The 132,315-nt window shown below is 45.4% G+C and overlaps 1 protein-coding gene across 2 annotated transcripts; it reads left to right on the top strand.

The window, feature by feature from the left end:
* The first annotated feature begins 16,016 nt into the window (after window positions 1–16,016).
* Window positions 16,017–89,379, top strand: LOC142290308 (interleukin-1 receptor type 2-like). 2 transcript variants are annotated; one of them, XM_075334267.1, is made up of 10 exons: window positions 16,017–16,140; window positions 34,934–35,019; window positions 38,401–38,647; window positions 49,341–49,521; window positions 59,541–59,715; window positions 59,919–59,984; window positions 60,168–60,300; window positions 63,203–63,348; window positions 69,021–69,154; window positions 88,622–89,379. In XM_075334267.1, exons 2-9 carry the CDS (start codon window positions 34,935–34,937, stop codon window positions 69,146–69,148), a joined length of 1,161 nt encoding a protein of 386 aa, XP_075190382.1. In that variant the 5' UTR covers window positions 16,017–16,140; window position 34,934; the 3' UTR covers window positions 69,149–69,154; window positions 88,622–89,379. The 2 variants fall into 2 exon arrangements, with proteins under 2 accessions (XP_075190382.1, XP_075190383.1); XM_075334268.1 differs by lacking the exon at window positions 16,017–16,140 and adding an exon at window positions 29,068–29,157.
* The last annotated feature ends 42,936 nt before the right edge of the window (window positions 89,380–132,315 follow it).

Here is a 132,315-nt window from a genome sequence, read left to right as displayed (position 1 = left end):
ACATACTCTGTATTTGGTGAGTTTGATAAAGCGATATTCACAATCATAGCATGATACATTTCTAATTTAATTTCTGTTACTTTTTTTATACAATCTAAAAATAAATACCGTCCTAATCTTGCTAATTATGCTCAAATTGCGTGTAAAAATATACTTTTCACATACAAAGATATATTGTATAGGACTGTATTGGAATGAGGGTTTGATTTGAGCCTCTGCTTCTGTTCTCTTGACTGTTAATTACCGGAATAAAAAAAGAGGCGTGCTTTCAGTTCAGCAAAGCAATCCAAGTGCATTGCATGCTGGGAAGTAAAGGTAAGGGAGTTTCAGCACCTATGGTGCTGTCTGAATGTTAATGAAGAAGGATAGCATATTGCAAAAAGCGCGTGACATGTTATAGGATGGAAATCAAGACAGGTCAAGGACATACTAGACTTATATTTGGGCCACACACAGCTTTAACTTGTAGGGAAAAACAGAAGCAAAACCATGCTTTCACTCCATTTTGGCTAAAACTTCAAGTATGCGTTAAAGGGGTTGTTCAAGTTATAAAAAGCCTGCAAAGAGGCAGAAGCACTGCGAAAACAATTAGATAATATAACTGCACAGATCTTCATATAGCAAATATGTTTTTCCATAGGGCTAGAATCATAATGATATGGGGTTCGTGAAGTAGGTAACTCCATTATTCCACATGAACAGCATAGGTATTAACAAACCACTCACAAATATTACAATTCTAATAGAATTTTAGTATACAATATTAAAAATTATAAGTCTGCAGCAGAGAATTTTTTTTTATCAAAATAACAGCAAACCACTCAGTAAGTGACACATCACTGGAATGAGGATCTCTGTCTCTACATTATGCTGCTCTCAGATGGGGTAACAAAAGTCTGGTAATAGATCCACTTTATTACATATTTAAAGAGGATCAAGTAACTAAGAAATGGACCTTGTAGAACACATTATCCTCAGATACATATGTATGAATTCAGTCTGATTCCCTGTATAGTAAGGTAAAATTCTAGTGCATGTAAAGGGGCAGAAAAAAAGATATATTTAATGCTAATCCCTCATGTATGTAAAATGGGATCCTCCACAAGGGCACAAGGGCGTTAGCTTACAGTTCTTTCCCCTAGAATTCTGTGCATTACCTGGGGGTTTATAATGCTCACTATCACCCTAGATGAATTCTTCAAGAGGTGTAGTTTCTACAGTGGGGTCACTTGTTCTGGGTTTCTGCTCTTTTGGCATGTCAGGGGCTCTCCAAATGAGACATGGTGCCCATAATCTATGCTAGCAAAAATTGTGAGTAAAAGTCAATTAGCTCTCCTCCCTTTTCCGAGCCCTTCCATGTGTCCATGTTTCTAACCACGTTTTCTCTGCATACTATCTTGTGCATAGAAGATAATGCACAACAAATTACTTCATCCATTTTTTCCTTTCACCTTTGTGAAAATGAAAAGTTTGGTGCTAAGGCAACATTTTCATGGAGTAAAATATGATGTTCTATTTTCATTGCCCAATATTATCAAATTCTGAGAAGCAACAGTAGGCTAAAAATGCTCATCAAACCGCCAGGATGAATTCCTTTAGGGATGTAGTTTCCCCATAGGAGTCACTTGTGGGGGTTGCTACTGTTTTTCACCTTGAGAGCTCTGCAAAATCTGTTCTAACCAAATTTTCACTTATACGCAAGAGAAATTACATAATAAATTGTGTTGTCCAGTTTCTCCTTACCCTTAAATTTTGGGTTAAAGCAACATTTGCATGGAAAAAACATTGACCCAGATTCATTAGGACTAGGGATTTTAACAGCATGAATTAGGAATATCTGATGAGTGTCATGCGCCCCTGTGTGATATGCCAGAAATTCTATTCCAGTCTGGGACTGGAGTGAAATTTCTGGTGTATGGAATGCACTATATTAGGAAGGGACAAGTGCAAATAGGGTCTTATATGTGAAGACAGTGGAGAAACAAAACAGGACAAATAGCCTGCTCACTTGGAGGGGTTGTGAAAGACAACCACTATTGAAGCGACTGATGACAGTTGCAGCAGCCCCCACAGCGTAAAGTGTAGAAAGTAGAGATGAAGGGCTGAAAACCACGCTGCTGTCCACAAGGAAAATGCTAGTGATTAAAAGAGTGATTTTATTCAATGCGTTTCAGAGTTCAAAACTCCTTCATCAGGATAATATCCTGATGAATCTTGGTGAAGGCGTTTTCAACTCCGAAATGCGTTGAATAAAATCACTCTTTCAAGAACCAGTATTTTCCTTATGGACAGCAGCATGACTTTTAACCCTTCCTCTCCAATTTCTGGTGTATAGAATGACACAGCCCATCATAAATTAGACGAGTTGTGGAGTCCCACCCCTCCGTGCCCCTGTCCAACCTGAGCGCCACCCATTTTTATGTAGCTGTTGGAAATTGTTGTGAAAACACCAAAAGTAGCAAAATTCTGATGCAACTCTGAGTTGCACGAAACGTTTACAACTTTTCAGTTCTTTTAGGACAGAATTCTGGTGTGAACGCTTTGATGAATCGGGCCCTATGCCCTTTATTTTCACTGCTCAATGTTATAAAATTGTGCAATTTACCTGTTGGTTTGAAATGTTCATTACACCCACAGATAAATTATTTTGGTACCTTGGCGGGGTTTCCAAAAGAGCGACATGGCATCAACAATCTGTTTCAGCAAAACTTGGCTACAAAAGTGAACTGTAATTTGCAAACACACACACACATATATATATATATATATATATATATATATATATATATATATATATATATATAGGGGTATAGGCATACTGAGAAGAAAATGGACCCCAAATTTTCTTGGTACTTTTGTGAAAATTTGAAATTTTGAGCTAAAGCAACATTTTTGTGAAAAAAAAAATGTAAAATTTAATTTTCACAAGCCAATATTATAAATTTCTTCAAAGCACCTGTAGGGTCAATATGGTTATCACACCAGTCTATGAATTTATTGAGGGGTGTAGTTTCCAAAAATGGGTCACTTGTGAGGGGTTCTGCTGTTTTGGCACCTTGGAGGCTATGCCAATTCCAGACAAATTTATGTTTTAAAAATCCAATACCGATTCTTCTCTTCCGAGCCTTGTCATGTGCCCAAACAGTAGTTTCCAATCACATATGGGCTATCGTTTTACTTGGGTGAAATTGCAAAACAAAATTTTCTTGTCCATTTTCTAATTTTACCCTTGTGAAAATTAAAACTTTGGGGTTAAATCAACATTTTAGTAAACAAAATTTTTATTTTACTTTCTTTCTACAAGTTTGTATTAATTTCTGAATGAATGAAGCAAGGGCTGGCAATTTTTCTGATTACGACTTTATATATGTTGATAGGACCATATTTTAACTCCTTCACAACTGGGTTACTTTCAATATTTTCGTTTTAGTTTTTTCCTCCCCTTTTTGCCATAACTTTATTTTATTTTTCCGTCTTCATTGCCGTATGACAGCTTGTTTTTTGCACAACACATTATACTTTTGAATGACATTATTCATTTTATCATGATGACAATTTTTTTTATCATTTTATCATGTGATGCACTGGAAAGCATGAAAAAAATCCAAATGCATTATAACTGCAAAAAATGGTGCAATTTCACAAATTTTTTTAATTTTATTTTATTTACCATTTTCATTTTATGTTAAAATTGACCTGGCAATATGATTCTCCAGGTCAGTACAATTACATAGATATGAAAATATCTACAGTTGTTTATTTAGTGGTAAAAAAAAAATTGAGAATTTGTGAAGAAAAAAAAAATGTTGCTTGTTTTTAATGATGGGTGGACTTGCTGATACTCAGTATTGGCAAGTCCAACCTGGTTTAAAAAAAGACAAGGTTCGGCACCGGAATTGATCCTGGATGTCTGGCTAGACACCGGTCCCTATATAGATCTATGGGGACCAGAATCAGACGCTTAGAAATGGTGATAGTAGGGATAGGGGGATTGGAGCAAGCGCTTTATACTTACCAGTCTCCATGCAGCTGTAACCCTATTTCCGGGGCCGCTCATTATTCTTCATGTATTCCTTCAGTTTTCTGCCAGTAGATGCAGGTCTGTGAGCTCAGTGACTTCACCTCAGGTTCAATGAGGTCACCTGAGGTCAGGTTACCTGCGGTCAGAGGTGAAGGACCATGGCAACCTCAAGCTGTGACCGCAAATAACCTGAGTGACATCACTGCTTGTAGAGCCAGCTCCTGTAGTATGCCGGTATGCTCTTCTGCGTTCTCACACAGTGTCCCTGGTCTCCCTCCTTTCCGCCACCCATCTGTGGTGCAGTCCCCGACTCTCCCCCCCCATGGATGCCCACATGAGTGTCAGTGTAGTACCTCCTTCCCTAATATGCCGGTGTTCCTCTGCTCCTTGCGCAGTGTACCTGCTTCCCTCTTCTCTGCTGTTCACGTATAAGTGCATTCCCCGGCTTGGTTCCCCTGTGGATGCCCACCTGATTGTCGACTCTACTCCCGTGTAGGTCGCAGGCGCTGCACATGTTGTGTGGGGTTTCCTGCTCTACACACTAGTGGGCTACTTTACTGGGACATATGCGCACCTTACTAAGGTGTCCCCAGCCTATCGCTGGGAGGCAACAGCTATTTAAGGCTGCTCTCCATTTATGGGAGATGCCAGAGCATCTTATTGTATTGCATAGCATTTCTTATGGTTGATCTGTGTGTTTTTGTAGTCTGTGCTGACATAGGTCGGGAGCCTGCTGCTGCCGTAGCTCAGTGTACTACCTGAGTCCGGTCACCTGTCTGAGCCTGCTTACCTGTTTGTAGTCTGGTTAACAGTAGATTCGGCACACTCAGGTATCAGCGTATTCAGGGAGAGATGTATTCAGTCACCGGTATATTCTTAGACTCCAGCCTAGTCCGTGTGTTTTGTATTTGATGTCCTGTGGTGTTTCCTGTTATTCTGCCGTGTTATGTATCCTTGTCCTGCTGTATCCTGTGAATAAATCATGTTTGCATGTTCAACTTGAAGTCTGGAAGGACCTGCTATGCAGGCGTCATCTTGCTGTGGCTCATGTTTGAGGTCCTGGGCTCCAGGACCTGTACTGTATGTCCTGTACCAGCTGATGTCCCGTGTCTGACAACCAGGGCCACCTGATGACCTGTGCCAGCAGGTAATCCATGCCTGACGACCGGGGCCACATGAGACCTATATCAGCTGATGACCCGTGCCTGACAATCGGGGCCGCCTGATGACCTGTGCCAGCTGATGATCCGTGCCTGTTGTCTTGGGGTGCTTGGTGTCTTGTATCTGATGTCATCTGTCTGCTGGTAACTTTTCTTTCCGTTCCTATTTAGGACTTTGTCCCTTATGATGATCTGAGTTGCTGTTCCCCCAGTCCTGCTGTCGCTCTGCGCCGCTCAACTGCCATAGTCCCAGTCGCTGCCCTGGGAGTGGCACCTGACATCCTGCCTCACGGTGGGTGCTTAGTCAAGCCCCTCCATCCAAAGGGTAAGCCCGGGGATTCCCTCCTGTGGTCCAGTGGGTCCACTCTATTACCCCAGAGTACTACCACCATCCCACTGCGGCGAGCGTGTAATACTGCTCATCACTGAGGCTCCTTGTTTGCCTGAATCTTACAGCAGGCAGTCATCTTCTATGCCCATGCATTGTCACTTCAGATGTGGCAGAGCTGGTATTGTTGTGGGACCTTGTATGGATTATTTCGGACTTGGGTGTTTTGGGGGTTAATGAAGGGGTGAAAGAGGGTGTGTTTTTTGTATTTTGTTTCAAATAAAGGATTTTTTTTGTTTGTGTTTATTTTCAATTACAAATTAGTAATAGGGAAGTCTCATTGACGCCTCCCATTACTAATCTAGGCCTTAGTGCCAGCTGTGAGCTGTTAATAACCCCTTATTACCCCAATTGCCACTGCACCAGGGCAATCGGGATGAGCCGGGTAAAGTACCAGGATTGTCACATCCAATGTATGTGACAATCCTGGGTGGCTGCAGCCTGCTATTTTTAAGCTTGGGGTGTCCAATAAGCATGGGTCTCCCGAGCTTGTGAATACCAACCCCCAGCTCTTGGCTTTATCATGGCTGGGAATCATATTTTGTTTGGACTGAAAGCCATTTTAAATGATTTATTTAAATAATTAAAATTAAAAAAAACAAAACAATGCATGCTGTCCCTCTTATTTTGATATACAGCCAAGATATGCACACGGCTGAGGGCTGCAACATGTAGCTGTATGCGTTATCTATGCTGGGGATCATAATATGGGAGGGACCCTACACTAATTTTTTAAATGTATTCTTACACCGATATAGACAGACAGCGTTTGTCTGCATTTTTTTTAATTGATTTATATTTAGTGGGGCAAAAGTGGGTGATTTGAACTTTTGCATATATATTTTTTTTTTCAAAAATCTTTTATTGAAGTATAACAAGAGCATAGTGAAATACATACTGTACAAAGTCAATACAGTTTCAACATCGAACACCTACCAAGTAAACCACCAAGAATAGACCATCCGATTTCAAAGTCAAGTACACTTAAGTCTCCTGCTAAACAAGGAGTATGATCGAACATAAGAAAATAATTATTGCATATGGGGCTCATTCAACAATCAAAGTATTTGCCATTGCATGAAGAAACTGTTTTTTAACTTTGTGTAAAGGGGGGAAGGGTAAGAAATGAAAAAAGAGAGAAAAGGGGGAAACAAAGGGACAAAAGGGGGGAGGGATGGGGGGTGCCACAAGATATTGGCACAAGATATTGGACAGTAAAGAGATGTTGAAATTACAAGTAAAAGCAGAGCCAAACCCAAACTCCCTCGCCGCTGGATACCTCCGATAATCGCTCCCCAGGCTCTCAAGCCTGGGCCAAGGTGGTATCACATCCGAGAACCACTGAGAAGTCAGAGGATTCTCTGAACATGATCCGCTCCTGCCATGTTCGAAAAAACTTTTCAAATTCAGACTCACTCTGGGCTGATAACCGCTCCATTCTACATATATAGTCAATTTCCAGAGACCAATCTGCTATGTTTGGGGCTTCCTTGGATCGCCATCGCCTGGGAATAATGAATCTGGTGGCTGAAAGGCAGTGTTTAAGCAAGCCAGTGTTGATGTTCTTAAATTACCCTGGCTACATAGAGAGAAGGCCAACTTGGGGGGCAATGTGGGGTTGTTCCCCTGAGATATGACTAAAGATCTCAAAAACTCTACTCCATAGTTGGTGAATCGGGGGGCTTTCCCACCATATGTGTAGCATAGTACCTTAGGCTGTCTCACATCTCCAACAGTTGTGTGAAGTGGTAGAGTAGAACCTCCGTAAGTCGACGGAGCACCTATACTATCTGGATAGAATTTTGTAATTCTTTTCCCGAAATTTACAAGCCGTCGAGAGTTTGTGTACACATAGGAAGGCTTTACCCCATTCTTATTCTGATAAAAACGCATCCAACTCTTTTTCCCACTCCCTGACAAACCACAGGTCTTTAAGGTCAGGTAGGGATATGACAATATTATAGATTTTGGAGATTGTGTGTTCAGGAATTGAGTTTTGGATCAATAGCTTCTCAAAGACAGAGTGAGGGGTACTAAGTCTGGTGCTAGGGGGAAAGGATGAGAGAAAGGATCTAAATTGTAGGTAGGAGAACCATGGGACAGGGTAATCCGGACATAGCACTCTCAACTCTTGTAAAGATGGTAAAGCCAGGGAGCCAATGAGGGTATTTTGAAGTCTCGTCTTGGGATTGCGGGACCAGATAAGAAAGTTATTGACTACTACTGCTGGAGGAAATGCAGGGTTATCAAATAAGGGTGTCATTGGGCCAAGTTTTTCCGAGAGATTATATTTGGCTACAGCCCTATCCCACACCCGCAGAAGATCCCGCGTCAAAAAGGAGACCCGCGCGTCCGGGTATCCAGGGAAGCCACCGGCCAGGGCTCCTGGATACAAACTCCAGCTCCTGACCGCATTCCATTCTTCCTATTGGGTTAGCATTCCCCCCTTGAAGCCCGCCCCGCAGAACACCGTCATACTCTGCACTTACTGCCAGTCCCGAGGAAAATGTTTTCATCTGCAACATAGTCATCCACGCTACTTGTTACCTCTGCAGCTTATTACGGACCTCCAGATTAAGACACACATTCATCCATTCACCAAGTCTGGTGCACCCTCCAGGCAAGTAAGTTGTTCTCCATTTACCCCGCACATGTCATTGATTACTAACCTGTACTACGTTAGTTTGTGATCGCTATAGTTTCTAGTATTGCTAATCTTTAAAGGCATTTGACATCTGCTGAGGGTCATGGACTACCCCATTCGCCTCTGATCGGATCTTAGGGATAAAAGTATTGAGTAGTCTAGGGTGTAGGCTTTTTGATAGGGCCCCCCGCATTTGTCAGAAAATTCGTAGAAGAACTATTTCATCCTCTCTTTGGTGTAAGAAGGCCTGGTCGAGCAAAATTTTAAGGTCTTCCCTCTGATTATTGACGTTGAGGAGAATTTCAGGACTTGGATCATGCTTCTGCTGTTGCTCCAGTATGTGGATTTGATGGAGGAGCTGATCGATCTGGAGGGTTTTCTCTCTTTTCATTGTGGAACCCTTCCTAATAAGGATCCCTCTGATGATGCACTTTAGGGCCTCCCACTGAACTGACAGCTGGGTCCGGTCCCCCTGTTGATTGTGGAGAAAGTCCGCAATTGTGGACTCCACCGCTTACTTTGCAATATTATCAGCTAATAGGTTGGGGTTCAGGCGCCACTGCCAGACACAGAGAGAAGAGATTGGGGGTTGGAAGGTAAGAAAAATAGGTGCGTGGTCCGACCAGGTCATCAAGCCAATCGAGGCAAAAGGGGCCCAACCCAATAACCGATGGTCTATCATAAAGTAGTTGATCCTATTGTATGAATTGTGTACTGCGGAAAAGTGTCTATAATCCCTGTCTTTGAGATGAAGCTGTCCCGCCTCGGGCTATGGGGTACTTGGTCCTGGGCCATATATGTACGGGGATGCTGTGTCACAGGTGTGTAATGGCCGTTGCCCGGTTCCGTGACCTTGGGGATCGCTTTAGAAGGGGTTTATATATACAGGGGAGATGAAAGAGTTTGGTGAGACGCCACTTGTGGGTTTGCGGTTATGGTTTTAGAACTGCCGCTGCACAGTCTATGGACACTGGGGCTGGTGGTAATGGCAGCCTGGATGTTGGGCCCTTCGCAAGTAGGGCTGAGCCCCAGGGCGTTGATGATGGAGTGCGTCGTGGAAAGAACGGAGACTACACAATGGGAATGCAGTGTAACTCTTGTTTACTCACAGCGATGGTAATGCTGGATGGCTGGTTCAGACCACTGATCCCTGTAGTCCCAGTGCCGGTGTGGTAACATGGTGGCTTCTTTCCCCTGCACCTCTCAGTGAGAACCCTGTAGGGTCGGTGTTCTGTTCCAGTCCCTGGCTCTATCGTTACTGCTGGTGCCCCCGGATTCTTAGGTCAGTGAGGTCCTGGTTGGTCCCCTCACTGTGCAGGCATTTGTCAGGCAGCTTGAAGCATTCACTTAACCTAGGGCCATGTGCCCCATCGGTGCTTTGGTTCCAGGGGTACCTCGTCATATCCACCCTGGCAACCACTCTCCTGTACCAGTCAGGTCACTGCTACACGACCTTGTCTCGAGACACGTTCGTCCCCTTCTACTGTCACCACTGACTGACCTACTGTCTCTCTCCTCTCCCCCCCCCCCCCCGGTTGTTGGCTAGTCGACTGGATCGACACCACCCCTTGGTGGCCATCCATTGGGTCCCCAACTAATCAGTCACCCACGATTGGGTGAGGGAACTGAGGATGTTATGTGTTTTGTTGGTACCGGCACTTAGATTCCAGGGTAGGCCCTGCATCTGTGTCAGGATACAGTACCTAGTACTGCCCTGAAGGGTTCAGGGGCGCTACACAATATGCGCCAAATGTCTACTACCTGCCCCTGGAAAAGTAATCTTTTGAAAGTAACAATCTGCTTTGGCGTCACAGATGACTTACCAGTGGATGAGTCCAGCAACTTATCTATGACCAAGTTCAGATTGCCTCCAATAATCAGCAGACCCTCTTTGAACCCTTCCAGCCTTTTCAAGTAATGCAGTCGTGCTTCTGTTTGACCTTTACTTGGGAGATAAACATTAGCCAGAGTGTAGATTTGGTTTAAGATTGAGAGTTTCAGCAGCACAAATTAACCATTTATTATCCACCTCTGTACCCAGAACCGTACCTGAAAGATTTTTGTGAAGTGCGATACTGACTCCCTTGGTTTTAGAATTTGGCTTTGGGGCATGAAACCAGGTAGTGAAGTACCTATTCTTGATCTCTGTAAAGTGGTCTGTTTTAAACTGAGTTTCTTGTAAAAAAAAAAAAGAGAATATGAGGGCTACAAGTGGGTAGAGTTGTGGCACCCCAATGAGAGGTAGGAGAAGAAAAGAAGAAGAGAAAAGGGGGTAGTAAAGAAAGGAATAAGCAAGTTAGGGAAGAAAAGGGAAGAAGGGAGTAGAAGAGAGGGTTATAAAAAGAAGGATCAACGCACAAAGCTAGGCCAATTTCTCGCTCCTAGGTCGAGATCCGTAACAGGGACAGTCCCTTAGCAAACCATAAAGTGATCTTTCCTCCCCTCAAAAAAAAAAAAGGAGTTGTGTGTGTGAGACAAGTCGCCCTAAGTGGGGTGTGTCTTGCAAGACAACATCATAAAACTCCTGGGGGGTCCCAACAGGGTGACCAGCCCGTAAAACAATTATGTAGCACAAACATTTCCGGTCTAGAATAATTAGAAACAAGGTCATTCCTGCATCGGGCTAGCATTGAACACTTAATACTAGATCTGATCAAATTGAGTTATGTTAGAGAAAGACGGATAATCTAAGGGGCATATAATGCTGTTTATGACATTATCGATTATATCGCCGCCTCTCCAACCTGCGGTACAACACCAAGAACACCGAACTTAACAAAATTTAACGGGAGGAGGGCACTTCCCCACCTGCTCCATGTTAGAACCACATATGAATCAAATAGACTTCAGCGATCGTCACCGAGCAGCTAAATCCAAAATGATATGCCAGGGTTGGGTTTCTCAGGTCACAGCAGACCCTGGGGCAATGTTACCAGAAACTCGTACAGTCGCTCATTGCTAACTCATATGTGGTCGGGCTAGAGGTTGACATCTTTCCCACTGCAGTAAAGCTGAGCATCTGCGAGCGACATTCGGACTTCCGGGGGCAAATGGGTTCACTGGTCAGTCCATGATGACAACCTCAGGGAGGTTCAGGCCTCCCAGTATGGCCCACAGGCCCTGTAGGTTCCTAAGAAAGAAAAAACCCTGCTGACTGTGGACCTGAAGCTGAAAGGGGAATCCCCAAGTATATGGGATATTCCTCTCCCTCAGGATGTCCAGGAGTTGTTTCAGCGATTTCCGTTTCAATAAGGGTGCCCTTGACAGGTCCGCTAAAAAGTGAATTTGTACACCGTCAAAGTCCATCAGACCTTTATTGCGGACTTGCCGCATGATTTCTTCCTTTAGGTCATAATAATGGAGTCGACAGATGACGTCCCTGGGGTCGCTGGGGTCGTTGGAACGGGGTCCTATCAAATAGTATTTCTTCATCTTGTGTCCTCTCCAGGAGGGTGTTAAATAGACCCCGGAGTGTAGGAATCAGGTCTGCCACCCCAGTTGCCTCCGATAGGCCCCGAATACGAATATTGTTGCGCCGATTCCTATTCTCCAAGTTCTCCACTATGCCATATAAAGAAGATAGTTGCGCAGAGTGTTGCTCAATCAGCTGTTGCTGCAAGGTCTGGCTTTCTTTAGCGACTCTCATGGAAGTTTCAAGCTCGATCACTCTATCCGATACCAGTATCACTGTGTCACTGTGGGGCCTTACATCTCCAACCTACATAAATTCTCCAACCGTGTGATGCATCCCTCTATGTCCAACTTGGTGGAGATCTCAGCTATCTGAGACCGCAGATCTTTTATCTTTTCCATCATGGAGTTTTGCAATATTGGAGCTTGATGTGTCAGGGAGGGTGCTGGTGGGTGGACACTGGATCGGTGCCAGAGGTGGAAGGTGAGTCCCGGCATAGTCATTATTTGCCGCATGTCTTCAGCCCCTTGAGAGGAAAACGTAGGGTGGGAAGGCTTGCCCATTTCTTTTGGATGCTGTTGCGAGTATGGGTTGTCAGTAAAAACTTCTGAATATCGCCATCTCTTGAAGTAGACGAGGAGCTAGATACTGACGGGGAGGGTTTTCTGCTTTTCCTGCCCATAGCTGCCTCTGAAGCTATATTGCTACACAGGGCGTTAGGAGACTGACCCAGCGGGACCGTATCAGTTCTGGGATATTAGTGCTCAGCTTTATCTTCCAGTACAGAAGGGCATAGGTGGTCAGGATTCTGGAAGATGTTGTATTTCAGGCTGTTAAAATATGATTCACTACCTTTCAGATTATTGCACAGGAAGGTTGCAAGGTGATTACAGTGTCCTGCTATGCTTTTTACAGTCCCAGTGTATATCAGCTTGGCAGAGTACCTTGAATGCTTATGCCTCGGTGATCCATTGACAGCAAGCAGAGACGAATGGACACCAACCCCTCACAGCTCCCAGCACCCAGCACCCTACTCCCGCAGGCCTCCGGGATCCAGAGTGTGCGCGCTCGAGAAACAGGTTCCCCTGCAGCAGCAGCTGACCCACTGTGCTACAGTCAGCGCCACCGTCCAATGAAGCCACAGACCTTGGTTACCATGTGACGCCGGCCGGTCGGGGTCCTCTGTGCACCGCTGCCAGGGAGAAGCAGCTTTCCTCCGCTGGAGAAAGCACCACACCTCCGTGGATTCAGGGGTCTAGTTCCAGGTCACTCTCCCTTCCTCCGGTTCCACCGCTTCCTCTCTCTCAGCCGCGCGTTGTTACTTGCCGCCGAGGAAACCGATGCAGATGTCCAGAAGGTGAGTGTCGAGGGAGCCTCCTGCACAGGCTGGTCACAGGTCCAGCACTGCGCTTCGGCGGCCATTTTGGGGCCTTCAGGTCAGAGCTCCCTCCGATGTCATCAATCTTCCTGCGCCACTGTACCTGCTGGGGTGCAGCCAGAAGCAGACTCTAGCCACTGCAGGGGGTATTAACTATACCGGTGGCTATTTTAGGCTGGGGGCATCGTCTCTCCATGCAGGAAACCCCCCGGGAGCAGCAGAGATTTCACCGTTCATGTCTGTTCAGCGCCATTGCTAGGCCACGCTCCCCACTTTTGTAAATATATATTTTTAATTTTCACTGTATTTAATAGTCCCTTTATGGGACTTAAACCTGCAATTATGTGTTTGCTTGTATTGTACAAAGCACTGCATCAGAAAGAGTCAAAAATATCTTGCTGAAATCGTATAGGCAGTGACTGATACATGCTCCCGGTCCATGGGCAGCATGTATCAGCTGTCAGGTTCACTTTAATTGTATGAGTCCTAGTTATAGTGTGTTGCCCCCATGCCAGCAGCCGCCGCTGCTCCGGTCCGGACCTTCTGGGGGTGGCTCGAGGGTCTCCAGACCCGGGGGTCTCGCGGACTCGCCAAATAAAAAAGGGGGACGTAGATGTACGGGCTATGCCGTATTAAATTTGTGACGCCACCCACGATGTGTGGTGAGGTGGGACACCACCGCTGCTGTTGTGGAGCACCCGGGGGCCAGTGTCTTTGTGCAGGGTATAGCGATGGCAAGGTCCGGCGCACCCGGGCGTGCGGGAGAATGTTTGGTTACTCACAGTAAATGAATCACAGAAGTCTTTTGGTAAACCAAGGTGCTGGTGGCCGGCCGCTGCGGCCGGTTGCATTCAGGTCCACCACCCGGGCTGGTGGTCGCTGTCTTTTCCCTCTGCACTTGCTTTGTGTATGGTGGACTGCCTGGTCTGGATCTCAGGAGTCCGCTCCCGGCTGGATGTGGCCTAAGATGCCGTGCTCGCATACGCTGGCCTGTGGGATCTATGGGCCCTGGCGGTGGCCTCCTATCCCTATCGGTGGGCTGTTGTCTTCTTTTAGGGACTTTGGGTGGGACAGGACCTATAATCCTGCCCTCAATCAGTTAATTAGCTAGGCCGCTGGTTTTGGTCCTGACTTCAGGGTCCGAGTACCCCCACTGTGCTACGGTTTCCGGGTCAGTTCCCCTTGTCGGTACCGGCGGGCTACAACCCTGTCCCGGTCTACCTCGGTTCTGCCGAGCCTTCTTCCCGTCTCCTGCTGACGGAGACCACTGTCTGCCACCTAGCCAAGGTACCAGGGCTCCAACCCTGGCACCGTTCAACTTGAACTACCTCTGCTGGAGCTACACCTAGCTCCAGCCCACACTCCTCTCCACTTGAACTCCAAACTGAACTGACTGCGTAACTCTTTCTGCTTGTTTTCCTGCCCCGGGCTGTCTAGAATCCTGGGTGGGTGTGTCCAACCGCCTGGTCCCGCCCACTGGTGTGTCTATCTTTCCCTAAGGGGGGGTGACTAGGGTTTCAGGTCGGCTTTGTGTTACCTAGGTGAGGAAAGGTGTTATGCGGGGGCCTATTTGTGAATACCTGGTTTTGCCAGTACATCACAATTGCTCTTTAGTTTAATTTCTTTGAAGATTACATGCATACTTCCTTTTTAAAGCACATACTCATCCATGATATGCAATAAATGGGGTGACCATGTGTCAATGGTTAAAAAAATAACTCTTCTCCTTTTCCTTTCAATTCTAAAAATATGATGGGAATGATTGAAAATAACAGGCCAGTAAAAGTTCATTAGTTGACTGTGGCTTTATGACATACTTTCCTCATGTTGTGCATTATAATGCAATTTTTTATTCACTTTTCTGCATACGAAAGTCTGTTTACAGTGACTATTGTAGAATGGCTCAACTTGTTAGGGGTGCTTCACACACAGCGAGCTCGCTGCCGAGATCGCTGCTGAGTCACGCTTTTTGTGACGCAGCAGTGACCTCATTAGCGATCTCGCTGTGTGTGACAATGAGCAGCGATCTGGCCCCTGCTGCGAGATCGCTGCTCGTTACACACAGCCCTGGTTCGTTTTCTTCAAAGCCGCTCTCCTGCTGTGACACACAGATCGCTGTGTGTGACAGCAAGAGAGCGACAAATGAAGCGAGCAGGGAGCAGGAGCCGGCGTCTGACAGCTGAGGTAAGCTGTATCCAAGATAAACATCGGGTAACCAAGGTGGTTACCCGATATTTACCTTAGTTACCAGCCTCCGCAGCTCTCACGCTGCCTGTGCTGCCGGCTCCGGCTCTCTGCACATGTAGCTGCTGTACACATCGGGTTAATTAACCCGATGTGTACAGCAGCTAGGAGAGCAAGGAGCCAGCGCTCAGTGTGCGCGGCTCCCTGCTCTCTGCACATGTAGCTGCATTACACATCGGGTTAATTAACCCGATGTGTAATGCAGCTAGGAGAGCAAGGAGCCAGCGCTCAGTGTGCGCGGCTCCCTGCTCCCTGCTCACACTGGTAACTAATGTAAACATCGGGTAACCATACCCGATGTTTACCTTAGTTACCAGTCTCCGCAGCTTCCAGACGGCGGCTCCGTGCAAGCGCAGCGTCGCTTGCACGTCGCTGCTGGCTGGGGGCTGTTCACTGGTCGCTGGTGAGATCTGCCTGTTTGACAGCTCACCAGCGACCATGTAGCGATGCAGCAGCGATCCTGACCAGGTCAGATCGCTGGTCGGATCGCTGCTGCATCGCTAAAGTGTGAAGGTACCCTTAGGCACATTTGTGAGTTTGAGACTGAGATTAGGTTGGGCAAACCTGCTAGTTTCAACATAACCAGTCAAACAGCACAGACTATGCTGGTTTAACATTCAGTTTGCTTGTTCCGTTTGTGTGTTTGTTTTAGGTGCAAAAAAATGGGAACTAAACTGTTAAATTAGTGATACGAACAAAAGCAGAGGAGCTGCCTTAAATATACGTTCTGAATAGGTACATTTGTGTCTTTGTTTTTTTAACAGAACTACTAAGTCTAAAAAGTGGTCAACAAATGGTAACCTGGAAGACCCTTTGGCCAATCCTGTACATTAAGGGAAGTGGGAGGTATTGCGGTACATTTTAGGGTTTCCCCAACTTGCATAATAGAAAAGGTAAAATAATACGGTAATTGCCTATTTTGAAAAATCAAGTGTGGTTATATAATAATAAATATGTGTAATTACTTATTAGGATTTACAACCAAATTGTGTCAATTGAATTACTGTAGGATGATAATTTTGCTTTTAAAGGAGCTGTCCACTTCTTGGACAACCCCTTCTCAATCAGTGTTTGCTCCTGTTAAAAGAAAAAGCTCTTAAACGCTTATACTCACCTCCGGTGCTAGCCCCGTTCCTGCGTTGGTGGCACTCGCTTTCCTGGGCCTCACGTGACATTGTGAGGGGCACTGCAGCCAGAAACTTGAGATGCTGCCCCCTGACTGCTGGCCCCTCTGCATGTTTAAATAAAGTTCTCCCCCCTGGAAAGACACTGACCTGCCGCCCCCGCCTCCTGTGGTGTGACTGGCCTAAGCCCCGCCTCCTGGATACATATCATCGGGCTGCCCAGCTTCCAGCCTCTCGGCTGCAGGACCCGGACCTGTTTGGGCAGCCGGACACAGGGACCCGCTCCTGGATGCGGTATGAGAGTTATCAGCAGGGAGGTAAGCGTTTCAGCTCACAGCGCTGTTAGCTGTGAGCGGCTCCCTCTCTGCTGAGGCACAAGCGATGTGTGCCGGTGAGCGCGGCGTTCTAAGGTAACTACCCGCCCGCTGGTCCGCTTGTGCTCGCCATTATTTAAACACCCTTTACCCCCTCCCTCCTTCCATCCTCCCCTAAAATCAGCATGGAGGAAAGCGTCCTGCTCACGGCGCTTTTAGCGGTGAGCGGCTCCCTCCATGCTGAGGCTCAAGCTATGTGCGCCGGCGAGCGGCGTTCTGAGGGAACTACCCGCCCGCCGGTCAGCTTGAGCCGCCATTAAGTTTGAAAAAGAGCGCTTCGCGCTTTTTGTCTTTGGTCCCGCCCACCCGCCGCCCAGCCACCGCCGCCCAGCCACCGCCGCCAGTACTGATGAGGAGCAGGGTAGGGCTGTGTGCGCTCTGCACGGCACCTAAAAGGTGCGCTTCAGAGCGCAGCTGAAAAGCTCCGTTCTGAGGCGCATGGTGCCGGCAGAGAGCGTGCGCTCAGCCTGCAGCTCCTGCCATTGACAGAGCAGGAGCTGCCGGCAGAGCGCACGGAAGAAGTGACATGTCACTTCTTAGAACACAGCGATTCGGGCAACAGCTGAATCGCTGCGTTCTAATATGCCACATGCGTACGGCCTCTGCACAGTCTCCATAGACTGTGCAGGGGACGCAGGACGCATGAATTACGCACACAGCCTAATTGAAGTGCAGACTCAGTGCAGTCCCTGTCACAGCGCAGGTTGGAGGCACGGTAGTGGGGAATGTAGTATGCAGGCACTAACCTGCAAGAGTTCAAATCACCCCATCCCACACGGACTGAACTTCCCCTCCCCTCCATTTGTATGCCCCGGGAATGCCAAGGGGGCTAGCCTGGGAATGAACCAGGGACCATGTGGGTCTCCCAGTGAGCGGGCGGGTTAAGGGATTCTGTTAGGACTTCAATGTTCAAATTGAGGGGGGCTGGTAGTGAACAGGGGCAAGAAGCAACAGTCAGCAGGTGGCATGTTTTCCCTCCTGCTGATACCACACCTACACCGAGCCCCCTCCCAGGCCAAAACACACCCCATTTGACATTATGACAATGGTGACTGTTAACAGCCCCTCACCGTTGTCACGCAGTGGTTTCAGCATGTTATGGCGGCGGTGGGTTCGGCGCCGACCATCGCGTTGTACGGTCATGTGCAGGGGTCACGGTAGCAAGCTTTGGCATGGGTAGCCACCATGTCCGGAGTCTGTCATCTTAACCCTTGGATAGGTGTGAGCGTTGTCGTAGCAGGCGTTACGTGGGTAGAGCTAGATCCAGTCGTCTTGCCATTTCCTGAATCACCAGGTGAGTACCCTGATGGGGAATGCGGGGTGGGATAAGTGCCCCTAGGGAGGATAACGTGATGTCACAGGTAACAGGCTTCCCGCCCAGCTCTACATGTTGCCACTAAGTTATTTATAACAAACAATGTTATTGGTGCTGAGGGAATCGCCTTCCCCCGTTTTCTGTAAAAAGCTGTGATGGTATCTAGCATTCCTACCCCTTGTAGACAGCATTCCACAATCTACCCGCTCTAACTGTAAAGAAGCTTTCCCTATCTCGGAGGATTAAGTCTGGTGCCAGTTTATTTATATTGAGCACACGGGTATTTATACAAATTATTATTATTTATTATAGCGCCATATAATTCATGGCGCTTTACATGTGAAAGGGGTTTTACATAATACGTACCAGTATACTAATCATAGACCATACAAGGCACAGACTGCTACAGGAGGAGAGAGGTCCCTGCCCGCGAGGGCTCACAGTCTACAGGGGATAGGTGAGGATACAGTAGATGACAGAGCTGATTGTGAGGCGCTGTATCAGACTGAGGGTTACGGCAGCTTGTAGGCTTGTCGGAAGAGGTACAAATGAGATCTCCTCTGAGACGTCTTTCCAAACTTAAACATATCTTACTTTTTCAACCTTATTTTAATACAGGCGGCTCCATTCCTTGTAATAATCTGGTTGCCACCTGTTAACTGACCCTTCAAGTGATTTATAGATTAGTGACAATACAATGGGATCACGGGATCTAAACCCCCTGTTATACACCCTAATTTAATGCTGTACTTGAAAGAAGGGATCTATATTGGTCACAGATATTTTTATCGAAATGTGAGAAGTATATTTCTGTACATTTGCATGGCTTGATTGTTTTCTAAAATTGCTTCTCTTTTTTAGAGAAGTAATTTTCAGCCTTTTTTACTAGATTTTCCCTCTTTGGTTAATTACGTATGTTTTAATTGGTTTTCCTTACCGTAGTAACCGAAAATAAACAAGTGAGATGGGTAAACCGGCAAGGTTAGCTATTCGCATAATAATTATGCCCACTAATATTTTCTGGACAATTACATCCACATAAATATCCTAAAAGTATAAACTCACTTTTAGTTTCGTGTGCTTTGCATGGATTGGGGACGCTGTCCCCATTGGGGCTTACGGTCTGGATTCCCTACCTGTATGTTTATTGGGGTGTGGGAGGAGGCCAGAGTGCCCGGAGTAGACCCACGCAGTCACGGGGAGACGTACAGGCTCCTTGCGGATGGTGTCCTTGGCGGGATTTGGGCCCAGGACCCCAGGGCTGCAGCTAGCCACAGAGCTATCGTGCCATGCCATAATAGTTTCAAGAGCAGGAACAGACAGATTTGTAGATGGAGTATTCCGGCGTTGCAGGGCCAGCTGTGTGGGATTATTTGCAATATATGTTTATATAGTTATATATAAAAAAAAAAAAAAAAAAAAATGCTCCTTATGCTGGGCCCGGGGGGCATGGTCCGGTAACCTAGCTTTGATTGCGCTTTTCCCCCTATTTAGGTTCCAGCTAAACAAAAGGGGGGGTGGACTGGGAAATAGGAGAATGACCAGTGGTCCGACGATGCCGGTGGGTAAAAGCCTTAACCAACTACAGCTCCTTCCTCAAATAAGTAATCAGGCTGATTAGGTTTTTTGTGGCTTGGAATGCCTATGGGTCAACGCAGGGTTGAAGGCAAAACAGGCATCTGGTTTCCGGGTTAGTATCGCTCACCTTATTGCAATCCCAATCTCAAGTATTTTTGGTAACTCAACCCACCAGCAGTATCAAGGTTTGGAGTTCTCAGCTAGATGTGGGGTGTTTGGTGAAGTTAGGCCTATGATCTGGGCCCCCATTTTGCATTGACCTGACGGTTCTATGGTACGTTATTCAGCGGGTGTTGCTCCGGTGGTTGATGTGCGTGACGATTTTCCAAGCCACCCTCTCGTAATACACGCCCTGCAGTATTCAACGAATGTGCACCATTTTCGGTTGCAAGCAACCTGTTACGAGGTCGGTCTTCCCATTTTTAAATTGTGGAACGGTACTGAAGCGATGAGGGTCTTGTGGGGTGTAAGGTATTGAAGGGTTGGATGATTATGGTAAGTGAGTGGAGCACAGCAGGCCTATTCTTTTCTAGCCGTAGATTGTTTTAAAAAAAAAAAAAAAAGAAAAAAAAAAAAAAATGGGGGTTTTTGGATTGTTCGCCCCATTGCAAATCTATACATTGATGTTTTGGATCTCTTTTTCCATCACTCGGCGGGTGTCCCGACGGTGTCGGTTATGTCTATTAGGCGAGCGGGTGTGATGGTACCAGTTTTTACCCACGACGACGGCCCTTCAATTTAGCGTCACGGATTTAGTCCTCCTTTTTGTGGGCTGGTTTTGGTCGGTAATGCGACGGTTCCTGGTTATTTCGGTGTTTGCCAGCCGTGGTACCCGGTACGAACTCTCCCAGAGTTGGGGTGTTCCAAGGCTTCAGGGGCCAGTATACATGAGCACAGTTTCAGTGGATTAGGTGACTGCAATTGAAATGCATTATGAGGGACGTTAGGACCGAGTTGGTTTTGAAATCGGTTTTTATCAGGCACGTAAGAAGATTCAGAACAGCGTACAGGGCTAATGTAAAATGATATGATTGTGATTTGTTTCTATATAAAAAAAAAAAAAAAAAAAAAAAAGGGGGTTTTGGGTTTTGCCAGTACCACCTTGGAGAGAAGAGGCGTTGATGGTTACGAGAATTCTCTGTTCTGACAGTGTTTTTCCTTTCAGATCTAAGTCGGCCTAGTGACTGGGTCCGAGGTTACTTCCATACATGTTGGCTGCGAGGAGAGCGGATCTTCGCCTCTTCGCCTTGGTGGTCGGTCCTTGGTTCCCTTTACAGTGGATGTAATTGGAGAGGTTGCCGGGGCTTGGCTCAGCTGTGGGTCTATCAGAGGTGATCAAGATTGTGTGAGCTCTCTTTTCTCCAACCGACTTGGTGATACACATAGGCTTCAAGTAGCTGGTCCAAGGCTGTCTAGCTAGGCCTCTTACCCTTATCTGGTCACAGAGGTACAAGTTTCCCTGTTTTCGTTCGGAGTGTTACAACGATCCGGCCGAAGGTAACCCTCTGGCCCAGGGGGCAAGGCGCTAAGGAAGAATGTGATATGGATCTCTCCTGGCGCATGTGCGATCAGGGCCTACCCAAGTTGTGCTGTTAATAAAGTGTTTATAAAAAAAAAAAAAAAAAAAAAAAAGGTTGTTGGTCTGGCACCGCCAGCTGGAAGGCAATATTTGGCTGTCCTTAAGCTCAGATGGGTACATCCCAAATGATGATGTTGTGGATATGGTGGTTGCGGAAATTCCTGGGACGGCTCAGGTATTTCAGTTTTTGGGTGGGGTCGCAGCTTGCTGGCGCTGTGCTGCTCCTTGGCGGAAGGGGTAGGAAAAGTGGTGGTGAAATACCCGCGCCGGACGGCCGGAAGGCGGTACATTTGCCTGAACCCCGTGATGTTGGCAAGTTAATGCCTGGTTAAAAGCTGCGACCAAATTTTATGCCAAAAGATGAGAGTGGTTTTTTCCCCATACCTCTCTCCAAAAATGGAAAATTCAAATAAAAGTATTTTAATTTATAAAAGAACGGTGTTGTGTCTTTCTAGGGGGGGAAAAATGGTGGTTGTTGGGTCCTGGCAGTCTGAGGGGCACTGCAGCCAGAAACTTGAGATGCTGCCCCCTGACTGCTGGCCCCTCTGCATGTTTAAATAAAGTTCTCCCCCCTGGAAAGACACTGACCTGCCGCCCCCGCCTCCTGTGGTGTGACTGGCCTAAGCCCCGCCTCCTGGATACATATCATCGGGCTGCCCAGCTTCCAGCCTCTCGGCTGCAGGACCCGGACCTGTTTCCCACCCTCCCTCCCTTTTGTTTTCCAAGTTTGTTGGAGTTTACTGTGTTTTAAGTCGCAGCAGCGGAAGGGGTAGGAAAAGTGGTGGTGAAATACCCGCGCCGGACGGCCGGAAGGCGGTACATTTGCCTGAACCCCGTGATGTTGGCAAGTTAATGCCTGGTTAAAAGCTGCGACCAAATTTTATGCCAAAAGATGAGAGTGGTTTTTTCCCCATACCTCTCTCCAAAAATGGAAAATTCAAATAAAAGTATTTTAATTTATAAAAGAACGGTGTTGTGTCTTTCTAGGGGGGGAAAAATGGTGGTTGTTGGGTCCTGGCAGTCTTATGGTATTGTCATGAGTGTGTCATGGCCTCATGTGACCTCAAGGGGATTTGAAATAAGATGGTCACAGTGTATAGCTGATTACAGATAGTGGACCCTCTTTAGTGCCCGCTCATCGTTTACCCTGAGTTGGAGCTTATTCAATTCCATGCAGTGCTGAAGGGGTTAAGGTTCCTTTCTATCCTGCTGTGATTTAAGATGTAGTTGTAATCTCTGCTGTAGCCACTCACTTCTGCTATAAATATACACTCCTCACTCCTCTCTATAGTTAATTCTATACTATCCATTTTGAAAAAGCCTGACTCTGGAGAAGCTTAGGTGTTCATTTCTGTTGCAGCTGTGACATTTCCTGCTGGAGAAGCCATGGGGTGCTATTTTGTGTCTTACGCCACCTGTTTGTCTTTGTTGTTTTATTGCAGTGGCGAGACTAACTTCTCTCTGGCCTTCACAGTAGTCAGGGTGAGTTCAGGGTCAGTGATGGCTTAGGCAGATGATGGCATATGGGAACAAAGACCTGTCTAGGGATGTTAGGGAGTACAGGGATCAGCCTTGCACTGGAGCCAGGGACTTACGTTGTATTCCTTCCCTTGTTTTTCCTTTGTGTGGTGCCACTCACTGTGACAGGTTTACAAGCCCTGTGCCCAATCTGTGCTGGCTTACCTCTCACCGCCTTTGGACGAATTGAACATCAAGCAGAAGTCAGAGCTGCAGCTGTCTGCTGACTGTTTCTTGATGTTTGATATGTCTGAAGGCAGGGAGAGTGAAACCAGCGCTGATTGTGTGCAGGGATCGCATCATATAACAGCGTCACGTGAGCCCCAGGACAGCGAATGCCGACACCACAAGAATGGCATTGGTACCATAGGTGAGTATTTGTGTTTTAATATAACGAGTACAAGCAATCTGATTGAGAAGGTGTTGCCAGAGCAGTTGACATCCCCTTTAATGGGAATCTGTCCGCAGGTTTTTGCCACCTAATCTGAGAGCAGCATAACATAGGAGCAGAGATCCTGATTAAAGCGGTGTTTCATTTACTGGGCTTCTTTGTGTAGTTTTGATAAAATCAGTGATCAGCAGTAGATTATCATTAGAGGACTACCTGGCGTGCTACCAGGTAGTCAAGCATATTCATCTGCTCTATATAACCATGCTCCCAACACTGATTCACAGCTTTCTCTGTACACTGTATATGGGCAAAAAGACGCCAATCAGGGCTGTTTGTGGGGTATACAACTCCACAGTAAAATAACTGCTATATCTACAGCAAAGAAAACAGTGAGTTTATCAAAATGACAGCAAACAGCTCAGTAAGTGATACATCACGGGAATCAGGTTCTCTGTCTACATTATGCTGCTCTCAAATGGGATAGGAAAAACCTGGTGACAGATTCCCTTTAACCTGTTTAGATTTCAGTATAAACCAAAAATGTTTTAATGTCAATGTTGTGTTGAATTTATATTAATATTCCCTTCAGTTCTTTTTAGTTATAACCTGTCAAATGTGTTGCTCAGTTTTCACAGTGTGGTCCAGGAGGACATTTCCCTGGCGTCTTGTTTATCCTATGGCCCCGATTCATTATTCTGGTGTTTTCTACATCAGTCTTGAGGTTTGCCCTGGAGCAATATGCGTCAAATTCATTAAGAGCCATGCCCATTCAGTTCCATTGCCATAGGTAAAATCCATCACTTAGCCACACAGTCTGTCTTTACAAACATTTGTGAAATAATGACTTGTTCTACAGAGCTCACTGAATTTGAGCATAGCACTGTAATATGACGCCACCATTATAACATGTCAGTTAAATTTCTTCCCCAATCAACTGTGAGTCATATTATTGAAATGTGTAGATTTAGGGAGCACAGCTGTTCGCCATAACCTTACAGTGCGGGGTTACTGACTGGTAAAGCTGATGGCGAATAAAAGTTACCAACACTCTTCTAAATCCATAGAGCTCCAAACCTCCTGTGGTAATAATATCAGCACAAAAACTGCAATGACATCTTCATAGCATGGGTTTCCATAGCCAAGCTGTCACCACCGTCTCTTGTTATTTTGAAACCTGTTACATTCTCTGATCTTTTTCCCTTGTTGCTATGGGAGATTCTCGATATTATATACTAGCTGTAGTACCCCGGCGTTGCCCGGGATAGTAATTATCTCTCTGATTCTCACTCAGTTTCTGTCTGTCTCCCTTTCTGTCTGTGTGTCTCTCTCTCTCTGTCTCTCTCTTTTTCTGTCTGTCTCTGACTCTTTCCCTGTCTGTCTCTTTCCCTGTCTGTCTCTATCTTTTTCCCTGTCTGTCTATGTCTCTCTTTCCCTGTCTGTCTCTTTCCCTGTCTGTCTCTTTCCCTGTCTGTCTCTTTCCCTGTCTGTCTCTTTGTCTGTGTCTATCTGTGTCTGTCTGTTTCTTTGACTGTCTGTCTCTTTGTATGTTTGTCTGTCTCTGCCTTTCTCTGTCTGTCTGTCTCTTTCCATGTCTGTCTATTTCCCTGTATATCTGCCTCATTGGCTGTTTGTCTCTTTTCTTGTCTGTCTCTTTCCCTGTCTCTGTGTCTGTCTGTGTCTGTCTGTGTCTGACTGTGTCTGTCTGTGTGTGTCTCTTTCCCTGGCTGCATTGTGACACACCAACATTCAGCTCCATTGGCATTAATGGAGGTAGGTTTTTTGGCAAATAACTGTAAAGTGCAGGGTTAAAATTTCCCCTCAAAACATAGTCTATAACGTTCCCTGAGTCAAATGGGGTGTCTGTGCAAAAGTTTGTGATTGTACATGCGACGGTGCGAATTCCTACATTCGGACATACACACACACATATATACACTCAGCTTTATATATTAAACTACCTGTAGTACCCGGCGTTACCTGGGATACTGACGGTCTCTCTGTCTCTCTCCCAGTCTGTCTGTCTGTCTCTGTCTGCCTCGTCTGTCTTTCTGACTCTGTCTGTCTCTGTCTGTCTCTGTGTGTCTTTCTCTGTGTGTCTGTCTCTGTCTGTCTGTCTCTGTCTGTCTCTGTGTGTCTGTCTCTGTGTATCTGTCTCTGTGTATCGGTCTGTCTCTCTGTCTGTCTCTGTCTATGTGTGTCTGTGTCTCTATCCATGTCTGTCTGTCTATGTCTTTCACTCTGTCTGTCTGTGACTTTCTCTCTGTCTGTGTCTATCTCTCTGTCTGTGTCTATCTCTCTGTCTGTGTCTCTATCTCTGTGTCTGTCTGTCTCTATATCTCTGTGTCTGTCTGTCTCTATCTCTGGGTCTGTCTGTGTTTTTCTGTCTCTATCTCTGTGTCTGTCTCACTCTATCTCTGTCTGACTGTCTCTATCTCTTTCCCCATCTGTCTCTTTCCCCATCTGTCTCGTTCCAGGCCTGTCTCGATCCAGGTCTGTCTCGATCCAGGTCTGTCTTGTTCCAGGTCTGTCTCTGTCTCTTTCCCTGTCTGTGTCTCTTTCTCTGTCTTTTTCCCTGTCTCTGTCTGTCTGCCTCTGTCTGTCTGGCTATATATGTCTGCCTCTTTCCCTCTCTACCTCTGTCTGTCTGTCTCTTTCACTGCCTGCCTCTGTCTGCCTGCCTCTTTCCGTCTGCCTCTGTCTGTCTACCTCTTTCCCTGTCTGCCTCTGTCTCTTTCCCTGTCTGCCTCTGTCTATCTCTTTCCCCTTTCTGCCTCTGTCTGTCTACCTCTTTCCCTGTCTGCCTCTGTCTGTCTGTCTGCCTCTTTCTGTCTGCCTCTTTCCCTGTCTGCCTTTGTCTCTCTGTCTGCCTCTGTCTGTCTTTTTCCCGGTCTGCCTCGGTCTGCCTTTTTCCCTGTATGCCTCTGTCTGTCTCTGTCTTTCTCTCTCCCTGTCTGCCTTTTACTCTGTCTGTGGCTATGTCTGTCTGTCTCTTTCTGTCTCTCTCTATCCGTCTCCGCACCGACATCTTATTACCTCACACATAAGCTTCTTGTACTAACAATTTATTTTATTCCTATAGCAACCAATTACAGCTTTTATTAATAACCTGTAGCTCGCAGCTCCATAGACTTTAATGGAGGCAAGTTTTTTGGAGAGTAACTGTACAGCGCGGGGTTAAATTTTCCCGTCAAAACATAGCCTATGATGTTCCCTGAGTCACACAGGGTGTCTGTACAAAAATGTTGTGATTGTAAATGCGATGGTGTGGATTCCTTTAGTGAACATACACACATACACACATACATACACTCAGCTTTATAAATTAGATTAAACTCCCATATATACCTGCTGCTCTGTAGCTAAGGTGCCAGTTATTTTCTGAAGCCAGGCCGTGGTGTTGAAAGGAGCTGTTGTCCTAAGTTGCTTAAGGCAAAGACACCACTTTGCTTTTTACCTGCTTTTTTGCTGCTTTTTCAACTGCAACGTTTAATGCCAAAATGGATGTGTTCTGCTTTTCAAGCTTAGTCTATGGGAATTTGGGTTTCTAAACCCCACTATGCAGTTCAAACTGCAGCCTTTTTGTGGCAGAAATTTGGGCAAAAACTCAGCTTTGCAGTGCAAAACCCAAATGGCAAAAACAATTGACATGGGTTTTGCACTGCAAAGCTGAGTTTTTGCCCAAATTTCTGCCACAAAAAGGCAGCAGTTTGAACTGCATAGTGGAGTTTAGAAACCCAAATTCCCATAGACTAAGCTTGAAAAGCAGAACACGTCCATTTTGGCATTAAACGCTGCAGTTGAAAAAGCAAAGCAGGTAAAATGCAACGTGAACACATAGGCTACTTTCACACATCAGTTTTTTCCCATCAGGTACAATCCGGAAAAAAACGGGTAAACCGGATCCGGTATCGCATCCGGTTTATCCCCATAGACTTGCATTGTAACCGGATTGTACCTGATGGCTTTGCGGTGCATCCGTTTTTTTCCGGATGCGGCAAAATAAATAAATGCGGCGGCCGGATAGAACGTTCCCTGCAACGTTTTTTGCTCCGGCAAAAAAAAACCGCATCGCGCCGCATCCGGCCGCTGTGGCGCATTTTCAATGCATGCCTATGGATGCCAGATGCGGCGCGATGCGGAAAAAGCCGCATCCGGCCGCCGCATGCGGTTTTTTCCACTGCGCATGCTCAGTAGCATGCCGCAACCGGAAAAAAACGGACCGGCCGCATGTAAAAACTTATGCAAAGGATGCGGTGTTTTCACCGCATCCGTTGCATAGGTTTCACAGCCGGATTGAGCCGCACGGCTCAAACCGGATGTGTGAAAGTAGCCATAGCCTTATTCAGGTGTGGTCAGCAGTCTTGGAGTCTGACTGCAGACCTGAAGTTGGAGTTCTCCTCTGTTGTTTTTCCCCCTGTTTGTCTTTTCCTGTGGTGTCGTATTAGCTCAGTGGTGGGTCTAGTATACACCAGCGGCCAGTTCCTTATACAGGAGTTCAGTAGGGTGTTGCAGGATTTTTAGGTATTCTTGCTTGGCGACAGATTGAATGAACCTGTATAGGGACTGGTTAGGAGTGCAGTTGACAGTTGCAGGCTAGTGCAGGAGGTGACCACCTTTCCTCTCACTAGTGTTAGATTCTGCCATTGTTATTGTGTCCCCAGTGTTCCCCCCTTGTCTGTGGTTGTCTTGGTGTTTTTCGTTGCGCGTCAGTCTTTGGTTGGTCTGAACGCGTTTGTCACGCATTTAGCATCACACAACCATCATCTTGCAAAACTAACGATATCAAGAACAGTGCCATGTGTAGAATGGAGTGGTGTAAAGCTGTGGTCCCCAACTCCAGTCCTCAAGGCCCACCAACAGATCATGTTTTCAGGATTTAATTAGTATTGCACAGGTGATGGAATTGTCTCCTGGACATATTAAGGAAATGGAGAAAACATGATCTGTTGGTGGGCCTTGAGGACTTGAATTGGGGAACAATAGTGTAAAGTATGCTGCCACTGGACTTAAGAGCAGTGGAATAATGTTCTGTAGAGTGACAAATCTGGCAGTCTGATGGAGTCTGAGATTGGCTAATGCCAGGTGAATGTTACTTGCCTGACTGAATTATACCAACTGTAAGCATTGGATTAGTAGGGATCATACTATAGGTCTTTGGGTCTGTTTTTAAGGGATTAACCTAGTCCCCATAGTTCCAGTGAAGGGATAACAATGCATACATTTTGTATGCTTACAACTTTTGGAAGAATTGTGAGTGACAGATTCTTTTACCGCCTTAAAACGAATTGTTATGAGGAGGCAGCGCCGGAGTCACTCACACTGCTTCTATCACCGACCTCTAATAAGTCCTGTGTCAGAGAAGCAAGCCGTGGGATAGTGGTGACAGAAGAAGTGGTCTGTCTCTGTGGTCACATCTCCCACAGCTTCTACCACCGCTATTGATTACGGATGTCATCAGAGAGAAGTGATGAAGGAAGCTGTGATAAGTGACCGCATCGCCGTCCCCTGATAACATCCCGATAGAAGCAGCGGGGAAGTGTGTACAGCTCCATCCACAATTGAAACTGTATAGGAAGAAAAGTAAAAAAAAAGCACATATATATAGAGAAGAGGGGATTTTAAAGTAAAGCAAATTACAAAAGCGGTTAGGACTTAAGTATAAATATAAAGGTCATTTTGGGTGTTGGACAACCCCTTTAAGAACTGTGGTATAAGCTCATTAAAAAAATCCTAAAAAAGGAACCTGTGATGTGCTTTCCCTTTAGATGTCCTTTCTTGAGCAATCAGGATATTGATGAGGACCTGGAAAGTGTCTGCTCTATTTTAGACATTGATTGAGAAATGTTTGAGGAAGTTCCGCAACGCACGCGGAACGTATATATATATAAATGTATGCTTATCCTCACTATGTATTCTTATTGTTTCACTGCACGTGTTTGTCACTGAAATCAATACTATTTGTATGCTGAACAAGGTACTCCATTCAAGGAATTTCTATTTTCAATTTTCCATTGAATTCTCCTAAAAAAAGGTAAGACGAGAATTATTCATGAATACTAATGTAAATGACTTTGCCTTCACTTTTAGCTGGAGCCTAGGGTCTCTTACTCACCTCCAGAGATTTGTAGAAAAGTGAAATTTTCTGATTAAGATATGAGTAGAATTCAATGGGTATTCCCAAAACCAAAAGACTGATTGATAAACAATTTAATACTAGTTACATAACATCTAGGTGATTGACAATTATCTAATAAATTGTTTAAAACGATATAAACATTTCAAACATTTCCAATGATTTCCCTGCAATCTAGGAATGGTACATTTTTCAACCATCAGTTGGTCATCTTATCCAAAATTGAGCATTATGGACTATTATTGTCCTTTTAACTTTGATTCTTATGAATTTTGGCAGCCAATTGTGGCCCAGTATTATATATCCCAAAAAAATTTATTGTATATTACAGCTATCTAAAGTAGCAAATCTAAAGTCCACATGTACGTGACATAGAATAAATGACACTATAATAATAAATATTATTATTAATATGGTTTGCAATCAAAGCATATCTGCATAAGTGAAATAATAATTTAAAATGTTTTGGTTGATACTGATAATTTTTAAAACCATTGTTGGATTGGTAACATCATAACTATTAGCGGTGAGTGAGCACTGAAATGCTTGAGTGCTCGGTACTCAAATGAAGCAGGTCGAAAGCTCAGATGGGCTTGATTTGAGTAACATGTATAATAGAATATAATAGAAGTCATAAGGGAAACTCAAGGGTTTTTCTGGAAAATTCCCCCTAGGAGGGCTGGAGTGGTGTTATCCGCCCGTATTGAGATGGCAAGCAGGAGTGGAGTGGACCCACTGGACCACAGGGTTAACTCTGGCAGCTGACCTCTAGGGCAGGAACAGGCGTTGGTGCAGACAGGCAGAGTCTCTAGTGCTGACAGGTGCAGCTGTGACGGCTGATGTAGTCAGGATGGCAGGTACAGAAAGGGAGACAGGTATGTCATAGCACGTAGAGGCAGGGGCATAACGACCGTGGTTGCAGAGGTCGACATCGCGACTGGGCCCGCAGGCTTAGGGGCTCGGCCTGCAGATCAGCAGCCAGCTCCTCTCTATGAAAGAGTAGCTGCGCTGTTCTGTGGCAGACCACGCAGCTGGTATATGAGTCAGAGGGGCCCAGTGTCAGCGGCAGCGGCATAGGGCCCCCCCTCACCCACCCATCAACGCACACAGCAATGATAAAGCATGGAGAGGTGCGCTGTGCTCCATGCTTTATCATTCTCCCCTGTGCCTGCACTTGACATCACAGTGCAGCTGAGGGCAGTGACATCACCACTGTGCGACTGCACTGCAGCCTGTGCTGAGACTGTGGAGTGCAGCATGGGCGGACGCTTACCGGAGCAGAGGGGGAAAGAGGTGAGAGGTGAGGATGGAGCAGCGTGGGAATGAGGAGAGGTGAGGACTTTTTTTTTTTTAAATCAGTGAGTACACGGTGGCCAAAGTCCTATGGGGCTCCATTATACATGAAGGTCTATGGGGCTGCATTACACATGGAGGTCTATGGGGGCTGTATTACACATGGAGGTCTATGGGGGCTGCATTAGACATGGAGGTCTATGGGGGCTGCATTACACATGGAGGTCTATGGGGGTTGCATTATACATGGAGGTCTATGGGCTGCATAATACAATATGAAGGTCTATGGGGCTGCATTATAATACATATAAGACTATGGAGGCTGCATTATAATATATGGAGGACTATGGGGGCTACCTTATACATGGACTATGGGGGTGCATTATAATATATGGAGGACTATGTGGTGCAGTATAATATATGGAGTACTATGGGGTGAATTATAATACATGGAGGACTATGGGAGTTGCATTAAAATAATTGAAGGGCTGTAAGGGCTACTTTATACATGGAGGACTATGGGAAAGGCATTATAATACATGGAGGACTATGGGGGTGCATTCTAATATATGAAGGGTTATGTTGGACCCTTTATACTATATGGAAGGCTATGTGGCGGCCATTATTGTATTTGGAGAACTGTATACGAGGGGGGATAAAGACACAAGCATGGGATGGGAAAGTTTTGTGCTGAGGGAAAAAAGCTCTTTCCCTCAGCACACAGCTTTCCCGTGCTCTGCTATACATCTTCTCTCAGCATCCAGCTTTCCCTTGATCTGATATGGGAGAGCTGGGTGCTGAGGGAAAGATGTATAGCAGAGCATGGGGAAACTGGGTGCTGAGGACACGATGGATATTAGAACTTAGGAAAGCTGGGTGCTGATAGAGGGATTTCAGATCATGGGAAACCTGGGTGCTGAGGGAAAGAGCCAAGTGTCAGCGTCATTATTTCATACCCCGAGTGTTGGCGTCATTATCCCATACCCCGAGCGTTGGTGGAGGGGGGGCCCAGGTCCGAACTGTGCACCTGGGCCCATCAAACTATAGTTACGCCACTGGGTACAGGTGAAGGTAACGGACAGTGGAGACATGGGACCTGACAACTAGCTAGCAAGCAGGAACCTAACTAACTAACTAACCATCTTGCTCAATCACCTCCCCTAGCACCAGAATTGGCGTATCTGCAGGATGCTATTTTTAGCTGGGATGGGCCAGTTAACCATGGGCCCTTCCCACCCTGATAATACCAGCCCCCAGCTGTCTGCTTTACCCTAGCTGGTTATCAAAAATAAGGAGGACCTTGTGCCGTTTTTAAATTATTTAGTAAATAATTTTAAAGAACGGCATAGGATCCATTCTATTTTTGATAACCAGCCAAGGTAAAGCAGACAGTTGAGGGTTGCCCCCAGCTGTCTGTTTGTTTTACCTGTGCTGGTTATCAAAAATAGGCTGGAGCTCATGTTACTTTCTTTTTTTTTTTTCTTTTTAATCCATTCACAGCAGCTGACAGGCAATTTTTGCTGCAGGCTTTCAACAAACTTTATTAACATACACAGGACCCGAGCACCAAACTCGCTCAGGGGCTTTTTTTAAAAGTCCGTCTTTGGGTCCGAGACCCGGACACCTGGAGTCTTGTAGAAACTCTGAACTTTACCTTTCGGGTTCGCTCATCCTTTCTGATGTCAAAAGTTTTAATATTTAGTGACAGTTTGTTCGCTGAAGGGATGGAGAGCAGTACAGTATTGAGTATCTGCAGCACAGCAAAGCATGGTGGAGCTTGGTGTTATCAATGCTGAGAAATTCATGCTGATACTATTCAATACCATAATGGAGGCATCAAATGGGCTCCACGTTTTTTTCAAGCAAGATAGTGGTCCTAGCGTGATACAGCCAATGACTTTAAGAACTATCTTCAGCATAATGGAGAACGGTGAAATGATGATATAACCCCTACAGCATCATGATCTCAATATCTCCAGTCTTTCTGGGTTTATTTGTAAGAACAGAAAACGTTAATACAAGACTACATATACAAAAGATTTTTGGCTTATTCTCTAAATATTCTAGATATTTGGAACAACCTCTCAGCCAAATTCCTTCAAAAACTGTTGTCAGAAGTACCTTGAAGAATTGATGCTTTGATGCTTTGTTGAAGGCAATGAGTGGCAACACCAAATATCGATTTGATTTAGATTTCTCTTTTGTTCATTCTTTTTGTAATTTGGTAATTGATAAAATAAAATATTAAAGCACCATTTTGGGTGAAGCTTTAAATGTAGGTCACCTGCCCCCTGTCTTATGCTCACCTTCCGGCAGCTTCGTCTTCTATTGCCACTGCTCTGGTTGGTTTCCGGTGATTTGTAACCTGCCGGCAGCTCCAGTATTCATGGAGTGCGCTGGAGGTCACTTCAATATATCTCTATGAGAGCCTTGTTGTGGCCTCGCTCTGGCTCTCATAGAGATGTATTGAGTTCTTGTGACTAGAGATAAGCGGACCCATGGAAGTTCAGGTTCGCTGGGTTCAGCCTCACTTTAGTTAAGTTCAGAACTCGGACTTCACCTGAACTTTATCCTGGAGCACAAACCCCATACAAGTCAAGAACTAATGTGCTCAACTCGAGTATGATGATTGGGCAGTTCGGCTTAATGCCCAAATACAACCAGCCATAAACAGTGTCTTTCCAGGGGATGGAGGGCTGTTTTTTTTTTTAAACACTGTATCCAAAACGTTTTTTATCCCCACTAAGAGCCATTCGAATACTGTAACTGGCTATCACTGGGTCAAGCACCAAGTGTACCCGAGCACGCTGATGCTCAATCTAGAGGATAATGTATGAAAAGCACCCGAATTCGAACACAAACTATTTTTTAAAAGTCTGTGTTCGAGTCTGAGACCTGGACACCCGCTGTTCAATATAAATTCTGATTTCCTTTAGTTCGGATTCGCTCAACTCCACTTTTGATGTAAATTTCTCACTTCCGGCCAGTCAGACGTTATAGTCACAAGATGGCACAGTGAGATCAGAGCGGCATCAGTAAAAGATGAAGATGCCAGAAGGTAAGTATGTGGCGGGGTACGGAAATTAGATTTAAAATTCCACTCCAGCGCTAAAACACCCCCGCCCCTCACTGGACTGGTGCTTTGCCACTTCTATTGATGAAAACACTCTTACTTAGCAGCATTTTGTCACCATGTGAGTATAGGATAAGGATGAACAGGGGCTCCTGTGCTGTCCCTCGTGCTAGAGAACCCTAGGTTATCCCTAACTTCAGGGAACTCCTGATGGTAAAGATACCTATATCCTATGCCTGGCTATTCTCCTGACCAGAACAAATGTGATTCTCCCCTCCCACCTGGGAAGGAAGGGGCAGAAGTGAGATGGAAGCACGGATAAAGACAGACAAGTGAAAATCAAAGCTGTGACACACTGCACACACACAGGAATAGACAATGAGATACTCAGGAGAAAATCAAGAGCAAGAGGGTAGCAATAAAAAGGCAACAAGGGTTAACTCCACAACTGCACTCAGCCACAAGAACCACAATCAATAGATAACTAGTCTGGTGATGTGTTGCAATCCAGACTAAGCTATAGCTGGCATAGAAGGAAGCATCTAGGCAGCATATATAGGAGGGTAGCAGATGTAATTGGCTCCCCTACAACATGTGATCAAAAAAGACTACCAAGCTGGCCAGCAGAGATTAACTCTTGCTTGCCTGTCTATGAACTACTACTCTGGAGGTCGACACCCGAGTCTGCCTGCGTTGATCACAGACACCAGAGAATCAGTAGTCTGAACAGATCCAGCCACCACCATGACAGTCGGCAAAGTTTTTAAAAATATCTTTATGACATATTTTTTTCTACACCCGCCTAAAACGTTTGCACATTATTGTATATGATAGTATTATGGCTCATAGATTAGATTTTCTAAACTCTAAAATACTTCAATTGTATTCACAGGAATAACATTTACCATACAGAATAATTATCATAGGATAATATTTTATTGTAGTTGTTCCAATTTTTGAGTGGTCATTTTTTAGCACTTTCGTGCGTACTATGTATTTATGAAGTATTTTGTGCCTTTTTAGATTATTTTCTTTCTGTCACTTTTTTAAGTGTGCCATTGTGCATTTGATTTAAGCATTGTCCATTCTTTTGTCAGATTTCTGATTTGTAACTTTTAAAAAGACTAAAAAAATGTTTTTTTTGCAAGGAAACAGTGGCCTCATACGAGTATGATACTTTCATTGTGTGTTAATTTTGTTACAATTAAAGGCAGCTTTAAAAAAATAAATAAATAAAAATATATAATCAATAAATGACAAATTGCTTAATTTGGTCCTAGTTGATTCAGCAGTTTTTCTTTTTTGCAGAATGATTTGGTTTTCATTGATCGTGTTTGGAACATATTTATTACAGAAGACATCTGGATTAAATGTTTACCGGTTTCACACTGGAGGTAAAGTGTCATTATGAATGCTCATGTATTACATCATTGATAACAGTAATGTTATATCTGATTAAGTTAACGCTTTGAGTCAAATACCTACAAGTTGATTGTGCCCTTTTTTCTGCTGATTCTTTACCTAAGGGGTACTTTGCACGTTGCGTCATCGCTACTGCGATATCGTCGGTTTCAAATCGAAAGTGACGCACATCCGGCGCCGGTAACGACGTCGCAACGTGTTAAGCCTAGATGCGCCGATAAACAATCGCAAAAGGGTCGTAAATCAGTGATCTGTGTAGTGTCAGACATTTTCATAATGTCGCACCAATAGGAGATACGATGTTGTTCCTCGTTCCTGTGGAAGCACACATCGCTGTGTGTGAAGCCGCAGGAGCGAGGAACATCTCCTTACCTGCCTCCACCGGCAATGCGGAAGGAAGGGGGTGGGCGGGATGTTTACGTCCCGCTCATCTCCGCCCCTCCGCTTCTATTGGACAGCTGCCGTGTGACATCGCTGTGACGCTGCACGACACGCCCCTTTAGGAAGAAGGCGGGTCGCCGGCCAGAGCGTCGTCGCAGGGTAGGTAAGTGCGTGTGAAGCTGCCGTAGCGATAATGTTCGCTACGGCAGCTATCACAAGATATCGGATGTGCGATGGGGGCGGGTACTATCGCGCTCGGCATCGGTTAGCGATGTCACAGCGTGCAAAGTACCCCTAAGAAAAGCTCTATCTGATCGTGAGTACAGGTAAATCTTGCGTATCTTATCTAGGGTACCAAGCTCCGCTGTCAGGTATGGCATTACTTAGGTCTTCTTTTGCTCTGTATCTCTGTTACAACCTGCTGATGACACTCTGTGAACACTAAGCTCACTTCCGTCTGAGAACATCCTGCTTGAAGCCTCACAATGTTGAGGTACTGTTCATCAATTGTTTGGTGTCATCTTGGTGTCATGATGTCAAATGTGAACAGCATGATGAGGAGGACTGTTTAAATACCAATTCTAATTGAACCCTGAAATTTATTGGGCGATTAATGACTCAAACACCTGTTATGAAATTTGAAATTAAGTTCCTTATTAGAGAACAGCAAGTAGTAAAAAAGTACTGAAATGTTGGACATGTGCACTCAAAAGTTTAGAGAAACGTCACATTAAGTTAACCTGAAAAGGTTAGAGTGCATTTTAGGATCATCCTGAAATTTCACCCAAAAGCCAAATATCTGTACCTTTTTGTGAGTAGTGTATAATGCCATTTATTTATCATATTTACTTTAATGTCCAGCCCCTTTAAATCTATACCTCAATTACAGAAATTGATCAGTTTCAAACATATATAAGGCCAAACTAGAAACTCCATTTCCAGATAATTGCAGGGTGATTTTCCCCTCATCAGTGCAAATTAGAACTGTTTTAGCTGTATGAAATGCCCCTGCCAGGGAATATATGGGGTAATGTTTCTCCTAGTGGAGAAATGGAGTGGAGAATGGAGTGCCAAGTTGGTTTAGGGAGACTTATAGGCCCTGCAATGCTTTAATGGAATTTTCAAAGTAGCCTCTTCAGAGAGAGAGAGAGAGAGAGAGAGAGAGGGGAGAGAGAGGAGAGAGAGAGAGAGAGAGAGAGGGAAGAGAGAAAGCGAGAGGGTGGACTGGAAAACTGGTGCCACCTATTGGAAGTAGCAATCCTAAAAGTCAATATCAACTCAGATGTCATTGCCCTTTAACCCCTTCACGACCTTGGACGGATCTATCCGTCCAGGATCGTGTCCCGTTAAGCCCCGCCCCCTGCCGCGGGCAGGCGGCGTGGATCGGCACACATATCAGCTGTTTTCAACAGCTGACATGTGTGCCTGCTAGCCGCGGGTGAAATCGCTTCCACCCGCGGCCATTAACCCCTTAAATCTTGCTGCCAAAGTCTGGCAGCAAGATTTAAATGCGCGCGGCCATGTTTGTTACTTACCGCCGCCCCCACCGGAAGTCACGTGTGTTATCACGTGACTATCGGTGGTTGCCATCGTAGCACAGGGTCATGTGATGACGCCTGCTGCTACGATGTTTCACTTTCGTTTTCCCTCGGCCGAGAGCAGAGGGAAAACCAAAATGACTGAATCTGCTGATTACAGCTGTATTGCTGTGATCAGCAGATAGCGATCAGCGATCGGATTGCTTATTGCTATAGCCCCCTAGGGGGACTAGTAAAATAAAAAAAAAAAGTAAAAAAAAAAAAGTTTTAAAAAATAATAAAAAAAAAAAACCTAAAAGTTCAAATCACCCCCCTTTCCCCCCATTGAAAATTAAAGGGTTAAAAAATAAATAAATATACACATATTTGGTATCGCCGCATTCAGAAATGCCCGATCTATCAAAATATAAAATCAATTAATCTTATTGGTAAACGGCATAGTGGCAAAAAAATTCCAAACGCCAAACTTACGTTTTTTGGTCGCCGCAAGTTTTACGCAAAATGCAATAACAGGCGATCAAAACGTAGCATCTACGCAAAAATGGTACCATTATAAACGTCAGCTCGAGACGCAAAAAATAAGCCATCACTGAGCCATAGATCCCAAAAAATAAGAACACTACGTGTTTCGGAAAATGGCGCAAAACGTGCGCCACTTTTATTGGACAAACTTGTGAATTTTTTTTAACCCCTTAGATACAAGTAAACCTATACATGTTTGGTGTCTACAAACTCGCACCGACCTGAGGCATCACAGAGATACATCAGTTTGATCATATAGTAAACACGGTGAATAAAACATCCCAAAAACTATTCTGCGATGTCACTTTTTTTGCAGTTTTTCCACACTTGGAATTTTTTTGCTGTTTTCCAGTACAATATATGGTAAAACCTATGGTTTCATTTAAAAGTACAACTCGTCCCGCAAGAAACAAGCCCTCATATGGCAAGATTGACGGAATAATAAAAAAGTTACGGCTCTCGGAAGAAAAGGAGCAAAAAACAAAAACGCAAAAATGGAAAGTGTCCGGGGGCTGAAGGGGTTAAAGGCATAACTATTGACTTTTAAGATTCCTACTTTCAAATGATGACAATAGAGTTCAAGTCCTCTTGCTCTTTGAAGATAATACTTGCATATTTAAATTCCTAGAGGAGCATTGCATGGCCTATAAATCTCTCTACACCAATTTGGCACTCTCCACAAGGAGAAATTTTACCCTTCAGACCTCCTTTTATGCCCACACACCTAACAATGTTGAAATAAATGTGTATATAAACTGTATATTAACCTTCAATTTTGAACATAGCTTTTAAATGTTGATAAACATTCTACATTTTCTACAATCTTAGTGTTTGGCACCACGTAAAATGTAAAACTTGAATATATATTATAAAGCGAGAGTAACATGGTACTTACTTGTGTAATCCATATAGGGAAATGTCAAGATCAGATCACACATTTTTTGGGTCATTATGTACTAGCTGAAGAGCTAGCTACCATTGAGTGTCCAATCTTAGAGTATAAAACGCTGGACCTTTCTCTGCTTCAATTGGTTTGGACTAGAAACGGATCGGAAATCCTGGATACTGCAGGGGAGACCAGAATCCAGAGAAAAACAGACGTCTTGTGGTTCTTACCAGCTGTAGAAGAGGATACAGGGATCTACACATGTATTTTGAGGTGTGTGATACTTTGTAATATTACATTTGACTCAACAAATATACATTTTGTATCTCATACTGTACAAGGAGGCTGTCCACTTTAGACCTGGAAACAGTAAAGGTTTCCACACTTGCTTGTTATATTGTTTTCAGCATCTAGACCCAATCTTTGTCCCACCTGGATGTTACTGGGCATGAAGAACATGTGAATCTTTATAGGTGGCCCTGGAAGAAGGGTGCCTGCTAAAGGGAGAATTCACAAAATAATTTCCCAAACACTGTACTTTCATATGAAAATTATTTTTTGGTATATTAATTAGGCCCTTACATACTAGTGCATTATGTAAATGCATGTGCCAATTAGTGGAGGAGTAGCAATTTGGGACATGTAAATCATATGCTTGCAGTGGTGCGACCATTGCTCGAACCATGCATTACACACTCACAGTCCGGTTTTATGTATCGATGAAATACCGCCCACAGCCCAGTCACTCAGGAACATTGGGGCCGGCCGCGGTGATGTTAGGTCAACTGGAAATATACGTGATGTCACTGGACATAAAAGTTCACGGAGCCTGGAGAGTCACGCGAAGGGGATGAGCACAATAGTGCTGCTAACAGGCATTATTGACAACACAAGGTATTTGAGAGAAACCATTACTTACAATCACAACTCACAGTGTAGAGAGCAGTGGTGATGGTAGCCGCTCCCCTCCATCCCATGACTGAAAGTTGGCAGCTCCTGGGAGGAAATAACTTAATTTTCTCCTGGTAACTGCACTTTGAATAAGGCAGCATTGTAACGCTGTTTACCTGCAGCTTGCACGTATATCTACAGATTATGTATATTCTGAGGTGACAGATTCTCTTTAAAGAGTTAAATATTTTAGTGTTAATTTTGTTTCACGTTACACCCTCAAACTTAAATGGGTTTTATTTGGATTTTATGTGATATACTAACACTAAGTAGCAAGTACACACGTGGTCAAAATTGTTGGTTCTCCTTGTTTAATGAAAGAAAAACCCACAATGGTCACAGAAATAACTTGAATCTGACAAAAGTTATAATAAATAAAAAAAATCTATGAAAATGAACAAATGAAAGTCAGACATTGCTTTTCAACCATGCTTCCACAGAATTTTTTAAAAAATAAAACTCATGAAATAGGCCTGGACAGAAATTATGGCACCCTCCTTAACTTAATATTTTGTTGCACAACCTTTTGAGGCAAGGAGACTTCTGCACCTCTCGACGGGTATTTTGGCCCACTCCTCAAGAGCAAACTGAACCAGTTGTCTCATGTTTGAAGGTTGCCTTTTCCAGACAGCATTTTTCAGCTCTTTCCAAAGATGCTCTATAGGATTTAGGTCAGGGCTCATAGAAGGCTACTTCAGAATAGTCCAATGTTTTCCTCTTACCCATTCTTGGGTGTTTTTAGCTGTGTGTTTTGGTTCATTATCCTGTTGCAAGACCCATGACCTGTGACTAAGATAAAGCTTTCTGACACTGGGCAGCACATTTCTCTCTAGAATACCTTGATAGTCATGAGATTTCATTGTACCCTGCACAGATTCAAGAGACCCTGTGCCAAATGCAGCAAAGCAGCCCCAGAACATAACTGAGCCTACTCCATGTTTCACAGTAGGGACAATGTTCTTTTCTTGATATGCTTCATTTTTCTGTCTGTGAACATAGAGCTGATGTGCCTTGCCAAAAAGTTCAATTTTTGTCTCATCTGTCCATAGGAGATTCTCCCAGAAGCTTTGTGGCTTGTCAACATGTAGTTTGACAAACTCAGGTCTGGCTTTTTTATGATTTTTTTTTTCCAACAATGGTGTCCTCCTTGGTTGTCTCCCATGAAGTCCACTTTGGCTCAAACAACGACGGATGGTGCAATCTGACACTGATGTTCCTTGAGCTTGAAGTTCACCTTTAATCTCTTTAGAAGTTTTTCTGGGCTCTTCTGTTACCATTCGTATTGTCCGTCTCTTTGATTTGTCATCAATTTTCTGCCTGCGACCATGTCCAGGGAGGTTGGCTACAGTCCCATGGATCTTAAATTTCTGAATATTATGTGCAACTGTAGTCACAGGAACATCAAGCTGCTTGGAGATGGTCTTATAACCTTTACCTTTAACATGCTTGTCTATAATTTTCTTTCTAATCTCCTGATGCAACTCTTTCCTTTGCCTCTTCTGGTCCATGTTGAGTGTGGTACACACTATGTCACCAAACAGCACAGTGAGTATCTGTAGCCATATATAAAATCCCACTGACTGATTACAAGATTGTAGATACCTGTGATGCTAATTAGTGGACACACCTTTATATAACATGTCCCTTTTGTTACATTATTTTCAGAGGTATCATCATTTCTGTCCAGGCCTATTTCATGAGTTTTATTTTTAAAAAAATTCTGTTGAAAAGCAATGTCTGTCTTTCATTTGTTCATTTTCATACATTTTTTTATTTATTATTACTTTTGTCAGATTCAAGTTATTTCTGGGATTTTCTTTCATTGAACGAGGGGTACCAACTATTTTGACCACGTTTGTATTTGTGATGTGTAAAGAAAATGACTCATGGTTTACTAAATATTTTAAAATTATAAATCTGAAATATATGACATGCATTTGTATTCAGCCCCCCCTTATTCAATAATTTGTAAGACCATCTATTGCTGGAATTACTACTGCAAGTCTTTTGAAGTATGTTCTACCAGCTTTGCATATTTAGACGTTGAAATTTTTCCTTATTCTTCTTTGCAAAATTCACTGGCTCAGTGAGATTGAATGGAGAGCGTCTGTGAACAGTAGTTTTCAAGACTTGCTACAGAGTCTCAATGGGATTTAGGTTTGAACTTAGACTAGGCACTTACACATGAAGATGCTTTGCTCTAAACCATTCCATTGTAGCTCTGACAATATGTTTAGGTTCATGGTCCTGCTGGAAGGTGACCCTATGTGCTAGTTTCAAGCCTTTTGTAACCTCTAACAGGTTTTCCTCTAGTACTGCCCTGTGTTTAGCTTCATCCATCTTCCCATCATCTCTGACCAGCATCCCTGTCCCTGCTGAAAAAACATTCCCACAGCATAATGCTACCACCACCATGTTTGACTGTAGGGATGATGTTTTCAGGGTGACATGCAGTGTTAATTTTCCATCGCACATAGTGTTTTGCATTTAGTCAAAAGAGTTCTACTTTTGTCATCTGACCAGAGCACCTTCTTCCATATGATAGCTGTGTCCCTGCATTGCATGGCCTGATTTATAATTTTAATATATTTAGTAAACTATGCATCATTTCCTTTACAATTCATAAATCTTTGCTACTTATTGTTGGTATATCACATAAAATCCCAATAAAATACATTTAAATGTGTGGGTGTAACGTGAAAAAATGTAGAAAACATCATGGGTTATAAATACCTTTTCAAGGCACTGTATATATACACACACACAATCAAGGCAGACAAAAGTATTCAATTAAGTAAAATGTCTCTAATAACATACAAAGCACCATTACCAGATGTGTGATAAAACAAAGAGGACGTAAGAAAACTCCCACTGTGCTACATTAGCCCCTAGCAATGCAACCTATAGCCTATGAGGTTTGTATATACCCAATGAAAAATGTTCCTATTGATAGCAACAAGCCAGAAGCCATACAGCACAATATTAGTCTAAGTGGACTATAAAAAGAGGCATACAACCAGAGGTGGAAACTAAATGGAGCCAGTGCACCAAGGGAGAAAAATAGATGATTGTGTGTTGTATCCAACTGTTCTTTTCCTGAAACAATGGAAAATAAGAGGGGGCAAGGCAGGAAAAAAGAAATTCCTGATACATGTGTGCATTAGTGTGATCTTTAATAAACCAATCCCAATGGAACACCATCCATGAATATGCATTGCCGGCAGAGGACTGTCAAAGATTCTGGCATTTGAAAAAATGTATTGCATCGACAGTATAGATGAGTGGATCAATTCATATAGCGTCAAGTTCAAATCGAATCTCCTGAATTTAGCGGTTTCACACAAATTCAAAGACTTTGAAATTCAATTTGGGGTTCCCCAAAAAAAAAACAAACTTGCCTGGTACCATTTCCCAACAGAGGAAGCACCAGAGAGCGGGCGAGTGTGTTTTTGAGTGGCCATCACAGATCAGCGATCCCAACACAGTTTGTATGGCAGAGTCGTTTTCCATCTCCAGAGTACAGGATAAATTTCTCTCCTGTAGAGTGTAAAATATTATATCAGCAGGGTCCTCGTTCATTGTTTTGTAGCTTGAGCGTAAGTGCTTATGATCAGTTGGGTTTTCTCTCTCACCTGTAATGTTTAAGCCCTTATGGTCAGTGGGGTTCCCTCTCCCTACATGTATTTTCTGAGCAGTACAAGATAACTAATATTGAGATTCATGCAAATTTATTCTCAGAAAATTAAAGTTTTGAGAAAAATTAGATGAAGCTGGTGAATTTGAATGTCTAAAGATCCATTAATTTCTGGTAAGCAGGTGATGTGGACTATGAGGAAAACTCAATGCTGTTTCTCTGGAGTGTTCTTCCCATTGATTAAAGGGAACCTGTCACCAGATTTTTACCTATTAAACTAAAAGAAACACATCACCTTCTGCAGCTCCTGGGCTGCATTTTATGAAGGTGCACCTTGGCCCTGGCTCCCCTTCCAGACCCCAAAAATAACTTTATAAAACTTAGCCATTAGGTATGCTAATTACCTTGGTTGGCCAGATGGGCGGGCTCATTTTATGCTCCTTTATCCCCCTCCTGCCGCTGATCGCCGTCCTCCTTTCTTAATTGACGGGATGACGCCCTCCGTCATCCTCCTCGTCTCATTTGCAAATCTCACACCTGTGCAGTTAGGTCTGCTCGTGCAGGCGCAGTTCGCTCTACCATATCGCAGCTAGAGCAGAAAACATAGCTGCCCTAACTCGCGCCGGTGAGCTAAATGTGCAGGCGCGAGATTATGGCCAGGTACGAGCATGGCGCTGGTGAGGTCATGCACAGCGCCAACCTTACCAGCGCCATGCTCAGACCCGCCCATAACCTCGTGCCTGCGCATTTATCTCACTGGTGCGAGCTAGGGCAGCTATGTTTTCTGCTCTGGCCGTGATATGACAGAGTGAACTGCGCCTGCGCGAGCAGACCTAACTGCACAGTTGCGAGATTTGAAAATGAGACGAGGAGGATGACGGAGGGCGTCATCCTGTCAATCAAGGAAGGAGGACGGCGATCAGTGGCAGGAGGGGGATAAAGGAGCAGAAAATAAGCCCGCCCATCTGGTCAACCAAGGTAATTAGCATACCTAAAGGCCAAGTTTTATAAAGTTATTTTTGGGGTCTGGAAGGGGAGTCACGGCCAAGGTGCACCTTCATAGAATGCAGCCTAGGAGCTGCAGAAGGTGATTCTTTCAGTTTAATAGCTAAAAATCTGGTGACAGGTTCCCTTTAAAGCACCACTCCAGGGTTTTGTTTTTCACCATTGGAGTTGTACTTTTAATCTAAGATCCCTGCCTCTTACTCATCCTCTGGCATCTTTTTCTTTTTCCGTCAATGCTCCGGTCCCCATCTTGTGAACCCAACTTCTGACTCGCCAGAAGTCAGAAGTTACGTCACAAGGTAGAACGAGGCTCTCTTAGACTTGCATCATAGAGTGATCTCTGCCTCACTCCATGAAATACTGGAGCAGCCAGCAGATCATAAATTGCTGGAGAGTGACGAGAGTGGTGATAGAAGATGGAGGTGGCAGCAGATGAGTACATGAATAGGGTCAGAGAACTTAGATTAAAAGCACCATTTAAGTTGTAAAAAAAAACATTGGAGGGGTCCTTTAAGGGTAGAACATACTTTTCGGGGAGATGAACTGCATGATCAAGTTGCCATGCAGCCTAAATGGAATGTGATCTATGAGGGTACGAATACTTTTCTGAGAGCTGTAGTATGAAAATCAAACAGTACTAAAGTTGGACGACAGCTATCTCCTCAACACTTCCTTTAGGCTTGAACCCTCAACTCAGTAGAGCATTCCTGTGTTCTCTATTGGAAAAGCGGAATAAGCTGTTGTCAGACTCATCTGACAGCAGCTTATCTGCCATGAAAAATAATGGATCATTCATGAGTAATTCTAACTGATCCTTATCTCCTCTCACAATATCTGTCTGGAAGAGTTTGAGGTCTCCATACACATGTATATGGTCAACTTTACATCTTCACATTTCCTAATAAGGCTGTAAAGAGGCAGATGAGAAATACTGTAAAAGAGGATCTATCAGTTTAGACATTACATTGGACATTGTTTCCTCACATGAGGTTAAGAAATTTTCCAGTCTCGTCCACTAAACACTATCATTTGTAAACTCTATTAGTCATGTAAAAATGTAACATTTTCCATGGAATGCATCCAACTTTTTGCTGTCAGTTGTTTCATATTGTGCTATGAAGGATCTTGGGATATTGGTAAACTTATCTGTACTTCCTGAATGTATTGCTTGACAAAGCTCTAAGGGGCCGATTCTTGAAGATGTTTTCACCAGTTTCTGGCCAAAAAAACACCATCACCTGTCTTAAAAGTTTGGTGCAACTCAGAGTTACACAAAATGTTTTGTGACCTTAGCCTTTTGTCATGGCCAACTTTGTCAAAGTAGGCAGAGCTGGGACAGAACATGATGAAGCCTACCCTTTAATTCATCAATAATTTATACCACTTTAGTAGCATACATTTTACAAGAAATGTACTCCAGTCAAGTAAAGTCTATTGACGGTTAACTTTCGGAGCTTTGCTACATTGCTAAATTTAAAAACACTGATCATGTCACAACTGTTGCACCCAGTATTTGCCTACATTATGTTGCTCTCAGATTAGGTAGCAAAAACCTGCTGAGAGATTCCCTTTAATGAATCAGGTTCTTAGTGTCTTTTTAGTCTTGAGAAATGGCCGAGATTGCACTTCCTGTTACAGCATGGACACTTAACAGTGGCACCGCCTTGAGACAAGTGGATCTGAAATCTACACTTCTAGAAGATGAAATGAGCCTGAAATGCCAAAGAAATAAATGTTGTAAATGCACTCAGCATGTAAGCTGTGTCTTAATAGTACAGGGTCTTCATCCTGAGACAATATCTAGTCATCCTGTATATTTTTGCTTTAGTATACTTTACACCTAAAAGCTAAAGAGAAATTCAACTTGGTCATTGTTATGTGTTCTGGCTCAAGCGCTTGGCTTCGTTTGCTTCCTCTGTGGCCCACTCTCTTTATACTTGTCCATGCCAGGTTATTGTGATAACCTTGCAAACACCTCTAACATCATCACCTATGACTTTTCAAGGCTGGCTCAGTATTGAGAAAGCTTTGCTCTTAGCAACCATACTCTTTCTAGGAGTTGCTTTACCTTCCACTTGGTCAAGCTGCAGATAGATATCTGTTAGGGGTACTTTGCACGTTGCGATATCGCTACTGCGATGTCGTCAGGGTCAAATCAAAAGTGACGCACATCCGGCGCCAGTAACAACGTCGCAACGTGTAAAGCCTAGATGCACCGATAAACGATTGCAAAAGCGTTGTAAATCGGTGATCTGTAGTGTCGGTCATTTTCATAATTTCACTGCAGCGACAGGTACGATGTTGTTCCTCGTTCCTGCGGCAGCACACATCGCTGTGTATGAAGCCGCAGGAGCGAGGAACTTCTTCTTACCTGCCTCCACCGGCTATGCGGAAGGGAGGAGGTGGGCGGGATGTTTACGTCCCGCTCATCTCCACCCCTCCGCTTCTATTGGCCGCCTGCCATGTGACGTCGCTGTTACGCCGCACGACCCGCCCCCTTAGGAAAGAGGTGTGTCACCGGCCAGAGCGACGTCGCAGGGCAGGTAAATGCGTGTGAAGCTGCCGTAGCGATAATGTTCGCTACAGCAGCTATCACAAGATATCGCATGTGCGACGGGGGCGGGTACTATCGCGCTCGGCATCGCTACCATCGGCTAGCGATGTCGCAATGTGCAAAGTACCCCTTATTGTCTGCTCCTGACTTAGATTTGACTACCAGCATTTATTTCCAATCTCAGTTTGCAGACTACCAACTTTTTGTAATTGTTCTAGGTACTGTTCACAACTCAAATTTTGCAATCAAGATAATTAAGTTTGCTTATTAATCACTGCTGTCCTGTGGTTAACCATATGTGTGCTGCAAGCATACAACTCTGCCATTATTCAGCTGTCTGCTGCAAGTCCCTCATCGAATATGTCTTTTTTCTTTGCTTTAGCCATATGACTGCTGTTCCTATGTGTATCCACACACATGGCTCTTTCATCTATTATTTCCTGTTCCACTTCTCTGTCTGATGTTCTGTAAATCCTGTTGTCTTGGTCCTTACTGTTCTATGTGCTCATGATAAACACATGCTGCACTGCATCATTGCCTTCTGTTCATTCTCCTTACCCTGACCTATGGCTTAGAGAATTCACCTCAGCAGATAGGCCTATAACAGTCATCTCATCAGGTTCTGATCTTCTTGATTTCTGCATACACATCCTTATTAAAACCCACCTTAATACAGGGGTTGGGGAACCTTTTTTTCTGATGTGGGTTATTTGGAAATTTCTACCATCATTCGTGGGCCGCACAAAATTATCAACTTGAAAATTACCCTACTATATTTGGTCAAACAACTCACTCTGGTGGTTGGAGCTTCTTGTTTTTTGTTTTTGATGCGGCTGTGATATTAGGCAATATTATTCTTGTTGCTTCTCACAACTGCTTTTCCAGGTTTGTGTTGGCTGCATATAAATAAACAAAGGAGACGCTGAGGGCATATACATCCCAGGAGATGCTAGGGGCATAAAAGTCACAGGAGGGGTTTAGGGCATACACATCAGACGAAGGGCTTGGGGCATATACATCACAGGAGTGTATGGGGGCATATACATCACAGGAGGGGCTGGGGCATAAACATTATAGGGGATGGGGGCATAAACACTATAGGAGGGGATGGGGGCATATACATCACAGGAGATGGTTGGGGCATACAGATCAAAGGAGAGGCTGAGGAACATATACATCACAGGGGAAGGTTGGGAGGAATATACAACATTGGGGAGCATACATATGACTGGGGAGGCTGGGAGGCATAAACATCACAGGAGACATTGAGGACATATACATCACTAGGAAAGTTGGAAGGCATAAACATCACGGGGGTACAGACATCACTGAGGGTATATGCATCACTGGAGGGCACAGACATACTTAGGGGACACACACATTGCTGGTGGTATATACAACACTGGGGGGCACATACATCACTGAGGTTATATACATCTCAGGGGGTAACAGACAGCCAGGGGGCACAGACAGCCATGGGGAGGCTGGAGGGGCACAGGCAGTCATGGGGAGGTTAGAGGGGCACAGGCAGCCCTGGGGAGGCTGGAGGGGCACAAGCAGCCCTGGGGAGGCTGGAGAGGCACAGGCAGCCCTGGGAAGGCTGGAGAGGCACAGGCAGCCCTGGGAAGGCTGGAGGGGCACAGGCAGCCCTGGGAAGGCTGGAGGGGCACAGGCAGCCTTCGGGAGGCTGGAGGGGCACAGGCAGCCTTGGAGTGGCTGGAGGGGTACAGGCAGTCCTGGCATGGCTGGAGGGGCACAGGCAGTTCTGGGGAGGCTGGAGAGTCACAGGCACGCTTGGGGAGGCTGGAGGGGCACAGGCAGACCTTGGGAGTCTGGAAGGGCACAGACAGATCAGGAGAGGCTGGAGGGGCACAGGCAGGCATTGTGAGGCTGGATGAGCACAGGCAGGCCTGGGGAGGCTGGATGGGCACAGGCAGGCCTTGGGAGGCAGGAGGGCCACAGGTGAGCCTGGGGAGGCAAGAGGGGCCCAGGCATGCCTGGGGAGGCAGATGGGGCACAGGTAGGCCTGGGGGGGCTGGAGGGACACAGGAAGGCCTGAGGAGGCTGGAGGGGCACAGGCAGGTCTGGGGAGGCTGGAGGGGCACAGGCAGGCCTGGAGAGGCTGGAGGGGCACATGCAGGTCTGAGGAGGCTGGAGGGGCACAGGCAGGTCTGGGGAGGCTGGAGGAACACAGGTAGGCCTGGAGAGGCTGGAGGGGCACATGCAGGCCTGAGGAGGCTGGAGGGGCACAGGCAGGCCTGGGGAGGCTGGAGGGGCACAGGCAGGCCTGGAGAGGCTGGAGGGGCACAGGCAGGCCTAGGGAAGCTGTGAAGCTGTTTGGGAACAAGCAGGCCTGGGGAGGCGGGAGGGGAACAGGCAGTTCTGGGGAGGCTGGAAGGGCACAGGTAGGCTTTGGGAGTCTGGGGAAGCCGCTCCTCTTCTGTAGGACAAGAGCGCATTGCGCACTTAAACCCCCCAGAAAGTAAGTCCTCAGGCTGGTACTGGCCAGCATGACGATGTAATCCTGGAAGGAGCCAATACATTCTAGGCTCAAACGTGTATGCCGTGTATGCGTCAACCGTGTATGCGTTGCAGCGCTCAGCACTGAATGCACTGCACAGGATTTAAAGGGCCAGCAGCCAGCAAGATGTGGCTGTCACCCGAGCACTGTGTTTCCTGGGAATCTGCCAGGGGATTGCAGAAAAGGTCATCCCCTGCCCAAATACAAAGATTTTCCATCAATCTGATTATGTAATTTGTAGCAAGGAAAATGATTCATTCATACTTCAACTAAACTTAATTTCACTTTTGTTTTTTTTTAGAAATGCATCCTACTGTGTTGAAATATCAATGTCACTAAATGTCATGAGTGACACACCAGCATCCTTCCCTTACGTTAAATATGAGCAAATTGCTTTTGAAAACATGGAGTTTGAGATGATTTGCCCGGCATTACCATATTTTATATTGGAAGATATCAATTTGAAGATAGATTGGTTTAAGGTATGATTTTTGACTATATCTGATTTCTGTCCATTTTCCTCCAAGTAGCATTTCGTTACACAGTCAGTGAAACGTACACTCTCTTTGGTAAAGATGGGGTGAAATCTTCCTGAAAAGACGCATTGAGCAAATACCCTAAAGCTATGTTCACAGAGAATTTTTTGAGGTTTTCCAAAAACACAAGTTTTTCAAGCAGAAACATCTTCATGAAATGCTCTCTTTTTGGGAAGTTTTCAATGTCATTTCTAAAATGGTTTTGGAAGAATTTTGGAAGCATCCTATTATTGAACAGCACCTAGGTTGTGGAGCGTTCCTTAAGGATCTACATCAAAGACGTAGCGTGCACTTTTTTTTTCCCCAGCTGGTGTTTTTCAAAACATCTTAAGAAAAAAGAAAGTAAAAAAACTCAAATGAACAGAAAAGTGGATTAACCATAGAAAAGAATTGGAAGAGCTCTCCAAGAGTTATTAAGGCTACATTCCCACAGAACATATTTCCTGTGGACCTCTACAAGCAGAGGTTTTGCAGTGATACTCAATGCTGTTAACATTGCTGAAAATGTGCACTGAAGCCGCATATTTCACCCCTTGAATAGGAAACTCGCACCTACATCAGCATCATAAATCGACATGCTGAAGATCTCAGATCTACAGCTCTTCTCAGTTTATGATACTGTAATATTTCACAGCATGTTCATGACATTTCTTGAAATGTCATGTACTTTCCTGGCACTGTAAAATGCAGCGAGTTTTCTGCAGGTTAAAATTTCCTGTGTTTTCACACTGGTATAACTTCGCCTTAAGCAATTTTTGAGAAGGATGTTGGGGAGCATCTACTCAAGAAAAATCATAAAAAACTCAATATGAACATATGTTTGGAGGTTTTTGCTATGGGTGCAGTCCTCAAAAGCTAATTTTATGGAAGAAACACTTGGGAAGGAAATAAAGACGCAAATAGGGTTTTATCTGTGAACCGTACAGTAGTACAAAGAGACTCACATGCAAAAGAGCAAAAAACAAGTGGCGCTCACCATCTAGAAATGATTCATTATTTCATATCAAATGATTAAAAGTCCATGCCAAGTAATGCGGGAGGCATCCAGACAAGGCTGTTTCGCGTGTCATCTTGTCAGGACACCTCCCGCATTCCTACTCCCTGGCATGGACTTTTAATTGTTTGATATGAAATAAAGGATCTTTTATAAATGGTGTTTGACACTTGCTTTTTGCTATTTTACATACATTTGGAAATTTTTATGTATTCTTTTTATCCATTCCCACTGCAGCCAATATTGTTTTTGCTGCACTTTCAATTTTTTCCTCCCCTTCTTCCATGAACCATGAATTTTTATAGGACACAAGTAGTAGATTTGAATTACAGGATTTATTTTGCCATGCAATGTACTCAAAAACAGGAAAAAAATCCAAGTGGCGTGAAATCACGATAAAACTGCAATCCTTCCATTGTTTTTTACAGGTTTAGTTTTTATGGTGTTTACTGTGTGGTAAATTGACCTGCAACATGATTCTTCAGGTCAGTACAATAAGGCATTGTGCGCATGCTGCATTCTTTGCTGCGCTTTTGTGCGTAATTTTGGGTGCAGTTTTGATCCCAAAACTGCATGCATTACCGTCTACCAAATTCTATGAGATTTCATTTTTTCTTTCCGCACATTGCAACTTTCTTTTGGCTGCGTCTTTGTGGTGATCACTAAAAACAAAAACAAAAAAGTGAGCCGGAGTATGAGATGGTATACATGGAACTTGTGAGCTCATGTTCACACTGGCCATGAGACAAAGAGAAACCAAGGAAAAAATTGTGAAAACATACCCTGCTGTAACTAAATAAAAGCATAGTGCATATAAACATAGGGTACTTAGTAAACACTGTTTTTGATCAAAAAAAGCATAAAGCTATCCCACCAAACGTTAAGGTGTATGCAGTTGGGATAGTACCTACACTCTCTAATATTAAAACCTTACCATGGGTCTAAAATAGGCCTCAATGTGGCTAAGGGCTGAGAGTGACCTTGTGGTGATCACTAAGATGCAGCATGTCAATTCTTTTTGCGTTTTTTTTTTCAGCATTTTTGAGCCCTTCCAGTCAATAGATTTGACTTAAAAAATGCAGGCAAAAACGCTATAAAAAAACACAGTAAAACGCGGAAAAAAAATTCATGCCGAGGGTGCTTTTTTTGGGCCCAAAAAATGTGCATCTTTGTGGTCACCAGAAAGATGCAGCGTGTGCACATAGACTTACAGTGATACGAAACACATAGTTTGTTTTCATTTTAGTGGTGAAAAAGAATTAGTAAAAATAAAAAAATAAATGAATTTAAGTCGTCATTTTGAGATCCTTAAAGGGAACCAAACATCAGGATTTTCGTGTATAAGGTGCAGCCAGTGCAGTACTGGCACTATCGGGCACAGTGTGTACATACCATCAGGGGGCAGCTCGGGTGTTTAGGCTGTGTGCTCACTTTCCGTTGTCCTACATGCAGTTGTAAACGCACGTTTTAGCCTTAACTGATTTAGCCAAAGTTGCCTTTTTCAGAAATTTAGCGCAGAAAACGCATGCGTATTTACCGCGTTTTAGATGCGTTTTCAGCGCTTTTTAAATGCTTTTTCCCTTGCGTTTTGACAGATGCGTTTTGAACATCAAGACACTACTAAATAAAGTTTAAACAGTCAAACAGAATGAAAAAGTAGAAAAAAAGGGACAAATCTATATTAATGGAAAAAATAATGGAAAAAGATATATTTAATAAAATTATAGCGGTAATATACATTTTATCGGTAAAATAGCAATAAATGCATATTATTCTTAAATTTAATTGTCAGATTATGTGTGTGTGTGTGTAAAGGGACATATCAAATCATTATTTTGATGTCCAAAAAGCATGCGTTTTGGTAGTCCAAAACGCCTGTTTTCTGCAATGAAAAAGCAGGTAAAACGCTGGAATTTTGATTGTACCTGCGTTTTGCTACTTCTCATTGACTTCAATGTTAACAAAACGCACAACAAATGGCAAAAACAATTGACAGGGTCCTTTTCTGAACGCATGGTTTTTGACCAAACTTATGCAAATTTTGAGATGCGTTTTGAAACGCAAAGTGCGGACAAGAAATCATGAATTCTCATTGTCTTTAATGGAAAACCAAAACGCATACATTTGGGCACAAAAACGCTGCAGTTCAAAACGGCCCTAAACGCACCTGAAACGCAGGTGAAAACGGAAAGTGCGCACATAGCCTAAGGCTGTGAAATTCAACTTTATAAAGTTTGAAAATTCATGCACTTTTTGATTGACGTGTGCACCTCGCTGCTAATGTCCAGGCGGGTTATGCACGTGTATTCCCACCCCCCGCCGCCTGTTCCTCCCTCTCACTGGCCGTATGTAAATTTCTAATCTTCAGTCACACGGCGTCGGAATTAGCGCCTGCGCATAGCGCTCATCTCCGGCGCCATGTTTCTGAAGCCCACAGTATTATGGTGCATGAGAGGGCGGTGCATGAGAGGGCAGCGCATGCGCCCTCGCTTCTTTAGATCTGTTGTGACTGCGGGAGCGCGCGCAGTCACAACAGGACTGGAGAACAGCTGATCTTACCCTGAATAGCTGCAGCAGACGTCTCCTACGATATCGTCTGCTGCAGCTAATCGGTAAGATCAGCTGTTCTCCAGTTCTGATGTGACCAAACGCGCTCCCGCGGTCACAAAAGATCTGAAGAAGAAAGGGCGCATGCGCTGCCCTCTCATGCACCGCCCTCTCATGCACCATAATACTGTGGGCTTCAGAAACATGGCGCCGGAGATGAGCGCTATGCGCAGGCGCTAATTCCGATGCCGTGTGACTGAAGATTAGAAATTTACATACGGCCAGTGAGAGGGAGGAACAGGGTAAGTCTGGCTCAGTTTGTTAATTGAGTTCCCAGCTGTTCAGAAATTCCAGGACAGTCCGGAAAAATAGGCAACTTTTGGACCGGTCCATAAAAAAAAAATATAAAATGTCCATGCCTTTTTTGAAGTTGAAGAAAGTTATACAGATTATTTTGATTATAATTATCATCATTTTACAGTGAATGCAGCTGATGTCTTAATATCAGAATTATGTGCTGTAGACATATATCAGTTATCATCATAATTATTCATTATGGTTTTCCAATGTGTCCGTAAAAATATTATCAGTCTGATTTTTTTAAGATGTCGATAAGGGCAAAAAGGAACAAACTGTAAGGCTAAGTTCGCACACTGCGTTTTTTTGACGCTGAGTTTTTAGCGGCCAAAAACGCACAAAAACGCACCTGCGTCGAAAAAACACGTAAAAAAAGTGCGCGTTTTTACCGCGATTTGGTGCGTTTTTGGCTGCGTTTTGCTGCGTTTTTGATCTCTGTGTTTTGCTGCGTTTTTCCAATGCATTGCATGGGCGGAAAACGCAGAAAAATGCAGGAAAGAACTGACATGTCCATTTTTTTTTCAAGCTCAAAAAAGCAGCTTAAAAAAACAGTTGTGTGCGGACAGCAAAATTGAAAACTCCTAGACTTTGCTGGGGAAGCAAAGTCATGCAGTTTTGAGGCCAAAAACGCACCCGAAAAATGCGCAAAAACGCAGCGAAAAACGCACTGTGCGCACATAGCCTAAAAGAGACAACTCCAGATACAAGAGTGTAGACTTTAGCTGAGGCGGATGGCCCAGGTCGCCACAACTAGTACAGTAAGCAATACAAGTTCAAATAGCAATACAATATGCACATATACAACATTAACCAATCCTACTCTATCCACTAACCTGGGTGGTCTCCACTAAAGGAACCGTGCGGATCCCGCACTCTCACTATGGAGGCCTATATATGGAGGCCTATACTGGTTCCCTCACCGCCGTACCCGGGTACTACTCATGGCTTCGTCCGTAGGACCAGTCCACTGTGGGGCTTGTCGGTACGGTGGTGCGCACTTTATTCCAGGAGGGCGATGCAGGACTTCTTTTCCCCAATTTTGCTGGACAGCTGGGCTCCTCAGGCAATGAACTCTGGCAGGCCAGATGCCAACTCGCCTATATCCATCCTTTTGCACGTCAAGGAAGCTACACTGTCCCACTTCCTGCTTCTCTCTCCTCTTCTCTCCAATAAGACCAAATCAGCTCCAGCAGCAGGGGGATATCTGGGCCATACCATTATGTTCTGCTAGTGAGCCAGTCTCTTAAAGCCACAGTACAACACAATCTGAAAGTCACAGTGAAGCAACATCTTAGTAGGGGCTGCACTCCCCTTCACCAGCATAACGTAGGGGCAGAGATCCTGATTCCAGTGGTATGTCACTTACTGGGCTGTGTAGTATAGTTTTGATAAAATCACTGATTAATCAACTGTAGATTATCATTAGAGGACTACTTGGCATGCTGCAGATAGTCGATCATATTCATGAGCTCTGTATAACTGCTAGATCTGCATTAGAGAAAACATTGATTTTATCAGAATGACAGCAAACAGCTCAGCAAGTGACACATCGCTGGAATCAGGGTTTCAGTCTCTACATTATGCTGCTCTCAGAAGGGGGAGCAAAAACCTGGTGACAGATTCCGACCTCCTTTAAAACTTTAGTAGTTTTGAACAAATTATTCTTGTGCAATATCACAGAGAACAATCTTGTCAGCTCAGGTCGAGGAGTCAGAAATGCTCTTGTCTTTTGACATCCATACATAAACAGTTCACCAAGTGTCACAAATGCATAGAGGTTTTCCTCTACAACATAGACTGCTATGCCAGCAAAAATTGCAGGAAAGTTCAATATCAGTGACCATATTGGAGCAATTAAAATAGCAAATAATTTGGGGACTGCGTTATATGATTAAATATTAAATGAGTAATATTTAGAAAACAGTATTTTTTTCCTATTTTAATGTATTAAACCATAAGAATAATTATATATCACGCCAAATCATTAGTCTAACAAAGAAAATTTAATCTCAAATTTTCCCAAAGATGTAATATACTTTCTAATATTAATTCTAGCTGACCAGAGTTCCTCTTACAGTTCTTAGATTATCTGAGATGTTTGATTTTCACCAGTGGGTGGCCCAAGTTTACTTCGCTTTTAAACAAGTTTTATAGCTAAATGTCTAAATTATGGAATGTTTCAAGAAGTGGATCAAGAACTAGAGAAACCTGTAAAAAAAAAAGACTGATTTCTCCTTTTTCTAAATCCACCCTTGGCTTTGACATACCCCCCGCCCCTACCCTTTATCAAATACCAGAATATGGAAATAAACGCTTAGGGTTTATTCACACTCCATCTTTTTCTACTTTTTTTAGTGGGTTTCGATAAAAAAAATGGCAGAAAAGCACTAACAAATCAATTACATTTTTTGTTGTTTCTAGCTTTTTCTTCATTATTTAATGAATTAAAAAAAAAGTCTGGAACACAACAATAAAAAGATGCCGTAAAAACTATGGTGGAAAAAAAAGCATTAATAAAGCACTAACTAAAATACTAAATGAACAAAAGATGCTAAAAAGATGCTTCAGGTTTCCAAAACTCCAGAAATATTGGCTATGTGCACACATCTTTTTCAAGTGCATTTTGCTGCGGTAACCACCTACTATTAAAAAATATTGAGAAGAATAAACATAGATTTTTATGTAAAAAAAAAATACTTGTTGTTCATATGTCTGAATGTCTTTTACCAATTCAGGTTTCCAAAAATGCCAAGTGGTTAAAATAAGTGACATGTCCATTTCTCTGGCATTTTCCGCTTGGTAGACGGTTTGTACTTTACAATCAAACTCAATGTCAACGCTCAAACCTCACTCGGAAGACAACCAGACTTGTTTGGAGCCTTTTGCCATGGTTTTTGTTTGATTATTCAATGAATGATAATACTGACTGGAAAATGACAGTAAAGGGCGCTTTACATGCTGCGACATCGCTAGTGATGTCACTAGCGATCGTACCCGCCCCTGTCGTTTGTGCATCACAGGCAAATCGTTGCCCGTGGCAAATATCGCTAGCATGCGTCACACATACTTACCTTCCTAGTGACGTAGCTGTGGGCGGCGAACAATCTATTTTTTAAGGGGGAGGTTAGTGTGCCGTCACAGCGATGTCACACAACGGCCTGCCAATAGAAGCGGAGGGGCGGAGACCAGCCGCATTAACGTCACTCCCACCTCGTTGCCGGAGGACGCAGGAACACTGTTGTTCGTTGTTCCCGGGGTGTCAATCTCCATAGACTGTGCAGGGGATGCAGGACGCATGCAGTTACGCTGCGCTACAAAGCGCAGCGTAACTGCATGTATTTACGCAACGTGCGCACATAGCCTAAGGGAGATCTGTGTCCATTCCACAGATCTGAGCAGCTCATTTATGTATAAAATAAATGTGGATTTCTCTGGAATAAGACATGGGATCACAGATATCAGGGTATCATTTTATTTAGCTTCCTATGACTTGCATGCCCATATAGATGGCTTAGGGTTGTCAGTTAATTGTACTGACAAATTCCCTTTAAAAAATGTTATGTGCACATAGCCATTGAGTGAGTCCTAAAATTACTCCTGCCTTACAAACACACTTTTTTGACTGGTAGAAAAGAATGGAGTGTGAACATCCCCTTACAGAGATTAATATACATATTTTTCACCTGCTGTGCATATCAGTGCCATCTTAACATATTTTTTTTAGCTTTTAGATGAGAAATCTGTGGTTCTCCCATAAATTCATGTTATATCCAGAATAATTCAGTCCAAATTTCTATGTCATTGAAGGTATTGAATGTGACTTGAGTTAGAGGATGTAATGCGGGCGTCACACGAGACGAGCTATCGCGCGATGCATCGTCAGGGTCACGGTTTTCGTGACGCACATCCGGCATCACTTGCGTCATCGTCTCGTGTGACACCTCCGAGTGACACAGAATCGCTCACAAATCGTGAGTCGTGTATTCGTCGCTTCTTTTTAAAAAATTGTTTATTTTTAATGGTGCCGGTTGTTCATCGTACCCGGGGCAGCACACATCGCTCTGTGGGACACCCCGGGAACGATGAACATAGCTTACCTGCATCCCGCGGCTCCCACCGGCTATTCGGAAGGAAGGAGGTGGGCAGGATGTTTACGTCCCGCTCATCTCCGCCCCTCCGCTTCTATTGGCCGGCAGCTGTGTGACGTCGCTGTGACGCCAAACATCCCTCCCCCTTCAGGAAGTGGATGTTCACCGCCCACAGCGAGGTCGCTCAGCAGGTAAGTACGTGTGACGGGGGTTTAACGCCTTTGTGCGCCACGGGCAACTAATTGCCCGTGACGCACAAACGACGGGGGCGGGTACGATCGCTCGTGCAATCTCACGATAGATCGTACCGTATGAAGCCCGCATAATACATTGCATGGGAATAGTATTATTTTCTTATCACTTTTATTTCTCTATACCCTTTTTGTTTCCATGCATTCTATCTTAATCTATATATTTAAGGGTATGTGACTTTGGCATGTTTTATAAAGAGTTAAAAAACATCCGTTTTCCAAGCTTCAAGAAACATTCATTTTTTGGGACATTTTATAAACTAGAAGTGTCTTTTTTAGTGTTATTTGGTTGTTCCCTATCATTTTTTTTTAGTGTTCTTTTTGAGTTTTTTTTTTTTTAAATAATAATACGATTACTTGATTTAAGGCACCACGCCAGCGTTTAGGTTTTTTTAAGCTCTGGAGTGATGCTTCCAATCTAAGGTACCTGAACCTAGTATTATACTTCACCTTTTATCAGCGTTGCTTCTGTATTACGGCACATTCTTGTAATCGCAACTTGTAGCTAGTCAGAAGTCAGAAGTTACATCATAAGCTCACAATGCAAGTATATGAAAGCCAGAACGAGGCTCTCAAAGACTTGCATTGAAAAGTGAGCTCCAGCTCACTCCACCAAACACTGAAGATATCCGAGAGGTCACACACTGCTGGAGACTGATGGAAGCAACTTCGATAGAAAAGGAAGATAAGATATATTACAAAGTTTTTTTCATGCGTACTATTGATATCTGAAATAAAAATTTAAACAATGGTTACTCTTTAAATATTGTTGCGAATTAGAAAAGAAAAAGCATATGAATGGGGCTGTACAACAGTTCCACTGCTTGTAAAATAATCAGACCCTTTTTTCTAACTCTGAACTACACTTATAATGTCAGCAATAAGATATTGTGTACCGGGTGTCCCTGGGTTGTAGTGCCCAGAGTAGTCACTAACTTGTGGCAGGTGTCAGAACATGCAGCAACCTGAAGGACATGGAGGAGACAGTGTTTGTGCCAAAACTCATCCATGTTGGAAACTTAAGCCAGAGTCACACTTGCAAGTGCCTTGCGTGTAACTCGCGTGAGTCTCTTATTGCATCACCCGTCATGGCCGCACACTCACCGGACAGGAGCGTCTCAGCTGCATAGAGATACATGCAACCAACCCACTCCTGTCAGGAGAGTGTGCGGCCGTGCCGGGTGATACAATGAGAGACTCGCACGAGTTACACACGAGGCACTCGCAAGTGTGACTCCGGCCTTAAGCAATATACCTTGTCTTGTTTGTTTTTTTTCATAGCCACAAAAAACCACTCATGTGCCAAAATTAATCCAAGAGGTTATGACTTTTAGCATTTTCACACCAGTTTAGGCAGAGCCGGGGCAGGAAACGGGCATGATGTCGCAGCTCGTCTAATTCATGTGGTGTAACTTATAGCAGAAATCTTACTCCAGTCCATTACTGCAGTAAGATTAATGGCAAGGCGCACGGAGGTGTATGCCACTATTCAGACAAGTGTAATATAAGTGCCTCTTAATAAATCAGGAATGTCTGTCTCCACCATGGCTCCTCATCAAGAATGGTGTTTTCTATGCTGGTCTTAGTAAATCGGGGCTATAGAGTTTTTTGCACACATATAATTTAATATTACGAGTATAATAGTATGTATACCACAAGACAATATACACAGCCATCTTATATTCAATAAGAGAAAGTAATATATGACCAAATCTGTTTTCTTATTAGGATGGAGAGCCTTTGAGTAATGACAGCTCCAAATACAGATACTTGGATGGGAGCACATCTGCATTGATAAATGATGTTGGCCATGATGATGAGGGCTATTACAAATGTCAGTTAACGTTTTCCCTTGAGAGCGTTGATTACACCATTTCAAGGGTTATCCAACTTCGGATTATTGGTAATTACTTATTTAAGGACTTTGTCATACAAGTACTGACCACACAGGAAACGTCCCGTACAAGCTGTGCTTGAAAGAACGGAACTTGTCATAATCACATTATTTTTACTAGTTGTAAAATTGTTGCATCTTTGTAAAGTTTATCGCAGTTTCATAATTCTATTGGTAACAGGTTTTTCACTCTCTCTTTTTGTTTTTTTTAGAACAATGGAAGGGACAACACCCTGTCATTTTGAATCCTAATCGGAGGGCTATAGTGGCTGCCATAGGTATGATACATAGGATATAGTACTGTTATAACACTGTTATATGGAGAAATGACAATTAGCTGCGTGGCTGATATTTTACGTTTCCATCTACCAATTCTCCTATTCAACTCCTATTATCAGATTTGTTATTCAGAGTTTATTTTACTGAATATCTGACCATTATTTTTCATATATTTTTACAAGGTTCCAGATTAGTCATTCCATGCAAGGTATTTGTAGGCCATGGTGATAGTGATCTAATGGTTTGGTGGTTGGCAAATGACACTTTCCTGAACAATTATTCAAAAGATCGCCGTGTTACACAGGGAATGCTACAGTAAGTAAACTTTGTTTGATTTTTGAGACTGTATAGGAAACTTAAAGGCAATCTGTCAGCAGGTTTTTGCTATGTAATCTGCCAGAAGTTATAGGTAGGGACAGAGACCCTGATTCCAGCAACGCCTCACTTGAATGTCTTGTATTAGTAAAAAAATATATATTTTTGTCCAAGGTTAGTTTTCCCTTATTTTTCATAGGTTTATCCAACAAAATAAAAAACTTAGACTGTAGATGGTTCAAAATATGGCAAGTGACTTCCTATCAAATCTCTCCACTACTTTAGGCCTCCTTCACACATCCGTGTCTCCGGTATGTGTGATGTCCGTTTTCACACGTACTAGAGACACAGACACATGTAGACACATTAAAATCACATCCATGTTTTCACACTGACTGTATCTGTGTGGAACACACACATGTCTATGTGCTCCAGATGGCAACATGTCCGTTTTCTGCCGGCAGCACGGCTGTCACGCGGACCGCACACTGATGTGATCTGTGTAACATCAGTGTGACATATACCAGAGAAAACACAGGTTGCATAAAAATTAAAGAATATTTTTACATACGAGTCTTCTCACTGCTGTCTCTACCTCTGCTGTTACTTCTGGGCTGCTCATGAGCTCATTTCATATTCACTGCACTCAGCATATACCCGGAGGTAACAGCAGCGCCGGTGACAGGTACGTATATCAGCTAATTTTGTGTATGTGCTATCAGGATATCACACGGATATCACACTGACAGCAGACGTAGAACACACATACACATATACGCACCTTCACCACAGACCGTGGAAGGAAGGAAGCCTTAAAGAGAACTTGTCAACTTGTTTTTACATATTGAAGCAACTGTATAGGTGCTTTGTAGATTCCCAGTGGGCCATTCATGAGAAACCTAGTGTAGAAACCATATAAATATCAGGATATAAATGCCCTTGGGACCTATTGATGAATTTGGAAGAAATATTGCAATGAACAGACATGCCAACATGTAGTTCCAACCTGATTTGTATGTGGTGTCTACACTAATTTTTTTTTAACTGGCACATCTCATCTGTACATTAAGGGTATGATTTTTATTGGAGGCCAAGCAATACCAATACTTTCATATGTACAAATGTGCTGACTGGTTCCCTTTAAATGGTCACTGTCATTTCAGCAAACTTTGTATAAGTGAATAGTACAAGCAAATAAAGAAACTTTCTAATACATTTTTAGAAAATAATATGTATTTTATTTAGTAATATTGTTAAAGAGAAATCCACAGTTTTCGGGAAATCTCCTTCTTAACAGTGAATGTCTGCTGTAATCTCAAATTGAAGGTCATTGAGAGCCGGCGGAGAAATTCAGACCACACAATATAGCTGGTATAAATTTCCTTCTCAGTAAGGTGCACACATGTGATGTCTTTTACTATCACAAGGCTTTTTATAGAGCACTAATGGGTTCATCTTTTAGTAAAATTCTTAAGTATACCATTGGTTAGATTAAAAGCATATGCAGAAAGCCTGTGAGGTATATACATCTTTTGGGACTTTCTCTCCAGCCGCTCCTGTTTTCCGACTCCATAACTTGCAAAGTCTTTGTCACTTAACTCACAGTCATAAATTTGGACTTGCGCAGATGCAGCCAGCCATTGTTATCAATATTTTCATTCTGTTCTCTTGTTTCACGATATCAGCTGCTGACCTTGTTGTAGACATGCTTACAGGCTCTTATTACTCATATAGAAAAAAAAGTTTGGTTATAGAAAAAGCACATAGAAAAAAATATCTTGTATTCTCACAATATAACTTCAGAGAAATATGTTGTTTTGTCTACTTATGAGCCACTGATACCTATAGTATGAGGCTACTTAGTTACAACACCTTTTAAACTCTATGAAGAGGGGAGGTCCGAAGTACTCAGAACAGTAAAACACAGACAACTCCTGTTGCTGCTTCTAGCAAATGTTTTATCTTACTTGACTGCTGGATTCACAGCCAGTACTGCTGTATAATATCCCCCATGCTGCTTCTTCTTCTGTGTTCTGCACAGAGAAGAATAGGAATCATATCTGTTTGTGGGAGTTAAAGCAGCTACTTTCCATAAACTAATTCATAAACATTTGAGAGTATCTGAGCTAAGAGAAGGTGTAGGCAGTCATGCTCTCAGGTAGGCATTAGGTAGCGTTCACATAAGCAATGTGGTTTGGGTTAAACATGTGCAGCTTTATTGATTTCATAAAACTCCCAGGGATTCAACAACCAAAGCAGCATAAAGGTATAACAGCAAACAAACAGTTAATTCAGCAGGTTTATATGTCAGTGCGGGCTTACTCAAACAGTTTACATTCCGTTTCGCTGGAATAAACTTTCCATAAAAAAGGGGTACGATCCTACTAGTCTTTGTGTCCCCTTCAACCTGAGTTTCTGTAGCTTCCAACACCAAACAGATGTATTCCACTCTGCACAGCTCCCCCTGACTAGCCTTGTCACTCTGCAGTTTCCACACACTGCACTCTCCTCAATCTTACTAGCAGAGTGAGAGACTCGGCGGAACACATGACCTGTACCTTAGTCAAAGCTAGCCAGGTGCATGTAAGCAAGACCTGCAGTGCTAGGATTTAATCTAATACTCCCTGGCTTTGCTTCAAAGTGAACATGCAGGGGACAAGTTATGATATGACCAGAAACAGTGTCATTCTGAATGTACAAACATATGAAGGCTTATTCTGAAAGAATACCTGAAATGACAGGTACATATTAAGTTCCTAACAATGAGACAACTTATTAGATCCTACTTCTCTGAGATGTAAATTAGCGCCATTATTTGTATTTCTGGGATTCTTTTTTTTACTGTACAATAGTAGAATCCTTGCTTCGCACCAATAATCATATAACTTCTTTTTGTTACTAGAGCAACTACAGAGGCTGATGGACAGTTCTTTGAAAGACTGCTAATTTTTGAAAAGATTGAAGAGAAGGATTTTATTACTGACTTTAAATGTATAGCAATGAATGACTATGGCCAAGAAGTTCTGCCAACACAAATTAAAGAAGCAGGTAATATATAATAATGAAGAGGATTCCAATGTTATTGATGTGATACTTATATGCATCTTATATGATTATTTAGGGTTTTCTTTCAATGGATAAAAATCCCTTCTGGTGATATAATAAGTACACAGGCACATGACTCGTTTTAAGACAAGATTTGAATATGTGTTCTGCAATGATCTGTGGAGCTGTGTCCATCACATACTATATCTCTGGGTTCACTACTGTTAGAGTTTTCCTATATAGGAAACTAGCTGTAGTACCCGGGCATTGTCAGGGATAGTAACTGTCTCTCTGTCTCTCTCCAAGTCTCGGTCTGTGTGTCGCTGTCTGTCTGTCTCTCTGTCTTTCCTTGTCTGTCTGTGTCTATGTCTCTTTCTGTCTGTTTCTATCTGTCTCCATCTCTGTGTCTGTCTGTCTGTCTCTGTATCTCTCTGTCTGTCTCTATGTGTGTGTCTGTCTGTCTCTCTCTTTCCCCATCTGTCTCTTTCCCGGTCTGTCTCTTTCCCGGTCTGTCTCTTTGCCCGTCTGTCTCTGTCTGTGTCTCTGTCTGTATGTCACTCTCTCTATCCATCTCCCCACCAACATCATATTACCTTACACATAAGCTTTTTATACTAACAGTTAATTTTGTTCCTATAGCAACCACTGACAGTTGCTATTAATAGCCTGTAGCTACCACCTCCATTTAGTTTAATGGAGGCAGGATTTTGGAGAGTAACTGTAAAGTGCAGGGTTACATTTTCTTGTGAAAACATAGAATATGACGTTCCCTGAGTCACATGAGGCGTCTGTGCAAAATTTCGTGATTGTAAATGCAACGGTGCGAATTCCTTTAGCGGCCATACACACATACACACATACATACACTGAGCTTTATATATGAGATTTATGGCACATCAATAGTATGCTTAGCAATTTAGAGGTCTTATAGAAATGAACGAAGAAAATCCAGCAGTCCATCTAACTATTCTGGACAGCACATGGCAGGACCCTGTTTTCAAGATACATATAGGACCCACAGTTATCTGACATCTATGGAATATCCTGTAGGTTTGCCTGATTGGACAACCCCTTTTACTACCTGATTTTGAAACAATTGTGAGAAAAGCACAATATAAATGTTTTGTTGCTCTTGTTTAATGGGTGATTTTTAGCTTTGCTTTTTAATTTTTTTACTTTTTCTTTAACTCCCCTTTTTCCAAGAGTGATAACTTTTATTTTTCCATCAACATTTTCCATCAAGGGCTTAGTTTTTGCGGGGCCAGTTGATAGTATACTGAAAAAAAATCGGTATTGTGAACTGTCAAAAAAGTGATTCAACTACTGTTTTTTTTTACATATTGTTTCTATGGAATCAATTTTGTAAAAATTACGTAACAACATGATTCTTTAGAATGGTATGGATAGTCATTTCCAAACTTGTACAGGTTATTTTTTATTTAAGTGATGAAAAAAAATATGTTTGGTTTGTGCCGCCATTTTTCCTGAAAATTGTTGACTTTTTTATTTTGTTTATTTATACTATTTCAAGGTACATACCTGTTTTTATTTATATCATTCCAGAATACATATGACAGTTTAATCACTTTTTATTTATCTATTTTTTTAGTGAGGTATGGCAAACCCGCAAATCTGGTGTTTTGCTTTTTTGCTTATTTTTTTTCATTCTTTTATTTTTAAAGAAATACAATTTGAATTTTTATATATATATATATATATATATATATATATATATATATATATATATATATATATATACTGTATACTTTTATTTCAATCATTTATTTTTTAATTATTTGATAATAATGAACTGGAGTATATAGTCAAATTAAATCGTCATATATTATGAATATATATTATGATATGCTACGAAGTCCAGCCACAGGGTAACTAAGATGGCAGCTATTGGGAGCTACATCAGGCTCCCAGCTGCCATGATAAACCATTGGCACTCTGCAATTGCATTGTGCACCATGTATGTGCACATCGGCATTTGTGCTATATAAATTCTGCAGTCAGCCAAAGTTATTTTAATCTCATGTTAAACAGTAGTCAGTACACAGCTGCCATCTTTTTAAGTGATTCTGATTAACTTAATGTAGAGTTTTTCTGTTCTAATAGGATTTTCCTGACATTATTTGCATTTTACAACTAGAGCCATGCTCATAATCAGTATGCAACACAGCAAAGGGATCTCATTGTTGAAATATATCAGTCAGAAGAAGGGAACAAAATTACAAAGAACTCTGTGACGATGGTCGCAAGAAGGGGTTTAAATTTGGCAAAACAGTGACTTTACCTAGAACTGGATGTCCCTCAAAAATTCATGGAAAGACGAGAAGAAAACACTGTCAAGCTCTTTTCAGCAGATGCTGCAGGACTTTCTGGCAAATACTGGTTGTGCACTGCATGTGACAACAATATCCCATACTCTTTATATGTGTGGCATATAGGGTAGGGTGGCAAGATGGGAAGCTTTTCCTTTCAAAGAACAACATTTAATACCTACTACTTTTTGAGAAAACCTACACCAGTTCAAAAGTATCTGGTCTGCTGAGACCAGGGTTGAACCTTTTGGCTACAATTCCAAAAGGTATGTTTGGCACACTGCCATCACTGCACATCACCAAAAGATCTCAACACCCACAGTGAAGCATGGTGGATGCAGCTTTATGCTTTGAGGCTGTATTTCAACAGCTGGAACTGGAGTTTAAGTCAAGGTGGAAGGAATTATATCCATCAATTTTTTATCAAAACCTTCAAGCCTCTGTTAAAAATCTGTGAAGATGATGAGGAATTTCACCTTTCAGCATGACAACAACCTAAGCATAATTCTAAATTAAGAAAAAAATGGCTTTGCCACAAGGTAGAGCAATTGAAAATATGTGGGTTGACCTGAAGAGGGCGCTGTACACAGGAGATGCCCTTGCAATCTGACAGATATGGAGCGCTACTGTATGGAAGAATGGGCAAAGATTGCCAATACTAGATGTGCCATGCTGATAGACTACTACCTAAAAAGACTAAATGCTGTCAAAGTATACTTCAACAGAATATTAGTTTAAGGGTCTACATATTTATGCAATCACATTATTTTATTTTTTTTTTCCACCCCCAGAAATGTTAGATTATTTTTCAATTGAATTGTAGTTTATGATGCTAAAGGTGGAAATAGTTCTGAAATGATTCTTCTCGGTATGATTTTTTTTTAAACTGTGCGTGAACATTTTATAATGCAAGATAGACTCTTGTGTATTTTAAAACAAGAGAAGGAAGAGAAGGGTTGAAACAGCAGAGATAAAAAGTGCAGACTTCTCCTAGGTGTAATTTGGTTGCTGATGGCTCAGAAATACAAGCGTGTCCTCTTTTTAGCAATTTATTCCTTTAGAAACAGCCATGTTGTTCTGTAGATTAACCCTTTAAAAGCAGTTACATTCTTCTCCTTATGATGTACTGCAGACATTTCATTACATGGCTCATAAATAGCAACTTTCTGTACGAAGTAAACATTTTACTAATTCTCTGATAATTGGGATAAAATGGTAAAATAATTCACCATGTTTGTGAGTCTACATAGGTAAGGATGGTTGACCTCAGGGAGATCAACATCCAACATCGCGGAGACACCATCACGTGTTTCTCAACGCGGTGACACTAGAACAAGGCCCTCTGGGAAAATATGCAAAACAATAATGCCGCGGAGACACCATCGCATGTTTCTCAACGCTGGCAGGAAACTAGCCAGGTCTTTCACCGGGAAGGAACAACCACGGGAAGGGCAGTCTCCAGTCAAGGAGACCACCTATGCCAAACATGGTATCCATCCAAAGACAGCTGTTTCAGGGTATTTGACCCTCATCAGTGTGGAGTACTAAACTGGCTAGTGGGAGCAATGCCTGTATCCAACAGATGTCTGTGGATGGATATATGAGAAACATGTGATGGTGTCTCCGCGGCATTCTTGTTTTGCATATTTTCCCAGGGGGCCTTGTTCTAGTGTCACTGCGTTGAGAAACACGTGATGGTGTCTCCGCGATGTTGGATGTTGATCTCCCTGAGGTCAACCATCCTTACTTATGTAGTCTTCTACTAGGCATTGCTCCCACTAGCCAGTTTCCTACTCCACACTGAGGAGGGGCAAATACCCCGAAACAGCTGTCTGTGGATGGATACCATGTTTGGTCTCCTTGAGTTGAGACTGCCCTTTCCGTGGTTGTTCCTTCCCGGTGAAAGACCTGGCTAGTTTCCTGTCAGCGTTGAGAAACATGTGATGGTGTCTCCGCTGCATTCTTGTTTTGCATGTTTGTGAGTCTATCTAGACAAATGTATTAAAAAAATAGACAAAACGATTTCCCTATTGTATTCTATGTTGACTGTACATAACAGCGAAACAGGCTACTTAATGATTTCATCATAAATCCTGGTGTTTAGAGCACAAAACATAATTTACCATTTAGATCTTGAATGAATTAATCAGCTTCTTCGAGTCTAACCAGATTTTGTGCTCACGCTGAGCCAACAGGCTAATGATATAATCTGATGGTAATATGATTGCCTAATGATATTATCTTTTCAACTGATTGGCTAATGATATATATGCTGATGGTTCCTATTACCTTTATTTCTCCTTGCTTGGATTTATCCTCTTCATGTGTTTTCTATTGTCCCGTTATGGTTTGTCCTATCACAGTCTGGGTGGGGATACTTTTAGGTGGATTATTGCAAAGGATTTCCAGCCTTTCAGCCAAGGGATTTTCCCTGCTAAGCAGACACAATTTGCATTTCTGCTGTGTGTTCCTTTGTGTGACTTCCCAACACCTTTCCACTTTTCTCAGTTAGGTTGATGAGAGGTTATTTTTGTTTAATTTATCATTCTGCTTTTTCTCTTTGTGCAAGTGTTTTAAGTTTCCTCGCTTTGGGTTCCTGTATACCTCTGCACTCTTCCACTCTCCTTGTTAGCTGTGCGTAGTGACTTCCCCTCTGGTTCTTTAGGAGGTATGAGAAACCCTTTGATGGCCTTTTAGGGAGCCAAGTCCAAAGTGTTTTTTTTTAGTTGTGCGGCTAGGCATTTTCTAGTCTGTACAGGGACTGTTGTAGGCTTTACCTTTTCTGTTACCCGTGAATGATTGAGGTACATGATAACACCTATTTACAGGATATGTGGGAGTCCAACACCTAGCGTCCACACCCATCAGTTGACTTTTACTCCAGTGAAAACCGTATGTAAACACTTTGAACGGAGCTGCTGAGTGCAGCTCAATTCTAGGTGTAGTGGCCAGATATTTCTGGCTACTGGGGCGCATCTCCTGTCCTTTTGAATAAAAACTCTAGTATAGTACCTAAAAAAAGACCAGTAGCAGTCACTACACTTTGAGTAGAGCTGTCTTTACAGAGCAAAAGTCAGCTGGTGATGAGTAGGGACACTGTGTGGCGGACCACCACCGATCTGCTTTTAATGGCCTATCCTGTAGATAGGTCTTCAAATACCTATGCCTGGACAAACCTTTGAACCACTCTATAGCTCCTGTCACTCTTATATTTTGTCCATATTTTCCATTTACTGATTTACTTTTTGCATTTATTTATATTACAAATATTGTGACTGTCTGATATTATCTGTTTCATTTATGTTGTGGTACATGTTAATAAGTGTGTTATTTTCTACATTTTTACAGCCTCCTCTTTTGCCTGGTACATTGCAGCAGTTCCTGCCTTTGTGGTTTTTCTGATTATAGCAATTATTTTCATAACCAAACACAGGAAATGTGGAAATAAGAATGATTATTCTCTGGCCAAGTCGTAAAAAAAGGTAAGTGTATCTTAATCTTAAACATGAGAAGCTAATTTTTATTTATCATTTGCTGGGAAACTAAATACTCATGACCGCAAATGACTTACTCATTTAATCTTTGCAGTTTTTAGTAGACCACCATGTAGTTTTACAGAAAAATCAGTTGAGCCTGCAGTAAAATGGTCTGTTAAAGGGGTTTTCCAGGCTCAAGAGAAATGTTTGCAGTCACTCTATGTGATTGCCAATTGCCAAATCGTGACAGTGTGCATTTTTTTCATACAGTCAGGTTTGCTATCTGTTTTCAGCCCAAGTATAGCATTTGCATAAATGCAATCATGTACCATCTAGATATTGATCTGATTCTTTCAACAACTGTGAGAAAGCGGATGAGAATCTAGTTAGCACATGACCATAACATGCTTGCAGTCACATGACTTGGAATAGAGGGAACTCTTGAAAGTGTGCACATTGCACACTGTCATAATTTGGTTATCTGCAGAAATTTGTCTTGAGCCCAGAAAACCTCTTTTGGATTCTTGCAGGAGTTTCTTGTTTTTGAAATTGTCAAAGAATATTTATTATTTTATCTTTTATAAGTTATACGAGGGGCTGCTGATAAGTCTTTGGCTTTACCCAGAAAGAAACGAGATACGATGATGAAACTTTACATTTATTCCACATACTCTCCACTGATGTTAACACACTTCTTACATCAGTATTCCAAGTTCTGTAAGCCTAGTAAAAATAAAGATTTTGGTTGTTCCTCAAACCAGGCATCCATAGCAGCCATGGCATGAGAAATGGTGTGAAATTTGGTACCTTTGGGGTGTTTCTTCAGGTTTGGAAACAGATGATAGTTGCAGGAATCTAGATCTAGTGAATAATGTGGGTGGTCAACCAGCTGGAAGCCCAGCTCTGCCAATTTTGCCGTAGTCGCTTGTGCAGTGTGAGCGGAGGTGTTGTCTTGCAGGAACAAGATTCCTTTGGACAGCTTGCCGTGTCTTTTGACCTTCAGAGCTGCCTTCAATTGGTCCAAAAGTTCAATGTCACACCTTGCATTGATGGTGGAACCCTTTAGAAGGTAGTCGACTAGCAGCATGCCCACCTTATCCCAGAAGACAGACGCCTTCACCTTGGTGGCTAATTTTTGCATCCTGAACTTTTCGACGAGGAGAACCACTGTACCTCCACTCTTTTGACTGCTCCTTGTTTTCAGGGTCATACAAATAAATCCAGGTCTCATCCATAGTGACCAGTCGATCCAGGAAGTTTTTATCAGTCTGGAAACGCGGACAAATAGACCGGGAAGTTTTCACTTGCATGCTTCTCTGATCTGTTGTTAAACATTTGGGGACCCACTTTGCAAATAGCTTCCTCATGTCCCAATGTTTATGGATAATGACTCAAACACGTTCACAGGAAATCCTCATGATGTCTGCTATTGTTTTAGCTGAAATTCATTGATTCACCAGTATGAGGTTGTGTACCACCCCGCGCTCGGCTGCAGCCGAGCCGCTCGGATCCGGGCTCGAAGGTAGGTGGCTCGAGCGCCTCCGGAACCGGGGTCACTTTGCTCTGAAAGGGTGCTGGCGCTACTTAGGGGGGTGGTAGGTAGGTGTACGGACGTAGCCGTGTTTGAGTTCGTGACGCTACCCACAGGATGTGGTGAAAGTGTAGACACCACCGCTGCAGTTAGAGGGCACCCGGGGGAGATGTTGATGCAGCAAGATGTTAACCCCTCCGTGGACAGGGATGATGGCCCCGATCCTGTTGGGGAGAGTAGCTGGGCGGTGCAGGGCGGTGCGCGGCCGGATGGCACTGTTGTACTCACTGTTAGTGACACACACAAGTCTCTGGTAACCAAAGTTGATGGTGGTCGGTGCCCGCAGCCGGGTGCGTCTGGTCCCCCACCCGGTTCGGTGGTCTTTGCCTTTCTCCGGCACTGTGTAGTATATGTGTAGACTGCCTGTGCTTCAGCGATGGGAGTCCGCTCCCCGGCTGTGTATATGTCGGAGGAGCCCATTTGCCCGCAGATGCTGGCCTGTGGGATCTCTCTGCCTGTGTGGTGGCTTTCTATCCCCCTCGGTGGGCTGTTGTCTTCAGTCAGGACTTGGGTGGGAAAGGACCTATAGTCCAGACCGCAATCAGTGAATTAACTCAGTCCAATGGATTCTGGACCTCGTTTCAAGATCTGAGTACCCCCCTGTGTGCTCCGGTTTCCAGTCGGTTCCCCGGGTCGGTACCGGTGGGCCACTACCCTGTCCTGGTCCACCATGGTTCCACCGAGCCGTCTTCCCGGCTCCTGCAGGCTAAGGCCACCGTATGCCTCCTAGCCAAGGTACCAGGGCTCCAACCCCGGCACCTGTCAGTCTCCTTCACTACTCACTCACTGACACTCAAAACTAGACTGACTTGAACTGAACTAACTGAACTGAATGCTTCCTGCCTCAGGCCTTCTGAACTCCTTGGTGGGCGTGGCCAACAGACTGGCTCCACCGCCTGGTGTGTCCATCAAGCACTGAGGGAGGTGACTAGGGTTTATGGTTTGGCTGGTGTTACCTTGTGTAGGACTGGTGTTGTGCAGGGCGCTATCTGTGACTATCTAGCTAGTCCAGGGCGTCACAGTTGTGCACCGCATCGACGATCTCCGGAACAACAACCACTCTCGGCCGTCCAGGACGTTCCTCATCTTTGGCTCTGAAATTGCCCATTTTAAATTTAGCCACCCAGTTCTTAACTGTGGAATATGAAGTGTATTGATCCCCCAATGTCAGCGACATATCGCCATGATATCCTTTGCGGACTTTCCTTGCAGAAACAAGAATTTTATCACCCCTCTGCTCTCAGTTGCTGTGAATATCGCATTAGATTCTGCCATTTTGTTTTCCCGCGTGTGTAAAACACTGTTGCCATAAGCAACAAACTCAAAATTTTGAAAACATATATTAGACACATAAGGCTTTCATGTGGTGTAACATTCATCACCATAGAATCAAAAAAAGATCACAAAGCCAAAGACTTATCAGCAGCCCATTGTACTGAAGAGTTTTGATTGTATTCTGAAGAATAGTGCAGTGAGCACTGACCTAGAATAAGGACTTTTGTCCGAAATGCATCCCTATTTGGGCTGGACGGACCCGGACTGTAAAAGTCCGGATCCGTGTGGCTTCAAAGATGCCAAGGTGCCAGTCCCGGGCCCGGGATTCTGGGTGGTTTGATCAGATTCAGCACTGGGGAAATTAAAAAACTAAAGGAAAAATAAAGAAAATAAGAATGAAGTGAGCACTTCATACTTACATGGCTCCATGTCATGTCAGTACACTGTTTCCAGGTCGTGCATTCACTTGCTATGCTGTGCATTAGGTTCATCACATACACATGGTTTTCCCTGCTTTCCCGCACACTGGCCATCCTGTCATCTGTGATTGTTTGCAGTCAGATGTGCCTCCAGCCTGTGACAGTGTCTGCCTGCAATCACTGACAGGCGCTCTATGCGGGTCATTACCGAGGTATAAACATAAATAAATAAAACAATTGGAGCAGGCCCCCCCCGGTATTCTGATACTCAGCACAGATAAAGCCTATGGCTACAGGCTGCCGACCCAGTCCTGCGCTTATCTTGGCTATGTATCAAAAATAGAGGAACCGCATGAAACTTTTTTTTAATTATGTAAATAAATAATTTAAAAAAACAACGTGCGGTCCCCCCCCAATTTTCATATCCAGCCATGATAATGCCAGCTGGGGGCTGGTATTCTCAGGCTGGGGAGACCCAGCATAAAAATATCAGTTTCCAGTCTCCCAGAATTGTCGCATCTGTTAGATGCGACAAGCCCGGTGCTTTACCACCTCTTCCCGAATGCCCTGGTGCGGTGGCAATTGGGGTAATAGCAGGGATTAATACCAGCCCACAACTGCTACTAAACCCCAGATTAATGATGGTAGGCATCTCTGACACCCACATCGCTTATCTGTAAGTCAAAGTAAATAATGACAGTCACCAAAAAATCCTTTATTTGGAATAAAAGACAAAAAACACCCTCTTTCACCCCTTCATTAACTCCCAAATACAGCTGCAGGTACGAAGTAATCCACACGAGGTTCCACGGCGATTCAGCTCTGGTACATCTGAATCTCACAGTGAGCACCATAGAACATGACTGCTCGCTGTGAGTGCAGACAGACAATGACTGAGCTGTGATGAGCGATGACGTCACTCAGGTTATTTGTGGTCACAGCTGGAGAGTCTCATGGTCATCTACCTGTAACAGCAGGTAACCTGACCTCAGGTGACCTCAGTAAAGTCAGTGAGCTCACCTCAGGTGAGACCTGCATCTCCTGGCAGAAAACCGCAGTGCTGATGAAAATTTTACACCTGCGGTTTTTTTATGCTTTTTTTCACTGTGGTTTTTGCCATGTTTTTGTTCCAGGAAGTACACATTTGGTGCTGAAGTCGTCTGCACCAGATTTCTGCACCAAATTTGCACCTCCTGGCAGAAAAAAAAAACATTTTGTTTTGCGTTTTTGGGCCAAAGGATGCAAATTTGGGGCTGAAATTTTTACACCCTATTCTTGCACCCAATCTACACCTCCTGGCAGAAAAAACGCATCACTACCGCATCATACTGCATCATACAGCAGATCCACTGCTGTTACTTGAATAACATCTTCTTGCTAGTGGTGCTCTACAGCTTAAGCACCCTTTCCTGCCATGCTACTGGCTATAGTTTTCAATCTTAGGTACAGCTCTTTGAGCTCATTTCCCTTCGCTATTTAAAGAAGTTGTCCAGTTACCAAAACTAATTTTTTTTTTTCTGATAAATCTTGCTAATATGTGCCCCTCAACACACCTATTATGTTTTTTCAGCAAAATTACCTTTTATTGTGCTCTAGCAGCACATCTTCATTGCTGGCTCCAGCTCTGATGGGGTTAATCTCTCTTCTGACTTCCTGGGTTTAGTTCCCAGAATTCTTTGTGGCTCTAGGGCGGTGTCTAGCTTATCTAACACACCCACTGTGTGTAACACCCCCGCTCTCCTCTCCACCCAAAGCCTCCTACCTGCCTCTTCCCTGTGTGGATGTACTGAGAGAAATCACATCCGAAGCTGCCAGCTCTGCACAGCCAGGGGAGGAAAGTGTGTGTGTGTGTGTGTGTATAATGTGTGTGTGTGTGTGAGTGTGTATAATGTGTGTGTGTGAGTGTGTGTGTGTGTGTGTGTTACAGAAATTATGATTATTAGCCGGCGCAACATGTGAAAAAAATAATTGGGGAAAAAAAAGTGACAGGGTGATGAGATTGCTTCTTTTTCCCTCTTGCCTAGTCTGTGTGTCGTCCGTATCATCCGCAAACCGCATATGACCGGATCCTGTGGATTAAATGTGCAGCACATGCAACCGTTATTTTACCGGATCCTTCTGCAGCGGGACACAGAACTTATCGGCCGGCGCTGGATCTCACAGCCCGCACACGCTGCAATGGCTGCAGGTGGGCTCATTCACATGACCGTTCCGTTTGTCCTGGTCAGTTCCTGTTTTTTTGCGGCCCCACAGACAGGACCATCTTTTCAATGTCTTTTGTATAGGATCGGATGGTACACGGTAGCACTTCCATGTGCATCCGATCCTACAAAAAAATAAAACACATCGGATGCCGTATGTCCGCTCCGTTATTATGGAACATGTCCTATTCTGTTCCGTAATAACGAACCGTGACTCAATACAAGTCAATGGGTCCGCAAAATTCACGGAAGCAACACGGAAGCACTTCCGTGTGACTTCCGTCGGGTGCCCGTGCAGTCAGTGTCACGCTCCAGCCCCAGCCCCGCGGCTGCCCGCTCAGCAGTGTCAGCAGCGGCCCGCACTGCAGTGTCAGCAGCCGCGGGGATGACAAGCGCTACCGTCAGGAGGTTAGTAAGTTTATTACCTACGGTGATGAAGTCCTGCCCTCCTGACGTCAGCGGTCGTCACTGCCTTCTATGCTTGCCGCTTGTCACATCACCTCTCGCTGTCGACCCGAGACTGTGACTAGTGGTGACGTCACGGGCCGCTCGCGATACTTGGTTTGTGAAGGCGGCGGTCATTGAACTCGGTGACAGCGCTGCTGTCAGGAGTTCAGCGATCATCGCAGGTAATATACCTCGCTAACCTCCTGATAGCAGCACTCGTCATGCCCTGCAGTGACCTGGGCTGACCTATTGATGTTAGCTCACGTCACTGCACGGCTCTCCCAGCAAATAGGGAACATTCTGTTCTTCATTGACTGGGACATTGATTATGGTATGGATCGTCGTGGGACCCCCTTGTATTACACCAGACCTGGATTTGTTTTTCTTTCTAATAAATTGGTGAAAGAGGGAATGTGTTGGGGAGTGTTTTTCCAAATAAAAATGTGTTTGTTGTCTTTTTTTTTTTTTACTACTGCCTGGGTTGGTGATGTCGGGTATCTGATACATGCCTGACATCACTAACCCCAGGGCTTGATGCCAGATGACATTACACATCTGGTATTAACCCCATATATTACCCCGTTTGCCACCACACCAGGGCAACGGGATGAGCTGGGAAAAGCACCAGGACTGGCACATCTAATGGATGCGCTACTTCTGGGGCGTCTGCAGCCTGCTATTTTTAGGCTGGGGAAAGTCCAATAACGGTGAACCTCCCCAGTCTGAGAAGACCAGACCACAGCTGTCCGCTTTACCTTGTCTGGTGATCCAATTTCGGGGGACCCCGTGTTTTTTGTTTTAAATTATTTATTTAAAATAACAGCGTGGGGTGCCCTCTGTTTTGGATTACCAGCCAAGGTGAAGCTGCCAGCTGTGGTTTGCAGGCTGCAGCCGTTTGCTTTACCCTAGCTGGCTACAAAAGATAGGGGGACCGCATGTCTTTTTTTATTATTTATTTATTTTTTGGCTAAATACAAGACTAAGCACCTTAGTGCCACATGAAAGTCACAAAAGGGTGCCAGCTTAGAATATGCAGGGAGGTGGGACATTATATATGTCTTTCTCATCTATCTATCTATCTATCTATCTATCTATCTATCTATCTATCTATCTATCCATCCCTCCATTCATTCATTCATCCCTCTATCTCTATATCTATCTATCTATCTATCTATCTATCCATCTCTATATCTACTGATCTATTTATTTTTCTTGCTGCTTCCATTTTTTGCGGTCCGCAAAAAAAACGGAAGGCACGCAGCTGTCACACGGATGCCACACGGATGCATCTGTGAAAAAAAAGGACCGTTTTTTGCGGCCCGCAAAAACGGAACGGTCATGTGAATGTAGCCTTAACAGCAGTCACTGCCTGCTGCCGATCACATGTTACCGTGTGCGGGCTGTGTGTGCAGGCTGTGTGTACAGGAGTTCAGCTGAGTTCAGATCAGGTGACTCAAGTGTCGGACGATTAGGCTGGGGCCACACGGGGATTACTGCGATCCCCTCGCATTACACTCGGCTCACGCTCAGTACAGCAGAGCTAAGTGTCATGCGTGTGTCCATACGACTGAGGTCCGACTGTGCGAGCAGACCTCAGCTGTGGGGGACGGTCCGGCACTCGAGGGGTGGGTCAGCACGGAGGAGGGGTGGGAGGGATTTCTCTCCTTCTCTCCTCCGTAGTCCACCGATGTACCGCAAGTGCAGTGTGATTTTTCTCTCACCCCATACACTTGAATGGGTAAAAGAGAGAGTCTTGCATTACAATTGCAGCATGCTGCAATTGTTTTCTCGGTCCAATTAGGGCTGAGAAAATAATTGCTCATGTGTGCTGACACACAGGCTAATATTGGCCCGAGTGGAATGCGATGTTTTATCGCACTGCACTCGCACTGTTTTTCTCGCCGTGTGGCTTAGACCTTACTTGTTCTATGTCCCCCTGCATCCATCGCAGCGTGTGCGGGCTGGAGTTCAGCTGAGTTCAGATCAGCTGACTCCAGTGCTGGACTGAACTCAGGTGACCTCACAGCCCGTACATGCTGCGATGGATGCAGGGGGACACAGAACAAGTAATCGGCTGACACTGGAGTCATCTGATTACTTGGGATGAATGAGCAGTAAAATGCTCTGGTGCTCGATGGGCGAAGCCCATGTCGATTTTTTTTTTTTTTTAAAAATTCATTAAAAATAAAAAAAATAAAAAAAATCACATTGTTTGTGGGCTCCTGCTGCATTTTCTATTGCTAAGGGTAACCCAAGCAGCTACTGGCTGCTAACCCCCGCTGCTTGGTGTTACTTTCACTGGCAATAGAAATCCAGGGAAGCATTTTTTTTTTTTTATAAAGGTTTTTGCCTGAAAACGTTTTTAAAAAAATTACGTGGGCTTCGCCATATTTTTTGTATGCTAGCTAGGTACAGCAGGCAGGTACGGCTGCCCCCAACCCCCAGCTGCCTATTTGTACCCGGCTGGGAACTAAAAATATAGGGAAGCCCTTTTTTTTTATTTCATGAATTTCATGAAATTAAAAAAAAAAATGACGTGGGCTTCGCCATATTTTTGTATGCTAGCCAGGTACAGCAAGCAGCTACGGGCTGCCCCCAACCCCCAGCTGCCTATTTGTACCCGGCTGGGAACCAAAAATATAGAGCCCTTTTTTTCATGAATTTCATGAAATAATTAAAAAAACAAATTACGTGGGCTTCGCCAAATTTTGGAGTTTAGCCAGGTACAACTAGGCAGCTGGGGACTGGAAGCCGCAGTGCAGGGTGCCCAAACTTTCTGGGACCCCCGCTGCGAATTGCAGTCCACAGCCGCCCCAGAAAATGGCGCTTTCATAGAAGCGCCATCTTCTGGCGCTGTATCCAACTCTTCCAGTGGCCCTGGTGGCAGGTGGCACGCTGGGTAATAAGGGGTTAATACCAGCTATGATTTACCAGCTGGTATAAAGCCCGAGATTCTTAATGTCAGGCCAAGTTTAACCTGGCCATTAAGAATCTCCAATAAAGGGTTTAAATAAAAAAAAAAAAGACACCACACAGAGAAAAATACTTTATTAGAAATAAATACACAGACACAGTAGGGACTCCATGTTTATTACTCCCTCCACAATGGAGAGATTTCTGTACTGACCATGCCAGGAGAGAGCGAGGCGAGGGGAGGAAAAGAGCGAGGGGGGGAGGAAAAGAGAGCGAGGGGGGAGGAAAAGACAGCGAGGGGGGGAGGAAAAGAGGGGGGGAGGAAAAGACAGCGAGGGGGGGAGGAAGAGAGCGAGGGGGGGGAAGAGAGAGCGAGGGGGGGAAGAGAGCGAGGGGGGGGGGAAGAGAGCGAGGGGGGGGGAAGAGAGCGAGGGGGGGGAAGAGAGCGAGGGGGGGAAGAGAGCGAGGGGGGGGAAGAGAGCGAGGGGGGGGAAGAGAGCGAGGGGGGGGAAGAGAGCGAGGGGGGGGAAGAGAGCGAGGGGGGGAAGAGAGCGAGGGGGGGAAGAGAGAGGGGGGGGAAGAGAGCGAGGGGGGGAAGAGAGCGAGGGGGGGAAGAGAGCGAGGGGGGGAAGAGAGCGAGGGGGGGGAAGAGAGCGAGGGGGGGGAAGAGAGCGAGGGGGGTGGACAGAGCGAGAGGGAAAAGAGAGCGAGAGGGAAAAGAGGGGGGGCAGAAGAGTGGGGGGAGAGAAGAGTGGGGGGAGAGAAGAGTGGGGGGAGAGAAGAGAGTGGGGGAAAGAAGAGAGGGGGGGGCAGAGGTGCTCTGTCACCAACTGTCTCCACTCTGTGACTTGTGGTGCAGGTGACAGAGTGCAGACAGTTGGTCCCATGCAGCAGGACAGGTGGCAGAGCACAGCGGTGACATGCCTGTCAGTGTCTTGCTGCATCCTGTAGTGCTGCTGGGAGGAGCAGATGATCACACTGCCCGACACCGGCCGCTCTCCTGACATCGCAGCAGAGCGGGCGGGTGGAGAGTGTGATCAGATACTTACGTGCAGGGGAGGATTTCAGCTGAAGAACCCCCCCTGTATTCCACCCTGGCGCCCCGTGCCTCACCATCTGCAGGACGCTTAGCCGGCTCCACACTGACGTCCTCCGTCTCCTCCCCTCGATGCTGGGCTGTGACGTGCGGTAGTCACCGCCCACAGCCCTGTCACTCAATCTGAGAGGTGCCAGCCTCCTCTGACGTACCCGTCAAGTTTGAGAGCCCGGAACTTGCCGGGACGTAAGAGGATACTGGCGGCCACAGCTCCAGGGGGTCATGTGACAGGCACTGAGCGTGCAGGATAGCGCTGCTCAGTGTCAGAAATGGAAACAGAAGCCAATGAAGAAGATGCATATAATGGTAAGTAGAACTCATACAGAAAATAAAAAAAATGGGTGAACCACCCCTTTAAGATCATGTGCCTGATTAGCTGATACCTGCGATAGAAACTGAATCCTCCTTTCTATGTGGTCCTCTTTGGAAGGAGCCTGCTCTGGAAGGAGTTTGTCATGTTATGTGCTGTCAGCTGCACTGAAGTTGCCTGGAGTATTTTCCCTTTGCATGTCTATTGCCACTGTCTGTTTTCCTACCGTTGTGTTTCTATATCATTGTTGGGAGACTAGCGATCTTGTTGGCCTGCACGTGAGTGCAGGTGGTGACCACGCTCAGTCTCCCTAGTGCCAGGGACCTCTGTTGTATTGTGATTCATGTGTACCCTGTGTGTAGTTACACCTACTGGGGGTTTGTGGGCATTTTGTTAAACCCTGTTAGTCACATGCGTGACAGTCTGCACCCATTCTCCCTGCTTGCTGCCCATTATGTGTCCTCAAATTTACCCCCTTGCTCACATACAGTCCTAAAATTCCCCATACTGTGTCTTCAAAATTTCTTTCCCCATTTGCTCCCCAAAATGTGTTCATATACACTCCCCTCTCGCTCCCCATACTGTCTGCATACGTTCCCCGTTCACCCTCTCTCCCTATGCTATGCCTGTATACATTCCCCCTTGCTTGCTCCTCTACATGCATCCCCCTTCCCCACCCTTTCTCCCCATAGTGTCTCCATATATACATTCCCCCTCCTCACTCTGTCTCCCATACTATGGTCTTATAAACATTCACCCTCCACATCCTCTCTCCCATGCTGTGGCCAATATATATATATATATATATATATATATATATATATATATATATATATATATATATATTTCCCCTCCCTAATATCTCCCCATACTGTGGCCATATATACATTCCTCCCCGCTCCCCATAGTGTGGCCCCACCATCTCTCCCCATACTTTCTCCATATACACATTAGACCTCCCAACCCTCTCTCCCCATACTGTGGCCACATATACATTCCCCCTCCCCACCCTCTCTCCCAATACTTTCTACATATATACATTCCCCTTCCTAACCCTCTCTCCCCATACTGTGGCCATATATACATTCCCCCTCACTATACTGTGGCCATATATACATTCCTCCCCTCATCCTTTACTCTGGAGCAATTACCACCAGCAATGTTTGCCACCTCTGTGGCGCCATCAAGTGATGTCAGCAGTGTGATCAGCTGACCTGATCATGCTGCTGATGTTGGCCTGACCCAAAAGTGCCGGCAGTTAGGGCTTCAATTATACTTGCATCTGAAAAACATGATTACAATTGATCACAGTGAGCTGGTGCACTGCAATTTCTCAGAGTTAGGTTGTCGACCGAACTCAGAGAAGAGCCAGCTCCCACTATGGAGGGTGGCAAAACACAGCAACCATTTAGACTCTCAGACTGCCACATCATGCGGCCTGACGGTGTACCCCTGACAGCTGCACCTGGGGAACATGCCCCGCCACCCCCCCTTGATACACATCTGATTAAGTTCACACTAAGGGGCACTTTGCACACTACGACATCGCAAGCCGATGCTTGCGATGCCGAGCATGATAGTCCCCACCCCCGTCGCAGCAGCGATATCTTGTGATCGCTGCTGTAGCGAACATTATCGCTACGGCAGCTTCACATGCACTCACCTGCCCTGCGACGTCGCTCTGGCCGGTGACCCGCCTCCTTCCTAAGGGGGCGGGTCGTGTGGTGTCACAGTGACGTCACACGGCAGGCGGCCAATAGAAGCGGAGGGGCGGAGATGAGCGGGACGTAAACATCCCGCCCACCTCTGTCCTTCCGCATAGCCGGCGTGAGCCGCAGTGACGCAGGTAAGCTGATGTTCCTCGCTCCTGCGGCTTCTCACACAGCAATGTGTGCTGCCGCAGGGGAACGAGGAACAACATCGTACCGTCGCTGCCGCGCAATTATGAAAATGTCGGACACTACACTGATGATACGATTACGACGCTTTTGCGCTCGTTAATCGTATCAAAAACGCTTTACACACTACGATATCGACAGCAATGCCGGATGTGCGTCACTTTCGATTTGACCCCACCGACATTGCAGCTGCGATGTCATAGTGTGCAAAGTACCCCTAAGAATTAGATAATTAGAATCTGACCCAGTGAGTTTCCACACATTGTTCATCTATATCTCAGGGCTGTAGATATTTGCTGGCGGGGTACGCTCATTGTGTGTTGAGTGCTACTGTAGGTGGCACCTAACAATTGACTCTGTGTTCATCATGATAAGATACAGTGCGGGAGGAACATATTTTTTTTTGAGCAGAAAGAAATCCAAGATATAAATATATACATTTTAGGCACTAATATAAAAATAAGCCTACTCTTAATTTAAAGCTGTCAGATATCGATTGGTTTCTAGATCGTAATAATGAAAATGTAATGAACTATGACTAATATGGTTTATTATTACAACCTGTTAGAAAGTACATAGTGATTGGTAGATGAGAAAAATCCCGCTGTATTGTGTTATGCTGAGGTTTTAAGCCGCTGTTGTATATTTCCAGTGAACTTTACTGAGGATCTTGCTGATTAATAGCCTACCGATTTCAAGGATTTCCTTTCCCAGACCAGTTCATTTCCCTTGAGTCTGTTAAGTTTTTTAGATAAAATATTATGCAGCAGTAATGAAAAAAGATTTAAAGATTGATTCTATAATTTAGGAAAGAGGCCAGAAAGTTGTTGTTTTCTGATATTCTAGAATATTGGATTACTGTTATAAAAAAAGAAACAGATGGTAGAGATTGTTTAATAAGTGTACCCCACATTTCGGCCTGAATTAAGAGGCTATCTATTATGGCATGCTCTTTTCGCCTAGCATTAGTTCCTACCCGTGTGCAAAGATCATTGAGTTATAGTTTAGAATTACTAACCCCCAAACACTAAAGCGGGCTTTACACACTGCGATATCGGTCCCGATATCGCTAGTGTGGGTACCCGCCCCCATCTGTTGCGCGACACGGGCAAATCGCTGCCCGTGCCACACAACATCGCCCAGACCCGTCACACATACCTGCCCGGCGACGTCGCTGTGACCGGCGAACCGCCTCCTTTCTAAGGGGGCGGTCCGTGCGGCGTCACAGCGACGTCACTGAGCGGCCGCCCAATAGCAGCGGAGGGCACGGAGCTGAGTGGGACGTAACATCCCACCCACCTCCTTCCTTCCGCATAGCGGCTGGGAGGCAGGTAAGGAGAGCTTCCTTGCAACGATGCAAAATCGCTCATCGGTGTCACACGCAACGGCATCGCTAATGCGGCCGGATGTGCTTCACCAATTCCGTGACATCAACGAGTTCGCATTAGCGATGTCGTAGCGTGTAAAGCCCCCTTTAGGCCAGGGGTGGAACTACAATAGGGTTGTAATCACACCTGGCTCTGAAGCCTCAAGGGCCCAAAAAGTCCCTGTGGCCTATATGAAAAGACCAATAATATTAGAGACTTGTAGTAATGTGGGGCTCCTTTGGACCTTTTTCATTGGGCCCATGAGCTTCAAGTTATGCCACTGACAGGCCACGATTCAGCATTATTGTTTCTCCACATTTGTGGATTAGTTTGCTCTTTTTTTAGTGGCTTTAGTATTTGTGCTTTTATGCTCTATAAGTTTTTATCAAGTGTTTAAGTTGTTTTTCTTTTTTTGCCTTTTCTTTTTAACCTTTTCTCAACAGCTTTGCTTATTGAGATGAAATTACATTGGAAGCAATTTATGTCAGGCTGCTTCAATACCTAAACCCCAGAGCTTTTACTGAATTTAACTTATATTATCATAGATTTGATGGTACTCTAAGTTTGACTCAGATAAACCTTAAAAAGGTATTCCTATCTCCAAGATCCTATCCCAATATGTAGTAGGTATAATAATAATATTAGCAAATGCGTCCAATTATAAATGTAGTATAATCCTCTTCATTAACTACGGTTTGTCTCTTACCTCATGTGCAGGGCATTGCAACTTAGGTGTCCATGGTTGTGACTACTCATAGTGATAGTTAGTTAGTAGCTTGTGGTTGTAACCATAGATACCTAAGCTGCAATGCCCTGCACATGAGGTAAGTGACACAGCTAATCAAGAGAACTATACTAGATTTCTAATTGAAGGTATTTGCTATTATTATTATTATTTTTACACCTTCTACATATTGGGATTTGATCTTGCAGCCCTGTAGATGAGTCAAGATGTTAGCACAGATACAATTCTTTACCTCTTTTCCTTATCCTTTACCTACACCCCCCCCCTTGTCAGTTTTCTTCATTTTAACTAAAAATTACCCAATTGTTCTTTGCCTCTACCAGTTTATTCCTGTTTTCTTTTGTTTCTGTTTTTTTAACTCTCCTTTATTTCTACAACAATGTTCTAGCCCCACTTCCTTCCTGTTTTGTTTCCCCCTTTGTTTCTCGCTTTTTATTTTTTTTTTTTATCCTGATTTCACCACCCATTCATCATTTTACATAATTGAACTGAATTTATCTATACTCGTCTTTTACTTTTTGACTATGTCTCTTACCGAACCAATACTTATTATTCATAACCTTTTCCTCTCCCTTTCACCTCTCTTCACCTCTCACTTTTCAAATCCTCTGTTGGTATTTTTAAGGTATTTTTGGTGCCCTTTGCAGATTATTTAAATTTCTATTGTCCCTATGTGTATTATACAGTTGGATTTTACACTTAAGAAAGACATGAGCCTGCTCTGAAAACGCGTTGTGACATAAAAACAGCTTTTTTCTTATTGCTGGATGAATGATCTTCATTTCGGTTGGGGCAGCCCAGAACTGTGTATTGTCTTTTCATTTAATATTGTTAGATAAGACACTTGTGACCTGTATTTTATTAAGAGTAAAAGGACAAGTTGGAGGTTAAAGGGAATCTGTCAGGTGTAATATGCACCCAGAACCATGAGCAGTTCTGGGTGCATATTGCTAATCCCTGCCTAACTGTCCTTGTATGTAGTAGCATACATAAAGAGATCTTTAGAAAAGAAATGAAAAAGGAGAGGGCGCTCCTGTGTGGAACCTTAAAAGCACAAGATTTAAGTGGTGTGAGATACACACTCACCTGATAGTGTTGTACAGCAGGTACAACACTGTATGATGCTGAAGGGGGAATCCTGGTTCACCGCTCCTCATCAGCGGGGATCCCATCCTCTATGACCCGCAGGAATCTGCTCACACGATCGGAACTTCCACGTGTAGTGTGAAGCCGCCAGACCGGCGTCTGACAGCAGCTCTTCCTCCGAGACGGATGGTCCCGTGATCCCGGTAGCAGTGATTCACCAGCCCCTTGCATACACATGAAATGGATCGCAGGATCCTGATCTGGCTGCAGCAGCCCCATGAGCTCCCAGAGGGAGATAATTTAGTGGAGAGCAAAAAAAAAACAAAAAAAAAACCACGGTATCGGCCGCGCTGCTCAGAAGAAGGTAGTGATAAGATTATTGATGAAGATTTATTAAGGATTAATATGCCACTACGCGTTACGGGGGTACATCCTCCCCCTTCCTCAGGTAGCAATAAAAAGGCAGGATATTGGATCTTATATACATGAATTGGGAGAAAAAAAAAAAAAGGTTCAAACCTTTTCCCACAATTAGATTAAATCCCCAACAGGGTGAAATCATTTGATCAATTAAGAACATTTCCCCATACAGGGTACTAGTATACATACATTCATGGTGAGAAACAATTGCATACATAGGTTCATAAAAACTATAGTTCATACTAAAATGTGTATTAAAAATAATGATAAATCAATTTACTGCAGCTATAAAAGAATTGTGTTACCAACATAATTATATGTACATATTACCATATTGTCATTATAAAAAGTGCTAACAAGCAAAATGATGAATAGATAAAAAAAATGGATTAAAAATATGATTAGTGTAAAAAATGATAGGTATAAAAAATTATTAATATATATCCCCACTCCCTTCCCATAGGAGTTTGTATGCCTAATGGGAATAAATTATTGGTAAACTGATCAGTGGAAGAATTACGGTAGTTTCCCGTGGGAGAATAAAATTACATAACTTACATAACTAAATGTGAAACACTGGAGATATTGAATGAAATAATTCTCTTTTTTTTTTTTCTTTCTTTTCTCCTATACAAATATACATACACATACATACATACACATACACACATACATATATATATATATATATATATATATATATATATATATACACACCATACAATAAAATGGGATACATGATAAAAAAAAAGAGAATTATTTCATTCAATATCTCCAGTGTTTCACATTTAGTTATGTAAATTATGTAATTTTATTCTCCCACGGGAAACTACCGTAATTCTTCTACTGATCAGTTTACCAATAATTTATTCCCATTAGGCATACAAACTCCTATGGGAAGGGAGTGGGGATTTATATTAATAATTTTTTATACCTATCATTTTTTACACTAATCATATTTTTAATCCATTTTTTATCTATTCAACATTTTGCTTGTTAGCACTTTTTATAATGACAATATGGTAATATGTACATATAATTATGTTGGTAACACACAATTCTTTTATAGCTGCAGTAAATTGATTTATCATTATTTTTAATACACATTTTAGTATGAACTATAGTTTTTATGAACCTATGTATGCAATTGTTTCTCACCATGAATGTATGTATACTAGTACCCTGTATGGGGAAATGTTCTTAATTGATCAAATGATTTCACCCTGTTGGGGATTTAATCTAATTGTGGGAAAAGGTTTGAACCTTTTTTTTTTTCTCCCAATTCATTTATATAAGATCCAATATCCTGCCTTTTTATTGCTACCTGAGGAAGGGGGAGGATGTACCCCCGTAACGCGTAGTGGCATATTAATCCTTAATAAATCTTCATCAATAATCTTATCACTACCTTCTTCTGAGCAGTGCGGCCGATACCGTGGTTTTTTTTTTTTTTTTTTTTTTTGCTCTCCACGAGATCTTTAGAAAAAGTATTTATAAAGATCCTTTATGATATGATAATGAGTGCAGGGACTAGTCGTAAGGGCATTATATCCCTTGACTAGTCCACCCTCTTAGCATGTTAGCACGCCCACAGGGATGTGCTAACATGTTATTCAACGCCCATTGCCCAGCGTCATCAGTGGTGACGCGCGTACCTATGTCCGCTGTCACCGCCTCAGATGCTGGGTTTAGGCTCAATAAGCTTCCCCTGACACTTCCGGTCATGCACACTATGAAGCCGGGTGTATGCATCCCGGCTTCAGAGCGATCTAGTGTGCATGACCGGATGTGCCAGGGGAAGCACACTGAGCTTAAAGCTGGAGTCTGAAGCGGTGACAATGGACACAGGTACGCTGGGTAATGGGTGTTAAATAGCAAATTATCACACCCCTGTGGGCATGCTAACATGCTAAGAGGGCGGATTAATCGTCCTTGCAACTAGTCCCTGCGCTCATTAGCATATCATAAAGGATCTTTAGAAAAAAGTATTTCTAAATATCTCTTTATATATGCGACTAGATACAGGGACGGTTAGGCAGGGATTAGCAATATGCCAGAACTGCTCATGGTTCTGGGTGCATATTGGACCTGACAAGTTCACTTTTATGCTGTTCTTACAGAATTTTAATAAAAACCTGTACGATGTTGTGGCCACAGGGAGAACAGTACTGAATCTTTATATAATAATAAGCTAAATGGTTAATTTACTTCTAGCTAACTTTTTATTTTTTACTGAAAAATAGCAGTCTGTTGTGGGAATAGCGAATTAAAAAAAGTTTTGTAAGATCCACCTCAAATAATTGAATCAGCAACGATTGTCTAGTAATGTATTGGAAAGGCAAGAAAAACATGATTGGTGCCATGTGTAGCAACACAATTTACAGTTATCCTATTTTTATAATATCAAACTATCATGTTCCTTGTGAAACCTAAAACTGTCTCCTATTTAATGAGAAACATACATTGCATTCTACACCTGATAAGATTTTAGTATGATACCTGCCTTACTATGACTCTCCGACATTGAGGAAGTTCACTTCTTTATGGTTTTTACATGAATGAAAATGTTTCCTCCTGTCATAAAAATAAACATGGCGGTTGAGTAACACATTTCCACAATCTTGAGAAGATGGATATTGTTTTTTTTGAGTAGTTGAGGTGGTAGTCCATATTCATTCACCAGCACATCGATCTTGATTATCTGGGAATATCTATTAACCAGCTCTAAATGATGAATTTCTTGACTTTTACAACAGAACAGAGGATCCAAGGTGATTCCTGTCATTGAAATGTAAATAGAATCTGTACTTTCAACATAGTTTTCATATACATGTATACATTTTGTGATATGTATTATTAAAGAAATCTTTTTTTCTCCACTTATGAGCCACTTCTCCCACCTGCCTCCTGAACTCATCATTTACTTTGAAAACCCCCCAGCTCAAACCACTTTTGCTCAAGCCAATACAAATGACAGTACACTGAGGTCTTACATTGTATGGAATATTATACTCTATGAAGAGCGCAGTGGTAGGAGAAAACAAGCACAGGCAGACACAGAAAAACCATGCTGAGATTTCTGACAAGACTTACCTCACCCTAGAGTTGGATTCACATCTATACTCCTCAGTACTGATGTATAGTTCCATATATCCTGTTGCTGCCTCTCTTTCCTAATCCCCCCACCCAAATAAATAGCTTTTATCCATCTCTCTGAATGAGACATCATAGCAGTTAAAAGGGTTGTCTGCTTTCAGGAAAGTGGACACCAAACTATGTAAAACACCTAAAATAACAATTTTAGGTGGTACACCATACCCATCCTGTTTTCAGTGATGGCACATGCTGCTCTAGTTCCCGTCATCGCTCTAGACAGTCACTGAGCTCAGTGCCCGTGCCTTAGCTCAGCATCGCGCGCTGCCATTCTTGGCACAACCAGTGAGCTCAGTGCATGAGCCTCTGAGCTTAGTGACTGACTTGAGTGCTGAGCACTGTTGATGTGATATCACCGCAGCAGCCAAAACAGCAGAACAGGAGCAGTGGTGGGGTCCGGCACTTATCCCGGGGAGGGTGAGTATCTGCTCAGTTTGTATAAAACAACATAAACATTGAACTTCCTAAATGTAACTGTTGCAATAATATAATTAGAAATCACAGATTATTACATGTTGGCATAAATAATGAAACATTTCAATTTCTTTTCAGATCTTATATTGTGGACATTACTAAGCAAACCAATTAAAATATCATAACAGATAAGGATCATACAAGAAGCTCCTCCATGTATCATTCTTGGCGATATGGCACCTACCATGACAATGCAAAACTACAGCCTTCACATTTATATGTATGAGGAAAAAGAAAAATTAAAATGAGAGTGATTATTAAATGGTCTCTGACAGATCCTGCTCATATTGCCACATGCAATTAATATTTGTTTAAACATGTAAGAATAACCTGCAAAAATTATTACTGAATAATAAGTGATCATTGTAAAATCACTTAATATATTATTTTCCTCTTTAATATATTTTTGTTTGTTGCGTTATAGCCATATAGTTGTGCTTTATATTTGTTTCGTGATGATTGATTATTGATTATCGAAGATGTTTATAAATCTAAAAAAAATAACCGTTGAACTGTATATAAAGGAAAACTAACAAAGCTGATTATGTAATGTACTGTACATAAAAAATATTAAAAGCATTCATTTATCTCTGAGACCTGATGAGGCCGGTGTATTTATGGCTGTATTTGTCCTATTCGAAAGCTTTCCTTTGTAGCTAGACTTGTAAAATGCTCTTTTTTTTTTCAAGATTATACGGGCAGTCTGACATACATTTTCACATAAGTACCGTCTACCAACCTCACCAGATCTCAGATCTATTTAATAATGTATTTAATTTTTGTTGAAATCTGGTAAAAAATGCACTTGGTAAATAAAAAGTTTACTATATATATATATATATATATATATATATATATATATATATTGTATGTGAGGAGTATGACATATAATATTTGCCAGTCAGTTATCACTCTTCATTCACACACCCCCTGTCCTGCAGCAAGGTTCCAACACCAAAATTTGGGAGCCAAATGGCAAGGTGACAAAACCTAATCAACACTCAAGAGGAGTTCCTGAGTATAACCAGGCCCCCTGCTGCTCAGCCAGAGAGATAGGCGGGCATCTCAAGTTTAACAAGCAGCTTCAAACAAAAATCTCAGTCTTTCAGGCTCCTATGTAAAAGCCGGTTTCATGACGGCAAGACACACTTCACATATATTTTCTTTTAATAATGTGACGTGCAACTCAGCACAAAATTAATAACTGGCCGTAGGAAGACAATCAGCACCCTGTGTTTCCTATCCATAGATAGATCAAATCATAACTAGAAATATGATGGTCATATCTTCTCCGTGGGACTCTCAGGGGTGGAGTTATGGGGAAAACTGCAAATTTATAACTTTCTGGAAGCTAAATGCACAGCCTATGTTCATTCCAGTCTTAGGTCACAAGGTGGGATGGGACATGGGAGGTACCATAAAAGTCAGAGAGGACATTTTGAGTGTTCTTCTCTGAGAGGTCACGTTCGGTACATGTGTGAGGAGTCCCAGGAAAATCTGCGCTCCACAGCACCTCCCCTGTGCCAGCCAATGCAAGGCCTATTCATGAGGAACAAGGTAGCTGAACCATCTGTGTATCTGTTTGCAACCATAACTTATCTGTAACTGAACTTCTGACACAATATCTGTAAATTCCATCTTGTATTGTATATAGTGTATTATCTAGTGTGCCTTTAAGGTGATTAAATATATAATTTAATCTTGGGCTGTTTCTTTTATCTTGATCGCCAAACCCTCATGTCCGTGAGCTCAGTTTAACATTACAGACTACCCGGGCTGATTTCTGGCCTGATATAGTCCTGTTAATAGACCATGCCTATATCTAAGGAGGAACTGGTTACAGACTACTGTACTGTATTACCGGCAGAATCCTGTGTCACTGGGGCTAGTGGAAAGGTTTTGGCGGCTGGTCGGGGTTGTGAGAAAGCTGGGTGCGGTGCTGGGGGTTTTCGTGGCCTGCTCTGTCTCCCTCCCCGTGCCTGCGGGAACAGGAGGTGTTAGTGTTACATTGCGCCAAGCGGACCTTACATACAACTTGGCAGAGGTGACAAGGTCGTATTGTGGAGCTCCGACAAATTAGAGACGTCAGGGTGGGGCTGCGAGGTGCGGTTTCGTCACAGACTGACAAGGTCACGACCGAGCGGAGCGAGGTCTGAGCCCCCCAGCTTAATTTGTGACAATATATATATAAAACAAAAATATAACCACAACTCTTTATTCCCATTTTTATGGGCAGGAGTCAAATATCTGTGTAGAAAAAAGGCCTAGTGTGGCATATCAATAAGCTGATTAGACAGTCTGATTATTGGTTGCACAGGTGTTTATTAATGCCATTTTGAATGTGCAAAGATAATGTGATGATCCCGAGGCCCGTGACATTCATCTATGACCATCACTTCATGTTGCAGCATCATAATGCACGGCCCCATGTTGCAAGGATCTGTATACAATTCCTGAAAACTTAAAACATGTCAGTTCTTGCAATTGCCAGCATACTTACCAGATATGTCATCCACTGAGCATGATTGGGATGCTCTGGATTGACGTATACGACAGTATGTGCAAGTTCTTATCAATATCCAATAACTTCATACAGTACAGCCAGTGAAGGGGACTTGACTGACATTCCACACGCAACAATCAACAACATGATTACCTCTATGCGAAGGAGAAGTATTCAACTGCGTGAGGCAAATGTTGGTCACAGCAGATACTGACTGGTTTTCTGATTCTCCTGGACCCGTAATACAGTAAAACTGCAGATTTTAGGGTGGTGTTTTATTGTGGCCAGCCTAAGGCTAGTTTCACACTTGCGTTGTTTTCCTTCAGTCACAATCCGTTAACGGATTCCGCTGCTTCCCATAGACTTGTATGGATGACGGATTGTGAGTGATGGACCTGCGTTGCTTCCGCTGGCCAACGCTGTGTTGCTTCCGCCAGGCGGAGGGAACGCAGCATGTAACGTTTTTTTGAGCAGCAGAATCCTTAGGATTTCGCTGCGCATGCTCTCTCTGGCTCTCTGCACACGTAACCAGGGTACACATCGGGTTACTAAGCAAAGCGCTTTGCTTAGTAACCCAATATTTACCCTGGCTACGTGTGCAAGGAGCCAGCGCTAAGCAGTGTACGCTGGTAACCAAGGTAAATATCGGGTAACCAAGCAAAGTGATTTGCTTAGTTACCCGATATTTACCCTGGCTACGTGTGCAGGGAGCCCGACACTTCCGCGCTCGGCTCCGCCCCCTCCCGCACTCCACTCCACATGTACACACACACACACACACACACTCACCTCTCCCCAGCCATGCAGTCCCTGCGGCACTGACGTCCTCAGCGCCATGGCCCCGCTCGGCTACAACCCCCGCACTCAGCCCCCCCACACATTCTCGGCGGCCGAACGATCAGCTTATCACCTGGCGGCCGGCTACTGTGAGTGATCAGCTGATCACCCGGTGGCCAGCTTCTGTGAGCGAACAGCTGATCACCCGGCGGCCAGCTACTGTGATCGATCAGCTGATCACCCGTCGCCTGCCGACGGAGACCACCGTCTGCTACCTAGCCAAGGTACCAGGGCTCCGGGTTTAGGAGCAGACATTTTTCCGCTTCTCCCCCTCGGTCTTTTGCAAGCACTCCTTCATGCGGCTGGGCAGTTTCACTTTCGGCCTCAGGGTTTTCCTTCTGGCCTTGTTCCCAAGGGGGCGGGGCTTCAGCTTTGCACCCTTTCTCGCGGAAGAAGACGCTAGGCTGTTGTTTTTCGCGCCTAAACGGATCACCGCTGACTGTCCAAATCAAGGTGCACGTCTACCAGGTAGGTGGATGGGTTACAATCCTGTTCGTGACGCCAGTTTTTCGGGTGTGCCGCCCCCACGCCTGTAGCAGCCGGGCTGCTTGGATCTGGACCCGCTGTGTGGCTCGAGGGATCCTCCGGATCCAGGGGTCACGCGAACACGCCAAATAAAAAGGGGGACGTAGTTGTATGGCCTTGGTCGTATTCGGTTCGTGACGCCACCCACAGTGTGTTGTGAAGTGGGACACCACCGCTGCTGTTAAGGGACACCCGGGGGAGATGTAGTGGCAGCTGGATGTTAACCCCTCCGTGGGTAGGGATGGTTGCCCCGAGACCCAGTGTCTCTGTGCAGGGTATGGCGATGGGAGGGGCCTGCGCACCCGGACGTACTAGGGGGTGTTTGGTTACTCATAATTAAATGTATCACACAAGTCTTTTGGTAAACCAAGGTGCTGGTGGCCGGCCGCCGCGGCCGGTTGTACTCTGGTCCCCCACCCAGGCTGGTGGTCGCCGTCTTTTCCTCTGCACTATTGTTGTTGTTTGTTTGGACTTCCCGTTATGGAACACGGGATTCCGCTCCTGGCCTTTTGTGTACCTGAGGAGCCGTGCCCGTCTGACGCTGACCCGTGGGATCTACAGGCCCTGGCGGTGGCCCTATCCCTCTCTGTGGGTGGTTGTCTAGTTTTCGGGACTTTGGTTGGGACAGGACCTAGGTGCTGGTGGCCGGCCGCCGCGGACGGTTGAACTCTGGTCCCCCACCTGGGCTGGTGGTCGCCGTCTTTTCCCTCTGCACTGTGTTTTCTTGTGTTGGACTTCTCGGTATGGAACACGGGAGTCCGCTCCCGGCTTGTTGTGTACCTGAGGAGCCGTGCCCATCTGACGCTGACCCGTGGGATCTACAGGCCCTGGCGGTGGCCCTATCCCTCTCTGTGGGTGGTTGTCTAGTTTTCGGGACTTTGGTTGGGACAGGACCTAAAATCCTGCCCTCAATCAGTTGATTAGCTAGGCCGTTGGTTCCGGTCCTGGCTTCAGGGTCCGAGTACCCCCCTCTGTGCACGGTTTCCGGATCGGGTCTCTGGTGTCGGTACCGGCATGCTCCAGCCATGTCCTGGTTCACCTCGGATCTCCGGCTGCTGTCTTCCTGTTGCCTGCCGACGGAGACCACCGTCTGCCACCTAGCCAAGGTACCAGGGCTCCGACCCTGGCGCCTGTCAGCTTCAGACCTCCACTCCCAACTTGAACTTGAACAGATCTTTCTCTTTTCCTGCCCCGGGCTCTCCAGACCCCTAGGTGGACGGTTCCTAACTGCCTGGTTCCGCCCACTGGTGTGCCTGTCTTGCCCTGAGGGGGGTGACTAGGGTTTCAGGTCAGCTGTATGTTTCCTAGATGAGGGAAGGTGTTATGCGGGGGCCTAATGTGTGACTACCTGGTTTTGCCAGGGCATCACACTGCCGGGTGGTCCGGAGCCTGCCTCCGTGCACAAATTTGAAGTGTTCTGGTGGTCTGTTGGCATAAAGCTGTCCGGGCCCCGCTCCCTACAGTTTGTAGTGGAGCTGTGCTCTCAAGGGCTCACGCTTGGGATTTCAGTGGGCTGCTTGGGTTGGAAAGCCCTATCCCCCTCATTGCGCTAGTGCCCCGGATCTCTGAGCTTCTTGGGGACAATATATAAAGTCACTATCCTCCGCAGGTTAATTGTCGGGTTGCCTGAAGCTACTCCTTGACCTAGGGTCCAGTACCCCGCCGTACTTTCAGTCCCGGACCGGTTATTAGACTCAGATGCCTCCCGTCCTCCAAGACCGGGTCCAGGCACCCAGCCTCAATACCCTGCGACCAGGTCTCCGAATACTCTAGTCCCAGACCACCGTCTGCAACCCAACCTGTAACTTCCCCGGGAACTCCAACTCTCCTAGCTCCTCACTCATCGAGGGCTAACTCTGTTCTCCTCCCTCTCCCTTTGCTCCCCTGGAGCTGACTACACTCCTATACTCCCTCCCACCAGTCTGTCTGACCCCTAGGTGGGCGGCCCTATTGCAGCTCAGCAGCCCACTGGTGTGTCTGACAGGATATGATGTGAGGTGTCGCTGGGATTTGGATGCTGATGGAGGCAGTACTATAGGTTGGGAACCCAGAACCATGGGGGGTTGAGTCCTGCACTAAGAGATAAAGAGCGTGTAGTACCCTGTGACGACCTGACTAGTCCAGGGGTGTCACACCAGTGTGGGCTCTTGTATGATTGGTCACAGAGTGCCAGTGTGGGTTCTTGTATAATGGTTTCCTCCTTGATGATGGTTATTCTATCCTGCACCTGGGACTTGCTCTGGATTGGTATACTTCCATCTAATCTTTATAGAATCCATATTTTCTGATTTCCATCTGTTTTGTGCTTGCAATTTATTGTATCTGTATCTGTAATTGTGTTTGCTGCTTAGCATTTCCAAGAGTGCTGTTATACCGCATGCAGCCTTACTTGCTGCTTTATGTCATTGTCACTTTATATGCAGTTTTTTGTGCTGCTTCATGTTTGCGATATTGCTGTTTTTTTGATGGTGTATGGTGCATTTCCCATAGGTAGCATAAAATTTCTTTAAGGAGGAATGCTGGGGTTTATTATGCCTTATTGTATGCAAACACCAGTATGTTTGTTCACTTTTTTGAGGGTTTTAATTGTTTTTAATATGTTTTTTGTCAATAGAATATTTTCTATTTTGTGAAATATTTGGTGATCCCATTTGTTACACACCCTCTTTTTCTTTGTTTTGGCTTATATTATACAGGTGTGTAGTTTTGGATTGATCCCACACATTGAGTCGTGGTGCCCTCATATCCCCTTTCTCTTGATAAACTGCAACAAGTACAAATAAGGACTTGAGATTCTCATTCTAGTAATCAGTGGGGTTCTCAATAATGGGACCCCCAATGATCAGACTCTCTTATCCTATGGGCACCAATAACACTTTCCTAGCATGGCTGCCACTATGTTCTAGTTAATGGCAAGAGATCATACATTGGTAAGTCATAATGCATGCATGCTTTTACAGCTAAGCATTCTGAATTTCTTTTAAACGAAAACACCAGGCAAACATGTATTACAATTTATTGATGCTACAAATACTGGGATCAATTTCGTGGGAAACCAATTAACCAGCATGTCTTGGAGTGTGGGGGGAAACCGGAGGAAACCACACAAACACAGGGAGAACATATCACCTCTTTGTAGATGTAATGCTTGATCAGACTCAAGGTGACAGTGCTAACCACTGTGCTAAAATGCTTCTCATACTGTAGATACATACAATTGTATGTATGTAGACATAAGAATAATGGTGTGACAGCCTACATTCTACTAAAGGCCATACTATTAATTATGCTATTGTCAGCCAATAGTGAGAGAAGTCTGATATAATGGAGAAAATGTGCACATTCGTGATGCCACGGACAGGGACCTGGACTCAGCTAACAATAGACATTGTATAGTGATATCTGGATTGCTACTAAAGAGATGGAGGATAGAGCGCAGCACAACTGTCACCTGCAGACATTATGTAGAAGATATTATTAGATGTCGAAGTAGTTCAGCGGGTACAAGACATAACAAGCTATATTCCACCTTACGAAGTATCAGTAGATCCTTCCTCACACTATTTCTCCCTTCTGCAAAGTGAGATCGAGCCACAAGTTTTATTGTGAACATTGAGGAAAATAGATAAACCTTAGGCTATGTGTCCACGGTAGAATGTTGCTGCGGATTTTTCTGCATGAAAATCCGCGACTTTCGCGGCAAATCCGCACCTTTTTTTTGCCGCGGATTTGCCGCGGATTTACCGCGAATTTGCCGCGGATTTTGATGCGGATTTTTTTTTTTTCCCCATTCTATACCCAAAATCCGCACCAAAATCCGCAACAATAATTGCCATGCTGCAGATTTTTCCGGATCAAAATCCGCGGCAAATCCGCCGCGGAAAAATCCGCAGCATGGACACAGCATTTCCAAAATGCCATTGAAATGGCTTGGAAGTGCCGCTGCTGCAGATTTTTGGAAAATCCGCGGTAAATCCGCGGCAAATCCACGGCAAAATCCGCGCAAAATCCGCAGCGTGGGCACATAGCCTTAGAATTTGATCACTACTCAAAAAAGAGCCAATGTGATCACACAAACCTCATGTAGTTCACAGTGAACCATACAACCTACAAAGAACTACAACGCTTTTATATAGAAAATATCTTTATTGAAGAAATAAAACAAGATAAAAATGCACAGCAACGTAATGACATGAGAATAGGGAACAGCTTCACTCTGATTGAAATCTCATGGTGGCCAGCAATGAAAAATATATATCTCCTAGTCAGATAAAGTGTAAACAAAGTACCCTCTGAAAAATTACTTTCAATTTTATTTCAAAAATTCATCCGACTGGATAAAATTGTAAAAATGCATTAGCCAAACATATAGTTGTAGAAAATATGTCTCAGAGGCTGGACCCAATGTCTGTACACCCTGTACAGCAAATGGATGGTAAGAAAACTCAGGACAGCATGTCTATAATAAGAGTGACAGATGTAACACTGCACTGACTGCAAAAATGCATGAACACTCAACAATGTGATGGGGGGTGTCAGGAATTAAAGCCATTTATAAATAGGTAATGCCATAACCAAATAAATGGAATATGGAGCAATTATAACAAAGAGTAGGAGTCCTGACACACCGCAACACATAAAAAAGAAAGTCACATGCAAGTGTACAAAACATCTAGAGTAATCACATACTGTATCTTACCATAGGACACCCTGACGCGTTTCGCCAATGCTTAAGCGCCCTTGGATAAAGCATTGGCGAAATGCGTCAGGGTGTTCTATGGTAAGATGCAGTATGTGATTACTCTAGATGTTTTGTGATAGGTGTCTAGATGCATGTGACTTTCTATTTTATGTGTTGCGGTGTGTCAGGACTCCTACTCTTTGTTATAATTGCTCCATATTCCATTTATTTGGTTATGGCATTACCTATTTATAAATGGCTTTAATTCCTGACACCCCCCATCACATTGTTGAGTGTTCATGCATTTTTGCAGTCAGTGCAGTGTTACATCTGTCACTCTTATTATAGACATGCTGTCCTGAGTTTTCTTACCATCTATTTGCTGTACAGGGTGTACAGACATTGGGTCCAGCCTCTGAGACATATTTTCTACAACTATATGTTTGGCTAATGCATTTTTACAATTTTATCCAGTCGGATGAATTTTTGAAATAAAATTGAAAGTAATTTTTCAGAGGGTACTTTGTTTACACTTTATCTGACTAGGAGATATATATTTTTCATTGCTGGCCACCATGAGATTTCAATCAGAGTGAAGCTGTTCCCTATTCTCATGTCATTACGTTGCTGTGCATTTTTATCTTGTTTTATTTCTTCAATAAAGATATTTTCTATATAAAAGCGTTGTAGTTCTTTGTAGGTTGTAACATTGAGGAAAAGTAAAAGTAGGAAGGTAAAAGGATCCATGCCTTTGAATTCTTTGCAGTTTAGGAAACACAATTAACAACCGTTCTGCAATAAGGCTGCATTCACACATGCATGTATCACAGTCAATAATCCACAGACTGGCTGCAGGTCTCAGCACCGGAACAAGAAAGTCTCTTTGCCATATATGAGGGCTCGGTCACACAAGCGTATAACATGGCCAAGGGCTATCTGATGTTTTGTCGGATAGCTCTTGGCTCAATGTTATATTACGGGGCGATGCCGACAAGCTTTTTTCTCATGGTGATTCAACATGAGAGAAAAAATCATAGCAAGCTGCAACTACAGCTGATAATCAGTCTATGGGTGCGAGGCAATCAGTGGACTGCACTCGGATGTCATTGGAGTGCAGTACAACATACACAGACAAAGTCAATAGATAAGGTGGAAAAATTAAGTTCACCCTCTTTTCCTCACCTGTGCGCCAAGCTCTTCATCTTCTGATCACCTGTGCTCCAATTTGCGCATGAGGGAGAATTGGACCACAGTAAACTGACACTCAGCTCCAACTTTGATGAAAGTTTGAGCCTAGTGTTAGTAAAGTAATCAGGCCAATTCTTCCACATAAGAAAATATATGGCCATGTAAGTGATCCCTAAGGCTGTCAGGTTCTGACCAGGAGATCCGCAGCCAGTTTGTGCATTGTGGTTCGTACTCGGACCCTAACATATAGATGTCTGAATCCAGTCTAAACAGAAGTGAAGTGCCCACAGCGCAACTGATGATGATAAGATTACATAGACTGGTGCATGCAGAAATTGCAGTGGTGGTAATAGCTGGAAGCCTGGGTTTGATTCTTGGGTTGTTACTCCTGGGTGTCGCTGTTGTAGATGTTCTTGACAAGACTTTTTGCACTTCTCTTGTGTTTACAGACAATGCTCCTGCATTAACCATTTTTTTATTGTTGTAAATGATACTGTAGTGGGCACTGCAGGAAAATCAGATTATAAAATCATTACACTAGAGAAGAAATGAAAAAAAAAGTTTTGGTGCCTCAGGTATTAGGTTTGATTGTATGTCTATTCAGTCCTCTGAATCAGAATATGCCATTCATTCCTTTGTAGCAGCTCTATCTTTTGAGATAATGTACAACTGCCCACATATGAATTACTTATTAAGATATAAGGCTTGTTGATGAAATCGGGCATATTACAATATCGTCCAAGTGAATGGCTGTTCATGACAGTTCTAAGTGGAGCCTAAAATGTGAGCTTTTACTCAATGGAAACAAATATGGATCAGCCCCAATAGGTCACTTGTGATGCCCTGGGCAAGCCAGGGGTCACAGGTCATAACACCATCACACCCTACACCCCGGATAGGTACACCAAAGCTACACAAAAATCCTTGTTGCCTTCCTCCAGGGGCTGATGTCCACACCAGGGGGTGAGCCAGGTGGTTGGCTCCGCCCACCGAGGAGTTCACAGCCCTGGAGGCGGGAAAAACCAGAGATCAGCTAGGGAAGTGAAGGAGTAAACAGTGAAGAGTTGAGTGGAGAAAGTTCAAAGTGAGAAGAAGGAGAAGGAGGACAGTGAGAGTAGTGACAGAGAAGGTGACAGTTGAGAAAGCCTGAAGTTGGTCCGGGTGTGTGCCCCGGACTGAGAACAGCAAGGTCAGCAGACGGCGGTGACTGTCTGCAGGAGAGGCTGCTTGGAGGTTGCCGAAAGGACCGTGGACAGGTGGTGGCCCGGCGGTACCGGAGCGGTATACGAAGAGAAGCCAGCACCATTGGCAGGGGCCTTTCGGATCCCGGCAAGGCTAGGAATCGCCGTGAATTTGCCAAATCCGTCAGTGAAGGGGACCTCCGGGTCTCCCAACAACCAAGTCCCGATTGAAGGCAACAGTCCGACCGTTAGAGAGAGACACCGCCACCGCCAAGGCACCAGTTTCTCAGGGCCAGCGCCTGCGGGCAAAGAGGGGCTCCTCCGGCACATATCAAAGCCGGGGTGCGGGTAACCGGTGGGAACCCATCGCTACCAACATAGACTTAGGTGCAGGAAAAGGGACCATCACCGTCAACTACCGGGGAAAAGCAACAGCAGCCGTCCGTGGGAACCGTCTTTCCAGCCGTGTGTTTTACCGAGAACTGTGTCATCATCTCAGGCTGAGTGAGTACCACAGTGCCGTGAGGCACAGCGCTGCCCCCGCGTCCCTGCACCCCACCAAGCCCTGCACCGGCCCCGCCATCCCTCATCCTCCAACTCATCACTGGGCCCCGGGACAACCACCCCCTACCCACGGAGGGGAGAACTAACAACTTTGCTGCTCCCTGTCACCGCTCCCGGGATTCCCATACAGAGCAGCGGTGGTGTTCCTACAATCACCACAACCGTGGGTGGCGTCACGGACAATAAACTATCCCAAAAACCAAACCCCTTTCACTCACGGGCGAGGAGCGCCGCTCGAGTCCCCGGGATCCGGCCCATCGCTCGAGCCACCGAGCAGCAGCAGGCCGCAGCAGCAGCGGCAGCTGGACCCGAGCAGTGGGAGAGCGTAGCGTCCCCTCCTCCGCCCGCGACACACTCAACTAAGATAACTGAAGAGCAAAACACAATTGCTCTGGCTCCACAGAAAATATGATACCGTGATCACCAGTGGCCAATCTATGTGGCTCTAAAATTGGTTAATATTGTCCTGGGACAGCAGATACACCAAGTATACCTCTTCTTTCTGTCTATGGGATAGTAGATCAAAAAATTAGCATTGGATGAGAAAAGTGTGGCCTCAGAGAAAACATATGGTTGTAGGAGTAAAGAAAGTAATTGCAGAACATTGGCTGACAGGAATAAGATCATTTAATAAAGCAGATTGTAAAGGCACTAAACAAAGAGGGAAGATGCTTTGACCATATCTGCAGAAAATTTCCAGTACTGACCATGGAGAAGCTAAAGCCGGGTATTTTTGACAGTCCTTAAATCAGAGGAATCATAAAAGATCCACACTTCAAAGATTCATTGAACGATGCTGAGGCAGAAGCTTGGTATCCTTTCACTATGGTTGTACAGAATTTTCTTGGGAAATCTAAAGTACATAGTTACACTGAACTAGTAGAAAAAAATGTTATCTTATTTCCATCATCTTGGCTGTACAATGAGTATCAAGGTGCATTATCTCCGTAGCCACTTGGATTGTTTCCCAAAAAATCTTGGTAAAGTGGAAAGCAAGGTACACGGTTCTACCAAGCTTTAAGAACTGTAGAAGAAAGATACAGGCAACACTGAGATACCCATGTGATGTAGAATTACTGCTTGTATTTTCAAAGTGATTGCCCTGGTGCAACTCAGTGCAAGAAAAAGGGCCGCTTTTCCTAAGTATCTTAGTAAATGACAACTTTTTATGGATTTTAATTTTTATTTTGTGATGTAAATTATTCATAAATAAAATAAATCTATATGTATGTGTACCACTCCGCGGGCTCGGCTGCGACCGCCGAGCCGCTTGGATCCGTGCTCGTACGGTGGGTGGCTCGAGCTCCTCACGGACCCGGGGGTCACGTCGCTCTGCAAGGGGGTTGGCGCTACACGCAGGGACTTTGGTGGGGAGTTCCACGGCCGAGGCCACGGTGGTTTGTAAGGGATGTAAGTTCGTGACGCCACCCACGGGTTGTGGTGAATGGATGGACACCACCGCTGCCGTTAACTAGGCCTCCCGGGGATGGTGTTTCACAGCTTGGTGTTGACCCCTTCGTGGGTAGGGGAGTGATGGTCCCGGGGGCCCGAGGGAGGTGCCGAGGCGAGGGGACAGGTGCGGGCTGGATGCTGGTGCGGTGCGGTGCGCGGCCCGAAGGCACTGGTGTACTCACGATGACACAATCCACTGGAGTCTCTGGTAAACCAAACGGGAGGATGAACGGGGCCCTCAGCCGGCTGCAGCTTCTCCCTTAACAGGTTGGTGGTTTCTGCCTTTCTCCTGCACCTCTTTGTGTGAATGTTTGACTCCTATGCGTAAGAAACGGCAGTCCGCTCCCCTGATTGCTGGTTGTCGGTGGAGCCCTGTTTGCCCACAGACGCTGGCCCTTTGGGTCTCTATACCTTGGCGGTGGCTTTACCCTGTATGGTTGGGCTGTTGTCTTCTAACGGGTCTTGTGTGGAAAAGGTCCTTAAGTCCAGTCCTCAATCAGTTGATTTGACTCGGCCCTGTCGGTTCGGGGCTTCGTACTGGGTCTGAGTACCTCTCCTGGTGCTCCGGTTTCCAATCGGTTCACCGGTTCGGTACCGGCAGACCACCGCCCGACCCTGGTCCCTACGGTTCCACCGGCTGTAATCCCAGCTCCTGCAGGCGGCCACCACCGTCTGCCTCCTTGCCAGAGGTGACTAAGCTCCAACCCAGACACCTGAGTAGACTATTGGCATGCCTGGTCACAGGTCTGCCCTTGAACTCGACCTCTCTCCTTCACTGTCAAAGCTAATCTACTACACACTGAACTTGTGTCTTTTTCCCGCCTCCAGGTTTGTGAACTCCTCGGTGGGTGGAGCCAACCAGCTGGCTCCACCCCCCTAATGTGGACATCAAACCTGGAGGGTGGTGACAAGGTGGTTTTTAAGTTTGGTTGCTGTCACCTTTTTAGGGAGGGGGTGTGTGTGCATGGGACTACATGGGACGACCTGACTAGTGAAGGGCATCACATATGAATTTGTTTAATAACCAAGAAGGCAAAAATAATAATGTTTAGTAGACATCAGTCCTAGTTTCTCGATCGGTCGTATGCATATACATAGGGTATATCACATTTCATTAACCAGAGCTGATGGAAGAAAAATAAGGGCAGATTTAGAATCAGCGACAAAAACTGACTGGAAACAAGTTACATTTGTCATGCACCAATTTTTTCGTTCCCCTGTGTTCTTTATTTTTTATTTTATTTTACTTGATGGTATATCACCATTAATTCTACAGCCCCAATGGGGCTCACAATCTAAATTCCCTATCAGAATATCTTTGGAGTTAGCTTTACTACATTATGATTGTTAGTGTGTCCAAACTGTGTAAACCAAGAAATTAGAAAAGAAATGAGTCACTGGTGAATTATGATGTTTAGAAGCAGATTGCCATGACTGTTCCACCTTATTCTGTCTAAGTGTCTGTGATGTTATTCCATGTGTGTCTTCATCAGATCACTGTGGAATCTAACCTTATAATATACGATGTGCAGTGTCAGGGTCTGGGAGCGATGGGAGTGATATAACAGATAACATTTCAGCCTTGTGTAAAGCATCCAAGGTTATGATTAACCTGATCATCTTGTTGAGCTGAGGGTTATTCTGGAAATAAGTGTTGTATACAGTTAACCTGTAAATTAAATGAAATAAAAAAAAGATACTTTTGTAAAACAATTGAACAAATGCTAAGTATTAATTTTAAAAAAAATGTTTTTACATTTTTTTTAATGGCATAAAATAAGAGAAAATATTTCAAATGTTTTTGATATTTTTAACTTTTAAGCACTAGGGGGAGCAGCTGCTCAAATTTGGAGTGAAAACCATGGGCCTAATTGTTCAAGTCGGTCTTGATATGAGGGCTTGCTGGAGTCATAGGCTGATTCATGAAGTTGTGCATGCCTCTTCATGAATCTAGATCAGGGGTGGGAAACCTTTTTTCTGCCGGGGGCCATTTGGAAACTTCTACCAACCTTCGGGGGCAGCACAAAATTATCAACTTGAAAATTACCCTAATATATTTGGTCAAACAATTAACTCACTGTGGCGGCTGGAGCTTCTACTCTTTGGTGCAGCTGTAATATTAGGCGATGTTGATCTTGTTGCTTTTCCAGGTTTGAATTGTCTGGGACTGCTGTATATACATCAGAGGAGGGTATGGGGGCATATACACCACAGGGGAGGGTTGGGAGAAATATAGAACACTGGGGAGGCTGGGGGCATAGACATCACTGGGGGGTAAATACATCATTGACGGGGAGCACAGACATAGCTGGGGGGGCATAAACATTGCTGGTGAGGGCTGGGAGGAATATACATCACTAGGGAAGCAGCAGGGCATAGACGTCACTGGGGGTACATACATCACTGGGGGTATATACACATCACTGGGTTGCACAGACAAGACTGGGGGGCATAAATATTGCTGGGGTTATATACATAGCCGGGGGCAGACAGCCCTGGGGGATGCCGGAGGGACACAGACAGCCCTGGGGGCACAGAGAATGATGGGAGAGGCTGGCACAGACAAATCTGGAGGACGCTGGGGGCACAGATGGCACAGAGACGGATGGGAGAGGCTAGCACAGACAAATCTGGAGGACACTGGGGGCACAGATGGCACAAAGACAGATGGGAGAGGCTGAAGGCACAGACAGACCTGGGAGAGGCTCGGGACACAGAGATCGCTGGGGAGACTGGGGGGGGGCACAGAGATCACTGAGGAGACTGGGGGGGCACGTAGATCACTGGGGAGACTGGGGGGCACGTAGATCACTGGGGAGACTGGGGGGGGCACAGATCACTGGGGAGACTGGGGGGGCACAGATCACTGGGGAGACTGGGGGGGCACAGATCACTGGGGAGACTGGGGGGGGCACAGATCACTGGGGACACTGGGGGGGCACAGATCACTGGGGAGACTGGGGGGGGGCACAGATCACTGGGGAGACTGGGGGGGGCACAGATCACTGGTGAGACTGGGGGGGCACGGAGATCACTGGGGAGTCTGGGGGGGCACGGAGATCACTGGGGAGTCTGGGGGGGCACGGAGATCACTGGGGAGACTGGGGGGGCACGGAGATCACTGGGGAGACTGGGGGGGCACGGAGATCACTGGGGAGACAGGGGGGGCACGGAGATCACTGGGGAGACTGGGGGGGAACGGAGATCACTGGTGAGACTGGGGGGCACGTAGATCACTGGGGAGACTGGGGGGGCACAGAGATCACAGGGGAGACTGGGGGTGGCACAGAGATCACAGGGGAGACTGGGGGGGCACAGAGATCACTGGGGAGACAGCAAAGATCACTGGGGATATGACACAGATCACTGGGGAGACTGGGGAGATGGCACAGATCACTGGGGAGATGGCACAGATCACTGGGGAGACTGGGGAGACGGCACAGATCACTGGGGAGACTGGGGAGACGGTACAGATCACTGGGGAGACTGGGGAGACGGCACAGATCACTGGGGAGACTGGGGAGACGGCACAGATCACTGGGGAGACTGGGGAGACGGCACAGATCACTGGGGAGACTGGGGAGACGGCACAGATCACTGGGGAGACGGCACAGATCACTGGGGGCATAGGCAGACCCGGGGGAGCTTGGAGGCAGTTAGAGAACTGGGGGAGGCCTGGATCACTGAGTGCTGGAGGTGGCTGCGGGCACGGAGAGCACTGCCAGCGCGCACAGAGAGGAGCAGCTTCCGCCGGCCACAAGGAGCCACCGCCGGGTACAAGGAGCCACCGCCGCCAACAGGGAGCCGCCACTGCCGCCAACAGGGAGCCGCCGCCGCCGGGAACAGGGAGCCGCCGCCACCGCCGGGTACAGGGAGCCGCCGCCACCGCTGGGTACAGGGAGCCGCCGCCACCGCCGGGTACAGGGAGCCGCCGCCACCGCCGGATACAGGGAGCTGCCGCCACTGCCACGAACAGGGAGCCGCCGCCACCACCGCGAACAGGGAGCAGCCACCACCGGGCACAGGGAGCCGCCACCGCCGCCGGGCACAGGGAGCCGCCACCGCCGCCGGGCACAGGGAGCCACCGCCGGGTACAGGGAGCAACTGCCGCCGGGCACAGGGAGCCGCCCCCGCCGCCGGATACAGGGGGCCGCCCCCACCGCCGGATACAGGGAGCCGCCACCGCCGCCGGGAACAGACCTGGGGGATGATTGGCAGTTAATCCTCTCCTGTTTGATTTTAGCGCTCCTCACGCCAAGCCCACCTACAAAGTACATCCTCACGTAGGTGGGGACGTAGTCTTTCAGTTATAGGAAATGCAGCGTTCAGCATTGAACGCGCTATGTGATTTTAAAGGGCCAGCAGCCAGCAAGATGCGGCTGGCGCTCTAGAACTGCAATCCCCGGGAATCAGCTCGGGGGCCGCAGGAAAAGTCGTCGCGGGCCGCATACGGCCCGCGGGCCGGAGGTTCCCCACCCCTGATCTAGAGCATCTGATGAGTGATGTTCCCTACTCTACAAACCTTACTCAAGTCAGGTGCTGAAAAGTGATTTCCAGTGTATGGAACGCAAGAGCTCGCAATGTATTAGGCAAGCTGTGGCATCATGCCACCACTGGTCTTCCATCCTACCTCAGCTCCTCCCATTTCAGCAAAGCTCGGAGAAACAGGTGTACATGCACCAAAGCTGCAAAATTTAGGCGCAACTCTAAGTTGTGCCTAAATTTTGCCACTTTTCAAAAGTTTTACACCATAATTCAGAATTGGGCCTAAGTATAATAATATCACACATTATGACTGCAGTAAATGTACCCAGGATGTGCTCGTATGTGCCTAACATCACTCCTAACTCCTAGGGGGTAGGGTAAAGTTTAGAATCACAGTACAAATGACCTAGTAACAAGATTCTCCAGGTCAGTATGATGATGGCAATAGAAGTTGTATATATTTTCATTGATTTAAAAAACTTCAAAAGTTTGTACATAAAAATGTTTGTGTCACCATTTTCCATTACCCATAAAGTTTTTATTTTTTCATTAATAGATATATAGGGGGGCTTGTTTTTTTTGCGTGAAGGGCTGACATCAATTCTAAATTGAGGTTTTATCATTTTTATTGGAAGTTTTGGGTAATATGGTGATGAAAAAAATGACAAACTCCATTTACGTTTGTGGGTGCAACGTGAAAACATGTGGAATACTTTTTTAAGACATTGTAAAATTAAAAATATTTTGTTAAATGAGACCTTTCACCAGTATAAGTGTGGTAAACTGGCCACATTGTGGAACAGTGACTACTGAACTTAGTAAACGCCGGTCACACACAACGAGATCGCTAACGAGATTGTTGCTGAGTCACAGTTTCTATGACGTAGCAGCGATCTCGCCAGCGATCTCGTAATGTGTGACACCTACCAGGGGATCAGGCACCTGCTGTGAGATCGCTAGTCGTTGCTGAATGATCTGGACCATTTTCTTTAAAAGCGATGTCCTGCTGGGCATGACGCATCGCTGTGTTTGACGCCTACCAACGACCTCCTAACAGGGTTGTTATACATATATAACGATCCGCCGAGATCATTATGCAGATCGCTCATCGTTACTGTGTCGTTGGTAAGGTCTGACTGTGTGACATCTCACCAGCAACCTCCCAGCGACCTCCCAGCAATCCTTATCAGGTCGTATTGTTGTCGGGATCGCTGGTAAGTCGTTGTGTGTGACTGGGCCTTAAAGTGTGCACCTCTTCCCCTGCAGGAGAATGACCACTCGTTATAAGCATGCAGCATCTCACTGGCAAGAAAACAACATGCCTTCCTCTTATCAGTGATCTATTCAGGTACTGTGTGGAAATACAGTAGAGCTCAGTTAAGTATCTTAATAAACATTTACAAATCTCATCTCACGGCAGTCAGAGTGGGGGAAGGGTGAGAGATTGTGAGAGGGTGAGAGTGTATTAGTGGTCTTTGTCCACTGTGAATTGCTGCAGAATGCTTGTTTGCTGTTCATTGTATGCATTGTTACTGACCAGCCACAAGAGGCCGCTGTTTTGCATCTGCATTTGACTGTTTGGTTACTATAGCAACATCTCAATGGACTTCTCCAGTGGACTAAGGCTAGGTTCGCACACTGCGTCTTTTTGACGCTGCGTTTTTGTGTGTTTTTGGCCGCTAAAAATGCACAAAAACGCACCTGCGTCGAAAAAACGCATCAAAAACGCATGCGTTTTTGCCGCGATTTGGTGCGTTTTTGGCTGCGTTTTGCTGTGTTTTTGATCTCTGCGTTTTGCTGTGTTTTTCAAATGCATTGCATGGGCGGAAAACGCAGAAAAACGCAGGAAAGAACTGACATGTCCATTTTTTTTTTAACTCAAAAACGCAGGTAAAAAAAACAGATGTGTGCGGACAGCAAAAATGAAAACTCATAGACTTTGCTGGGGAAGCAAAGTCCTGCAGTTTTGAGGCCAAAAACGCACCCGAAAAATGCGCAAAAACGCCGCGAAAAACGCACTGTGCGCACATAGCCTTAGAGGGCTGAGGATCAGTGTTTGTGAACTGCAGGGAAAACGAGAGGTCTGCGTAATGGAAAGGAGCCGCAGCAGAAACATTTAAGTGAATTAGGAGATTTGTGTTGGATTTGTCAGCGAGGAGGACCACGATGCATGTGAGCAGCATCCTGTGCCGGAGATCACTATTCTGCAGTTGCTGGCTATACTGGTTCACCATGAGACGATCTCCAAGTCTTTTATTATGGCAGCTGGACACCATAGTACCCGGGTGCAGTAGGCTGGGCCCAGGGCCACATGCACGATACACTTTGTGTTTTGCTACCAAAACACCTATATGTTTTGGTTAGGCCAACTATGAACACACACAGTAAGACTTGCCGACTCTGCTGTGTCAGTTTACAGTTACATTTAAAACCTCAAAGAGATAGCACCACATGTTTGCATTGACTGTTGCTGTATAAGATTTCCAGGACTGTGTTGTGTTTCTGAGCTGTGTGGTTTGCCTTCCCATTTTTACCATCTGCCTTCTGTGTGAGGTTACAGCAATTAAGGGTATTCAGGGGGTTTATGGGAATTGTTTATGTTGAGGTGGGCAAGTTGTGAACTCTTGTACTGTACCACTGGTAGGGCATGCTCACACACACACACACACACACACACACACACACACACACACACACACAATTAATCCTGCTTCCCAGGGGGATTACTAGCTATTAAGCGTGTTCTGCCTTCTTTCACGTAACGCTGTGAATCTCTGGCATACAGGTAAACCCTCGTTCACATTTCAAGTAAACAGACTGTGGAATTCAGTAGCCTTGATTTATTGGCTGGTAATGTGAACTTGATTGCAGTATACGTGGAATATACAGGGAATATAGGAATATCCAAGGTACAGGTAAATACGGTATATCCAAGATACAGTCGAATATGGCATGCATTATGGAATATGGAATACAGGTAGAAACTATAATAAGAAAATGATTAAAGTCAGTACAGTGTTAATACAGAGTTAACATAACATAGCATAACAGTATATGAGGTGCAGTTGTAATGAGAATCTAGGGGAAAGGTCACTGCAGCTGCAACACATAGAAAAGCTTATCTATACAAACAAGGCAGGGGCAACACTAAAGGGCACGTTACACGCTACGATTTATCAAATGATATGTCGTCGGGGTCACGTCGTTAATGACGCACATCCAGCCTTGTTTGACATATCGTAGCGTGTAACACAAATGAGCGACTGTGAACGAGCAAAAATACTCACCTTATCGTTCCTCGTTGACACGTCGCTCATTTTCAAAAAATCGAACGTCCTTCTGTGCTCCGGTTGTTCATCGTTCCCGAGGCAGCACACGTCGCTCCAAGTGACACCCCAGGAACGATGAACTGAAGCTTACCTGCGGCCGCCGGCAATGCGGAAGAAAGGAGGTGGGTGGGATGTTTACATCACGCTCATCTCCGCCCCTCCGCTTCTATTGGCCAGCCGCTGTGTGACGTCGCTGTGACGTCGAACGTCCCTCCCCCTTCAGGAAGATGATGTTCGCCGCCCACAGCGAGGTCGTTTGGAAGGTAAGTACGTGTGACGGGGGTTTACGACTTTGTGCGACACGGGCAAGAAATTGCCCATGCCACACAAACGATGGGGGTGGGTGCGATTGCACATGCGATCGCACGAGAAATTGAAACGTGTAAAGCAGCCTTAGGCCCCCTTCACACGCACGTGTCTACGGTACGTGCTAGGTCTGTGCTCGCATGTACCGGAGACACGGGCACACGTAAACCCATTAAAATCAATGGGTTTATGTGCACGCACGTGTGCAGCCATTGGCCCGTGCCTCTGTGTGGAGCACACGTGAGCCCGTATGCTCCCCACGGATGCATGTCCGTGTTTCTCCAGCAGCACGGGTGTCACAAGGCCCGCACACGTACCACACGGATGTAGTGTGGATGCGGGCCCACGTGACACGCGCTGGAGAAACACACGTGTCATGTTAAAAATAAAAAAAACACAAACTCACCTCCACGAGCCCTGCAGTGTCTGCCGTGGCTGTCACCTGCATCCGTCCCCCAGTGAATTTGAACAACACATGTTCTTCTGGGGGCCGGAAGCAGCATCAGCGGGGCGTGGCCTGTGCCGGACACTGTCAGTCAGCACCACAGAAGAAACAGGTAAGGCGGGGCTTTCCGTTCTCCGTGTGTTATTACGTATAACACACAGAGAACACACGTAGTGCCATAAACACGGCACACGAAGGGGAAAACGCACCTTTGACACATCTGTGAAAATCACGCACGTGTTTCACGGACGTGTGAAGGGGGCCTTAAGGTGTATGTTACAATGTACAATGCATTTACTACACAGTCTTCCATCTAAGATTCTATTACTAACACATGTAATTTGCTTTGCTCACCGGATTACTGTAGGCAGGGTGTGAATGTACAGAGAGGTGAATCAGCAGGTCCTTTCCTAACAAATCCAAGGGGAAAATGGCTGCAGGCTTCTTCTCAGCTCAGAGGGGGCGTTTCTTACCCAGAATACATTTAGCTTAAAGGGAAACTCATCAATTCAATCAAAGAATAACAGCGACCTCTAGGGGTTGTAACAGAAATTGCAATGAATGACTATTATCAGGCTGCCATACATGGCAGAACAAAGCGACTGTTCAAACAGTCCCTTGGTTAGGCAAAGGTTGGTGATGAGAAGGCGACATAAATCACCACTCAGGTGGTGCCGCAAAGGGGCATCGGCTTAGGCCTTGTATTTAAATTGTTCTGTTTTCTGGATGCCTGTTTTTATAAAGCAAAGCAATCATTTATCATCAACTTAACTGCCTAGAATCACTTTCCTGGTGCGTGGTTTTGCTGGATACTGGGGAGCCCACCCTCTACATGACTTACAAGATGACAGCAGTGAGAATGTAGATCTGTTTTTAATGTTGCATAACTCTGAAACTATGGAAACAGCAGAGATGATTTATGTATCAATTCAAACACTTCCAGATGTCATCTCATGGCAGTAAGTGTGGGGGAAAATGTATAGATGACTGCATTGTGAGGAGATCTGGAAGGGTTTTCAATGATACATAACTCTGCAGGTACTGAGTAGAGATACAACAGAAATTAATTATGAACCACTACAGTCCCTTCCAGAACTAATTTCATAGAGTAAAGACAGAAGGGATTAAAATACCAAATTGGCATGAAGAAACCAGGGACAAACAAATAATCCTGGACAGTGATCTTTATTCTATGTGTTTCCGAAAATATTTTTTCTTCTTCATGACAAGAATCACATATGTACATTTAGCCAATACAATAGCGGTGTTTATATAGGAGACAGCATTTGAAATAAAAAAGATGCACGAGTACCGGACAGGTCACCTGATAGAGTACCACATAACACAACACAGAACAAAAAAATCTAACTTATGGTTTTATGTAGTGTTGTGCTACGTGGTAATCAGGTGACCTGCCAGGTACTTGAGTGCCTATTTTGAATTTCAAATTCTGCTTCCTATATAAATACCCCCATTGTATTGGCTCAATGTACATCTATGATTCTTGTCATGAACTAGGAGAAATATTCTCCTAAATGCACATAATAAAGTTTACTGTACAGGATTATCTGTTCGTCTTGGTTTCTTCACGGCAGCACCGTATTTTAACCCGTTCTTTCTCCACTCTGTGATATCCCTCCATGGGGACTGCGGCAGCTGCTTTTTGTATGCTGTTTAAGTGGTTGTCACTGTCTCAGAACCCCTCCATGTGACAATTGCCAAATCTCCTTTTATCTATCATACATGGATAAAGGCCCCGTCACACTAAGCAACATCGCTAGCAACATCGCTGTGTGTGACATCCAGCAACAACCTGGCCCCTGCTGTGAGGTCGTTGGTTGTTGCTGAATGTCCTGGGCCATTTTTTAGTTGTTGCTGTCCCACTGTGAAGCACAGATCGCTGTGTGTGACAGCGAGACAGCAACAACTAAATGTGCAGGCAGCAGGAGCTGGCTTCTGCGGAGGCTGGTAACCACAGTAAACATCGGATAACCAAGAAGCCCTGTCCTTGGTTACCCGATATTTACCTTTGTTACCAGCCTCTGCCGCTCTCACTGTCAATGCCGGCTCCTGCTCTGTGCACATGTAGCTGCAGGACACATCGGGTTAATTAACTCGATGTGTGCTGTAGCTAGGAGAGCAGGGAGCCAGCGCTAAGCATTGTGCGCTGCTCCCTGCTCTGTGCACATTTAGCTGCAGTACACATCGGGTAATTAACCCGATGTGTGCTGTAACTAGGAGAGCAGGGAGCCAGCTCTCAGTGTGCGCTGCTCCCTGCTCTCTGCACGTGTAGCTACGTGTGCTGGTCACCAAGGTAAATATCGGGTTGGTTACCCGATATTTACCTTAGTTACCAAGCGCAGCATCTTCCACGCGGCGCTGGGGGCTGGTCACTGGTTGCTGGTGAGCTCACCAGCAACTTGTGTAGCGACGCTCCAGCGATCCCTGCCAGGTCAGGTTGCTGGTGGGATCGCTGGAGCGTCGCAGTGTGACATCTCACCAGCAACCTCCTAGCAACTTACCAGCGATCCCTATCGTTGTTGGGATCGCTGGTAAGTTGTTTAGTGTGACTGGACCTTAAGACTCTATATGTGCCTTTTGTCTTTCCAGTAAAATTATGTCTTAAAATCTCATCTCAATCAGCATGTGGGGAGGGTGAGATCTGACAGTGAGATAATGTAGATTAGATTAGACATAAACATGGAATCATCAGGCAATAGGAGGCATAATATCTATATATATAATTGCCTTATTCTGTCTGTCTGTCTGTCTGTCTGTCATGCTCCATGTGTCCTTACGGTGACACAAAGCTGATTGGCCTCTGGGCTCGCCATGGCCCCGCCCCCCCACACGGATTGGCCTCTCGCCCCGGCTTTCTGCAGGCCCCGCCCCCCTCACGCAATGCATGCTCGCTCTGGCCCAACTGACACGGAGCTCCGACTCCCAGGTGAGTACACACACACACACATCAGATCACACTCACTCTCACACACACCTCACACATCACATCCACACACTCACAACATCCTGGGATATCGCTTGCTTCTACACCGGCTCCGTCACGATCCCAGCAGCGCCAGACATAACCTTGCAATGCTGGGATCTTGACGGAGCCCGTGAACGCTGGTAACCATTATACACATCGGGTAACTAAGGTCCCTTGGTTACCCGATGTGTATCATAGTTACCAGTGTACACCGGCTCCGTCACGATCCCAGCAGCGCCAGACATAACCTTGCGATGCTGGGATCTTGACGGAGCCCGTGAACGCTGGTAACCATTATACACATCGGGTAACTAAGGTCCCTTAGTTACCCGATGTGTATCATAGTTACCAGCGTACACCGGCTCCCGGTACACATGTGCAGGGAGCCGGCATTATACTCCTCTCCCCCCAGGACTACTCCTCCTATTACAGTCCTCCTATTATACTCCTCTCTGAGTATAATAGGAGAACTATTATAGCATGGGGGATGTAGCACGATGGGGAGTGCATAGCATGGGGGATGTAGCACGATGGGGAGTGCGCAGCATGGGGGATGTAGCACGATGGGGAGTGCGCAGCATGGGGGATGTAGCACGATGGGGAGTGCGCAGCATGGGGGATGTAGCACGATGGGGAGTGCGCAGCATGGGGGATGTAGCACGATGGGGAGTGCGCAGCATGGGGGATGTAGCACGATGGGGAGTGCGCAGCATGGGGGATGTAGCACGATGGGGAGTGCGCAGCATGGGGGATGTAGCACGATGGGGAGTGCGCAGCATGGGGGATGTAGCACGATGGGGAGGTGCGCAGCATGGGGGATGTAGCACGATGGGGAGTGCGCAGCATGGGGGATGTAGCACGATGGGGAGGGCGCAGCATGGTGGATGGAGCACGATGGCGGGTGCGCAGCATGGGGGATGTAGCACGATGGGGAGTGCGCAGCATGGGGGATGTAGCACGATGGGGGATGTAGCACGATGGTGGGTGCGCAGCATGGGGGATGTAGCACGATGGGGAGTGCGCAGCATGGGGGATGTAGCACAATGGGGAGTACGCAGCATGGGGGATGTAGCACGATGGGGAGTGCGCAGCATGGCGGATAGAGCACGATGGGGGGTGCGCAGCATGGGGGATGTAGCACGATGGGGAGTGCGCTGCATGGGGGATGTAGCACGATGGGGAGTGCGCAGCATGGGGGATGTAGCACGATGGGGAGTGCGCAGCATGGGGGATGTAGCACGATGGGGAGGTGCGCAGCATGGGGGATGTAGCACGATGGGGAGTGCGCAGCATGGGGGATGTAGCACGATGGGGAGTGAGCAGCATGGCGGATGGAGCACGATGGCGGGTGCGCAGCATGGGGGATGTAGCACGATGGGGGATGTAGCACGATGGGGGATGTAGCACAATGGGGGGTGCGCAGCATGGGGGATGTAGCACAATGGGGAGTGAGCAGCATGGGGGATGTAGCACGATGGGGAGTGCGCAGCATGGGGGATGTAGCACGATGGGGAGTGCGCAGCATGGCGGATGGAGCACGATGGGGGGTGCGCAGCATGGGGGATGGAGCACGATGGGGGGTGCGCAGCATGGGGGATGGAGCATGATGGGGAGTGCGCAGCATGGAGGATGGAGCACGATGGGGAGTGCGCAGCATGGAGGATGGAGCACGATGGGGAGTGCGCAGCATGGGGGATGGAGCACGATGGGGGGTGCGCAGCATGGGGGATGGAGCACGATGGGGAATGCGCAGCATAGGGGATGGGGCACGATGGGGGGTGCGCAGCATGGGGCATGGAGCACGATGGGGAGATGCACACCTCCCCCCAACACACACACACACACACACACAGGGAACCACAAACACCGCCATACACAGACACCCACACACACAGACAACGCTGCACACACACAACACCCAACACACAAACACCGCGGCATACATAAATATACGCACATACCGCACAACACACACATTGCACAAAACATACCTCCCCCCAAAACACACCACACCCACACAAACCGCGCAACACACACACACACAACGCGACAGACACACAGCGCTCCACAAACAACGCAACACACATACAACACCGCTCTCACCCCCCGCCACACCCAGACAACACCCAGAACATGTATAGCGCCCTACACAAACACTTGGTAACTACACACAACAACATCTATATATATCTATATCTATAACAAAAATCATACATGAACTACACAATACGTAAATTCTAGAATACCCGATGCGTAGAATCGGGCCACCTTCTAGTTCTATTATAAGGTTGTTGTAGCTGTTCTGTTTTGTCACAAGTCAGCTTATGGGATCACCAGTGAGGTCTTCTCAATTAGGCCTCTTCAGACCTAATCAAGATCGAGCGCTCGGAGAAAAAGACCAGCATCCATGTGGGCATGATCAATTTTCTGTTTATTTAACCAAAGTACACTTTATTTATACCATTTACAGATCAATGTGATTTTGCAAATAAAGCTTCTAGCTGGACTTTACAAGTTGCTCATATGACCTTTACGTTTTAGCAAAACAAAAATGTAGAGTCATGCATATGAGATAAGAAGAAGATAAGAACATTTAGAGACAATAATAATCCTTGAGCCTGTCTCTTAAGGCCCCGTCACACTAAGCAAAATCGCTAGCAACGTCGCTGCTAACGAACAACTTTTGTGACGTTGCTAGCGATGTTGCTGTGTGTGACATCCAGCAACAACCTGGCCCCTGCTGTGAGGTCGTTGGTTGTTGCTGTATGTCCTGGGCCATTTTTTAGTTGTTGCTGTCCCGCTGTGAAGCACAGATCGCTGTGTGTGACAGCGAGACAGCAACAACTAAATGTGCAGGCAGCAGGAGCCGGCTTCTGCGGAGGCTGGTAACCAATGTAAACATCGGGTAACCAAGAAGCCCTGTCCTTGGTTACCCGATATTTACCTTTGATACCAGCCTCCGCCGCTCTCACTGTCAGTGCCGGCTCCTGCTCTGTGCACATGTAGCTGCAGCACACATCGGGTAATTAACCCGATGTGTGCTGTAACTAGGAGAGCAGGGAGCCAGCGCTAAGCATTGTGCGCTGCTCCCTGCTCTGTGCACATGGAGCTGCAGCACACATCGGGTAATTAACCCGATGTGTGCTGTAACTAGGAGAGCAAGGAGCCAGCGCTCAGTGTGCGCTGCTCCCTGCTCTCTGCACGTGTAGCTGCGTGCGGTGGTAACCAAGGTAAATATCGGGTTGGTTACCCGATATTTACCTTAGTTACCAAGCGCAGCATCTTCCACGCGGCGCTGGGGGCTGGTCACTGGTTGCTGGTGAGCTCACCAGCAACTTGTGTAGCGACGCTCCAGCGATCCCTGCCAGGTCAGGTTGCTGGTGGGATCGCTGGAGCGTCGCAGTGTGACATCTCACCAGCAACCTCCTAGCAACTTACCAGCGATCCCTATCGTTGTTGGGATCGCTGGTAAGTTGCTTAGTGTGACTGGACCATTATTCCGAAGGCTCCATAATGACTATGAACTACCACCAGATATACTTACTAATAACAGTAAAATATCTTTAATGACGAAATATAGAAACTATTAACCCTTCTATATCAATTTCCCCCTTTTGTAAATGGTATAACCTTCACTACAGGGTCAGTAGGCGTCCAAACAGGAGCTGCTGGCTCATGGGCCTAGTACCCATGAGGGGTCTTCCTACCACTTCACCCATCCACCCTCAGTGTGGACACCTACTCCCCGTCAGTAGAGGCCATTTGGGGTCCGTAGTAAACTACAGAGGGTTCAATACTGAAACTCTTAGAACATACATTATTCAATAGTTTAGCTAACGCATATATCAATGCTTTTACAGCTATATAAAGCAATAGACAGAATAACAATATTTGCATACAGGACTGTATAATGCCAGAAACCCAACCTGCTAGGCCCTTAAACCAATTAGCTGGATTCTTAAAAGAAAATGTATTTCCTCACCAGGAGTCTTCGCTGGAGTCATCCATATATATACATATATACATACACATGTATATACATATAATAGTAGAACAGACAAAAACTGGTGACCATGTGTTACGGGGGCTGTCTGATAATAACTGAAAGGAGTATCAGACAGTCAGGGTCCACCGTGCAAAGACTTTGCTGCAGACTATGGCAGAGTGCAATACCTCTGTTAACTCACAGAAGGATATAATAAGTAAGTAAAGCAATTCCTCCCTTACTTGGAGGGTGTGTGGAATGATCTCTGTTAATAATCACAGAGACAAATGCAATGTGTGCGAAATGGCACCTACCTAGGTCCGCTCTTCTAGTGGTGCAAAAGAGACGAACAGCAGCGTAAGCCGCACAAAGCTCCTACCTGCGTTCGCTCCACTAGTGTGCGAGGACACGAACCACTAGATATGGCACCTGCCTAGGTCCGCTCTTCTAGTGGTGCAAAAGAGACGAACAGCAGCGTAAGCCGCACAAAGCTCCTACCTCTGTTCGCTCCCCTAGTGTGCGAGGATACGAACAACTGCCAGACGCAGTATAAGGAACGTTACCCTAGCGGCAACGTCCACCTACGAGTAGAATCACAAGGCCCAGCCAGACCATGTGCCTCAGGCACCTGCCTATGTCCGCTCCCCTAAGAGGTAAGGATACGGACAGCAGCCGAAGCTGTAAGGTATAAGAACGCTACCCTGCCGGTAGCGCTCACCTAGCATAGACAGAGGAATGCCTAGAGGAACGCGCACAGAGCGTCTACTCATATGCATGAACCAAGAGGACTGAGCACCATGCGGCGTGTGTCAGGGTCTTATATAGACTCTGTGCCTCATCCAAGATGGAGGACACCAGAGCCAATCCGCTGCCAGAACGACAGGAGTGACGTCATGCTGGCCTATCACCGAGCAAGACGTCACAAGCACATGACCAGCGACCAATCGGCATAGAAGGTGTCAGAGACATGTGACCTCGTGTCAGCGATGATGTCACCCGCACATGTGCAATGGCTCCAAGATTGGACTTAGTCTCCGGCGCTCGCACATGTGCAGTAGCAAGAAATCTGACTTAGTCTCCGGCGCTCGCACATGTGCAGTAGCAAGAAATCTGGACTTAGTCTCCAGCGCTCGCACATGTGCAGTAGCAAGAAATCTGGACATAGTCTCCAGTGCTCGCAGCAACCGTAACACCATGTATGTAGATACACACATAGACACAAACACACGGAAACAATCATTGTCCTTTCCACAGATAGCAACATCATTATATTGAAGACTGAACCATAATCCATCGTAGGTAATGGGGCCTGAATGAGGGATCTTAGTCTTTACTTTGGTAACTACACCCTCAATGTCCGGATTGTATTCCATCCACCACGACTGTCCCCTAGGCTGTGTGATATTTAGCTGGAACCAGGGATTAGTGACCTTTCCAGCTATAGTCAAGGTGGCAAATACATCTTTTCACCAGAATATCGATAGAGTCCAGGTTTCATTGTACATACAGTCTGATATCAACACCTCCTGTGGTTCCAGAGGTAAGGCTAAATATGGCATAGTCTTTGAAGAAAATAAAACTGTGTGTGCAGATCCAACAGTCTTTTGGCTTTTCTCCTTCCATGTCCTCAGTAAGAGAAATATGGTGGCGAATGAGTTTATTATCCCAGTCCGTATATAAAAGTTCGCTCAGTGTCTTTGTTTGGCGCAGCACCCCTGCTACACCTAGCAGGATAATTAGCAAGACTGTCATTCTGCCGGTGGAGTGACCTTTTTACAGTGACTGGCGTGGATCCAGGTGGGTTTTCCCTCAAGTTTCACTGAGGTGGATGTGGTCAGCTGGACTTGGAATGGGCCATCAAAGCGTGGATCTAGGCTCCTTCTCACGTGTCTTCGCACGACCACCCAATCACCTGGATTCAGCTGATGCACATCTGCACTTGCATTGGGATCTGGAATGGATGAAAAGAGTTTATGCACCACATTAAGTCTTTCCTGTAAGGCCTGGACGTAGGCTGTCATAGTGCCGTGCTGCATCTGTAACACTTGTGGAAAGTAGAGACCTGTTTTTGGGGCACTACCAAAAAGGACTTCAAAAGGAGACAAGCCTGTCTTTCTATTTGGAGTGTGTCTGACTGAAAAGAGTGCCAGGGATAAGCACTCTAACCAATTCTTTCCTGTCTCTGCCATGGCCTTTTGAATTTTTTTAGTTTAAGTGTCCCGTTTAATCTCTCTACTTTTCCACTGTTCTGTGGATGATAAGGGGTATGGAATGCCTGCTCTATTCTCAGAGCCTGCATAATGTCCCTCATTATTTCTCCAGTGAAGTGTGTACCCCTGTCACTTTCTATGGCTTCTGGGATGCCATACCGACAGACTAGTTCCTTCATCAGTTTTTCTGCAGTTGTTTTAGCATTTGCACATTTTACTGGATAGGCCTCAACCCATCCTGAGAAGAGATCTACACATACCAGGACGTATTCATACACTCCTACCTTGGGTAGTTGTATGTAGTCTATTTGCAGTCGTTGACACGGTAGAGCGGTCTGGGTGTTGCTTTCTTAGGGACTTTTACTGTTTTACCTGGGTTGTGTTGTGCGCAGATAATGCAGGATTGTACGTGTTTGGAGGCTACGTAACTGAAGCCAGGAGCGATCCAGAAGGCATTCACCTTGTTACACATGTGACTTTTTGAGGCGTGAGTGGGGCCATGTGTTGCTTGTGCCATCATAGGGAACAGGGACCTTGGTAAACACAACCTATCCTTACTTTCCCATACTCCATTCGAGTTCAGCCCAGCTCCCATTTTCCCCCAGTGTTCCTTCTCTGTTTGGGCAGCCTGATGCTGGAGGGATTTCAGGACATCCAGACTCACTGTGGCTGGGACTTGCTGGCTCCCTGCCACTATCCTCTGATCCCTAGGCCTCTTTGCTGCTGCTTTCGCAGCCGCATCCGCCCTTCTATTGCCCGCTACCTCCAGTGAGTCACCTTTTGTGTGTGCTTCAACTTGGACTGGTAACATTAGTGCCTCCATTAACCGTTTTACCAATTCTGCATTTTTAATAGGCTTACCAGCTGACGTAAGAAAAGCTCTACTTCTCCAGATAGGGCCAAAATCATGACAGATCCCAAATCCATAATTTGAGTCTGAATAAACATTAATTTTCCTACCTGATCCCGCTCTACACGCCTCAATGAGCGCTGTTAGCTCCACCTCCTGCGCGGACATGTGCGGCGGGAGTGGTTCAGCTCGGATTACCTCATGTGAGGATACTACTGCATATCCAGTGTAGAATCTCCCATCCAGGTGGTATCTGGAGCCATCTACAAAAAACTCAAAATCTGCATTAGTAATAGGTGTATCAAAGACATGTGGAAAACCTGCTGTCTCCTGACTCATCAGCTCTATGCAGTCATGCTCGTGTGTCATGTCAAAGTATTCATCCTCACTTGCTACCATTGTCACCAATTCCCCCTTTTCTGAATCTCTGGCAAAAGGGTGGCTGGATTCAGAACATTACACCTCTTGAGGGTGACATACTCAGGAATCAGAAGGGCACATTCAAGTCTGAGCTGTCTGGCCATAGACAGGTGTTTCGGTTGGACTTGCACAAGTATAGCATGGATGTCATGCGGGGAGTAAATTGTAGCGGGAAAATATCAATGTGATCTCGCAAGCTTTCCCTAGCAGTACTGCAGCAGCCGCTCCAGCACGTACACACGTGGGTGACCCTCTGACAACTGGGTCCAATCGCGCTGAGTAGTAAGCTATTGGTCTTTGTTTGTTACCATGTTGCTGTGTGAGGATGGCTGTCGCATGCCCTCCCTGTTCTGTGCAAAACAAGGAAAATGGTTGATCGTAATTTGGAATACCCAGGGCCGGGGCAGATACAATGAGTAGTTTAAGGGAATGAAAGGAATCAATAGCTTCCTGAGTGAGGTCAAAGGGGTCAGATGACAGACAATCATAGAGGGGTTGCATCATTTGCGAGGCAGACCTTATCCAAGGCCTGCAGTATGACACTAAGCCCAAAAAGGTGCGCAGTTGCCGGTGGGACCTGGGTAAGGAGAGATTTTGGACTGCTTGTTTTCTCTCCTCAGTCAGGTGTCTCGTACCTTCAGAGATACAGTGACCCAAAAATGTTACCTTTTGCTTACAGTACTGTAATTTTTCACGTGAAACTTTGCAACCATTCTCTGCCAGAAAACACAACAAAGAAATTGTGGCTTCCTTGCAGGACGTCTGGTCTGGACAGCAGAGCAAAAGGTCATCCACGTACTGCAATAGCGTAACCTGTGGATGAGGCGGTTGCCACTGTTCCAGAATTCCTGCCATAGCTGTAGACTAAATGGTAGGTGAATTCATTCCTCCTTGCGGGAGGACTGTCCACATGTACTGTTTCCCCTCATGTGTGAAGGCAAAAAGATACTGACAGTCAGGGTGTAGAGGCACAGAGAAAAATGCATTTGCCCAATCAATTACTGTAAAACATTTGGAGGTCCCTGGGATTTGTGACAGTAAGGTATGTGGGTTTGGAACAATTGGTGTTACACTCTCAGTGACAGCATTGACAGCTCTCAAATCATGCACCATTCTGTATGTATCAGGGGAACCTTTGGGCCCTTTTTTCTTGATTGGATACAAGGGAGTGTTACAGGGGGAGGACCTTTGTACTAGAGCCCCTGCTTGCACATATTCTCTTATATCTCTGGTCAGGGCCATTGATTTGGCTGGACTTAAGGGATACTGTTTTAAACAAGGAGGAGTGGAGCCTTCTTTTAATTTTATCATGACTGGGGGAATAGGAAGCCGACCAACATCAGTTTTTCCCTTTGCCCATACAATGTCTGGAACTTGTTGCATTGCTATGTCTTTACTAGTTCTGGTATCGGACACTCTCGCAGATTTGGACATGTACACCATTGCTGCAATCTTGCACAAGTGTTTGTCAGAGAGGGGACTTGTGACTGTAATACCTTCTGGGGTGTATTTGTGGCGCCCCTGACCTGGTCAGGCACCACTGAGTACTGCACCCATGCTGGGGACAGTACAATACAGGTAATCCAGAAGGCTGACTGGGGTGTGGTACACAGGCGCATAGTAATCAGCTCCCACACATGTACCCATGAGAGGACCCCTGGGGATCCCAGGAGGGGGAAAAGCCTTGACCTTCACTGGAATAGTGGAGGGGGCCAAAAGCCTCCATCTCCTCTCAAGGGGTGTGGTAAGAGAATCTGGTTGCTAGGTGGCGTAGGCAAGAACAGGAGAGGAGGGGCAGTGAGTCAGTTAGAGCAGAACTCCATAGGGCTCAGTGAGGAGCAGACCTGTGGGGCTGTTGCTGTCTAACAGCGCCCGCGCAGTGGCTACTGACGGGGGAGAACGGTCAACTAGGAGTGCTACCCGAAATCCATCTTCAGCTAGAGAGAGAGCAACGGAGTGGGAAGTAAGGAGACTGCTAGAGAGCACCAGGCCCAAACGGGCGGCAGATCCCGAAGCGGAGATAGATCCAGCTTTCTTTTGCTAAACCTGCCGGTGTGGGGCTCTCAAAGCCCACGCCACAACACCACAAAAGCCGCAGCCACGTAGCCACAGTTAGGGCCCATAGCTCACAGGAGGCAAGAAGCTGGAGTGATCTGGCCCAGGCGACAAGCACACGGCGAACGAAGGGGAGAGAGGCTGCAGCATCTTCCCTGGGTGACCCCCATAGGGACTCAAAGTCGGGGTCACCCCAAACCACCAAGGGCTAAGGAAGGCGAGTTGGTAGTCACCCTCATAAAGTCAGCCTGAAGGATACCTGGTTCCCACCTGGTTCATCTCAGCTACGCCCGGGCTACTCACCCTGCCATCAAATGTGAGTAAAGCCCTTGAAAGACAGTTCTGCCTGTGTGAGTCATTCTGCGACTTGTAGTACTACGCATCTACACCGGGCCCTGGGGCTTGCCTCACTCTCAGGAGGCTATTCCAACTAACTGCACACACCATCAGCCCCAGGCGACCCTCAACCTGCAGTGGCGGTCCCTACTGGCCGCAATACTGAGAGTGGCGTCACGACAAGAAGAAGATCTCCTACCTGTGACCAGATCCAGCTACGTGGAGTCCCTGAAGGTAATGCACCGACACTACACCTGTGGGGCTTCACATCTGGCGCTGTGAACAGGATAAGGACTAGACCTGTTCAGACAGGTGACCATGTGCCTAGGCGGTCCGCTTGAAAAATTGGAAGCGCCGCCATATTGCCACCATGAAAAGCGCGCTGAAAAACAACAGCAGCCCGCGCTGGAAGAAGTTACCGCCCACGAAGAGGTGTGGCTACCCAGAGATCCCCTGCAGAGTTCTGACCTTGCCAGCTATGAGAGTGGAAGCGTCCAGAGACGTCGGGACAGAAAGGGAGCCAGAAGCCTGCTGCTGGGAGAGGAGCTGCTGAAAGAGGCAGAGCGGAAACTGAACAGCTTGCTACTAGAGGCAACGGCGAGTCCACAGCTGGAGAGTCGTGCAGAAGAGGGCGCAGAAGAAATGGCGTCTGACCGCAGAAATCCAGAACCGGGCTCCGCTGCCTGGTGGTATCGGGAGCTGGCCCAGTTCTGAGACCGACTGGAGACCCGGGTCGTGGAGCAGATCCGAGAAGAACGTATGGAACTTCTGGAGATGGCTGCCGCGGTTCAGGCCTATGAGAGGGGAACCGCACGACGAGTGCCAGACCGGACGGCGACGACTCAGACCCCGATGCTGCCACCGATGGGTGAGTCCAGTATTACCCCTGCCGGCCCGGATGCCCCGACCCCTGCTGCCACGCTCGTGGTCCCTGAAGAGGCGCCCGGCGCGGCGACGCTGAGCCAGGCCGCAGCCACGCCAGGTGCGGCCCGCCAAGCCCCGGCCGCCGCAGCGATGCCCTGCTCGGCCCGCCAAGCCCCGGCCGCCGCAGCGATGCCCTGCTCGGCCCGCCAAGCCCCGGCCGCCGCAGCGATGCCCTGCTCGGCCCGCCAAGCCTCGGCCGCCGCAGCGATGCCCTGCTCGGCCCACCAAGACCCGGTCCCTGCAGCGACGCCCAGCCCAGCCTGCACAGATCCCATCGCAGCTGCGACGCCGATCCAGGCCGCCGCCATACAGGGCGCGGCCCGCCAAGACCAGGCCGCCGCCATACAGGGCGCGGCCCGCCAAGACCAGGCCGCCGCCAAACAGGGCGCGGCCCGCCAAGACCAGGCCGCCGCCATGCCGGGCGCGGCCCGCCAAGACCAGGCCGCCGCCATGCCAGGCGCGGCCCGCCAAGACCAGGCCGCCGCCATACAGGGCGCGGCCCGCAAAGAGATTGCATCACAATTTACCCCGGCCTGCAAGGCCAGAGCAGACACCGCTCCCCAGTCCAAAGAGGTCCCTGCTAGGAAGTCCCTGATAGGAGAGGACCCCGAATACTGGAAGCTGAAGGCTGACCTAGAGGCCCAGTTCCCACAAGAGATGGTGGATCGGTATCTGCTCCCTCCGCACACCCCCAAGAGGATTCCGGCAACCCCTGCAGCAACCACGCCAAAGAGTCCCCCACCTGGGCCTGCTGAAGAAAGCCCATCCCCAGCACTGCCACCAAAGGAGTGCCAAGAAGAACTAAGGGGGAGAGGAGGCCAGGAAGCTGAGGAGCTGACTCCGGAGCCACCGGCAGTGGAGCAATACTCAGAGCCGGAGATGTTACCCTATTCCCGTTGGGATGAGGAGGACTTGACACCGTCTGCTGATGAAGACCAGCCCAGAAACCTCACCTGGGGCCCTGCAGGCATTGAGGTAACAGCCCAGCAGAACCCAGCCCGCAAGACCAGGCGTCGCAACAGAACAACGCTGTCCCCTGCACCACAGTCTCCAGAGCAGAGAGAAGTCACAGCCAGAGACCTACAGGAGAAAAGGTTCCTGAGAAGAGCCAAAGCCCAGGTCAGAGGACCCCTTTGCAGAGGAGTAGTGGAGGATTTCAATTTGAGAAGTGGATATGGATTCATTGTAGCACCTGGTGTGAAGGAAGGGATATTTGTCAACCGAAGAGATGTGAGCGCTCATCTGCCTAGAGGACACCCTGGCAGAAACCTAAAGATGGGGGATTCAGTACAGTTTACCATGCATCAAGGCGAAAGAGGACTGTACGCGCTTGACGTAGCACTATGTACCAGCAAACCTTACAGCCACCCCATGCTACAGGAAAGAGAAACAGATACAGGAAAGGAAACAGATGAAGATAGAGAAAGCAGAGACAAGGAACCTGCAGATGAGACAACAACAGATGAAGAAAGAGGCCAAGAAAGCAACAGGTGCCGCAGCCCTACAGGCCCAAGCCCTGGTGAAGAGGAGTCTGCATAAGTTCAAGTAAAGTACAGCAAGTTTTGACCAGTTTGGAAAGTTTGTTTTGCAACGTTTACGTTTAAGCATGTGCCCACAAAAACTATTGTGAGAAAACCATAAACCTTAAGGCTATGAACTGGCTATAGCCACAAACTCTCGCAGTGTAAATAGTTACACCAGAGGGCACCACCACCACCAGAGTCAGCCTGTTTAGGGGCTTGGCTCGTCTGCAACCAGGAGGAGCCCGTCCGTATATAGGGCCTTGGCTCGCCTGCGACCAGAGAGCATGCCTGTTTATGGGGCCTGGCTCTCCACCACAAAGAGGGTACCTGGTCAGCACCAACTGTGGAGGCCGCCTCTGCATCCTGCCAGAAGAGGCTGAAGGCGCGGATCCACCAAGCCAGGTATACCCTGAAACCACCAGCCCATGAAAGCCGCCTCTACATCCTGCCAGAAGTGGCTGAAGCCGCGGCCAACGTGAAAGGGTTTTGGGTGGGTTAACGGACTTGTGGGTGGAGGGTGGTGATGTATGGTACCTGGTGCTTTTAAAAATGTTTTACATGTTTTAATGTTTTATGCATTTTAAAATGTTGTCTTGCAGCCCGAGGACGTGCTGGTGATAACTAAGGGGGAATGTGGCGCCCCTGACCTGGTCAGGCACCACTGAGTACTGCACCCATGCTGGGGACAGTACAATACAGGTAATCCAGAAGGCTGACTGGGGTGTGGTACACAGGCGCATAGTAATCAGCTCCCACACATGTACCCATGAGAGGACCCCTGGGGATCCCAGGAGGGGGAAAAGCCTTGACCTTCACTGGAATAGTGGAGGGGGCCAAAAGCCTCCATCTCCTCTCAAGGGGTGTGGTAAGAGAATCTGGTTGCTAGGTGGCGTAGGCAAGAACAGGAGAGGAGGGGCAGTGAGTCAGTTAGAGCAGAACTCCATAGGGCTCAGTGAGGAGCAGACCTGTGGGGCTGTTGCTGTCTAACAGCGCCCGCGCAGTGGCTACTGACGGGGGAGAACGGTCAACTAGGAGTGCTACCCGAAATCCATCTTCAGCTAGAGAGAGAGCAACGGAGTGGGAAGTAAGGAGACTGCTAGAGAGCACCAGGCCCAAACGGGCGGCAGATCCCGAAGCGGAGATAGATCCAGCTTTCTTTTGCTAAACCTGCCGGTGTGGGGCTCTCAAAGCCCACGCCACAACACCACAAAAGCCGCAGCCACGTAGCCACAGTTAGGGCCCAAAGCTCACAGGAGGCAAGAAGCTGGAGTGATCTGGCCCAGGCGACAAGCACACGGCGAACGAAGGGGAGAGAGGCTGCAGCATCTTCCCTGGGTGACCCCCATAGGGACTCAAAGTCGGGGTCACCCCAAACCACCAAGGGCTAAGGAAGGCGAGTTGGTAGTCACCCTCATAAAGTCAGCCTGAAGGATACCTGGTTCCCACCTGGTTCATCTCAGCTACGCCCGGGCTACTCACCCTGCCATCAAATGTGAGTAAAGCCCTTGAAAGACAGTTCTGCCTGTGTGAGTCATTCTGCGACTTGTAGTACTACGCATCTACACCGGGCCCTGGGGCTTGCCTCACTCTCAGGAGGCTATTCCAACTAACTGCACACACCATCAGCCCCAGGCGACCCTCAACCTGCAGTGGCGGTCCCTACTGGCCGCAATACTGAGAGTGGCGTCACGACAAGAAGAAGATCTCCTACCTGTGACCAGATCCAGCTACGTGGAGTCCCTGAAGGTAATGCACCGACACTACACCTGTGGGGCTTCACATATTGTATGGTAGCCTGGATAGCACTTAACACATCAGCCCCCAGCAAATTCATAGGAGTGTTTTCACTAACAATAAGCTTTGTGAGAATTTCCTGGCTATCTTGTAATCTCAGCTTCATCTGTTTTGTCAAGGGAGTTTCAGACACCAATCCCTCCACCCCAACACACTCCACAGTCTCGTCAGTGATCATATCTGGCTTTATCAGGTCTTTATGTACCACAGTGCCGGCTGCCCCAGTGTCAATTAAAAATTCTGCCTCCTTCCCCCCTGGCATGGTTATGGTCGTAAGTAAGGTGGGACCAGGTCCTGAGGGAACGAAAACAGGGTACACATTTGTCACTGGGTTGCCAGTTTCCTAGGTCAGAGGCAAGGGAGGAGGGAAATCAGTCTGCTCACTCTCCTTTTTGGAGTTTTTGCACTGTCTGGCATAATGTCCATTCTGTCCACAATTCCAGCACTGTACGGTCGCTCGGTCACCTGGTGCCCCCCCTCTCTGCTTCCACTGTCTTCCTTGTGCTCTAGCATACATAACTGGTCGCTTGCATTTTGTCAGTTCAATTCCCTTAGCTACTTGCAGAAGGTCTGTTGGGTCCATGTTTCTCCACTCAGGTCTGGCTGTCTGTACTGCTTCTCGTAAAAACTTATTCATACCGTTAACAAATATACTCATCAGTATTTTGTCATTAAGGGAGGTTCTGACTTTGTACCCCACGTCTGCCCACTTCAGCTGTAACCTCCAAAAGTACGTCTCTATACTCTCCCCTTCCTGCTGTATTACGTCAGTCAGGGAAAGAGGGAAAGGTTGGTCTTCAGGGTCAGATAACTGTTTTCTTTCCTCACCATCAGAGTAATGTCCAGCTTCCTCCCCAAAACTCAATTCCTTCACTACCTCTGTTTCAGTGTCAGCGTCCTCTGTCATCACATGTGATCTGGTTCGAACAGGAGTTAGTGCAATCTGCTTAGGGCGAGTAACATTACACGTAGCACAAGTACTTCTCCAGTCTGGGTTTTTCTGACTACAATGTTTACAAGTCCATTCATCTGGTCTGGGTTTCTGATCATGTGAAGGGGGGGCGGTAGCAGTCGAAGTTTTTGCTCTTGGTGCATTAAAACATTTATAATACACTTTACATAACAATAATATAATAATAATCCCACTGTTATTTCTTTACATCCACAATGCTGCACCTCTTCCTTGAATCTGTGCCATTTCTCAACATCCAAACACCCACACTCTGGCATGTCTGCCTTTCTGAGTGTTGGTCTGACATTTTTCACTGCTTCCTTGACTTTCCTTTCTTGCACTATCTGTTTGGCTGTTTTGGATCCCGCTGGAGCCCCACACTGCACACTGAACAAGTTGCCCATGGCTTCAACTTATTCCCACACAGCCCACCTTTCTGCAAATGCCCTCTCAGTGTCCCTGAACCTTGTTAACAGGCCACACTTCTCCTGGCAAGTCAGAATGGGCTCTCAAGTGGTAGCAAGAAGGCTAAATCAGCATTCACTCTCACCTGCTACACTTGTAGGGCGTATTGGGAAGGGTTAAAAAACACCTCTCACCCAATAGACCAGATGACTAAAGCAGGAAGGACCAGGTGTGATAGTCCTCTCACCTGCTAGACCACCTCCATGTAAGTGGGAAGGCCACACTGCTCTCTAACCCACTTAGACCTGATGTGCAGTTGGCTACTCCATGCTGGTCCTTTACAAAGTATTCCAGCAACGAACGTAAACTAGAGTTAAACCAAAACAATTAACAGAGCTGACTTCTAACAGAGGGCAGAAAATCGCGCAGCTGTTCACTTGACCCCTCCCAACAGAATGTCAGTAGCGCACAGTTTGTTTAGCAAGAGTGTTATCTCGTCCAGATTCAGCTTTCCAAAACACAATCCTAATACCCACTGGTATAATACACAATCCCAGCAGAAAATTGAGACTACTTATATACCTTCACAGTACTAATATTCTACTTTACTATAAAACCTTCATCCCCATTTTGAGGGGAAGAAACACACAATATCTCACTATAAGGACAGATCCCAGGACCACTTGTCCTACTCATTCATTGATTCCAGAAACATATGTAACAATACACCTTCCAAGGATCAGTTAACCTCACATGCAAATAAAATTATCTAAACCGCTCTTGACACTGATGGGAAAAAATACATATGTCAGGTATCCACTCAAATACTCTATATGGCTATGCCCTGTGACATTTCACAACCGGAACATCTTTTCACAGTCCACAGTATGACCTATAACCATTAAACTTATACATACATATTATTTCACCAAGTCTCTTGTCTCAATTTCTCATCACTTTGTTATTCAGAAACTTCTCATCAATATACAACAACCTATTGCCTGCCTACTTTATCTAGGCATTAGTATGGAACCACTTATGAACACATATCCCTAGACCAGAGTATTGCCCATCAAAGATGCAAAAATGGCCAAAGCAAAACACAAAACATAGCAACACAGCAAATGTAATTATACAGAGACTGTCCCAAATTCCGTGCTATGCAATATATGCAATCAGTTAATAGAAATAGAAATATATCTTATTACTCTATATTTCAACTCTCATTCAGACATGCATGAAAAAACAATACTCACTGGTGATGCCAGAGTTCTTGAACCGTGTGTACAGCCTTACCCAGAATATTCAGGAAATCAGAGAGAGTGAAATAAAGTGTAAGAATAAAGCTTCTCACCTTGCTGCAGCTGAAATTTCACTGTCTCAAAAGTCCCCAAAACTTCTTCCGAATAGGCTGGTTGGCCACGGCCCCACGTTGGGCGCCAAAAACTGTTGTAGCTGTTCTGTTTTGTCACAAGTCAGCTTATGGGATCACCAGTGAGGTCTTCTCAATTAGGCCTCTTCAGACCTAATCAAGATCGAGCGCTCGGAGAAAAAGACCAGCATCCATGTGGGCATGATCAATTTTCTGTTTATTTAACCAAAGTACACTTTATTTATACCATTTACAGATCAATGTGATTTTGCAAATAAAGCTTCTAGCTGGACTTTACAAGTTGCTCATATGACCTTTACGTTTTAGCAAAACAAAAATGTAGAGTCATGCATATGAGATAAGAAGAAGATAAGAAGAACATTTAGAGACAATAATAATCCTTGAGCCTGTCTCTTATTCCGAAGGCTCCATAATGACTATGAACTACCACCAGATATACTTACTAATAACAATAAAATATCTTTAATGAAGAAATATAGAAACTATTAACCCTTCTATATCAATTTCCCCCTTTTGTAAATGGTATAACCTTCACTACAGGGTCAGTAGGCGTCCAAACAGGAGCTTCTGGCTCATGGGCCTAGTACCCATGAGGGGTCTTCCTACCACTTCACCCATCCACCCTCAGTGTGGACACCTACTCCCCGTCAGTAGAGGCCATTTGGGGTCCGTAGTAAACTACAGAGGGTTCAATACTGAAACTCTTAGAACATACATTATTCAATAGTTTAGCTAACACATATATCAATGCTTTTACAGCTATATAAAGCAATAGACAGAATAACAATATTTGCATACAGGACTGTATAATGCCAGAAACCCAACCTGCTAGGCCCTTAAACCAATTAGCTGGATTCATAAAAGAAAATGTATTTCCTCACCTGGAGTCATCCATATATATACATATATACATACACATGTATATACATATAATAGGAGAACAGACAAAAACTGGTGACCATGTATGTAGATACACACATAGACACAAACACACGGAAACAATCATTGTCCTTTCCACAGATAGCAACATCATTATATTGAAGACTGAACCATAATCCATCGTAGGTAATGGGGCCTGAATGAGGGATCTTAGTCTTTACTTTGGTAACTACACCCTCAATGTCCGGATTGTATTCCATCCACCACGACTGTCCCCTAGGCTGTGTGATATTTAGCTGGAACCAGGGATTAGTGACCTTTCCAGCTATAGTCAAGGTGGCACATACATCTTTTCACCAGAATATCGATAGAGTCCAGGTTTCATTGTACATACAGTCTGATATCAACACTAGAGTTGAGCGCGGTTCGTGGTTCGTGGTTCTCCAGTTCTAGGCTCGAGTGATTTTGGGGCATGTTCTAGATCGAACTAGAACTCGAGCTTTTTGCAAAAGCTCGATAGTTCTAGAAACGTTCGAGAACGGTTCTAGCAGCCAAAAAACAGCTAAATCATAGCTTGGTTTCTGCTGTAATAGTGTAAGTCACTCTGTGAATCAAATTATTATCACATTTCAGTGTATAGTGTGCGTGAACAGCGCCTTCAGATCACTGCTGTTTCTATAATGGCGATCGCCATTTTTTTTTTTTTTTTCTTGTCTTCCTTCCCTAAGCGCGCGCGTCTTGTGGGGCGGGCCAGCATGTCAGCCAATCACAGACACACACACAGCTAAGTGGACTTTGAGCCAGAGAAGCAACGGCATGTGTGATAGGATCTGCATGTCACATGTCCCTGCATTATAAAACCGGACATTTTCTTCACGGACGCCATTATCTGCCTTCTGCGTCTTGGGTGTCAGACATCACTGTCGCAGCTCCGTCATCCTGAGTCCTATAGCCGATACAGCTGTATGCGCTGCATACACAGCGTTAGACAGCATAGGGAGAGCACTTTATAGCAGTCCTTTTAAGGGCTCAAACCGGCAGGGTCAGAGTTAAGGTGACAGGTCCTGAAAACAGCGCCAGCGTCTGTGCAGCCAAGGTCAGGGATTTCCTCCCTGCATTTCACCATTAGGAGGGAATAGAAAGGCAGGCTTCCATTCCTCTACCCAGAGCACCACAATCCTGCCACTGTACCCTCTTGTCCTCTGCACACTCCAACTCATAACTAAGCCATTATACTAGCTAACACTCAGTGTACCTAGTGGCATCCTATCTGTGGCTATTGGACTTTGCTATAGTCCCACTAGTGCAAAGACATTTGCAGAGCACGTCTGCCTGCATTGCACACTACAACTAATTATAACTAAGCCATTATACTAGCAAACACTCAGTGTACCTAGTGGCATCCTATACGTGGCTATTGGACTTTGCTATAGTCCCACTAGTGCCAAGACATTTGCAGAACGCATCTGCCTGCGTTGCACACTCCAACTAATTATAACTAAGCCATTATACTAGCAAACACTTAGTGTACCTAGTGGCATCCTATACGTGGCTATTGGACTTT

This window comes from Anomaloglossus baeobatrachus, chromosome 2, assembly GCF_048569485.1.
Source record: "Anomaloglossus baeobatrachus isolate aAnoBae1 chromosome 2, aAnoBae1.hap1, whole genome shotgun sequence".
NCBI lineage: Eukaryota > Metazoa > Chordata > Amphibia > Anura > Aromobatidae > Anomaloglossus > Anomaloglossus baeobatrachus.
This window is presented reverse-complemented; position numbering and strand designations above follow the sequence as displayed.

Excerpts from the sequence above, each read along its gene's own strand:
- LOC142290308 (XM_075334267.1), top strand. The coding sequence starts at position 34,935 with ATGATTTGGTTTTCATTGATCGTGTTTGGAACATATTTATTACAGAAG. Across the intron at positions 59,716-59,918 it reads TATCCAACTTCGGATTATTG|AACAATGGAAGGGACAACAC; the intron begins GTAATTACTTAT and ends TGTTTTTTTTAG. Across the intron at positions 63,349-69,020 it reads AACACAAATTAAAGAAGCAG|CCTCCTCTTTTGCCTGGTAC; the intron begins GTAATATATAAT and ends ACATTTTTACAG.